The sequence below is a fragment of the Myotis yumanensis genome, unplaced genomic scaffold (genome assembly GCF_028538775.1).
Source record: "Myotis yumanensis isolate MYYU_CA2020_CCGP unplaced genomic scaffold, mMyoYum1.0.hap1 SCAF_17, whole genome shotgun sequence".
Taxonomy (NCBI): domain Eukaryota; kingdom Metazoa; phylum Chordata; class Mammalia; order Chiroptera; family Vespertilionidae; genus Myotis; species Myotis yumanensis.
The window spans coordinates 32,335,705-32,462,794 of record NW_027223768.1 but is presented as its reverse complement, the minus strand read 5'-3'; the positions used below and the strand labels follow the sequence as shown (position 1 = coordinate 32,462,794).

At 40.1% G+C, this 127,090-nt stretch overlaps 4 protein-coding genes across 4 annotated transcripts; 3 read left to right on the top strand and 1 right to left on the bottom strand.

Annotated features, from left to right (window-relative positions):
• Positions 1–31,493: 31,493 nt before the first annotated feature.
• On the top strand, positions 31,494–47,429 carry LOC138996170 (membrane cofactor protein-like). The gene is made up of 7 exons (XM_070397123.1): positions 31,494–31,623; positions 34,206–34,397; positions 35,044–35,146; positions 41,926–42,011; positions 43,063–43,260; positions 46,790–46,972; positions 47,350–47,429. Exons 1-7 carry the CDS (start codon positions 31,494–31,496, stop codon positions 47,427–47,429), a joined length of 972 nt encoding a protein of 323 aa, XP_070253224.1.
• Positions 47,430–51,190: 3,761 nt separating this feature from the next.
• Positions 51,191–52,282, bottom strand: LOC138996169 (zinc finger and SCAN domain-containing protein 4-like). The gene has a single exon (XM_070397122.1). It carries the CDS (start codon positions 52,280–52,282, stop codon positions 51,191–51,193), a length of 1,092 nt encoding a protein of 363 aa, XP_070253223.1.
• A 15,579-nt stretch (positions 52,283–67,861) lies between these two features.
• Positions 67,862–89,485, top strand: LOC138996167 (membrane cofactor protein-like). Its single transcript, XM_070397120.1, is given in 10 exon segments — positions 67,862–67,979; positions 71,511–71,699; positions 72,346–72,448; positions 76,919–77,004; positions 77,839–78,036; positions 84,070–84,255; positions 86,887–86,933; positions 88,921–88,926; positions 88,929–88,956; positions 89,421–89,485. Coding segments are annotated over 10 exon segments (1,026 nt in total).
• Positions 89,486–98,992: 9,507 nt separating this feature from the next.
• On the top strand, positions 98,993–121,711 carry LOC138996166 (membrane cofactor protein-like). The gene is made up of 10 exons (XM_070397119.1): positions 98,993–99,110; positions 102,741–102,932; positions 103,795–103,897; positions 107,883–107,968; positions 109,019–109,216; positions 113,129–113,311; positions 113,691–113,735; positions 116,160–116,210; positions 119,568–119,615; positions 121,632–121,711. Exons 1-10 carry the CDS (start codon positions 98,993–98,995, stop codon positions 121,709–121,711), a joined length of 1,104 nt encoding a protein of 367 aa, XP_070253220.1.
• The last annotated feature ends 5,379 nt before the right edge of the window (positions 121,712–127,090 follow it).

The following is a 127,090-nucleotide window of genomic DNA, read 5'->3' as shown; positions in this document are numbered from 1 at the left end:
TCCCAGTTGACCTCTGGACCCTAAGCAGCACGTGGGCTCTGGAGCCCTGTGCGCCCCCCTCCACCTGAGTCATCCGGCCCTTCCCGGCTTCTTTAGTGCCTGGAATCCAGGCCACGTCCCCTGCTGCTGTCACTGGTTGCCATCTGCAGGGTAATCGGCAGGGCGATGTGCCCTGCTCACACCTACCTGGGTCTGGCACCACCCACTCACCTGGTCCACCATCCCTCCATGGTCCTGCTCCCGTTGGGGCCCATCAAGGCCATCAGCACGTCCAGTGCCGCCCACTAGTACCACCGCATCACCAACACCTGCCATGTTCCGTTCCCCCCCTGGTAGTCAGCGCACATCATAGTGATCTGTCAAACTGCCGGTCTAATTCTCAGTCGAGGGGACAATTTGCATATTTTATTATATAGGATATCTTCTTGCAGTATGTGAAACATCTACACTAATAAAAGACAAACATGCAAATGGACCGTACCTTCACTACGCTTTAGGCCATGCCCACCAGCCAATCAGAGAAACTATATGCAAATTAACCCAACCAAGATGGCGGCCAGCAGCCATGGAGCTAGAGCAAGCAGGAGGCTTGGTTGCCCCAATGATGGAGGAAGCCAAGCTTCCCGGTGCTGCTGGCTCTGAGCTCCACTTGAAGCAACGAAGTTTCAATTATAGAAGGTAAATAAACCCCAGATACCTGCTTTCAGCCGGCTGTGGCCATGTAGCTGGAGGCTTGGGTTGCCCCTGGTAATGGAGGAAGCCAAGCCCTGGCCAGCTCTGAGCTCCACTCCAGGCTACAATGTTTCAATGATAGAAGGTGAATAAATCCAAGAGAAAAAAGAAAAAAAGGAGAGGCTGGGAGCTTCCGTTGCCAGGGAGGCTTGGCCAGCCTGAAAACGACCCTCAGCCCCTCACCCAGACTAGCCAGGCAACCCACTGGGGAACCCCCCCAACCCTAAAGGTGGTGTGGCCAGCCTGAAAACAGCCATCAGCCCCTCACTCAGACTGGCCAAATCTCCATGGGGTGAGGGTCCCCACTGTGGGTGGCTTGACCAGCCTTCAAACAGCCATCAGCCCCTCACCCAGACTGGCCAGCCACCCCAGTGGGGACCCCCCACTGTAAAGGGGGTTTGGCCAGCCTGAAATCAGCCATCAGCCCCTCACCAAAAGTCTGACCAAACCTCCATGGGGTGAGGGTCCCCACTGGGGGGGTGGGGGGGAGACTTGACCAGCCTGCAAACAACTATCAGCCCCTCACCCAAGCTGGCAAGGCACCCCAGTGGGGACCCCCACCCTGAAGGGCAAACCAGCCGGCCCCCACCCATGCACCAGGCCTCTATCCTATATAACAAAAGGGTAATATGCAAACTGACCCTAACAGCAGAAAGACTGGGAATGACTGGTCACTTTGACACACACTGACCATCAGGGGGCAGACACTCAATGTAGGAGCTGCTCCCTGGTGGTCAGTGCACTCCTACAGGGGGAGCTCTGCTCAGTCACAAGCCAGGCTGACGGCTGCCAGTACAGTGGTGGTGGTGGGAGCCTCTCCCACCTCCTCAGCAGCACTAAGGATGTCTGACTGTAGCTTAGGCCTGCTCCCCGCTGGCAAGTGGACATCCCCCGAGGGCTCCCGGGCTACCAGAGGGATGTCTGATTGTCAGCTTAGGCCCAATCCCCTGGGGCACGGGCCTAAGCGAGCAGGTGGTCATCCCCCGAGGGGTCCCAGACTGAGAGAGGGCACAGGCCAGGCTGAGGGACCCTCCCTTCACAAGTGCACAAAATTTGGTGCAGTGGGCCTCTAGTTAAAATATAATGTGCTTCTTGTCTCTTACAACCTTTTCTGATTCAAATTCTACTTTGCCTGAATTAGTATAGCCACCCTCTTTTGGTCACCATTAGCATGGAAGATCTTTTTCCATTCTTTCTTTTTGAACTGATTGGATTCTTTGAATCTCAAGTGAGTCTCCTCCTGTAGACAGAATAGAGTCTTGTTTTTAGCCATTCTGCCTTTTGATTATAGAATGTAATCCATTTAAGTTTAAAGTAATTCCTGACAAAGAGGGAGCTATTTGTTTTCTTAAAGCTCTCCCCCCGCCCCCGCCCCCCCCCCCGCCCCCACTTCTTGCACATTCCTACTTTTGTTTGCTAGTTGATTTTTCTAGTAGTGTTGGAATACCTTTCTCATTTCCCTTTGTGTGTATTCTATGGTGATTTTGTCTCTAGTTCCCACATGGATTACACTTACCATCCTAGAGTTCTAACACTACAATTTGAATTTATGCCAACTTAAATTCAATAAATTACAGTAATGAATGCTTATCAGTTCCATCCTCATCCCTTTGGGTTGTTAGTGTCACACTACCATCTACAATAATAATTGAAATCCTGGCTTCTACACTATTTATTTTCATTGTATGCTTTGTTGCTAAATTCACATAGAAGATTAACATGCATTTACAACCAATTGTTACAATAAGACTAGCTTTAATAATTGCCCATGTATATACCCACAGTGAGATGTTGATCCATATAGTATGACTTACTGTAACCAAAAAACATGGGTTCAGCTGCTTGCTGCAGCGAATGCCAACCTGGTGAGGCAGGTGCTGATGGAAAAGGAAAGAGATTTTATTCAAGTGCCCTGAGACCAGGAACTCCCAGCTCAAACACCACCACACCCTCTTTCTTGCTCAGGCCCACAGCTCAGAGGGAAGGGAGGGCTTTATTTTCTTTTTTCACACTTGAGTCATGTCCTTCACATTTAGATTTTTTGGTGTGCTTAATGTAAGAATCTCTCCCTATACCAGTGGTTAATAAAGTTCCTCATGTTGTGGTGACCCCCAACCATAAAATTATTTTGATTGCTACTTCATAACTGTAATTATGCTACTGTTATGAATCATGATGTAATTATATATGTGTTTTCCAATGGTCTTATGCGACCCCTGTGAAAGGGTCGTTTGACCCCCCAAAGGGGTCGCCACCCACAGTTTGAGAACCGCTGCCCTATACCAACTTGGCTAATGGGCAAGACTCCCCAGCACTGGGACTAGCTGTCTAGGTAATATTATTTACATTCTAGTGAACTTTAGGACAGCCTGGAGCTTTTTATGTAGCTGAGTTATGGTGGTAACAAATTCTCTTAACTTTAATTTCTGGGAAAGTCTTAATATTGCCCTCAATTCTGCAGCACAGTTTTACTGTAGAGAGGATTTTTGGCTGAGCTTCTTTTTATTTGTATCTGTTATTCAGTGTATTCTGGCCCCCGAGTTCCTGTTGAGATCTCTGCTGACTATTTAGACTCCTTTTCTTGGATTTTGGCTTTGACATTCTCAGTGGTATCACTGGGCTCAACCTGCGGAGAGATGGTCTTGCCTATCAGGGTACTCCCAAATACCCCCATCTCTGCAACTGCCATCAGCTGCCTCAGGAAGGGAAAGAGGACTATGGAACTGGAAACTGCAGGTCTGTCCCCAAGAGGGCCTGCGAAAGATGTACATGCAGCTTCACTGACTATTTCCAAGTCGTTAGTCTGGTTAGTACGTTAGTTAGCCCCCTCAGGGCTTTTTCAGAAGTAATTTTTGTTGGTTTATGTTTTCCATTGAATGGGCCATACTTTCCTATTACTTTATATGCCTTATAATTTTTTTGTTGAACTGGACATTTGAATGTAATAATGAGGTAACTCTAAATATCAAATTCTCACCATTTCCTAGGGTTTATTGTGTTATGTTATTGTTTTGATTGTTGAAGCGTGTCTCTGTGCTGAGGATCAGCCTGACATGTAAACTGAGCCTTCTTCTGGGCATGCACATTCCCTCTACTTGTCCCTGAAAGGTTCGGGTGTGGGCCGGGGTCACCAGGAACAGACTCAGGCCTCAGTGAAATCAAAATAATATTTATTCCAGGGACGTGGGTGCAGGTGGTCTGACTCGAGAAAGAGTCAGCGGTGAATTGGGGAGGAAGCAGGCGTTTTATGTGCTGGGGAGAGCTGCAAATGGGGCTTCGGCTCGACCCAGGTATCAGGACTGTACCCCTGTGTAGTTTCACGACCTTGCCCTTTGTCCATCTCCTGGCACCAGACATTCTTTCTCAGGGGGCTGTGCATGGGGTATGGTCTTCAGGAATTTCTGTAAAATAACCGCTTAAGGGTAGCATGTTTGTGCAAGGCTTAGGCTAGCAGAATGCGCTTTCTTTTATTAGCCCCTATTAAAGTAAAGCCCTGTGTCTTGATTCATCCTTCCAGTCCCCATATATGCAGTTGTTACTTAAATTCACAGTTTTTATTGTCTGTTCCTGAAAGGGAGAAAGTGAAAAATGAAGGTTGGAGCGATGACCTCTGGGTCTGTGAATCCCCTGGAAGGATGGGTCTTGCAACTTTGGGGGAAGGGAGACAATATGGCTGCCAGCCTCTGTCTGCCTCTCTGTGACCAACAACAGCAGTGGATTATGAGAGCACAGATCCCCAAGGACATGGGCTTTTCTGCACAGCCTGGTCCCTCAGGGGATTGGGGAAGCTGACCAGATAGGGTGAAGACACAGCCTCAGGTACAGGTAGCTGTAGCCTGTACCTCCGACTCCCAATCTCTTCACCGACCACCCCCACCAGGGGTGCCCACAATAGCACACTGGTGACCACCCATTAGCGCCCCTGAGGCACCCACGGCCCACAGCCCGCCGCTGCTGGGCCCCTCCAATGGGATAGGGCACACGTCTCCTCCCTACAACTCCAGACCTGGGTGGAGGCAGGTCTGAGCGGCCCCCCAGGGTCAGACCCGCCCCCCCCTAACTCTCCCCCCCCTCCCGCCCCCCCAGCAGCAGCACCATCTCAGCAGTGGAAGCACGCTGAACCTCCTAGCCCACCTGGCACTGCCCTGGCCTCGCCCTCACCCGACTCCAGTTGATTGGAGCCCTGCCCTGAGTAGATACAGCTGTGAAACAGCTACGTACAACTTAAAGAATGGGGCCAGGTAGTAAGGTTTGACAGTTACTCCCCCTTCAGCCTCGCCAGCCCCCTAGCGCTCCTCTAATGAGCTGACCCGCACCAGCGCCTCCAGGGACAACCACCGCTACTGGGCTGCTGGCCAGAGCCCACCCCTCCGAGGCCTTTGGAACCCTCTGCAAAGCTTCCATAGCTACAGTCCCAGGAAACAATCATGCCCTCCTCCCCTAATCAGCACCTGCTACCTGCGAGGGTACCCGTGAGCTTAAAAATAACAATTCCTTCCCATGTAGACATCACTTCCTTGATGAAACATTTCTAGGTTTATTAGCTCAGAACCTCCTCATGACAACCCAGTGAGGTAGGCGGAGAAGAGATTATAATTGCAATGGGATATGCATATATATTCAGAAATGAAGCTCAGGGAGGAAAGGTGTCAAGCCCAGTGGTTCCCAAGGTGCAGCACAGGCCCCACAGGGGGGCAAATTGATTTTAAGTGGGGGCAATTCAAGAATGAGTTAACAGTGAATTTTTTGTATTACTTATGGTTCTAGGGGGCCTCATCTACAGCATATCCTACATAATATGAAGGCTAATATGCAAGTGACCAAATGGTGAAATGACCGGTCACTATGATGCGGGCTGACCACCAGGGGATAGACACTCAATGCAGGAGCTGCACCCTAGTGGTCAATGTGCTCCCCCAGGGGGAGTGCCGCTCAGCCAGAAACCAGGCTCATAGCTGGCAAGCACAGCGGCATTGGTGGGAGCCTCTCCCGCCTCCGTGGCAATGCTAAGGATGTCTGACTGACGGCTTAGGCACACTAAGCCATCAGTCAGACATCCCCCCAGGGATTCTGGACTGTGAGAGGGCGCAGGCCAGGCTGAGAGACCACCCCCCTCCAAGTGCATGAATTTTGTGCACCAGACCTCTAGTACATTATCATATAAGTCAATGAATTAGCCTTGGAGGAAAAGTCAGCTAGACTTTTCAGGCAGTTTTACTGACTATAACATAAAATACTTAACTATTTACTTGGGACCCTGACCTCTTTTCTCTGAGATTTTCAAATGAAAAAAATAGCTACTGCCAATACAATAATAGCCATCCCATATGAATAAATAAAAATTATACCATTCTTTTTGCCAGATGGACATAAATATATATATTTTGGTGGGCCACAGAATTTTAGTAATTATGTTATGTGTGCCATGAAATGAAACAGGTTGAAAATGGCTGACATAGGTTATTCTCAAAGAAGTTTTAGCTTCATTGAGAATCAAGATATATATATATAGAGAGAGGTGTCCAAGGACCACCAAAATAGATTTGTTCATGATCATTTTAAGGAGAGTCCAGAAGGAGGAGAGAGTTCTGTGAATTACAATCATCAGAGATTTCATCGAGGAGGGGTCTCCCTGAGCTCTACCTAGGAAGATACTCTAATCTGAAGAGTATTCATAACATCAAAAACTTGCCTAGCACTCACTCTGTTCCAGATGCCAATTCACCTACTACTTAAAACAACCCCACAACCTATATGCTTTTGCACAGATGAGGAATTTAAGAAAGGGAAACATTCAGGGTCTCTTCCTAGCTCAACAAGCAAGTCAGTATTGGAGTTGGGACTCAAATGCAGTCAGGGCAGCTCTTGGGCCAGATCTCTCTGCTCAGTAGTTGCCCTACAGAGCAGAATGGCATGAGCAAGGACGTAGATGTGACAATGTGATGTGCCTGCCAGAGGTAGCAATCACCAGACTGTCAGGCAAGACAGGTTTCTTTGTTTGTTTCTTTATTAGTTATTATTTTTTTAATATATTTTTATTGTTTTCAGAGTGGAAGGGAGAGGGAGCGAGAGATAGAAACATCAATGATGAGAAAGAAACTGGGGATCATGCCTGCAACCTGGGCCTGGGCCCTTAACTGGAATGGACACCAGGACTCTTAGTCCACAGGCTGACACTCTGTCCACTGAGCCAAACCAGCTAGGGCATGAGAGGTTTAGACACTTTTCTCTAGGCCAATGTGAAGAATCTCTTCATCTCATTAAATTGCAGATTCAGTTAACACATTCAATACTATCACTTCAGAAACTTCTCCTTGAAGCTAGTGTAGTATAGAAAAACAACCGTATAAAAACTTCGTCATTGTTATGTGTTCTTGTTAAGTGGTAAAGAAAACAATCATCATTTCTTTTCTCATTTAGCTATTACACACTTGGAGCAAATATTATAACATGTCAAATCTCTGGTAGAAATGACCATGTGGCATGGAATGATAAACCACCTACTTGTGTAGGTAAGTACATTCTCCCTTTAGAATTTACAGCAGCAGTTCCCAAATTTTCAGCCTGGGGACCCCAGTATGCTTTACAATTAACAACGACACCACAGAGCTTTCCTGCAGGTGGGTTAGTGCTACTGATCTTCTTTACATTGGGATTAAAGCAGAGTTTTAAAATAATTATTTACTAATTCATTTTTAAGAACAGTAATCTCAAAATCAATATATTTTTTCCCTAAGATCAAACATTTCCAAAACAGTGGGAAGGGTGTCATTGCTTTACATTTTTCTAATCTCTTCAGTATCTGGCTTAAAGGAAGAGCTCCACATTCATCCTGCGGCTTATCAGACAGGCTCAGGCCATTGGAAAATGTCACTGTCCACTCTAAGGGTGACCGTGAGAAAAGACAAAATCGTGGCATACCTGAGAACCACTGATTCAGGAATGGATGTAGCATTTCTCAACTAGCACTGAGTCTTCCTCAGTCATAAGTTTATTTTCCCATTAAATTGTCAGTGTCTCTTATGATTGGGAAAACCTAGCATGGTATTACAGATAAATACAGGTGTTTCATACAGGTATCTTCTATGGGTATTTAAGAAAATGGGTTTTATTCCAAAATTTTATTTTTCTATTTTTGATTTGAATTGGGATAATACATATTTTCATAGAAACTGAGTTTCAAATGAATACTAGATTTGCAATTAGATTGTAGAAATTATATGATAATGAACTTATTGAATACAGTTCATAGGACATTACTAATGCTATCTTAATCTTTTACTTTTTCTTTTTCTTTTCCTCTCCTCTTTTCTCTCTTTTTAAGAGGTTTCGTGTCCGCCACCTCCATATAAACCACATGCAGTATACACCAAAAACCTCAAGACTTCATTTAAATATAATGAAACAATTACTTATACTTGTAAGCCTTCTGGACCAGGTGGATATTCACTTGTCGGAGAGAGCATGCTTGTTTGTTCTGCGAATAACCTATGGAGTAGTCAACCTCCTGAGTGTAGAGGTAATAACATTTCCCTTTCTTTCCTTCTCATTTGTAAATAGTGTGGAAAGATTTACCAATTTTTTTTATTTTTTTTAAATATATTTTTATTGATTTCAGAGAGTAAGGGAGAGGGGAGAGAGAGATAGAAATATCAACGATGAGATAGGATCATTGACTGACTCCTGCATGCCCCTTATTGGGGCAAGCCCAAAACACGGGCAAATGCCCTTGACTGGAATGAAATCTAAGATCCTTCAGTCTACAGGCCGATGCTCTATCCACTAAGTCAAACCAGCTAGGGTGATTTACCAACTTTTAAATACTTTGGCCAACACTTGAACAACAAAGCAAAACAAAATTCCATATGTGTTTGTTCTCCCTGTTAAATAGTTTCTAATCTAATTATTTATGTGTCAAATAATCAAAAATAGTTCTACTTGTAGAGTTTCCCACTGTTCACCCCACATGTTCTTGGCATTGCTGTTTATGCATTATTAATTACAATGTATATGCATGAATTAAAAATTTCTTTTTGGCTTAAGAGATTCAAAAAACACATACTGGCTTTAAGAAAGTTTTTACTTCCTTTTTCTTTAAATCTTAATTTTTGAGAGCATTACAGATAGCCCCCTTTTTTGCTCCATTGCCCGCATCCATCCAGTTTTTACCCCACCCCAGGTTTTCACCACCCTATTGTTTGTGTCCATAGGTAATGCATATCTATACTAATGAAAGGGTAATATGGTAATTATACTAAAACATCTTCCCGACCATCTTCCGGACAAAGCCATGGTGGCAGGCCAAGGCAGAGGCAGTTAGCGGCGATCAGGCAAGCAGGGAACAGCAGTTAGGGGGATCAGGCTGGCAGGCAGATGAGTGGTTAGGAGCCAGTGGTCCCGGATTACAAGACGGATGTCCGACCGCCGGTTGAGGCCCCATCCTGCAGGAATCAGACTTAAAACAGCAGTCAGACATCCCCCGAGGGGTCCCAGATTGGAAAGGGTGCAGGCCAGTCTGAGGGACCCCTGCCCATGCATGAATTTTATGCGCCAGGCCTCTAGTCTATATATGTAAAAGCCTAAGTGACCAGCCAACCAGCCAGTAGCTATGATGCCCAATGACCACCAAGGGGCAGACACTCTGACTGGTAGCTATGACACACACTGACCTCCAGGGGGCAGATGCTCAACATAGGAGTTGCGGAGCTGTGCTGACTTGGCAGCTGCAGTTCTCGGGTGACGCACCTGGAACCAGAGAGGAGAGAGCCTGATTCCGGGGTGCGTCACCAGAGAACCACCCTCTTGCATCCAGGACTCCTCGGGAGATGTCAGAGAGCTGGTTTTGGCTCAATCCCCACAGGCCAGGCCAAGGCAAGGGACCCAACTGGTGCACAAATCTGTGCACTGGGCATCTAGTATGCATATAAATTCTTTGGCTAATCTCTTCCTGCCCACCTCCCCCCTTCCCTGTGAGATTCCTGAGTCTGTTCCATGTTTTTTTTTTTTTTTTTTTTTATTTTTCGCTTAAAGTATTACAAAGGGTATTACATAAGTATCCTTCCCCCCCCCTTGACAAACCCCTACCCTCCCTTACCCCCCAGTGTCTTATGTCCATTAGTTATGCTTATATGCATGCATACAAGTCCTTCGGTTGATCTCTTACTCCCCTCCCTCCTGCCCCCCAACTCTCTCTGGCCTTCCCACTGCAGTTTGACAATCAGTTTGAGGCAGCTCTGCCTCTGTATCTATTATTGTTCAAAAGTTTGTAATGGTCTTTATTATCCATGAATGAGTGAGATCATGTGGTATTTTTCCTTCATTGACTGGCTTGTTTCACTTAGCATAATGCTCTCCAGTTCCATCCATGATGTTGCAAATGGTAGGAGTTCCTTCTTTTTAACAGCAGCATAGTATTCCATCGTGTAGATGTACCACAGTTTTCTAATCCATTCATCTACTGATGGGCACTTAGGCTGTTTCCAGATCTTAGCTATGGTGAATTGTGCTGCTATGAACATCTGGGTGCATATATCCTTTCTGATTGGTGTTTCTGGTTTCTTGGGATATATTCCTAGTAGTGGGATCACAGGGTCAAATGGGAGTTCCATTTCCAATTTTTTGAGGAACCTCCATACTGCCTTCCATAGTGGCTGCACCAGTCTGCATTCCCACCAGCAGTGCACAAGTGTTCCTTTTTCTCCACATCCTCTCCAGCACTTGTCGTTTGTTGATTTGTTGATGATGGCCATTCTGACAGGTGTGAGATGGTACCTCATTGTTGTTTTGATTTGCATCTCTCGGATGATTAGTGACTTTGAGCATGTTTTCATATGTCTCTTGGCTTTCTGAATGTCCTCTTTTGAAAGGTGTCTATTTAGATCCTTTGCCCATTTTTTGATTGGATTGTTTATCTTCTTTTTGTTAAGTTGTATGAGTTCCCTATAAATTTTGGAGATTAAGCCCTTATCAGATATGACGTTGGCAAATATGTTTTCCCACGAGGTGGGTTTTCTTGTTGTTTTGTTGATGGTTTCTTTTGCTGTGCAGAAGCTTTTTATTTTGATGTAGTCCCATTTGTTCAGTTTCTCTTTAGTTTCAACTGCCCTAGGAGCTGTATCAGTGAAGAAATTGTTTTGGCATATGTCTGAGATTTTGTTGCCTTTGTATTCTTCTAGAATTTTTATGGTTTCCTGTCGTACATTTAAGTCCTTTATCCATTTTGAGTTTATTCTTGTGTATGGTGTAAGTTGGTGGTCTAGTTTCATTTTCTTGCATATGTCTGTCCAATTTTCCCAACACCATTTATTGAAGAGACTATCTTGGCTCCATTGTATGTTCATGCCTCCTTTGTCAAAAATTAATTGAGCATATTGGTTCGGGCTAATTTCTGGACTCTCTATTCTATTCCACTGATCTATATGCCTGTTCTTGTGCCAGTACCAGGCAGTTTTGAGAACAGTGGCTTTGTAATACAGCTTGATATCTGGCATTGAGATCCCACCTACTTTGTTCTTTCTCAGGATCGTTGCAGCTATTCGGGGTCTTTTTTTATTCCAGATGAATTTTTGGAGAGTTCGTTCTAGATCTGTGAAGAAGGCCATTGGTATTTTAATGGGAAGTGCGTTGAATGTATAGATTGCTTTGGGTAGTATGGACATTTTAATGATGTTGATTCTACCTATCCAAGAACATGGTATGTTCTTCCATCTGTTTATGTCTTCCTCTATCTCTTTTTTCAACGTCCTGTAGTTTTCTGAGTAGAGGTCTTTAACCTCTTTAGTTAAGTTTATTCCTAGGTATCTTAATTTTTTTGGTGCGATGGTAAATGGGATTGTTTTTCTGATCTCCCTTTCTGAAAGTTCACTATTGGTGTATAGAAATGCCTCAGATTTCTTGGGGTTAATTTTGTATCCTGCTACATTGCCAAATTCATGTATTAAGTCTAGTAGCTTTTTGATGGAGTCTCTAGGGTTTTGTATGTATAATATCATGTCATCTGCAAATAAGGACAGTTTTACTTCCTCTTTTCCAATTTGGATGCCTTTTATTTCTTCTTCTTGCCTAATTGCAATGGCTAATACTTCCAGGACTATGTTGAACAGGAGTGGTGAGAGTGGGCATCCCTGTCTTGTTCCTGTTCTTAGGGGAAATGGTGTTAGTTTTTGTCCATTGAGTATGATGTTGGCTGTGGGCCTGTCATATATGGCTTTTATTATGTTGAGGTATGATCCTTCTATTCCCACCTTTCTGAGAGTTTTTATCAAAAATGGGTGTTGGATTTTGTCGAATGCTTTTTCTGCATCAATTGATATGACCATGTGGTTTTTTTCTTTCAATTTGTTTATGTGATGTATCACATTTATTGATTTACGGATGTTGTACCATCCTTGCATCTCTGGGATAAATCCTACTTGGTCATGGTGTATGATCCTTCTGATGTACTGCTGGATCCGATTTGCTAAGATTTTGTTGAGGATTTTGGCATCTATGTTCATGAGGGATATTGGCCTGTAATTCTCTTTCATTGTGATGTCTTTACCTGGTTTTGGTATTAGGGTGATGCTGGCTTCATAGAATGAGCTTGGAAGCGTTCCTTCCTCTTGAATTTTTTGTAGTAGTCTGAGGAGGGTGGGTTTTAGTTCTTCCTTGAATGTTTGGTAGAACTCCACTGTGAAGCCGTCTGGCCCTGGGCTTTTGTTTGCTGGAAGCTTTCTGATGACTGCTTCAATTTCTTCCATAGTTATTGGCCTATTGAGGTTTTTAGATTCTTCCTGATTGAGTTTTGGAATGTTGTATTTTTCTAGGAATTTGTCCATTTCCTCCAGGTTGTCCAGTTTGTTGGAGTAGAGTTGCTCGTAGTATTGTTTAACAATCATTTGTATTTCTGTGGGGTCTGTTGTTATTTCGCCTCTATCATTTCTGATTTGGTTTATTTGGGACCTCTCTCTTTGCTTCTTGGTGAGCCTGGCTAGGGGTTTGTCAATCTTGTTTATCCTTTCAAAGAACCAGCTCTTGGTTTCATTGATTTTCTGTATTGTTTTTTTGGTCTCTATTTCATTGATTTCTGCTCTAATCTTTATTATCTCCTTCCTTCTGCTCACTCTGGGGTTTTCTTGTTGCTCTCTTTCTAATTCTTTGAGTTGTAGAGTTAGATGATTGACTACCATTTTTTCTTGTTTTTTGAGATAGGCCTGTAGAGCTATAAACTTTCCTCTCAGGACTGCTTTCATTGTGTCCCAGAGGTTTTGGATTGTTGTGTTTTCATTGTCATTAGTGTCCAGGATGTTTTTAATTTCTTCTTTGATGTCATCGGTAACCCAATCAATATTTAATAACATGCTATTCAGCTTCCAAGTGTTTGAGTATTTTGGGTTGTTTTTATTGTAGTTTATTTCTAACATTATGCCATCGTGGTCTGCGAAGAAGCTTTTTATGATTTCAATCTTCTTGAATTTGTGGAGACTTTGCTTGTGACCCAATATGTGGTCTATTTTTGAATATGTCCCATGAGCACCTGAGAGGAATGTATATTCCGCAGCTGTGGGGTGAAGTGTTCTGAAGATGTCAATTAAGTCCATCTGATCTAGTGAGTCATTTAGGATTGCTGTTTCTTTGCTGAGTTTTTGTCTAGCGGATTTATCCAGTGATGTCAGTGGTGTATTAAAGTCCCCTACTATGATTGTATTGTTGTCGATCTCTCCCCTGATATCTTCCAGAAGTTTTCTTATGTATGTGGGTGCTCCTGCATTGGGTGCATATATGTTTACCAGGGTTATATCTTCTTGTTGTATTGATCCCTTTAGTATTATGAAGTGGCCTTCCTTATCTCTGGTTATGGCCTTCACTTTGAGATGTATTTTGTCAGATATAAGTATTGCTACCCCAGCTTTCTTTTCCTTTCCATTTGCGTGAAAGATATTTTTCCATCCCTTCACTTTCAGTCTGTGTGAGTCCCTTCTAATGAGGTGGGTCTCTTGTAGACAGCAGATGTATGGGTCATGTTTTTTTTATCCATTCAGCCACTCGATGTCTTTTGGTTGGAGCATTTAGTCCATTTACATTTAAAGTTATTATTGAAAGGTATTTGTTTGAAGCCATTTCTTTTTTTGTGTGTGTGTATGTGGCTGTTTTCTTTCTGAGCTTGATATTTCTTCTGTTTAGACCAGTCCCTTTAGCATTTCTTGCATGGCTGGCTTGGTGGTGATAAACTCCCTTAGCCCTTTTTTGTCTGTGAAGCTTCTTATTTCCCCTTCAATTTTGAATGATAGCCTTGCTGGATAGAGTATTCTTGGATTCAGTCCTTTGCTTTGCATCACTTTGTAGATTTCCGTCCATTCTTTTCTGGCCTGATGTGTTTCTGTTGAGAAATCATTTGATAATCTAATGGGAGATCCCTTGTATGTTACTTTCCGTCTCTCTCTTGCAGCCTGTAAGATTCTCTCTTTATCCTGAACATTTGCCATGGTAATTATGATGTGTCTTGGTGTGGGTCTTTTCGGGTTCACCTTGTTTGGAACTCTCTGGGCTTGTGTGACTTTTTTCTTCCCCACCTCAGGGAAGTTTTCTGATATTATTTCTTCGAATAGGTTTTCTAATCCATGTTCATCTTTCTGTTGTTCTGGCACCCCTATTATTCGTATGTTGTTTCGTTTCATGTTGTCCGAAAGCTCCCTTAGGCTCTCCTCCTGTCTTTTAATTTTTTTCTCCATTTGCCGTACAGTTTGAGTGTGTTTTGCTTCCTTGTCTTCTAATTCACTAATTCGGTCCTCCGCTTCTCCCAGTCTACTGTTGATACTTTCAATGGAGTTTTTTTTTTTTTTTTTTTTTTTTTTTTTTTTTTTTTTTTAAATATATTTCATTGATTTTCCACAGAGAGGAAGGGAGAGAGACAGAGAGTCAGGAACATCGATGAGAGAGAAACATGGATCAGCTGCCTCCTGCACATCTCCCACCGGGGATGTGCCCGCAACCCAGGTACATGCCCTTGACCGGAATCGAACCTGGGACCCTTCAGTCCGCAGGCCGACGCTCTATCCACTGAGCCAAACCGGCTTCGGCTCAATGGAGTTTTTTATTGAAGCTATGTCACTCTTCATTTCTTCTTGGGACTTACTTAAGTTGTTGATTTTTTCATCTGTTTCTTCTAGCTTCTTGCATAAGTAGTTGAGTTTTTCATCTGTTTCTTCTTGCTTCTTGAACATGTGGTGCATGTACTCTAGGAACCTTATTCTGAATTCTTTTTCCGTCATGTTGCATATCTCTGTCTCACTTAGCTGCTTTTCTGGCGAGTCCTCCTTTTCTTTCCTTTGGGGGTTTCTTTGCCTACCCATGTTTGATCTCGCTGACATATGTAGATGTTGAGATGTTCAGTGGCTGCTCCCTGGGTTGCAGGGGCTCCTTGGGTTGTGGTTGCTGCTCAGATGATTGCGGTAGCAGCTGCTTTCCAGTTGGCAGCAGCTCCTCTGGTGGGTGTTGTTCACAGCTGTGTTGGCTCTTCTGGCTGGTGGGGGGAGGCTTCACGTACAGTTGCTGTTCCACAGACAGAGGGTGTGGTGATCAGGAGGCTGTGGTGATCAGGAGGCTGCGGTGCTCAGGGGGCTGCTGTTGCTTGGACCTGCGGTCTGGGAAACGCTCCTCTCTTATGGGCACTGCATGGTCTGATCAGTTCCTCAGGATGCCCCCTTTAGTCTCAGTTCTCTGCAGTCACAAAATCCAAATCTCAAATCTCCTGGCGCCAGCAAACCCTCGGAACTCCTTACCCTGGTCAGGGTCTGTGTCTGTCCCAAGAGACGCGGCTGTCTGCCATGCGGTCTCCCTCCGACCCTCTGGGCTCAGGTCTGGCAAACTTTCCTGCCCAGATCCCTGGTTTTTAACCTTTCCAGGGGAGGTCTGCCCTTCCAGGCTGCAAGCCGTCTCACCAGCTGAGTAAATTTGCCAATTCGGGGTGGGTGTTATTAGTTTCAGCTGCTTACTCCGTTTGCTCCGGGACAAGACCTGGGACGCGTCTGCCTATATCGCCGCCATCTTTCCGTCTCTGTTCCATGTTTTGATGCCTCTGGTTCTATTTTATTCATCCGTTTATTTTTTTCATTAGATTCCTTGTTCATTTAATATGATTTTTAGTATCAATTGTTGATAGATATGTATTTATTGTATTTCTTCTTATTATTATTATTACTAGAGGCCTGGTGCAAAAAATTTGTGCACTGTTGGGGGGTATCCCTCAGCCAAGCCTGCGCCGTCTAGCAGTCTTGGAGCCCTCAGGGAATGTCCAAATGCTGGATTATGTCCGCTCCCCATGACAGGTGGACATCCTTAGTGCTGCCGCTAAGGTGGGAGAGGCTCCTGTCACCCCACTGCGTTCGCCAGTTGTGAGCCCAGCTCAGGGCTTCTGGCTGAGCAGCGCTCCCCCTTTGGGAGAGCACTGACCATCAGGGGCAACGCCTGCTTTGATCATCTGGCCCCTGGTGGTCAGTGCATGTCATAGCGACTAGTCGTCCTGCTGTGCAGTCGATTTGCATATTAGCCTTTTATTATATGAGATTCTTGTTCATCTTGTTGTTGTTGTTGTTGATGTTGTTCTTCTTCTTCTTCTTCTTCTTCTTCTTCTTCTTCTTCTTCTTCTTCTTCTCCTTCTCCTCCTCCTCCTCCTCCTCCTTCTTCCTCTTCTTCTTCTTCTTCTCCTACTTCTTCTTCTTCTTCTTCTTCTTCTTCTTCTTCTCCTTAGCATAATGATTTCAAGGTTCATCTACCTTGTAGCATGTATCACAAGTTTATTTCTTTTTATAGTTGAACTAGAGGCCCAGTACACAAAAATTTCTGCATCCTTCTTCTTCTTCTTCTTCTTCTTCTTCTTCTCCTTCTCCTCCTCCTCCTCCTCCTCCTCCTCCTCCTCCTCCTCCTCCTTCTTCTTCTTCTTCTTCTTCTTCTTCTTCTTCTTCTTCTAGAATATCCTTCAACATTTCATGTAATATTGGTTTGGTAATGAAGAATTCCATTACTTTTTTTTCTCTGGGCAGCACCTTTTCTGACCTTCAATTCTAAATGATAGTTTGCTGGGTAGAGAGTAATCTTGGTTGTAGAACCTTGCTTTTGATCACTTTAAAAATTTCTTGCCACTCCCTTCTGGCCTGCAAAATTTCTGTTGTGAAATCAGCTGTTAGTCATATGCATACTCCCTTGTAGGTAACTAACTGCTTTTCTCTTGATGCTTTTCATATTCCTTCTTTGTCTTTAACCTTTGGCATTGCAATTATGATGTATCTTGGTGTGGGCCTCTTTGGGTTCCTCTTGTTTGGGACTCTCTGTTCTTTCTAGACTTGTACTAGTAAGTCCATTTATTTTTACCAGGTAGGGGAAGTTTTCTGTCAAACTAAAAATGATGTTTTAATATCTGGCAGAACACTTCCTTTTCAGAAATGTTTAAGCCACTCTCTATGCTAATTTTTGTACATGAACTTTTATTGTATTTTATTTTAACCATTTTAAGTGTACATTTCAGTGGCATTAAGTATATTCATATGCTTGTGCAACCATAACTTCTGTATATCCAAAACTGAAACATTGTACCCATTAAACAACAACTCTCCATTTCTCTCTCTCCCCAACTATGGCAATGGCTAGTTAGTTTTCTATGAATTTGACTATTTTAGGTACCTCATAGAAGTGGGATCACTTCTGGCTTATTTCACTTAGCATAATGATTTCAAGGTTCATCTACCTTGTAGCATGTATCACAAGTTTATTTCTTTTTATAGTTGAACTAGAGGCCCAGTACACAAAAATTTCTGCACTCGGGGGGTTCCCTCAGCCCAGCCTGTGCCCTCTCCCAGTCTGGGACCCCTTGGGGGATGACCACCTGCTGGCTTAGGCCTGCTCCCTGGAAGATTGGCCCTAAGCTGGCAGTCAGACATCCCTCTGGCAGCCCAGGGACCCTCGGGGGATGTCCACTTGCCAGCAGGGAGCAGGCCTAACCTGCAGTTGGACATCCTTAGCGCTGCTGAGGAGGCAGGAGAGGCTCCCACCACCACTGCTATACTGGCAGCTATCAGCCTGGCTTGTGGCTGAGCAGAGCTCCCCCTGTGGGAGCGCACTAACCACCACAGGGCAGCTCCTGCATTGAGCATCTGCCCCCTGGTGGTCAGTGTTTGTCATAGTGACCAGTCATTCCCAGTCTCTGCTGTTAGGGTCAATTTTCATATTACCCTTTTATTATATAGGAGTGCCTGGCCAGCCTGAGTGAGGGGCTCATGGCTGTTTGCAGGCTGGCTATAGCCCCTTCAGGGTAGGGGTTGCCCCTGAGGTTCCTGGCCAGCCTGGGTGAGGGGTTGAGGGCCGTTTTCAGGCTGGCCACACCCCCTTTAGGGGGGTCCTGCTGGGGTGCCTGGCCAGTCTGGGTGAGTGGCTGATGGCAGTTTGCAGTCTGGCCAAGGCCCCCAATGGGGACCCTCACCTCATGAGGGTGTGGCCAGCCTGGGTGAGTGGCTGATGGCTGTTTGCAGGCTGGCCACAGCCCCTTCAGAGTGGGGGGTCCTTCTGGGGTGCCTGGCCAGACTGGGTGAGGGGCTGAGGGCCATTTTGAGGCTGGCTAAGCCCCCCAGCAGGGACCCTCACCCCATGAGGGTGTGGCCAGCCTGGGTGAGTGGCTGATGGCTGTTTGCAGGCTGGCCACAACCCCCAGATACCCAAGATCCCAGTGGAGGCTGGCTGGAAGCAGGTATCTAGGATTTATTTGTCTTCAATAATTGAAATTTTGTTGCCATGAGCAGAGGCTACAGCCGGCTCAGGGCAGGAGGGAAGCTTGGCTTCCTCTATCACCTGGGCAACCAAGCCTCATGTTTGCTCTAGCTCTGTGGCTGCCTGCCGCCATCTTGGTTGGGTTAATTTGCATATAGTCACTCTGATTGGCTGGGGGGCTTGGCTTAGGGCATAGCGAAGGTACGGTCAATTAGCATCTTTGTCTTTTATTCGTGTAGATCATATTCCATTGTCTGTTGTTACCACCTCTTTTATTTTTTTTAAATTCATTCACCTGATGATAGACTTTTGGTTTGTTTCCAACTTTTGGCCATTCTGAATATGCTTCTCTGAAAATTGACATTTGAGTAACTGTTTGAGGCCTTTTTCAATTTTGGGGGTATATACCCAGGAGTAGAGCTGCTGGGTTATGTGTTTACTTTTTGAGGAGCAGCCACACTGTCTTCCATGGCAGCTGTACCATTTTACACTCCTGCCAGTGACCCAAGAAGATTCCAATTTCTCCACCGCTTTACTAATACTTGTTGTTTTCTTATACTCAGCATCCTAATGTATATGAAGTAGTACTCATTGTGGTTTTATTTCATTTCCTAATGATTAGTGATCATATTTTTTTAAATATATTTTATTGATTTCTCACAGAGAGGAAAGGAGAGGGATAGAGAATTAGAAACATTGATGAGAGAGAAACATCGACCAGCTGCCTCCCACACACTCCCTACTGGGGATGTGCCCAAAACCAAGGTACATGCCCTTGACCGGAATCGAACCCGGGACCCTTCAGTCCACAGGCCGACGCTCTATCCACTGAGCCAAACCGGTTAGGGCTAGTAAACATATTTTTATGTGCTTATTGGTATTTTGTATACCTTCTTGGGGGAAATGTCTCTGGAAGGCCTTTGCACATTTTTTTTCCTGTCACTAAATTTAGGAGTTCATTATGTATTTTGGATATTAATCCCTTATCCGATTTGCTGATTTCTCCTCCTATTCTATATGTTGCCTTTTCACTCTATTAATAATGACAGTTGATAAAAGTTTTTAATTTTGCTGAAGTCCATCCAATTTATCTATTTTTTCTTTGCTGCCTATGCTTTTGGCATCACACTAAAAAAATCATAGTCAGATTCAACATCATGAAACTTGTCCTCTGTGATTTTTTCTATAAGTTTTATGTTTTAGCTCTTTGATCCACTTTGAGTTCATTTTTGTATATGATGTAAGATAAGGATCCAACTTCATTCTTTTGCATGTAGATATTCAGTTTTCAAAGAACCATTTGTTGAAAAGATTGCTCTTCCCCAGTAAATGTTCTTAGCACCCTTCCATACATCCATTTTTAAAAATATATATTTTATTGATTTTTTTACAGAGAGGAAGGGAGAGAGATAGAGAGTTAGAAACATCAATGAGAGAGAAACATTGATCAGCTGCCTCCTGCACATCTCCTACTGGGGATGTGTCTGCAACCCAGGTACATGCCCTTGACCTGAATCGAACCTGGGACCCTTCAGTCCGCAGGCCGATGCTCTATCCACTGAGCCAAACTGGTTTCGGCCCATACAACCATTTGAGCATATATGCACAGGTTTATTTGTGGGCTCTGTATTTTACTCAATTGGTTGGTCTTTATTTATGCCTGTACCACTGTGTTTTGATTATTGTAGCTTTTGAGTAAGTTTTAAACTCAGAAAGTGGGAGTTCTCTCAACTTTTCCATTTCAAGATTATCCTGGCTATTCCTAGTCCCTTGAGGTTCCATTGGATTTTTCTATTTCCGCAAAATGCATATTCAAGACGGTGGTAGAGATTGCATGTAGTCTGTAGGTTGCTTTGTGTAATATCAGCATCTTAACCATATCAAATCTTCTAATGTATGAACACAGGATGTCATTTCATTTATTTATATTGTCTTCTATTTCTTTCAGCAATATTTTGCAGTTTCCAGTGTAGGAGCCTTTCACCACCTTGGTGAAGTTTCTTTTCATATATTTTACCTCTTTTGTATCCCTGAAAAGGAATCAAATCAGAGTCCTAGATTATGTGCTCTGACCAGGAATGAAACCCGTACTTTTGGTGTAGGGAACTATGCTCCAAACAACTGGGCCACCTGGTCATGGCAGTATTTTACTAATTTTTGATGCTATTGTGAGTAGAATAGTTTTCTTCATTTCCTTGTGGTTTGCTCATGGTTAGTGTCATGAAATGCAACTGATTTTTACTTGTTGGTTTCATAGACTGCAATTTTGCCAAATTTATTTATTAGCTCTAACAGGTGAATGTGTGTGCATGTATACTTTTGTAATCTTTACAGTTTTCTACTTAAAAAATTGGGTCATCTTGCCCTAACCTGTTTGGCTCAGTGGATAGAGCGTCAGCCTGCGGACTCAAGGGTCCCAGGTTCGATTCTGGTCAAGGGCATGTACCTTGGTTGTGGGCACATCCCCAACGGGGAGTGTGCAGGAGGCAGCTGATCAGTGTTTCTCTCTTATCGATGTTTCTAAATCTCTATTCCTCTCCCTTCCTCTCTGTAAAAAATCAATAAAATATATATATTTTTTAAAAATCGGGTCATCTAGAACAGAACTATAATTTTATTTCTTCCTTCCCAATTTGAATGTTTTCTTTTCTTGCCTAATTGCTCTGATAATAATTTTTGATATTATGTTAAAAAGAAAAGTCAAATACGGTCATTCTGCCTTGTTCCTGATCTTAAGGGGAAAACTTTGTCTTTCACCCTTGAGTATGATGTTACCTATGAATATTTCATAAATGGGCCTCATTATGTTGAAATTTTTCTGCATTACAAATACCCTCCAAATCACTTATTAAGCTGTCCTATATCTTTTAATTATAAGTAGAGTCCCATTGAATCCATAGGCTAATATTGAGGATAGACTGATGATAAGTTTGTATTCTGTACCACAGAATATTGTCACAGGAAATGGTACTGGAGAGGAAGAAGAATGCTGATGACTGAATATAAATTTATAATTTTTATGATACTACTTTAAATGAGAAACATTATTTATATAAGGAAAATAAATTATAAAAGATTTTGTGAAAAGACAAACAACCCAAACCTATGAATTTAGGAGTCTGTAAGCTTCACTATTTTTTTACTTCTTTTTAAAATTATTCCTTTTTTTTTTCTTCTAGAAAATTCTCCACGCACTACACCAAATACAGCTGATGATTTAGGTATTATTTTGGATATTGATAACCCTCCATTCTGAAACCTTAGAGTTCTCCACGGAAATATCATATTTCAATTATCTGCAGTTAGAGAAGAAACAACCTGTCATGTGATAATTGACATTTGTATTTAGTTTTATGTGCAGATACCATGACAAATGGAAGCAGTAGTATGTGTAGACACATGCAGATAATACGGTTTTTAAGAGGCCCCTCCAATACAAATTCCTAGTAGGGAAGGGAACTTTCTCAATTGCTGTGTTTACTTGTAGGTTGAAATGTATAAAACCTAACTTGCTTTCCATGTGATAGTGCTATTTTGTAATGGCAATTTGTAAATAAATTTTCTTTCTATTCATACCTTGTATACACAAGCCTTAACGAACTGTAAGTTGGGTTAGTTTTCTTCTAGAACAGGCTGGTGTACCACACTTTATTTAGGCTCATGTAGTTCACACAATATATGTCAAAAGAAAGGATAAAGTATGGTTGAGGCAGTTACATAAAATATTAGGATTTTTGTTGAGTAAGTGAGGAAAAATATATATTACTTTTCTTTACATTAGACTAATTTAGTAAGGTTAGTCATTTGGGGCCTATTAAGCTTTCCCTCAACACAGTTGTCAAAGATTCATTGTGCCAGTAAATCCAAATCCATTTAAATCCACTAAACACTTGATTCTTTTAAATGAAATCAAAAGAGCAGAGGTAAACAAGACATTGTATGCTTTGACCTAATTTAATAAAAATAGTGGCAGTTTGGGAGCAGAGGTACTACTGAACATTTCTAATATTTAAGATTTTGTAGTATTTCTTATTACTCTACACCAGTGGTTCTCAACCTTCCTAATGCCATGACCCTCTAATGTAGTTCCCCATGTTGTGATGACCCCCAACCATAAAATTATTTTCGTTGCTACTTCATAACTGTAATTTTGCTACTGTTATGAATCATAATGTAAATATCTGATATGCAGGATGCATTTTCATTGTTACAAATTGGACATAATTAAAGCATAGTGATTAATCACAAAAACAATATGTAATTATATATGTGTTTTCCAATAGTCTTAGGCGACCCCTGTGAAAGGGTCGTTTGACCCCCAAAGGGGTCGCGACCCACAGGTTGAGAACTGCTGCTCTACACCGTCAAAAATGCATGTTGAAGTTTCCATGCTCAATTTGTCCATGTGCCCCAGTGTTTCACTTGCTTTCATAGAAAGTTCTTCATAATTAAGATCTTAACTTGAGGGTGAGGGTGCATGAGGAAAGATTTTTATGATAATGTATAGTTTGGGAAGACTGCCAAATAGGTTTATGTAATCAGTTAATAGAACTCCATTCATAGCTTATTTCACAGACTCACTTTTGAGGAACAATATAAGTGAAATTTCTAACAAAATCATAAGAAGGACAGACTGAATACTGAACTAAACCAACTAGAAAGGGATAATACGTTCTTAAAATGATTTCCCTTTAATGTAGTAAATTATAATTTATATAATAATTATCTAATATTTACAATAATTCCAATTTCTTAGAACCTGGTGGGGTTACTACAGCACAAAAACAAGTCAGGTCCTATTAAGAGCTTCAGAAATTGGACCGTAAGCTTGGAATCGTATGAGAAGGCTCTGTGATCAAAATGAGCTGGATGCACTAGCAGTCACACTAAACTAGACTGATAAACTTTTCTTCGCTGTAGTTTATAAATGATCTGATCAAAATTAAAATGTGTCAACTATGTGGAGACCCACGTGTGCTCAATTACCTTCAAACTGGCTTTATTTTTTCTCAGATGGAGGACTCATTGCTGTGATTGTTCTGACTGTGCGTAAGTGTCCCAAATTTAGATGCCCCTTAAATCAAAATACTAATGTGAACAAGTGCATTTTAACGCCTTTTTTAGTTTCTATAGTTTTCATAGCTTGACATTAAGTAAACCAGTCTAGAAGTACCTGACCTTCTATATGATTCTACCCTGTGTTGGTATTGTATATTCTTTTGTAGTCTACATGTCCATGTAGTAACAAATCTTAATATCCCAAAAAAGCTTTGAGTAATATTCCAAATTAAGCGAGGACTCTTGCCTGACTTACTGAGGGAGCTGCATTTACACAGTGAAGAGTCCAGATAGAATATGAATGAATATGGGCTTATTAAATAAAATAATATTTCTGCCCACTGCAATGTAACCAACATTAACTTCTTCTGGATTTTGAAACTTGGCATTAGTTTTTAGGGATACATGTCATTTCTTTTCTGGTTTCTCGTAGTTGTTGGCGTTGCAGTGGTTGGCACCTGTGTATAAATGTCGTCACATCAGGGAGAGTAAATTAAACATCTTGAACCTGTTGTTGCTTCTCATCTTGATGTACTTGTGCAGCTTTGGCTTGCACTCGGTATTGCGTGCTGCCTTGTTAAAAACATGCTTGTGTGATTGTGCTGTCAGAGTTGCATTTCTTGCTAAAAATATTTTCATCTACTTTTAGTACTATTCTAACAAGAGTAATCTGTGTAGAGTTGTTTTAGCTATTATGTCTGAAAAAAAATTCCTGTGGGGGTTTGAGATTTAAGTTCTGCAGAAAATCATGGATCTTTATAGTGCCTCCCCTCCCCTAGGTTTACCGTAGTCCTACAGTGGATTGTGAGCCAGGACTAAATTTAAAATAGTTCACTGTGGAGACTTTGCCAATTCTATTCACTGTAATCTTTAGGATGTAAGTTTCTATGTGTCTGTATAACATAATAGTTGTAAGAAGTTATGTAGGTGTCTTATGCAAATACCCAATTTGATTTCTTTTCACTTAGAGTTGTTGTTTATACAGGTTAAACTGGGGATTTAAAAGCAACATAGTTTAACTTTCCTCTTTTGTTCTCCTAATTAACTAGGTTGCAGTAAAAGCTCAAGAGTTCAACCTAAAGTTGCTGAGAGGGGTAAATTACGAAGGCACCTCATTAACTTTATCTGCCTTTTTCTCTATAAAAACGGAAAAGGGGAAATTTCAAATAGAAAAAAAGATATATAGAAATATATATCTTCTAAGGAGAATAGTATTTGTAAGCATCACCCTTAAGTTTTTTAAAATGTGTTTTTATTTATTTCAGAGAGGAAGGAAGAGGGAGAGAGAGAGAGAAACATCAATGAGAGAGAATTATTGATCGGCTGCCTCCTGCATGCCCCACACTAGGGATCGAGCCCACAACCTGGGCATATGCCCTGCCTGGGACTAGAACCATGACCTCCTGGTTCATAGGTCAATGCTCAACCACACTTAAATCTTAATGAAACAATTTACAATGTAATGAAAGATTTAGAATAAATCCTGGAGCATAGACCAAGACTGCAATATTTGACATCCAGCCAATTGTTTGCCCCATCTGAGATTCCATTCATTTGGAGATAGTTTTGAAATCAAATTAATATTTTTAAAGACTTTTTGTATTTGTGGTTTAATATGTTTTACTTTTATAGTAAGCATTTGGTTTGGGCTATATACATTCCTCACTCATGAATAGTTCATGTTGAAATAACTTGTAACAAAAGCAAAAATGGCTTTGTGTCCTTCAATTTCTTTCATTGTTTAAAACATCACTGCATCAGAATTCTTAAAGGTTCTTAAACAAACCTGAATCAAACCCTCTAGCTACCAGGTAAGGGCTCTATTAAAGGTGAAGAGGTGTCTGAGCCCAGTAGCCCTGGATTCAAGGCTCAGTACCACAACTGATCTGAGGTTCCATGTCTGCTGAGCTCCAAGTGCTGCTGCTGCTGGGCCTGGACTACTGTGAGTAACCAGGGTGGAGACCACCATGGATGTGCGTGTGTTCTTGAAATATGAATAAGCACCTTCAAGTTTATGAGCAAATGTTTCTCCTGTTGTAGGTAATTGGATTTTCTAAAGACTCCTCATCTTGTGTACGTGCTCCAGAAAGGAGCTGGGGTAACACTTAGCTTTACCTGCTTTTCTTTAGGAAAAGTAAAGATTTGTGTTATATCTCTACACTGTTTGGTGTCCATAATCTCTCCTCAAAAAAAAATGGCTGCCATCGCCTTAGAAGCTAATTTATGTGATTCTAACATATATACAGATGCTTCTTTATTCCTGAGGGTAACTCTGGAAGCAGGGTACTAGGCATAGAGAAGCAAACATTGCTGTTACAACTTGGTACCAAATGCCTTGATGTACTTATGATGATTTGGAATAAAATTACCCTTCTACAGCCTTCATATTAAAGTAGAAAATTAGCATAAGGACTCATTTTTAAGATTAGTAAACACATTAACATCAGGATGAAAAATGGCCAGGAAGTAAGATAGATAGATAGATAGATAGATAGATATCTTACCACTTATATAATGTGGGAAGCTACTTACTCTAAGTTACAATCAACAGTTTGGGAGCAGATTCCACAAAAGCCAATGGGAAAGGCAATTTCTTGGTAAAAGCAAAGTGGTGTCTTTAATCCCAGGGGCAAAGGAGGAGACAAACATTCCTACCAGAAGGGCAGTCTGGGCTTCCCAGTCCTATCTTCTTCATCTCCTAGGATTCCTTGAGGCTGAAATCAACCAGTTTTCAGACTCTTGTGAGCTTCAAAGTATCTGAAGCTCTCACAGTTAATTTAATGAATATTGAAGTTAATATAAAATACTTGTAATTGAAATTCACTTTTAGATTTTCATCTGGCTCTAAAAGAAAAAAGCTTCAAATTGCTTCGTAGTTTTATCAAATGAGTGTTTTTTAAATTTATATTAGTGCTTATTTATCTTTCTTATATACTGGATTTCTATTTTAAAATAAGAAAGCCTCATACCAAATATCAGAAATAAGCAACAGCTCTGCTCTCCTGGGATTTAGGTTAGGGCATGTGCCTTCAATTCTGTAATCTATTGATGTTTATTTATTATTTTTAAAAATATATTTCATCGATTTTTTACAGAGAGGAGGGGAGAGAGACAGAGAGCTAGAAACATCAATGAGAGAGAAACATCGATCAACTGCCTCCTGCACACCCCACCGGGGATGTGCCCACAACCCAGGTACATGCCCAAACCGGCCCCGGCTGTAATCTACTGATGTTTAGATGAGCACTTATTTATGGTGTTTGGGGAAATGATTGGTCATTGATCATCTATCCCCACCTGAAAAGGCTCCTAGTAAAATACTCCTTCATCTGCATTTGACATGGGATTCAATCATGAGAGGATATTTGGATAAGATGCCATTTACTATGCTTCTCACATTTTAGTATGAAAGCAAATCACAAGTTGATCTTGATAAAATGCAGGTTCTGATTCAAATGGGTCTCAGGTGGGGCCCTGTGTTTGCATTCCTGTGAGTCCCACATTCTGCAGTTTGTGGTAGGCTCCTGTATCATGGCCTCACAGATAACAGGGAACTAACACCTGGGACCAGTGATGTCACCTGCATGGCAAAAGGTGTTCAAAGATGAGACCTTGGATGGGGAAATTACCCCAGATTATCCAGGTGGGGCCTTCAATGTAATCACAATCTCCTTATAAGAGGAAGGCAGAGGGAGATGTGACTACAGCACAAGGCAATGTGACCACTCAAGCAAAATGCTGCTGGATGGAGGATGGAGGCAGGAGCCAAAAAACAAAGAATGCAGCTCCAGAAGCTGGAAAAGGCAAGGGGACTGATTCTCTCCCAGTTCCCTTGGTGGGTGGGTGCCCCAGCCTATACCTTGATTTTCACGCAGTGATATTGATTTCAGTATTATGACTTCCAGAACGAAAAAAATAAATGTGTGTTGTTTTGAGACACTATGTGAATGTTTGTGTTCCTCCCAAATTCCTATGTTAAATCCTAACCTCCAAGGGGATGGCATTAGGTGGGGCCACAGGGAAGTTACTAGGTCAGAGGGCACAGGCTTCATGAATGGGATTCGTGTCCCTATAAAAGAATCCCAAGAAAGTCCCTCAGCCCTCTGCCATGTGAACTTAGAGCTAGAAGGCCCTGTCCATGAACCACAAAGCTGGCTCTCACTAGATGCCAACACTGCCAGGGCCTCGATCTTGGGCTTCCCAGCCTCCAGAACTGTGAGGAACGCCTTTCTGTTATTTACCAGTTACCCAGTCTGTGGTATTTTCTCTAGAGGCCCGAAGACACTGAGACTCCCAATCTGCTGTGATTTGTTACCGCAGCCACAGGAAAGGAGCCCCCAATGCCTCAGAACACGCTGTGAGGAGCAAAGCCACGTAGAAGCAAAGCCACAGACAGGTGGTTGTCAACCCTGGCTACGCATTAGCATCATCTGGGATGACTTTGAAACAAACAGCAACAAGCAAGCCCAGGCCCCACTGCTGGAAGCGTGAAGGCAGAACCTGTAAGGGCGGCTAAGCATCACTCTGCACAGGCTCCTTGGGTGAAACTGATCAGAAGGTGGGGAGGAGCTGTCTCATGAGAATAATCCCAAAATACAGCTTTTCTTGTGTTCAAGGAAAACCCTTAAGCTCCCCAATAGGTGGACACACTAGTGTCTCCCCCTCCCGCCCCCGCTTCACCCCAACAATATGCCAGCTTCTCAGTGAGGCCTGGGCCAACACCTCACGTGAAGAATTACTCGGCTCGAGACTTAACACATTATTTCACCTAAATTGTGTTCAGATTTGTGTCTCGGGCTTATGAAGAACGCCTCAGGCTTTATTTCCACAGGTGGGAGCTATTGCCAGTACAGCCTGCACGAGGCCCGAGTGTGCCATGAGTCCAGTGTGCCTTCCCATTTACACACCTACAGCCAACCAGGTGGTATCATTTAGCTATGAGGGACACACAGCTGCCAACGCATTTTCTATCTACTTGGAGAGCTTGGCCTCAAATACCAGATTCAAGATGTGTCCAAAAGAAACAGACTACAAAGACTTAATCACATTTTGAAGGACATGAGAATTCTCAATGGTGATGTATGTGTCAGATGATGTTGGGAAGTCTTGTGAGATAGAGAACAATGATGAGGGATCAGGCGGCAGTAATTGCTTGGGGTGTCAGGTGAACTGATAGCCCCATCCGGGGTCTATGCCTTGGTGGAAGGACAGTGTTCCCGGCCTTAAGAAAGAGGTGAGGCTTCATCCTGGCCAGGGAAGCATTTGGACACCCTGCAATACTCCTTTCAGTCTTGACTGTGTTCAGTGCAGGACGACAAGCCTCCTCCAAACTACTGGATCCTGTTTACCTCCCCTGCCACAGCCACGGTTCAGGAAAAGGACTGAAGGAACGGTTTTGTGAGTTAAATGGACCTGTGGGTTTTCTGGAATGAGACTCTTTCTTCAGTTAAACTCTGAGAACACTTTTTCTTTGACAAAAGAAGGAAGAGGGATTGGTGACATTATTCATTATTCTCTATCTATCTTATCTACTCAGTACCTCAGGTTATGCCATACTGTCTGGTATCCTACATAGCTACCACAACAGAGGGCAAGAAAACATTCTTGTGAACTTGTAGAGTACATGTAATGCTAGCACTGTGATTAGCATATGCATTTTGGGTAGTTCAGTTGTTGGCCATGATGCAATACGGAGTGCAAGAGTTTACTCTGTAAATGATACTGGCTATGAATTTGATCCCGTGAGGAGTCCTTTGGGGCAGGTATATTTTTCTCATGCTCAACAGTTTTACACATCACCTCCACACTGAGTGACTTATATGCTGAGCTAAGAATCAAAACATTGTGTTGTTCAGGGAGGAACAGGAATTTCCATGGTTTGTTGAATTCAGAAAGGCTTCAGTACATCTCAGATGCAGAATTGTGTAAATATATATGAACTTCTGTAATTCCAGAAGGAGCATTTGAGTTTTGTACTGAGAGCTTCCATTTCCTCACCAACCTCTCCATCCTTGACCCTGCGTGGAACATGTTCTACCTGCATCATTCTATGAACAAAATAAGACGTGGAGACAGAAACTGGATTATCAAAATTTTATTCATTACATGAGTCCAGATGTAACTTGTATTTATAGAGAAAACTGGAAAAAGCACAAAGAAAATGAAATATGCCCAATCCTACTAACTCTTAGTTAACTTTGGGAATATTTCCAATTAATCTCTTTTATGTGTACCAATATACACTCTGTTTTATAAAAGAAATGCCAAAGGTCAGATGCTGATTTGAAGTCTGTTTTATACACTTACAAATCTATCAATTACATTGATATTTTTACATTGCATGCTGCCTAGGATTCCCATAAATTCCTTACTACTGTTACAATTAGCATTTCACATTTTGCCAAAATTTGACATCTTTGCTCACAGCTCTGATAATTTCCTTGGGATAAACTCTAAACAGAAGTGGTGGTGTAAAAGTCATGTCCATTGTAAAACTTTTAACGTACAAGAAAGTTATATTAAAAACTAAACATTTGAGGATGCTGCTGCTCCCAATACGTTTACTCACAATTGCTGACATTTTGATTCTTTGCCAACTAAAGAACAGAATGTCAACACCTTCCATATGCTCTTTAATATCCCTCCTTATTCTTTTTAAAAACCAGTCTCACAGATTTACTCAGGACTCTAGCAGTAAATCTTGCTCATTCTTATTGTTCCAGAATTGAGATGGTTTCACCACAAAAGTTCTCCCTTTTTTCAATTCCTACTCATCCCACCAATCATGGCATTAACCACATCCAGGAATTTGACACTTTTTTTTTTAATATATATATATTTTTTAAAATAAATATATTTTATTGATTTTTTACAGAGAGGAAGGGAGAGAGATAGATAGTTAGAAACATCGATGGGAGAGAAACTTTGACCAGCTGCCTCCTGCACACCCCCCACGGGGGATGTGCCTGCAACCCAGGTACATGCCCTTGACCGGAATCGAACCTGGGACCTTTCAGTCCACAGGCCGATGCTCTATCCACTGAGCCAAACCGGTTTCGGCGCAGGAATTTGACACTTAATACACCCTGTCCTTAGCCTTTTCCAAACATATGTATTTTGTCTCCAATAAAACATTTAGTTCCAAAATGGCAAGGGTCCTATAGGTTGAGACCCAATATCCTTAAGGCATGCTGTTTAATAATGTACCTTCCCAAGGGCCTCTCAAGGGACTAGGGGCAGAGGCATTTATATTGGGGTTGGGGGTGCAGTGGACAAACTATCCTGGTGATTTTGAAATCTACCAGGCCTTGAGAGGATTCAGTAGCAGACCTTCAACCACAGAAATCTCAACTATTGTCCCTAATTATGCGTGATTAATGCCAAACATGAGTAAGGGCCCTGGCTCTGTTATCTGTAGAAATGGGGTGTCCACTGGCAGAAGTGGGGGATCCCCTTTCCCACTGGGTGCTTAGGGCCGGGTCCTATGATATCTCAAGAAAAAGAATTTTCTGAGACTCCATCTGTGTGCTGGTCTCTAGGCAACCTTCTGTCTGGACTCTGAGTTTCTAGCCTCAGGTCAATTCGCTTTATTCTTCCATCCAGATGTCCCGGAAAGGGGCAATGAGGACTGGGCCAGCTCTCGTTTCCGTTCCGCCCTTCCTACGTGGGGTGATAACTGCCTGTTTAGGGACATGGCAGTGAAGCACCATTTCCAGCAAACCTTGGCGGGTAGAAGAATGGTCCACACAGGCCGGGGCGGAGCCTGAGCAGCCAGAGGACAGGATTGGTTTAGACCTCGGCCAGGCCACGCCCCGTTCCAGCCCGCCATTGGCCCCGCCCTACTGTGATGTCAAGGTCCAGACCACGCCCACCAACGGTAAAGAACTTGACACCTTTTGAGTCTGGGGATTGTTGCGTCTGGTACAGGCACTCCAAGAGGCAAATACGGTCCCTCGGGTTTCCCACTGATGTCCAGAACAATGACGGCATCTTACCAGCCGCGCAGGGCATCCTCCGGTCGCCCGGAGAGTCCCTTTTCTTGGGGCTTCCTTGGGATCCTAGTGGTGGCCCTAGAGCTCCTGCTACCCACATGCTCAGGTAGGGAAGGGAAAGGGTGTCAGCTCTGGAGGGAAACTAGAGCGGGTAGGGGAGCTGGTCTACAGGAGCAGAGGGCAAAGGGAACTTTGCTTGGTGTGTGGGGGAGGAGGCTCAGGGCTTGTGGACCCAGGTGATGCGAGTTCAGGGTAGAAGCCTTAGTCACAGATCCTCCTGGTTGTGCTGTGGGGGACCCAGAAGTGAGGGGGGACTCAGAGGGCCCGCGGGGAGGGTTGTTAGGTGGTAGGCACAGAGCCTTGCAGAGCCCTGGGTGCAGTCAGTGTTTGCTGGGGGCCAAGCTGTGTCCCTAGCAAAAGCCTGCAGGTGTTTGAGGACTGAGCTAATCAAGATGTCAGAGATTAACCAAAGAACATGTATGCATATATGCATAACCCATGGACATGGACAATAATGTGGGGAAGGCCAGGAGTGGGGCGGGGCTGAGTGGATGAGGGCAAAGGGGTGGGGAAATGGGGGGCATGTTTAACAATTAAAGAAAGGAGATGGGAAGCCCTGAGCAGGTGCTGAAGGTGTGGGCCTGCTCCTCAGTGCCCAGTGTGTGGGGATGTTGATTGGGCCAGTGCTGGGCCCCTGAGGAGGCTTTGCCCTGTGTCCCCTGGGCTCAGTGAAGCCTTGGTGAGTGGGGTGCTGCGCCCCACTGGGTTGGGCTGGGGGATCCCAGGCCGGGTGTTACCAGGCGTATGCTTTACAGAAGGGTCCAGGTCAGGGTGTGGGGCAAGGAAGCTCACTGCTTGCTTTGTATGGGGTTTGGGGAGTGCGTGTTACCCAGAGAGCCCTTAAGTGAGAGCGAGCTCCAGGGCCTGGGATCTAGAAGAATTAGGAAGGATACGCAGTGCCTTTTGTACAAAAAGGTAACAGGCTGCTTGTTGCCCCCAAATCATATAGGTATTGGTTTCCAGGCTGTTGCTTGTTTTTAACTCTGGAGTTCCTTTCTCATTCTCATCCAATATCAATAATATGTTATGCTACTTCCCCAGGTCTTTGGGCAATATTTTTTTCTTTTTTTCACTAGTTTGGGTCCCATTTAAAGGGAGATTAGAAGCAACCTAAAAAATACTGGTAGCAACACTTAGTGAGAGATGAGTCATAAGAAAGAACAATAAATAAGATCAATAAGCTTTCCCCCTATCTCTGATAAACTAAAGCTGAAAGCCATCCACTAAGTTTGATTTGTGTTTCACTGAGTACAATCAATACATATATACATATATATGCTTATTGTAGAAAACATATACAATCAAAGGACAAACATGGAATACTTTATATTTCCAACTGTGGTTGTATGCATGTGTGTTTCTATATCTAAGTAATTTTTAGGATCCTATTATATAGAGAGTTTCTATGCTGCATTCTCTCCTTAGGAGAATTCATTCAATAAATTATTTGCCTTGTATGTGCCAGGCCCTGTGCTGGTTCTGGGGACACACTGGTGACCAATAACAAGCCATTCCTATTTTCATGATCCTTATTTGACACTTTGCCTGTTTGCACACGCACACACATGAACATAAACAGCGACTGTGTTTTGCTCACTGTTAGATCCCCAGTGCCAAGCGCACAGTAGGCAATCAATAAAAATTTGCTGAAAGGTACTGGGACTGGCGGACAGTAACCAGACCACAATGCTAGTGTGATAACCCCAGTCAGGTGCCCTGGAGGAAGGAGCATGCTTCTCTGAGAGCATTTAACAAATGACGTTTGGGAGGGAAGGCTTTTCTGCTCAGAGGCCACACTCTGTCGCTTTGGGGCTTCTGCACTTGCTGTCCCCAGGCTCCTCCTTTCTCTTCCATAATTGGCTCCTTGTCCTTCAAACTGAGGTGTGATGATAATCCCCTCAGCCACCTTCTCTGAGCAAAATATCTGAGAGAGACCCCCACACTCCAGCTCAAATACCCCTGACTTGTTGTCCCTCTACCCAAACTATCTTTTCTGTCCTAGCTCTACTAGAATGCAGAGATCCTTTGTGGCTTGTCACACTTATGTTAGCAAATGCTCAATCTCTTTTCCTTGGTACAACCATTCCGTTATAAGTGCCAGAAATATGAAGCATAATATTAAGTGGGGGCTGACACCCCAGTAAAATATTCAAATCCAACAGGAACACAAGAAACTACCTTGAGAAAAATGAAAATAAAAACAAAACCTTTCAAAATGTATAGGATACAGCAAAAGCAGTCAGATGATGAAAGTATATACCTATAAGGGCCTTCCTTCAGAAGCAGATATAATCCCGAATAAACAATCTAATTAACATTTAAAAGGACAAAAAAAATGGGAAGGATACATACCTACAAATAGTATTTTGAAACCAAAGTTATTGCTGCTGTCTCTTCAGTTTACTGTTGAAAGAATATTCAGATTAATCTCAAAGAAACCAAAGCTAGTAGAATGTTATTTAAAGCAAGCACAGCTCATCATCTGGTAAAAGCCTGGCACAATCACTTAAAATCTCACCAAGGGCTTTCCATTTATTCCATACAACCTGCCTACTGCCAGGCCGTTCTCCCAGGCTGGTGAAAAAGAGAAAATACTTTAGTTTTATGTTGTTATTCTCTCATGCTCAGATGCCTGTTGTGAGCTGCCAAGATTTGAATCTATGAAACCCAAGGGTGATCCTACACCCCCTTACAATCCTGGGTACCAGGTAAAATATGAGTGTCGCCCAGGATACAGGCGTCGTTTTCCTATTCTTCCTTCCTCTGCTGTTTGTCAGCCTGATAACACCTGGGCACCTCCTCTCCAGGAGGCCTGTACAAGTAAGTACACAACATTTTTTTATTTTTATTGCTCTAAAGATTTTCACACATTTTAGATGGCATATTCCCCCATTACCATGATGGTTTTCTCAGATGGATGTAAATTTAGAATCTATTTTTTTTCAGGCTTTGAAAATCTCCAGGAAATTTTTTATTTGGCCATTGATGCTATGCGTAAATGTGAATCTTAAGTTTGACCATTAACGGCAACATGGATATAGACCTTGAGAACATTATACTAAGTGAAATAAGTCAGTCATAAAAAGCTGAAAACTATGTGATTTCACTCATAAAAGAGATATAAAACTGTAACTCAGAGACACAGACAACATTTTGGTGGTTACCAGAGGGAAGGGTGGGGATTTGCGGGGGTAGCAATGAGTAAAGGGGACCAAATATATGTAACAGAAGATGGTTTGACTTTGGGTAATGGGAGCACAATGCAATACATAGATCATGTATCCTAGAAATGTACACTTGAAACCTATATAGGCTTATTAATCAATGTTACCCCAATAAATGTAATAAAAATAAACAAGAAAGAAAATATTTCCATGCATTTAATAGAGCAATGTAGAATTTTCATTTTGATTCAAATATGTTTTGTCATTGGTAGAAAACAACAAATTCGCAATTTTTCTTTTAGAAAAGTCATGCCCACAGCCAAGAGAACCTCTAAATGGCAAAATAGTCTACATTAGTGAAACCCTGGAGTTTGGCGCAGAAGCTCACTATGCTTGTAATGAGGGGTAAGTTGCTCCTTGAAGGAATAAGGTAAATGTTGCTGGTTCCATTTTTGGTTTGGTTCTCTTCTCAAGCATTTCCATGATATTGATTTCATCTTGCTTTCTGTGGAACAAGTTGTACTTATAGCCAATCAACCCTTGGAGACTGAAAAGATGTGCAACAAATAGAAAGAAATTTAAATCGAAGGAAAGCACAATTGTATCTATCTATAATATAAAAGGCTAATATGCTAAGTGTTTGACCATAGGGTAATGACGTCATGTAGCAACCGCCAGCTTCCTCTCCCTAGTGACCACTAGCGTCCTTACAGTTTCTTTAGCCCAGGAACACCCAGGTGGAAACATTTCACACTGTAACCAAATGTCTGTGAAGCATTTTCCCAGGCCTCATCTCATTTGATCCTCACGGAAGTCCTGGAGTAGGTGGATAGGAGACTCAGTGGAATCCTATTTTCTTTTCATTAGCCAGGAAATGGAGATTTAGAAAGCTTAGAAACTTGACCCGATTGAAAAGAAGAAATGGTGGACCTTGAAAATGACTTCAGGTTTTCTCACTGCGCAGAATATAGTCAAACACTGCTGCAGCCCTAACTGGTTTGGCTCAGTGGATACAGCATTGGCTTGCGGACTGAAGGGTTCCGTGTTCAATTCCAGCCAAGGTCACATGCCTGAATTGTGGGATCAATCCCCAGTAGGGGGCATGCAGGAGGCAGGTGATCAATGATTCTCTCTCATCATTGATGTTTCTATCTCTCCCTCTCCCTTCCTCTCTGAAATCAATAAAAAATATATATATATTTTAAAAAAACAACAACACTGCTGCAGTTAAATATTTTACCCTTTGTTCTCCCTGTGTGATCTACAATAATAATCTGCTTCGTCTTGATATATTTACTGCTGTGTTGCTGACAGTTACCTGAAAGAAAAGTTGGGGTGCTTCACTGGGCTGGAAAAAGTTTAGCTAACTTTTTAGGAAACAGGTCTAATTAAGGAAGTTTATTCTATATCTATAAAAGGCTAAGTTGACTGGTGCATAAGTGATACATATAAAGCTCTCACTGGCTCAAATCACACACCTATGTTTCCATCTGTCATTGTGGATTGTGAATTTGGTTCACACTTCCATTATAGAGAAAGGGCAAATAGCGATATTAAAATATTTCTTCTAATTAATTTCCTTTCAATGTGTATGACTTCGTGCACCGGGCCACTAGTCATATAATCTACACTAATAAAAGAGAAACATGGTAATTAGCGTACGACCGCTACCCTTTTCATTGGCTGCACCTAGGGATTGGGCCTGCCCTCTGCCACCCGGAAGCAGGCCTAAGCCAGCAGGTCATTATCTCCCGAGGGGTCTCAGACTGTGAGAGGGCATAGGCCAGGCTGGAGGACCCCCCCCCCCCCCGCCCCCCGAGTGCACAAATTTTTGTGCACTGGGCCTCTAGTAAGTAATAATAAGCCTATCATAGTCATTAAAAATGTAGTAATTATGGTGAGATGGTCCAAAATTAAACTATAGTAGGCTGGAGGGTGGGCAAGAGAGAGACGGGGAGTTAGTCAATTAACAAAAGAAAGGGCAGAAACTCAGGAAATGTGTGTTGAAACTTTGAGCCAACATTCAGACCTATTTCAGAATAGTATGGATATAAGAGGTAGTATAGCTCCTATTCAGTCAGGGGTAGCTGACCACCAGATTTCACCTCATCCAGCTTCCACATGAACTTTTCACACTGTCCAGCAAACTATCCAAAAGCAGCAAACACTTCTTCCTCCCATCTATGCACCTATCCCAGAACTAGCCCCACTTTCCCTTCTTCTGCCCCCTTATCTATAGCCAATGTGAATTCCTTCAAAATAACTTACATCTTTCTACTCAAAGCTGTAAAAGAACCCCATTAAACCAGGATGGCGGAAATGCTTGCCTTCACCTCCCTGCTGCTGGTGGATTAGACTGCATGCCCCAGGACCTGGTTCTTTTTGCTGGTGACTGTATGGCTAGTCAGTAAACCTGTTCCTTCAGGAAAACCTCAGTCTGCAAAGGTTTTGTTTCACAACTTTATCCCATTGTGGTCAGAGAAGATACTTTGTATCATATCTATCTTTTTAAGACTTATTGATTGGTTAATATTAATTTGTGGCTCATCGTATAGTCTATCGTGGAAGATGCCCCATGTGCATTTGAGGTGAATGTATGTTCCGTTCCATGGTGCTCTATGCCTGTGAGATCTAATAGTTGAAGTCCTCTATTTTCAGTCTTGCTTATTTCAGCCTAGTTGTGCTATCTATCATTGTGAGTGGGTTATTGAAGTCTCCCAACTATTACTGGAAAAACGCCTGTTTCATGGAAATGGGTATTTCTCTCTAAACTTTTGTCAGGTTTTGCTTCATGTTTTTTGAAGGCTTGTCATTTGGTGCATAAATGTTTGTAATTATTATATCTTCTTGCAGTCTGTAAAACTAATTAAAATATAAGGTGCTTCTTGTCTCTTATAACCTTTTCTGAGTCAAAGTCTATTTTGCCTGAATTAGTATAGTGATGCTACCCTCTTTTGGTGACAATTTGGGTGGAAGATCTTTTCCCATCCTTTCACTTTGAACTTGTTCACCTCTATGAATCCCAAGTGAGAACATAGGTGGATCTTTTGTTTGTATCCATTCTGCCCATATCTACATTTTGATTGTCAAATTTAATCTATTTAAATTTAAAGTAATTACTGACAAGGAGGGCGCTGTTTGTTTGCTTAAAGCATTTTTTAAATTTTATTTTGCCCCTCATTTTGTGCAATTATCTTTTCATTTGCTAGATTTTGTAATGAAATATTGGAATTCCTTTCTCAGTTTCTTTTATATATATTCTATAGTGATTTTGTTGGTAGTTCCCATGGGGATTACTTTTAACATGCTGGAGTTATAACACTGTCATTTTAATTTATACCAACTTAAACTCAATAAATTGCGTCCTCATTCCTTTGGGTTGTTAATATCATCCTATCATCTACAATAATAATTGAAATCCTGGCTTGTACACTGTATATTTTCATTGTATGCTTTGTTTCTTAATTCACATAGAAGATAAACATGCATTTACAGACCATTGTTACAAAATACGAGATTTAATAATTGCCCATGTATATACCTTCAGTGAGATGTTGATTCATATGGCATGACTTAATGTAACCAAAATATGTATGGTTGGATGCCTGCTGCAATAAAAACCAAACTTGTGAGGCAGACACGGGTGCAAAAGGAAAGAGGCTTTATTCAAGTGCCCGAGACCTGGAACTCACAGCTCAAAGGTCATCTGACCATCCTGTCCAAGCTCACAGAACTTATCTGAATAGAGAGGGGAGGGATTTTTTTAATGCAATTATCTTGCTACTTTTTGGCACACTCGGGTCCTGTCCATTCATCGTTATAGCTTTTGGTGCAATTTGGGGGAAGAATCTTCCCCCAGTACCATCGTGGCCATTAAGGGAAACTGCCTCATACTAGGACTGACTGTCTAGACAACATTACTCACTAGTGTCCTTTAATTTCATCTTTTAGGACACACTGGAGCATTTTTGCAGGTGAGGTATAGTGGTAGCATATTCTCTTAACTTTCATTTCTGGGGAAGTCTTAATATTTCCCTCACTTTTGCAGCACAGTTTTACTGTAGAGAGGATATTTGGTTGAACTTTTGTTTTTATTTGTGTCTATTAGTTCAATGTCTTCTGGCCCCCAAATTCCTGATGAGGTATCTGCTGACTATTTAGCCTCCTTTTCTTGGATTTTGGCCTTGACATTCTCAGTGGTATCACTGGGCTCAACCTGGAGAGGGATGGTCTTGCCCATCAGGGTACTCCCAAATAGCCGCATCTCTGCAACTACCATCAGCTGCCTCAGGAAGGGAAAGAGGACTATGGAACTGAAAACTGAAGGTCTGTCCCCAAGAGGGCCTGCGAAAGATGTACATGCAGCTTCACTGACTATTTTCAAGTCTTTTGTCTAGTACGTGTCCCCTCAGGGCTTTTTCAGGAATATTCTTTTTGTTGGTTTATGTTTTCCATTGAATGGGCCATGCTTTCCTATTATTTTATATGCCTTATAATTTTTTGTTGAACTGGACATTTGAATGTAATAGTGAGGTAACTCTAAATATCAAATTCTCACCATTTCCTAGGGTTTATTGTGTTATGTTATTGTTTTGTTTTTTTATTGGTGAGGCGTGTCTCTGTGCTGAGGATCAGCCTGACATGTAAACTGAGCCTTCTTCTGGGCATGCGCATTCCCTCATATTTGGTGTACAGTTGTTGCTTAAATCCACCGTTCATAATGCCTGTCTCCTGAAAGGGGAAAAGAGAAAAATGAAGGTTGGAGCGATGATCTCTGGGTCTGTGAATCCCCTGGAAGGATGGGTCTTGCACCTCTGGGGGAGGTGTGACAACATGGCTGCCAGCCTCTGTCTGCCTCTCTGTGACCAACAACAGCAGTGGATTATGAGAGCACAGACCCCCAAGGACATGGGCTTTTCTGCACAGCCTGGTCCCTCAGGCTGCCTATAAGCCGCCTGAAGGACACATGCACAGCTGCCTGCTGTGGGAGTGGGATGGGTAACTGCCACTGTGCTAACAGCTGAAATTGACCAATATTCCTGCATTTTACCTTTCCAAGGATTTCCTGGAAAGTGCAAGCCTTCAACAGACCTCAGAGTTCAAAACAATGACATCAGGCAGATTCTAGCAGTGAAATGCTTGTCTATTTGCAGAGACATATATTTGGTGCTTCCTACCCTGCCATCATCCCAGAATTCCCTCGTAATACATTATAAGTCAAGTGAATTAGCCTTGGAGGAAAAGTCAGCTGGAAGCATGAATAGGTGGTTTTACTCACTATATTTAAACGAGATCAAGTAAGAATATCCAATAAATAGTAGAGAGAAAGTCTACCTTTTGAACTACCAAAAGGTTAGGGCAGAGACCAGCACTTTTCAACCCGTGTGCCACAGAATTTTTAAAACATGCAATACCTGACCATTTAGTTGGTGCACTCACCTCTTAAACTTTCAAATAAAACCTGACAGCTGCCAACACAATAATAGCCAACCGGTATGAATGAATCAAAATTATACCTATTCTTTTTGCCAGATGGGCAAAAAATATATATTTTGGTGTACCTCAGAATTTTAGTAATTATTTTATGTGTGCCATGAGATGAAGAAGGTTGAAAATGGTGGACATAGATTATTCTCAAAGAAGTTTTAGCCTCATTGAAAAACACAATATATACATAGTGTCCAATAAAATAATAAGTGGGAATTACCACAGAAATAGACTTATTCAGGCTCATTATAAGGAGAGTCCAGAAGGAGGAGAGAGTTCTGTGAATTACAATCATCGGAGATTTCATGGAGGAGGGGTCTTCCTGAGCTCTACCTGGGAAGATACTCTTAATCTGAAGAGTATTCATAACATCAAAAACTTGCCTAGCACTCCTGTGTTCCTGATGTGCTGGGGTCCAATCCCAGCAGGTCCAGGGGTCCCCAAAGGTGTGGACGGAGTCGGCGAAGAAGGAATGACACGAAGACAGCCTTCAGTTGATCAGCAGCCTAGTCAGGACCTATAGCCAGGATTTCCAGCCAAAGTTCTGGTCGGAGCTCTGGTTAGGAACTGATGAGGTTCTGATGATTATTGTCTTGTTACATCCATATTTATACCAGCCGATTTTAATCCTGTCAATTTCTATTACAAAGGTTAGGGCGGTTCTTATCTCCATTCCAGGGAGTAAAGATTATGTAGCTTAACTACCCGCCTGGCACTTAATTAAGGGGTTGTATCCCCTCCCTAACCTCAGGGAAAAATCCCCACCTGGGGAAACAACCTTTCTCGGAGAGGTGACCTTGGTTAAAACACATGGCGCTAAAGAGAGCAAACATATTAAGAACAATATGCTATATATGCCAGGTCCCTTGAAACATATGCTGTGCAGATGTTTCTTTCCTGCAGTGACTGTGTCTAGCAGCAAGGATGGACTGGCTCCCGGCACTGATGCTAATACACCTACTACTCAAAACCATCCCACGAAGTATATACATTTCCACAGATGGGGAATTTAAGAAAGGGAACCAGCCCTAGCCGGTTTGACTGAGAGGTTAGCGCCAGACTGTGGACTGAAGGGTCCCAGGTTTGATTCTGATGAAGGGCACATTCCTGGGTTGGGGACTCGATCTCCAGCCCAGGTCAAGAGGCAGCACCATGGAGGTGTCTCCCTCACATCCATGTTTCTCTCTCTCGGTCGCTCCCCCTGCCTTCAACTCTCCCTAAAAATTAATTGAAGAGATACAATTGGGTGCGGGTTAACAAAAAATTAAAAAATAAAGAGAAACATTAAGCAACTTGTCCAAGCTCAACAAACAAGTCATTCTTGGAGCTGGGACTCGAATGCAGTCAGGTCAGCTCTTGGGCCAGATCTGGCTGCTGAGTCGTTGCCCTGACAGAGCAGAATGGCATGAGCAAGGACACAGATGTGACAGTGTGCTGTGCCTGCCAGAGGTAGCAATCACCAGACTGTCAGGCGTGACAGGTTTATTTAGACACTTTGCTCTAGGCCAACGTGTGTTCACATGAAGAATCTCTGCGTTTAATTACATTGCAGATTCAGTTAACACATTCTATACCTGTCACCTCAGAAACTTCTCCCTGAAGCTACTGTAGTGCCGAAAAACAACCATATAAAAACTTCTTCATTATTATGTGTTCTTGTTAACTGATAAACAATAATCATTTCTTTTCTCATTTAGTTATTCCTTAGTTGGAACAAAAATTATACATTGTGAACTCTCTGGAAACGATGTGGAATGGAGTGAGGAGCCACCACATTGTGAAAGTAAGTACATTCTGTCTTTACAATTTAGAGCAGCAGTCCTGAAACTTTTTGGCCTGGGGACCCCTGTATTCTTTACAATTAACCAAGACCCCACAGAGCTTTTCTGCAGGTGGGTTAGTGCTATTTATATTCTTTACATTTGGGATTAAAACAGAGATGTTTATAATAATTATTTACTAATTCATTTTTAAGAACAATAAACTCAATACATGTTAACAAATGCAATATATTTTTTTTGTAAGATCAAACGTTTCCAAAACAGTGGAGTGTCATTCCTTTACATTTTTTAAAAATATTTTTTATTGATTTCAGAGGGGAAGGGAGAGCAAGAGAGAGAGACAGAAACATCAATGATGAGAGAGAATCACTGATCTGCTGCCTTCTGCTCGCCCCCCCACTGGGGATCGAGCATGCAACCGGGCATGTGCCCTGACGGGGAATCGAACTGTGACTTCCTTGTTCATAGGTTGATGATCAACCACTGAGCCCTGCTGGCCGGACACTTTACAGTTTTTCTAATCTCTTCAGTACTGGCTTAAAGGAAGAGCTCCACATTCATCCTGCGGCTTATCAGACAGGCTCAGGCCATTGGAAAATGTCACTGTCCACTCTAAGGGTGACAGTGAGAAAAGACAAAATTGTGGCATACCTGAGAACCACTGATTCAGGAATGGATGTAGCATTTCTCAACTAGCACTGAGTCTTCCTAAGTCATAAGTTTATTTCCTCATTAAATTGTCAGTGTCTCTTATGATTAGAAAAACTTAGTGTGGCCTCACAGATAAATACAGGTGTTTCATACAGGTATCTTCTATGGGTATTTTAAAAAATGAGCTTATTCTAAATTTTCAGTTCTCTATTGATGGTTTGAATTGGGATAATACACTTCTTTCTATAAACTTTGCTTCAAATGGATATTGAATTTGCAACTAGATGTAGAAATCATATGGTAATGAACTTATTGAAGGTAGTTCACAGGCTATTACTAATGCCGTCTTAATCTTTTACATATTCTTTTGTCTTTCCTGTCCTCTTTTTTTCTCTTTTTAAGAGATTTTGTGTCAACCACCTCAACAAATAGCCAATGGAGAATTCACCAATAGCCACAAAGATACATTTGAATATAATGAAGAAGTAACTTACAGTTGTAAGCCTTCAGATGGACCAGATGAATATTCCCTTGTTGGAGAGAGCAAGCTTGTTTGTTCTGGGCGTAACCAATGGAGCCCTGACCCTCCTGAGTGTAAAGGTCATAATATTTCTACTTTTTACCCTCTCATTTGTAAATAGTGTGGAAAGGTTTATCAACTTTTAAATAACTTGGCCAACATATAAAAAAATTAAAACAAAGTAATTTGTTTCTAACTTAACTTTAAGCATGTCAAATAATAAACACTAGTTCTACTTTTAGAGTTTCCCCACTCTTCATTCCACATGTTCTTGGCATAACTGTTTATATATTGTTAATGATTATGTATATACACGAATTAAAATTTTTTTTGCCTTCAGAGCCTCAAAAAACACACACTGGCTTTAAGGAAGTTTTATCCTTCATTTTTCTTTAAACCTTAATTGTTGACAATACTACAGATGTCCTCTGTTTCCCCCACCATTGCCCTCTCACCCAGTTCCCACCCCACCCCAGGCTTTCACCATCCTATTGTCTGTCCATGGGCTATGCATATATGCATATAAGTTCTTTGGTTACTCTCTTTCCACCCACTTCCTCCCTCCTTCCCTCTGAGATTCTACCGTCTGTTCCATGTTTCCATACCTCTGGTTCTATTTTATTCACCCGTTTTTTTTCTTACAATGCATTGTTTATTTTCATTTTTAGTTTCAATTGTTGATAGATATGTAATTATTGGCACTTATTTGTTTCTTCTTCTTCTTCTTCTTCTTCTTCTTCTTCTTCTTCTTCTTCTTCTTCTTCTTCTTCTCCCTCCTCCTCTTCCTCTTCTTCTTCTTCTTGTGGAATATCCTTCAACATTTCATGTAATATTGGTTTGGTGGTGATGAATTATATTACTTTTTTTTTTCTCTGGGAAGCTCTTTATCTGACCTTCAATTCTAAATGATAGCTTTTCTGGGTGAAGTAATCTTGATTGTAGAATCTTTCTTTTCATCATTTTGAATATTTCTTTTCACTCCCTTCTGATCTGCCACGTTTCTGTTGGGAAATCAGCTCATAGTCATACATGTGCTCCCTCGTAGGTAACTAACTGCTTTTAAGATTCCTTCTTTGTCTTTAACCTTTGACATTTCAATTATGATGTGTCTTCATGTGAACTTCTTTGGGTTCATCTTGTTTGGGACTCTCTGTGCTTCCTGGACTTGTAAGTCCATTTTTTTCCTACCAGGTAGGGAAGGTCTTCTGTCATTATTTATTCAAATAGCTTTTCAATAATTTTTCCTCTTCTTCTTCTGGCACCCTCATGATGTGAATGTTGGTATGCTTGAAGGTTGTCCCAGAGACTCCTTAAACTATCTACATATGTTTTTATTCTTTTTTCTGCTATGATTGGGTGTTTTTTGCTTCCTCATATTCCAAATCACTCAGCATCCTCTACTCTACTATTGATTTCCTGTAAACTATTCTTCATTTCAGATCATGTGTCCTTTAATTTCTGTCTCATCCTTTTTCATTCTTTGATGTTCTCAGTAATTTCCTGAGAAATTCTCACTAAGTCCCTTGAAGCTATCATTAAGATCCTCAAACATCCTTATAACCATTGTTTTGAACTCAGTATCTAGTATTTTGCTTGCTTCCGTTTCATTTAGTTCTTTTTCTGGAGATTTCTTCTGTTCTTTCATTTGTGACATGTTTCTTTTTCTCCTCATTTTGGATTCTTCCCTGTGTTTTTTTCTATGTATTAGATAACGCTGATATGTCTCCTGCAATTGGTAGAGTGGCGCTGTGTAATAGGTGTCCTGTAGGGCCAAGTGGCTCAGCCTCCCTTGAGCTGGGCTCTCTATGTGTGCCCCTGTGAGGGCTATGTGCACTGTCTTGTTGTAGTTGAGACTTGATTACTGTTGGTACCACTGGGACAAACTACCCCCAGGCCAATTGGCTGTAAGGGCCAGCTGCGACTACAGTGGAAGAGCTGCTGTGCAAAAGACACTCCTATGGAGCAGGACTTGCCTCTGTGGGGCTTGGGTTCTCACTGAGTCTGATCCTTGAGAGTGTTGCTTGTGGATGTGTAGAGTTGTAATCTGGCATGGTTTGAAGCTATCTACTGGGTGCACAGGCTCTGGGGGTCCCATGAAGGTGCAAAGTCAGCCACCACCTGGGGCCACCAGTCAGGAACTACAGAGCAATCTTCATATGGCTGCTACTTGTGTTGGGCTTGAAGTGCCCAGAAAAAGCCAAGATGTAAAGCAAGTCATGCTAGTACCAATGGCAGGCCTGGGGCCTCTTATTGAGGGGTATGGGGCATGCTGACACCAGCTGCTGCTTGTTTGAGAGATTATAGGAAAGTCTGAAGCCTGAGCCAGGACAGGTGATCCATATGGAAAAGTCACTGCAAACTGTTTGGGTTTGCAAATTGGGGTACAAATTGTATGGGGTGGAATCTAAGTGAATCAGCAGGGAAGAGCAAAGAGTGTGAGCCAGGTTGATGGAAATTCAGGTCCACATTTAAGGAGGAAGAGCACTCTTCTGATTTAAAAGCAGTGCATTATGGACCCTATGTATTCCTCAGATTTAATCTTAAAAGATGTTCTCTTGTATATACTTCCCAGCCATTGTTTTGTTTTGTTTTGTTTTTTGTTTGTTTGTGATTTTTCCCCAAGTCTGCCAAACCCATTGCTGGATCCTGAAATCAATCTAGATCAGTGGTTCTCAACCTTGGCTTCACATTAGAATCACCTGGGAATCTTTTTAAAATCCTGATTTCTGGGCCTCATCCTCTGGAAATTCTGTTTCTTTGTTACTAATGTTGTGGCCCCACCCCATAACAAAGAAACAGAATTTCTGGAGAAATGAGGCCCAGAAATCAGGATTTTAAAAAGATTCCCAGGTGATTCTAATGTGCAGCCAAGGTTGAGAATCACTGATCTAGAAGATCATACCCAGCACTTTATTTTACAGAATGGGAAATACCTGAGTACATGGGTACAAAGGCTAACTATTATGTTTTAACTTAATCTCAGACCTGTGAGATTACAATATAAAATGTGGGGTTTGATCCCTGAGTTCCAGTCCAAAATATTTGGAAAACATGACCTTAAGTTCACTAGCCTTTCTATTTCTTGCACATCCCAGTTCTTGCATGTTGTTGATACCTGATAACTTTCTCTCTGCATATGCTTACATGCCTAGCTTCTTTCTAACTTTTTACCTTTGAGCTCAAGCATTACCTTATTACAAGAGCCTCTCCTGCCTTTTTAGAAGATCAGGGTACTAAGTCAGTGTAAGCCTGAAATTTGAAAAATCCCTAGCACTGAAAGGCATCAAAAGTGCTTTTGAACGTATCTGAAAATTGTACGTGGTAATCAGATCTTTCTGAAAACTTGTCAGTAATGGGAAAACTTATAGGAAACCAAGCATCTATAATGGCAGTCTGTTCTAGGTGGGAAAAGGTTATTAGATGTCTCTATATCTGTTTACCTAGGAAGGAAATGCACAAATAAAGTGTTTGTTTGTTTGTTTTTTAAGTTAACATTCTGTCTTCCATTCCTTGCCTCTGTGTTCCCAGGGGAAATTACTAATTTGCACTAGTTTTTCTTTCCCCTGTAAAACAGCTTTTCATTAATTCTGGAATTTCTTCACTTTTCAGTCGTCAAATGTGAATATCCAGCACTGGAGAATGGAAGAATGTCGTCAGGATTTGGAAAAAAATTTCAGTACAAATCGGAGGTTACTTTTGAATGCCTGGACGGATTTTACCTTGAAGGCAGCAGCACTATTGTCTGTGGAGCTGACAGTACTTGGGAGCCTAAGATCCCAAAATGTATTAAAGGTACAAAGGGGTTTTTTTTCTTTTTTGTTTAGAACTTATTTCTTGGACATTAAATTTCAATGATAAGGAATAATGAAAAATGAATAGTTTTTGTAATTAACACTATCTCCTATTCATTCCAATGACAGAAGTGGGACTTAAATTTATGTTTTCATAGTGTCTCCACATATTATGTACATCACATAGGTGTTCAAATTTCTGTTTTCTGGCATTTCTTATGTGTAAAAACGTATAGCAATCATTTTTCAGAGAACATTGAAGCAGGGGAATTTTTATCTAAAAAGATTAAGATCTAAAGGCATAATTCATCATATAAGTGAAAAAAAAATGTAGAAATTACCAAGTAGTTGGTCTCATCTTCATTATATGTTTTTCAGTGTCAATACCTCTGAGTACAAAACCTACAATTACTAGTCTCAGGTTTAGTAACTTTCTGTTTACATACATTTTAATATAGGTTTATTGATTTCAGAGAGGAAGAAGAAGAGATAGAAACATCAATGATGAGAGAGAATCATTGATCAGTTGCCACCTGCAGGCCCGTTTACTGGGGATTGAGCCTGCAACCTGGGCATGTGCCCTGATCCAGAATCAAACCTTTACCTTCTGGTTCATATGGCAACACTCAACTACTGGGCAACTCTGGCAGGGCTCTATTTCCTTTTAATATTTTATATGGTTGGATATAGATTGTGCTTTATAACTTATACTAGAGGCCCGGTGCATGAAATTCATGCACAGGTAGGGTCCCTAGGCCAGGTTGGCAATTAGGGCTGATCTGTGGGGTGACCGGTGGGGGCCCCTGCTGCCACCCACCTTGGCCAGCCTGGGGCCTGTGGGCAGCTGCTGCATTGAGCATCTGCACCCTGGTGGTCAGTGCACATCATGGTGACCGGTCATTTCACCAGTCGTACCACTGTTCAGTCAATTTGCATATTAGGCTTTTATTATATAGGATAAGTAGTATACAAATATAGATTAGTACAATTTCAAATATTACAGAAAAGTGTACAGAGAAAAACATTAGTCTCCTGTTTCTCTACTTCATTTCCTGAATTAATCACTTAATAGTTTAGTTGTCTTTTCATCTGTTACTGTACATTAATATCCTTATATGAGTAGATATACATATTTTGGCATGTTTTGTTGTTATTAACCAGAGTTGGAATCATGCTGTTCATATTTTTTTAACCCTCACATTTTACATTTATAGTCTTAGATTGGGATTGCATTTAGATTTATTCCTATCCTTTTAATGATGACTATAATGTATACCATATTTATTTAACTATTTTCCTATCTGTGGTCACTTATATGTGCAGAAGTTTTACGTTAATAAGTGCTTGAATGTATTAATTTTTTTCTCCAATGGCTATGTGTGTTGTGCCTTTATTACAAAAGTTGTAGGTCTTCCCCATGCTGAAATTATATAAAAAAATCCAGCCATATGTTCTGATTGCATTCTTTACATTTAAATCACTTGGTATATACATCTAATGTCTTCTCTCCAACTGTTTGAAGTGCCAGTTTTTAACATACAGTAAATTCATAGGAGTTATAGTTGTCTCTCTGTTCCCATGAACTCTGTCCATTCCTGTCCCAACAACAAATCTTCTATTTTTGACTGTATTACAGTGATATGTTAAAATTTTTATTAAATTTATTGGGCTGACACTAGTCAATATGATCCTGTGGTTTTCAGGTGTGGGTTTCTATGTAACAAGATAGGTTTATTGCTCCATGTGACTGTTACTCAAAGGCAAGTATTCTTCTGTCACCTTATATTAGGACCTCCTTCTCCTCTCCCTACCCACTTCCATCTTGCAACCACCACACTGCTGTGTGTGTTCACAAGTTCCAGTTTTATATCCCACATATGATTGAAATCATATGATTCTTAGCTTTTTCTGTCTGACCTATTTCATTTAGCATAATATTCTCAAGGTCCATCCTGTTGTTGTTGCAAATGGCAGTATTTCATCCTTTCTTCTGGCTAAGTAGTATTCCATTGTGTATATGTACCACATCTTTTTTCCCCACTCCTCTATTGCCGGACACTTTGGTTGTATCCATGTCTTGGCCACCCTGAATATAATGCTGCAATGAGCATAGGGGTGCACATATCTTTGCCAATACATGATCTTGAGATGTTCGGGTATATACCCAGGAGAGGGATTGCTGGGTCATATGGTAGCTCTATTCTTTTTTTTTTTTTTTTTTTTTTACTGTTCATCAGATTATTTATTCATTTGATTTTTAGATTCACTTGTTGATAGATGTGTATTTGTTGTTCATAATTTGTATCTTTACCTTTTTCTTCTTCTTCCTCTTCTTACAGGATACCTTTCAGCATTTCATATAATACTGGTTTGGTGGTGATGAACTCCTTTAGCTTTTTCTTATCTGTGAAGCTCTTTATCTGGCCTTCACTTCTGAATGATAGCTTTGCTGGATAAAGTAATCTTGGTTGTAGGTTCTTGGTATTCATCACTTTGAATATTTCTTGCCACTCCCTTCTGGCCTGCAAAGTTTCTGTTGAGAAATCAGCTGACAGTCGTATGGGTACTCCTTTGTAGGTAACTGATTTTCTTTCTCTTGCTGCTTTTAAGATTCTCTCTTTGTCTTTTGCTCTTGGCATTTTAATTATGATGTGTCTTGGTGTGGTCCTCTTTGGATTCCTTTTGTTTGGGGTCCTATGCGCTTCTTGGACTTGGAAGTCTATTTCTTTCACCAGGTAGGGGAAGTTTTCTGTCATTATTTCTTCAAATAGGTTTTCAATATCTTGCTCTCTCTCTTCTTCTGGCACCCCTATAATTCGGATGTTGCTACGCTTGAAGCTGTCCCAGAGGCTCCTGACACTATCTTCGTATTTTTGGATTCTTTTTTCATTTTGCTTTTCCGGTTGGGTGTTTTTTGCTTTTTCGTATTTCAAATCTTTGACTTGATTCTTGTGATCCTCTGGTCTGCTGTTGGGAGTCTGTATAATATTCTTTATTTCAGTCAGTGTATGCTTAATTTCTAGTTGGTTCTTTATCACAACATCGAGGGTTTCACCAGTCTTCTTGAAGATCTCACTACATTTATCGGCGGCTTCTAGACAGTTCTTTAAAGATCTTAAAAGTGTGGTTTTGAACTCTATATCCAGCAGTTTGCTTTCCTCCAATTCTGTCGTTTGTGTCCTGTTTCTTTGTCTCGGCATTTTTTATGCTTCGCTGTGTCGATAGAGTGCCTTTCTGTGCTAAGTGTCCCAATTACCTGAGGTAGACACTCTTGGTGCACCCCCTTGTGGGCTTTGTGCACAGTCTTGTTGTGGTTAAGCCTTGATTGTTGTAGTTATCACTGTGAGGAATTGACCTCCAGGCCAATTGGCTGTGGGAATCAGCTGTGTCTGCGGTGGGAGAACTTCTGTGCTGGAGACACCCCTCTGGGGCTAGACTTGCTTCGATGGGGCTTTGGTGCTCACTGAGTCTGCCCCTTGAGTGTGTCTTTTATGGTTCCACGGAGCTGCAAGCTGGATGGTCCCACTCTGACCTCTGGGCTTCCTGGCTCCTGGATCTCTAGGGAGGTGCTAATCTAGCCTTTGCCTGAGGCTATCCAGCAAAAGCCTCCCTGCAGGGCTTGGGCGGGGCAGGTCCCATGGGATCAACAGGGCGGGATTAGCAATTATGGCTGCTCTCAGTCTTGCCCTCAGAGGCTCTGCTTCTCAGTGTCCCAGTAGTCGCTGCAAGCCCCACGGAGAGAAAGCTGCCCTAGGGTTCTGAGCGATGCCAGACAGTCCCGCTTCTCCCGTATGAGTGTGGGTCCTTAGAGACTCGCCCGGAACTGGAGCTCAGAGCCTGAGACTCCCTCCTGATTGAAAACAACAACCGCGCCCTCAGCCTCCAGCCCGCTCCGCATGCACTCCGAACCTTAGTATTTTACTTCAGCACTGCGCCTCCTCTGAGCCTCGGTATGCTTTTCTCTTTCCTCCTAGTTGTAGAACTTCCACTCAGCCAGCTTTCTTGTGGTTCTGGATGATGTCCATTCCGTCTTTTAGTTGTATTTTTGAAGTGGTTGTTTGAGGCAGCAAACTCCCATGTTTACCTATGCCACCATCTTGGTTTCTCCTCTTTAAATGTCTTATGTTCCCTTTTAACCAACACCAAAAAGAGAAAAAGTTTTTTGCCGTTCCGAACAGGAGTATCACTTCAGAGAGGAGCTGGCGCGCGAGGCCCCAGATTAGTTGGCCTGTCCCTGGTGCATCCGCAGGTGGCGGTGGTAGGTGGAGGACTGGCGGTAGGTCCTCCCGCACTGAGCGCACGTGTAGGGCTTGGCGCCCGTGTGGATGCGCTCGTGCGCCTGCAGGTTGGTCCGGTGGCTGAAAGCGCGGTCGCAACGGCCACAGCGGAAGGGCTTCTCCTTCGAGTGGATCAGCTCGTGCACACGCAGGTCTGAGGCCTGGAAGAAGCCTTTGCCGCACGTGGCACAAAGGAAGGGCCTCTCGTTGTTGTGCCTCCTCTGGTGCAGCTGGAACCGACAGAGGTACTTGAAGACTTGGGGACACTGGTTGCACCGGTACAGCTTCCGGGTGCCCCCCACCTCCTGGGGTGCCTCCTCTCGGGGAGGCTCTTCCTGGGCAGTGGGAGCGCCCGGACTTGCTGAACCAGAGCTGCGTGGACTCTCCCCGGACACCTCGCTCTCTGCGGGGCCCTGAGGGCTCTCTTCCTCCAGGGGTTGGTGGTCTGGACTGGAAAGGTTGTCGCCATCTTCATCTGCATCTCCTGGTGCTGCTGGTGGGGGTGTCTCTGGGGGAGGCGGGGAGGGTGTCCCCCGGGTGAGCGCCTTGGCGGCTGCTGCTGAGCACTGCTCCTGGAGGTGGGCCAGGACCTGTCCTATGGGCATGTTTTCCGAGAACAGGGCGTCCTGCCCCCCCAGGCTGAAATGTATCATTCTGGGGGGCCTCAGGTCCTCATCCTCCAGGTGCTCCATGAATGCCTCCAGGTCTCTGCCACTGGACTCCCACTTCTCCTGCCACGCGGCCCTCTCGCTGCTGGGCCTGTTGAGCAGGAACTGCTCCACTGACAGTTGGACAATCATCTCTAGCTTACTGTGCCTGTCTGGCTGCAGCCACGACCAGAAAGACCAATAGATGCCCTGCAGCTCCGCCTTCCCAAGCCTGCGGCTGCCCTTGTTCAATGAGATGAGTCCAGGGCTGGGGAAGCCGACCTTCTCCGCCTCCTCTCCCTCCTGGTTGATGGGTCCTCCTCGAATTCTAAGCTTGAAGTCTCCTGCCCAGGGACCGTTCCTGGCTGGTTCGTCTTGAGATGCCATTCTCCTCACGGACACAGACGTTCACGCTGGATGATCCTGGCCCAACGCTGAGCTGCTGTGGGGCTTGGCTGTCAGTGATGTGCTCTGATGTGCTTCCCTGTTGGGGTCCAGCCCCAGCAGGTCCAGGGGTTCCCAAAGGTGTGGACGGAGTCGGCGAAGAAGGAATGACACGAAGACGGACTCGAAGACAGCGTTCAGTTGATCAGCAGCCTAGTCAGGTTCTCTAGCCAGGTTCTAGCCAGGATCTCCAGCTAGGTTCTGTGTATTATTGTTTTGTTACATCTCTCTATTCTTAATATTTTGAGGAATCACTACACTACTTTCCATAGTGGTTCTACATTCCCACAAGCAGTGAATGATGGCTCCCTTTTATTCACAATCTCTCCAACACTTATTGCTTGTCTTGTTGAATGTGGCCACTCTAACAGGTGTAGTAGTATCTCCTTGCAGTTTTGATTTGCATTTCCCTAATTGCTAGTAAGATTGAACATCTTTTCACATATCTGTTGGCTCTTCATATGTCTTCTTAAGACAGGTGTATTTTCAGGTCCTCTGCCCGCTTTTTGATTGGGTTGTTTGTTTGGTGTAGAATTTTATGAGCTTTTAAAATATTGGATATTAAACCTTTGTCGGAGCTACTGTTTGCAAATATCATCTCCGAACTGGTTGGCTGCCTCTTTGTATTGTTGTCAGTTTCTTTTGTTGCACAGAAGCTTTTTAGTTTGACAACAAAAATAGGAATAGAAGGAAAGTATCTCAATATAATAAAGGCCATATATTATAAACCCTCAGCTAATATCATACTCAATGGTGAAAAACTGAAAGCTTTTCCTCTAATATCAGGAACAAGACACGGATGTCCACTCACCACTTTTTTCCAACATATAGTGCTGGAAGTCTTAGCCAGAGCGATAGGCAAGACAAAGAAATAAAAGCCATCTAAATATTTCCATATTTAGATGTCAAAACTGTCACTTTTTGCAGACGACATGATCCTGTATTTAGAAAAACCTAAAGAACCCACCAAAAAACTATTAGAAACAATAAACAAATAACAGTCAAGTTGCAGAATACAAAATCAATGTGCAAAAATCCACTGCCTTCCTGTATACTAACAACAAAACTTCAGAAAAAAGAAATAAAAAGAACATTTCCTTTTGCAATTGCAACAAAAAGACTAAAAGACCTAGAAGTAAATTTAACAAAGAATGTGAAAGACCTATATATTGAAAATTACAAAGCATTATTAGAAGACATTGAAAAAGACACAACAAAATGGAAAAATATCCCATGTTCATGGATTGGAGGAATCAACATAGTTAAAATGGCCGTATTACCCAAAGCAATATACAAATTTAATGCAATCCCTATCAAACTCTCAATGTCATTTTTTTAGGAATAGAATGAGAAATCATCAGATTTGTATGGAATCATAAAAGACCCCGATAGCCAAAACAATCCTGAGGGGGAAAAAGAACAAAGCTGCATTTATCATGCTACCTGACTTCAAATTATACTACAGAACTACAATAATCAAAACAGCATGGTATTAGCAGGGAAACAGACACATAGGTCCATGGAACAGAATAGAGAGTCCACCTATAAAACCACAAATATACGGACAAATCAATTTTGGCAAAGGAAGAGAAACACACAATGGAGTAAAAATAGTCTCTTCAATAAATGGTACTGGGAAAACTGAAAAGCCACATGCAAACGAATGAAACTGGATTATAGTTTGTTTTTGTGTACAAAAATTAATTCAAAATGGATCAAAGACCTAAATATAATTCCTGAAACAATGAGTTACATAGAAGAAAATATAGATACCACACTTATGGACCTTGGTCATAGAGAACATTTTATGAACTTGAACCCAAAGGCAAGGGAAGTAAAGGCAAAAATCAATGAATGGGACTATATCAAACTAAAAATGATATGTTTTAATATCTGGAAGAACACTTCCTTTTCAGAAATGTTCAAGCCACTCTATGCTGATTTTTGTACATGAACTTTAATTGTATTTTTACCATTCTAACCATTTGAAGTGTACATTTTAGTGGCATTCAATACATTTGCATTGTTGTGCAATCATGACTTCTATATATCCAAAACTTTCTCATCTCAAACTGAAACATTGTACCCATTAAACAACAACTCTCCATTTCCCTCTCTCCCCAACCTCAGCAATTGCTATTCAGTTTTCTATGAATTTGACTATACCTCATAGAAGTGGAATTACTTTCAGTTTATTTCACTTAGCATAACATTTTCAAGGTCCATCTACCTTGTAGCATGTATCAGAATTTTATTCCTTTTTATGGTTGAGTAATATTCCATTGTCTGCAGTTACCACCTTTTTTTTTTTTTTTTTTTAATCCATTCACCTGATAATAGATACTTGGGTGGTTTCCAACTTTTGGCCATTCTGAATATGCTTCTCTGATAATGGGCATTTGAGTAACTGTTTGAGGCCTGTTTTCAATTTTGGGGGGTATACACCCAGCGTTGCTGGGTTATGTGGCAAATCTGTGTTTACTTTTTGAGGAGCAGCCGTACTGTCTTCCACAGCAGCTGCACCGTTTTCCATTCCCACCAGTGACGCACGAAGGTTCCAACTTAGCTACTTCTAAAAATGCTTGTCAGGGTTTTCTTTTTCATATTAGTGATCCTGATGTCTATAAAGTAATAGCTCATTGTGGTTTTATCTTCATCTCCTAACAACTAGTGACCATATTTTCATGTGCTTATTGGGGTTTTGTGTATCTCATCTGGGCAAATGTTTCTGCAAGTCCTTTGCACACTTTGATTTGGGGCTTTTTCTGGCACTAAATCTTAGGAGTTCATTATGTGTTTTGGATATTAATCCCTTATCAGGTGTATTACTTGTAGGTGTTTCCTCCTAGTCTATGGGTTGCTTTTCACTCTGTTGATAATGGCCATTGATAAAAGTTTTTATCTGCCTATGCTTTGGTGTCACACCCAGAAAATCATAGTCAGATCCAACATCATGAAGCTTGTCCTTTGTGGTTTTTCACGATGAGTTTTATGGCTTTATATTTAGTTCTTTGATCTACTTTGAATTCATTTTTGTACATGATGTAAAAAAAAAAAAAAAAGGATCCACCTTCATCCTTTTTTGGGTATCTAGTTTTCCAAGAACCGTTTGTTGAAAAGATTGCCCTTTCCCTATTGAATGTTCTGAGCACCCTTCCATACAATCATTTGACCATATATGTGAAGGTTTATTTGTGGGCTCTGTATTATACTCAATTGGTTGGCCTTTATTTATGCCTGTACCACTGTGTTTTGATTATTGTAGCTTTTGAGTACGTTTTAAAATCAGAAAATGGGAGTTCTCTCAACTTTGCTCTTCCATTTCAAGATTACCCTTGCTATTCCTAGTCCCTTGAGGTTCCATTGAACTATGTTGGGTTTTTCTATTTCTGCAAAAATGCATACTTAAGATGGTGACGGGATTGCGTACAGTCTGTAGGTTGCTTTGTGTAGTAGCAATATCTTAACTATATCATCTCTTCCAATGCATGAGCACAGGATGTCTTTTCATTTATTTATATTGTCTTCTATTACTTTCAGCAGTGTTTTGTAGTTTTCCGTGTAGAAATCTTTCACCTCCTTGGTTAAATTTCTTTTTAAGTATTTTACTTCTTTTTCTATTCTCAATCAAGGGTATGTTATTGATTTTGGAATGAGGGGAAGGGGAGGAGAGAGAGAGAGAGAGAGGGAGAGAGAGAGAGAGAGAGAGATGTATATTGCTTCCCTCCCATTAACATGCCCCGACCAGGGATCAAACCTGAAAACTAGGTATGAGGCCTGACCAGGAATCAAACCCACAACCTTTTGGTGTACTGGACAATGCTCCAACCAACTGAGCCACCTGGTCAGGGCAGATTTTACCCTTATTTGATGCTATTGTAAATAGAATTGTTTTCTTCATTTCCTTTCTAGTTTGCTCATTGTTAGTGTAATGAAATGGAACCGATTTTTACTTGTTGATTTTATAGACTGCAACTTTGCCATATTTATTTATTAGTTCCAACAGGTGAGTATGTGTGCGTGTCTGTGTGTGCAGTCTTTACAGTTTTCTAGTTTAAAAAAATCATGTCATCTTCTAGGACAGAGGTAATTTATTTCTTCCTTCCCAATTTTGATGCTTTATTTCTTTCCTAAATGCTCTGATTATAACTTTTGATATTATGTTTAATAGAAATGTCAAACATGGTCATCCTGTCTTGTTCCTGATCTTAAAGGAAAAACTTCCAGTCTTTTACCATCAAGAATGATGTTAGCTATAGGTTTGTCATAAATGGGCCTTATTATATTGAAATTACTCAGCATTACAGAATAACCTCTAAATCATTTATTAAGTTCTCCTGTATTGCCTAATTAAAAGTAGAATCACACTGAATCCATAGGTTAATATTGAGGATACACTGATAATAAATTTGCATTCTGTACCACAGAATATCATCACAGGAATTGTTACTGGAGAGGAAGAAGAATGCTGGTGACTGAATATAAATTTATAATATTTATGATAATACTTTAAATGAGAAATATTTACATAATTTTTATAAGGAAAATAAAATTATAAGATGTTGTACAAAGGCAAAAACCCAAACCTATGAATTTAGGAGTCTGTAAGCATTACTATTTTTTACTACTTTTTAAAATTATTTCTTTTCTTCTAGAAGATTCCAAGAAAATGGTGACTCACCAATCAGGGCCAATGATTTAGGTAATATTTTGGTTATTAATAATACTCCATTATGAGACCTTAGAATTCTCCATGGAAATATCATTTTTCAGTATGTGAAGTTCAAGAAGAAACAGCCTGTTATGTGATAATTGACATGTGTATTTATTTTAATAGCACAGATACCATGACAAATGGAAGCAGTAGTATGTGTAGACACATGCAGATAATACAGTGTTTTTTAAATATATTTTTATTGATTTCAGAGAGGAAGGAAGAGGGAGAGAGAGACAGAAACATCAATGATGAGAGAGAATCATTGATCGGCTGCCTCTTGCATGCCCCCTACTGGAGATCGACCCCACAACCCCGGCCCTTGACCAGAATCAAACCCAGGACCCTTTAGTACACAGGCCAGTGATCTATCCACTGAGCCAAACCTGCTAGGTCAGAGGTCGGCAAACTGCGGCTCGCGAGCCACATGCGGCTCTTTGGCCCCTTGAGTGTGGCTCTTCCACAAAATACCACGTGCGGTCGCGCAAGTACAGCGCAATTGAAACTTCGTGGCCCATGCACACAAGTCGGCTTTCGGCCTGGGTGAGTCTATTTTGAAGAAGTACTGTTGATATTTGGCTCTGTTCACTAATGAGTTTGCCGACCACTGTGCTAGGGCGATAGTACCGTTTTTAAGACGTCCCTCAAATCGAACTTTCTCAATTGCTGTGTTTATTTGTAGGTTGAAATATATAAAACCTAACTTGCTTTCCATGTGATAGTATTATTTTTGTAATGGCAATTTGTAAATAAATTTTCTTTCTATTCATATCTTGTAGCCATTCATAGCCTTAACCTACTATAAGTTGGGCTAGTTTTTTCCTATAAAAGGCTGGTGTATCATACTTTATTTAGGCTCACATAGTTCACACAATATATGTTAAAGCAGTGGTTCTCAACCTTCCTAATGCCGCGACCCTTTAATACAGTTCCTCATGTTGTGGTGACCCCCAATTTCATTGTTACAAATTGAACATAATTAAAGCATAGTGATTAATCACAAAAACAATATGTAATTATATATGTTTTCCAATGGTCTTAGGCGACCCCTGTGAAAGGGTCGTTCGACCCCCAAAGGGGTCGTGACCCACAGGTTGAAAGCCGCTGTAAAGGAAAGGATCAAATATGGTTGTGGCAGTTACATGTAATATAAAGATTTTTGATGAATAAATGAAGAAAAGTATGCATTACTTTTTTTACATTAGACTAGTTTAGTAAGATTAGTCTTTTTATAAAGGCACCTTAGGTCCGCTAAGTTTTCCTGTTGTCAAAGGGTCATTTTGCCAGTAAATTCAAAGCCATTTTTAATTTATTAAGTACTTAATAATCTATTTATGAAGTAAAAAGAGCAGAAGTAAACATGACATATGCTTTGACCTAGAAGAATTTAAGAAAAATAATGGCAGTGTGGAAGCAAAGGTACTACTGAACAGCATTTCTAAGATTTAAGATTTTATTGTATTATTTATTGCTCTCTGGATAGACAAAAATGCATGTTCACGTTTCTATGCATAATTTATCCATGTGCCCTGGTGTTTCATTTCCTTTCCTAGAATGTTCTTAGTAATGAATATTGTGTCTTAATTTGGGGATGGGGTTGCATAAGGAAGGATTGATAAGATAATGTATTATTTATGAAGAGTGCAAAATAGATCTATGTAATCAATTAATAGAACTTCATGAATGACTTATTCCACAGACTCACTTTTGGGGAACAATGTGAATGAAATTTCTAACAAAATCATAAGAATTATAGATTGAATAGTGGATTAAACCAACTAGAATGGTATAATATATTCTTTAAATGATTTTCCTCTAATATAGTAAATTCTAATTTTTATAATAATGTTTCCTAATTTTTATAATATTCCAATTTTTGTAACCTGGTGGGGTTACTACAGCACAAAACAGTAACAACTGAGGTCCCTATTAAGTTTCACAAGTTGGACCCTAAGCCTGGAATCCTATTAGAAAGGTTCTATGGTCACAATGAGCTGGATAAACTAGATTGATATACTTTTTCTTCACTGTAGTTTATAGATGATCTCATCAAAATTGAAATGTGTCAACTATTTGAGACCCAGCGTGTTCTCTCTCTCTCTCTCTCTCTGTCTCTCTCTCTCTCTCTCATCCAATAACTTTCAAACTGGTTTTATTTTTTCTCAGATGGAGGACTCATTGCAGTGGTGGTTCTTACTGTACGTAAGTTTCCCAGACTTGGATACCACTTAAATCAAAATAGTACTGTGTACAAGTGCATTTTTAATTATTTTTTTAGTTCCTATAGTTTTTATGGTTAAGAATGAAGTAACCCAGTCTAGAAATCCCTGACCTTTTATATGATAATAGAGGCCTGGTGCATGATATTTGTGCATGGAGGGGGGGTCCTCAGCCTGGCCTGCACCCTGTCGCAATCCCAGACCACTGGCTCCTAACTGCTGGCTTACCTGCCTGCCTGATCACCCCTAACACTCTGCCTGCCTCATCACCCCTAACCACTCGCCTGCCTGCCTGTTCGCCCCTAACTGCTCACCTACCTACCTGATCGCCCCTAACCGCCTCTGCCTTGGCCCACGCTGCCGCGGCTTTGTCCAGAAGGATGTCCAGAATGACGTCCAGAAGTTCGTTCGGCTGTCTGGTCTAATTAGCATATTACGCTTTTATTATTATAGATTCTACCCTGTGTTTGGTTATTTATATTCTCTTGTAGTCTATAGGTCCACTTAGTAACAAATCCTAAATATCACAAATATGTTTTGAGTAATATTCTAAATTAAGCAAGGGCTCTTCTCTGGCTTACTGTGCACTTTTTAAGTGATTCCAGAGAATTGCATTTCGACAGTGAAGAGTCCAAGTAGAATATGAATGTATATGGGCTTAAATAAAATCATATTTCTGCCCACTGAAATGTAACCAACATTCATTTCTTCTGCTGGATTTTGAAAGTTGGTATTAGTTTTTAGAGTTACATGTCATTTGTTTTCTGGTTTCTTGTAGTTCTTGGCGTTGCAGTAGTTGGCACCTGTGCATAGAAATGTCTTCACCTCAGGAAAAGACAGTACATTAAACATGTTTCTTGAACTTATTGTTGCTTCTCACTCTTGATGTATTTGTGCAGGTTTTGTTTGCACTCTGTATTGCGTGCTGCCTGGTTTCCAATGTGCTTGCGTGAATGTGCTGCACTTCCTTTCTAAAATATTTTCACCTACTTTTAATATTATTGTAATAAGACTAAGCTGTGTAGATTCATTTTAACTATTGTGACTGTAAGAAAAATTCCTTTGGGGGGGGGGGGGGTTGAGGTTTAAGTTTTTCAGAAAATCATGGCTCATTGTAGTGCCTCCCCTACCCTAGGTTTACTCTATGCCTACAGTGGATTGGAAGCCAGGAATAAATTTAAAATAGTTCACTGTAGAAACTGACAATTCTATTCACTGAAATTTTTAGGATAAAAGCTTCCATTTGTCTGTATATCTGAAGTCGTTGTAAGAAGTTTTGTAGGTGTCTTATTCAGATCCCCAATTTGATTTCTTTTCATTTAGAGTTGTTATTTATACATGTTAAACTGGGGAATTAAAAGCAACATTGTTTGACTTTCCTCTTATGTTCTCCTACTTAACTAGGTTGCAATAAAGCTCAAGGTTAAACATAAAGTTGCTGAGAGGGGTAAATTACCAAGGCACCTCATTAACTTTATCTGCCTTTTTATCTATAAAAATAAAAAAGTGGGGAATTTCAAATAGAAAAAAAAAATGTACAGATATATTTTTTCTAAGGAAAATAGAATTTGTAAGCATCACACTTAAATTTTAATTAAATAACTTGCAATGTAATAAAAGACTTAGGATAAGTCCTCAAGTCTAGATCAAGACTGAAATATTTGACTTTCAGTCATTTGTTTTCCCCTGTCATTTTTGGAGATAGTTTTGAAATCAAACTAATATTTTTTAAGACTTCTTGTATGTGTGGTTTTATCATATATTTTTCTTTCATATCAATCACTGGCTTTGAGCTACGTAATAAGAGTACATTCTTCACTCATAAAAGGCTAAAACTTTTTTTTTATATTATTGTTTATTTTTTTAAAACACCCACAGTGCCTTCATTTGAATTTTATATCATCCTGTAGAACTCATGACTCTCTAATTGTAGTGTATTTTTAACATTACATATATACAGCAGTCTAAGGAGTCAGTGCTCTCTGTGGAATGTTTTTACAGTTCCAAACGGTTCATGTTGAAATAACTTCTAAAGATAGCAAAATAGCTTTGTGTTCCTCGCTTTCTTTCTTTAAAATATCACCGCATCAAAATACTTTAAAGTTCTTAAATAAACATGAATCAAACCCTCTAGCTACCAGGTAAGGGCTCTATTAAAGGTGAAGAGGTGTCTGAGCACAGTAGCCCTGGATTCAAGGCTCAGTACCACAGCTGATCTGAGGTTCCATGTCTGCTGAGCTCCAAGTGCTGCTGCTGCCGGGCCTGGACTACTGTGAGTAACCAGGGTGGAGACCACCATGGATGTGCGTGTGCTCTTGAAATATGAATAAGCACCTTCAAGTTTATGAGCAAATGTTTCTCCTATTGTAGGTAATTGGATTTTTAAAGACTCCTCATCTTGTGTACATGCTCCAGAAAGGATGCGGGGTAACCCTTGGCTTTATCTCTAAAAAAAATTGGCTGCCATCCCCTTAGAAGCTAATTTATGAGACTCTAACATGTATAGAGACACTTCTTTATTCCTCAGGGTAACTCTGGAAGCAGGGTACTGGGCATAGAGAAGCAAATGTTGCTTTTGAAACTTGGTACCAAATGCCTTGATGTAAACTTGCACTTATGATGATTTGGAATACAATTTCCCTTCTACAACCTTCATGCTCAAGTGGAAAATTAGCATAAGGACTCATTTTTGAGACTAGTAAACATATTTAAATCACTGATTGAAAATGGCCATGAGGTAAGAGATATCTATCCTACCACTTATCATATGGGGAGCTACTTATTCTGAGTTACAATCCAGAGTTTGGGAGCAGATTCTACACAGGCCAATGGGAAAGGCAATTTCTTAGTAAAAGCAAAGTGGCGTCTTTTATCTCAGGGACAAAGGTTCCTAGTAGAAGGGCAGTCAGGGCTTCCCAGTCCTCTCGTATCTGCTTGATCTCCGGGATTCCTGGAGCCTAAACCAACCAGTTTTCAGACTGTTATGAGTTTCAAAATATCTGAAGCTCTCACGGTTATTTTAATGCATGCTGAGGTTAATATAAAATAACTGTCGTGAGAAATTCCGTTTTAGATTTTCATTGTCTTCAAATAGCTTCATTGTTTTATCAAATAAATGTTTCTTAAAATTTATATCTGGGCTTATTTATCTGTTTTATATATATATTAGATTTCTATTTTAAAATGGATTTGAATAAAAAGATTCTACTACAGTGGGGCCTTGACTTACGAGTGTCCCGACTAACGAGTTTTTTGAGATACCAGCTGTCTCTCGGCCAATTTTTTGCATTGAGTTGATAGAGTAATTTGAGTTAATGAGCTCCTTAACAAATTCGGTCTCGGAACAAATTAAACTCGTAAGTCAAGGCCCCACTGTAGTATAGAAAATCAAATGAATTGACTGTGAAACACAGAAAAAGGAAGTGGTGTTGGAGAGCTCAGTGACAGGCCTATCCTTTGCCTCCCTCCCCACCACAGTCCTCAGGACCTGGCTCTGTCCCAAGGGCAGTCCTGTGACAGTGGTGGTTCACAGAGCTGGCCTCCCACCAAGAGAAATATTCTAATATGCAAACCAACCTGGAGCCCTTGCACTGGGAGGCGTCCCTGAAGTGCCTGCTGTGAGGAGCAGACTGAATCACTGGCTGGGCCATTTTAGCTTTAGTCTGTCTGCGATGGTGCATTCACCGAGGCAGGGACTACGGCTGCATTTTCCAATTTAATGGTTATTAATAGTTAACCATTCCAATTTAATAGTTAATAATCCAATCAGGACTGCAAAAGATGTGCTGTCAGTATAAAATACACACCAGATTTCAGAGTTGGTAAGAAAATGTAAATTGCATGTATGATGGGTTAGGTAAAATATATTGAAATTCACTTTCCCATTTCTTTTACTTTTTAAATGTGGCTTCTAGAAAATTTAAACTACCCAGGTGACTCATTATATGTCTTGGACAGCGCTGGACTAGAATGATAGATTTTAGAAAGATGCCCATTGTTACAACTAAAGGGCAATGTCAACTTTAGGTTTTTAGGAGGATCTCTTGCCAGAACACATGATTTCCCTCACAATGGGGGTAAATGAGGCATTACTGAACCTGAATATTGTTGAAATTGGTACCGTCTTACAATTTTATCTTAGAGCCAGATTTTAAATTGTGATATTGGGAAAGCACATGTTTCTCTCCAGTCTTTCCCATTGGAACTAAATTAAAATGAGAAAACATGTGCTAAGTGCTTAAATGTAGCAGCTCTCTATTTCTTGGTTTAAATGGAATAAAAAATACAACACAGTATAGAAGAAGAGTAAGACTAGTTAACCGTTGAAATTACTTAAAAAGAATGATTTCTTTCTAGTTCAGGGCTCAATGGTTTCTTTTCCATTGTCCATTCTCTAAACAGGCTTCTGGAATTTAATTTCTGTTCTTAATTATGTTTGTCTCCGATGCAGTCTCTTTACCTTGCCTTGTAGGGAAACAGAGGTCACTGCTACACACAGCACGCAGCAGAATAAATCAACCACCCCAGCACCACAGACACACTAAATGGTTTCCCAATCCAGTGTATCAGTTTATCTTTTCATCTGTTAAAATGTTAAAATAAGCAGATAATTTGTATAGCTAAAATTTTTTAAAAAGTATGGTGGACTCGCATAAAATTAAAAATATAACTACCAGATGACCAGCAATTCCACTTCTGGGAATATATCCAAAGCAAATGAAGTTGCTATGTGGAAGAATAGATATCTGCACCTCCCTGGTTAGTGCAGCATTATCTACAATAACGAAAACATGGTACACCCTGTGTCCATTGACATGTGACTAGATAAAGAAAAGGTTATGTATGTCCTGCCATTTGCAACAACATGGCTGGACCTTGGGGGCATTATGTTAAGTGAAATGAGTCATACAGAGAAGGACAAGGACTGTTGACCTCACAGATAGGAATCCGAAAACCAGACTCCTCCAAAAAGAAATCGTATTTGTAGTTGCCAGAGCCAGGGGTTAGGGGCCTGGGGAAATTGAATGAAGTTGGTCAACAGCTATAAATTAAGCAGGTACTGGAATGTAATGTACGGCATGATGACTATAATTGGTAATAGTGTATTGTATATTGGCAAGTTGCTAAGAGAATAGATTTTAAATACTCTGATCACAGGGAAGAAAAATGTTTTTGGTAAGTATGTGAGGTGATGAATGTTACTTAAATTTATTGTGGTAGTTATTTCACAATATACACATTATTAAATCATTATGCTGTATATCTTAAATTTATACAATGATATATGGGAATTATGCGTCAAGGAGTCACCGATGCTGTGGGTCCTCAGAATACACTTTGAGGCAGGGGGTCCTCAAACTACGGCCCGCGGGCCACATGCAAATACAAATATTGTATTTGTTCCCATTTTGTTTTTTTACTTCAAAATAAGTTATGTGCAGTGTGTATAGGAATTTGTTCATAGTTTTTTTTAAACTATAGTCCGGCACTCCAACGGTCTGAGGGACAGTGAACTGGCCCCCTGTTTAAAAAGTTTGAGGACCCCTGCTTTGAGGAGTGAAGCTTTGTAGAAGCAAGGTATAGACAAGTGGTTCTCAACTCTGGCTACTCCTACAGTCACATTTCCAAGGACATGAGAATTCTCAATGGTGATGTATGTGTCAGATGATGTTGGGAAGTCTTGTGAGATAGAGAACAATGATGAGGGATCAGGCGGCAGTAATTGCTTGGGGTGTCAGGTGAACTGATAGCCCCATCAGGGGTCTGTGCCTTGGTGGAAGGACAGTGTTCCCCGCCTTAAGAAAGAGGTGAGGCTTCATCCTAGCCAAGGAAGCATTTGGACACCCTAGACCTGTGGTTCTCAACCTTCCTAATGCCGCGACCCTATAATACAGTTCCTCATGTTGTGGTGACCCCCAATTTCATTGTTACAAATTGAACAGAATTAAAGCATAGTGATTAATCACAAAAACAATATGTAATTATATATGTGTTTTCCTATGGTCTTAGGCGACCCCTGTGAAAGGGTCGTTTGACCCCCAAAGGGGTCCCGACCCACCGGTTGAGAACGGCTGCCCTAGACTATGCAATACTCCTTTCAGTCTTGACTGTGTTCAGTGCAGGACGACAAGCCTCCTCCAAACTACTGGATCCTGTTTACCTCCCCTGCCACAGCCACGGTTCAGAAAAAGGACTGAAGGAACGATTTTGTGAGTTAAATGGACCTGTGGGTTTTCTGGAATGAGACTCTTTTTATTTAGTTGCTCACTTCTGAGAACACCTTTCCTTTGACAAAAGAAGAAATGGGGAATGGTTAAGTAATATTCATCAATCTCTTATCTACTCAGTACTTCAATTTATGCCACACAGTCTTTTGCCCTACATAGCTACCACAACCACAGGAAAGAAAATATTCTAGTGAACTTGTAATTTACGTGTAAGGTTAGCACTGTGATTATCAGCAAATGCATCCTGGGTAGTTCAGGTGTCCACCATGCTGCAATGCAGGGTGCAAGAGGTGCCTCTGTAAACAATGGCTGCTAGACTCTGGTTATGAATTGGATCCCAATTAACTGCAGGGAGTCCTTTGGGGCAGGTATAGTTTTCTCATGGTCAACAGATTTACACATCACCTCCACACTGAGTGACTTATATGCTCAGCTAAGAATCAAAACATTGTGTTGTTCAGGGAGGAACAGGAATTTCCATGGTTTGTTGAACTCAGAAAGGCTTCAGTACATCTCAGATGCAGAATTGTGTAAATATATATGAACTTCTGTAATTCCAGAAGGAGCATTTGAGTTTTGTACTGAGAGCTTCCATTTCCTCACCAACCTCTCATCCCTTACCCTATGTGACAGAGGTTCTATCTGCCTCATTCTATGAACAAAATAGATGTGGATACAGAAACAGGATTATTACAATTTTATTCATTACATGATTCCAGATGTAACTGGTGTTTATAGAGAAAACTGAAAAAGCACAGAGAAAATGAAATATGCATAATCCTTTCAACTAAGTTAATTTGGTATATTTCCAACTAATCTCTTTTATGTGTACCAATACACACTCTGTTTTATAAAGGAAATGCCAAAGGTCACATGCTGATTTGGAGTCTGTTTTGTACACTTACAAATCTATCAGTTACATTGATATTTTAACATTGCATGCTGCCTAGGATTCCCATAAATTCCTCAATACTGTTACCAGACAATTAGCATTTTATATGTTGCCATAATTTGACATCTTTGCTCACAGCTCTGATGATTTCTTTGAGATAAACTCTAAACAGAAGTGGTGGTGTAAAAGTCATGTCCATTGTAAAACCTTTAACGTACAACAAAGTTACATTAAAAACTAAACATTTGAGGATGCTGCTGCTCGCAATGCGTTTACTCACAATTGCTGACATTTTGATTCTTTGCCAACTAAAGAACAGAATGTCAGCTCCTTCCGTGTGCTCTTTAATATCCCTCCTTACTCTTTTTAAAAACCAGTCTCACAGATTTACTCAGGACTCTACCAGTAAATCTTGCTCATTCTTCATGTTCCAGAATTGAGATGGTTTCACCACAAAAGTTCTCCCTCTTATCAATTCCTACTCATCCCACCAATCATGGCATTAATCACACTCAGGAATTTGACACTTGATACACCAGTGTCCTTACCCCTTTCCAAACGTGTATTTTGTCTCCAATAAAACATTTAGTTTCGAAATGGCAAGGGTCCTATAGGTTGAGACCCAAAACCCTTAATGTCATGGTGTTTAATAATGTACCTTCCCAGGGGCCTCTCAAGGGACTAGGGGCAGAGGCATTTATATTGGGGTTGGGGGTGCAGTGGCCAAGCCATCTTGGTGATTATGAAATCTACCAGGCCTTGAGAGGATTCAGTGGCAGACCTTCAACCACGGAAATCTCAACGATTGTCCCTAATTATGCCTGATTAATGCCAAATTTGAGCAAAGGCCCTGGCTCTGTTATCTGTGGAAGTGGGGTGTCCACCAGTGGAAGAGGGGAATCCCTTTCCCACTGGGGGCTCAGGGTCGGGTCCTTATGATATCTCGAGAAAAAGGATTTTCTGAGACTAGATCTGGAGGCCTCAGGACAAAAGTGGAACCGTAGGGGTGCTGGCACCTACCCAACCTGCTGTCTGGGCTCTGGGTTTTTATTTTCAGGTCCATGCGTTTAGTCTTGGATCCTGGCGTCCTGGAAAGAAGCAAGGACGACTGGGCCAGCTCGCCTTTCCTTTCCATCCTTCTTGAGTGGGGTGCTAACTGCCTGGTTATGGACCAGGCACTGACCCCCCATTTCTAGGAAACCTTGGCCTTGCTTCCAGCAGCGGGAGCCTGAGCTGCCAGTGGACCCAGTTGGATGAGACCTTGGCCAGGCCACGCCCCCGTTCCCTCCTGGCTAACACACAGCCCTTTGAGCCCGCCATTGGCCCCGCCCAGCGTGACGCAATGGACCAGACCACGCCCACTAACGGCAACGCACTTGACACTTTGAGTCTGGGGATTGTTGTGTCTGGTAGCCGCCCTCAAAACCACAAAAACTCACTGCCCTCAGGTTTCCCGCTGATGTCCAGACAATGACGGCATCTTACGAGCCTCTCAGGGCATCCTCCCGCCGCCTGGAGAGTCCCCTTTCTTGGGGCTTCCTTGGGATCCTAGTGCTGGCCCTAGAGCTCCTGCTACCCACATGCTCAGGTAGGGAAGGGAAAGGGTGTCAGCTCTGGAGGGAAACTAGCGCGGGTAGGGGAGCTGGTCTACAGGAGAGGAGGGCGAAGGGAACTTTGCTTGGTGTGTGGGGAGGAGGCTCAGGGCTTGTGGACGCAGGTGATGCGAGTTCAGGGTAGAAGCCTTAGTCACAGATCCTCCTGGTTGTTCTGTGGGGGACCCAGGAGGGTGGGGACACCATAGGGCCCTCGGTGAGGGTGGTTAAGATAGTAGGTACAGAGCCTTGCCAAGCGCTTGGTGCAGCCAGTGTTTGTCTGGAGCCAAGCTGTGTCCCTAGCAAAAGCTTGCAGGTGTTTGACGACTAAGCTAATCAAGATGCTCAGAGATTAACAAAGAACATATATGCATATATGTATAACCCATGGACACGGAATGCCTAGAGTGGGGGGGTGGGCAGAATGGATGGGGGCAGAAGGGCAGCAGAGTGAGGAACAACTAATAATACTGTCAACAATTAACAAAACGAGATGGGAAGCCCTGACCAGGTGCTGAAGGTGAGGCCTGCTCTTCAGTGCCCAGTGTGTGAGGTGTTGTTTGGGCCAGTGCTGGGCCCGTGGGGAGGCTTTGCCCTGTGTCCCCTGGGCTCAGTGAAGCCTTGATGAGTGGGGTGCTGCGCCCCACTGGATTGGGCTGGGGGATCCCAGGCTGGGTGTTACCAGGCGTATGCTTTACAGAAGGGTCCAGTCCAGAGGTGCAGGGTGTGGGGCAAGGAAGCTCACTGCTTGCTTTGTATGGGGTTTGGGGAGCGTGTGTTACCCAGAGAGCCCTTAAGTGAGAGCGAGCTCCAGGGCCTGGGATCTAGAAGGATTGGGAAGGACACACAGTGCTTTTTGTACAGAAAGTTAACAGGCTGCTTGTTGCCCCCAAATCATATTGGTATTGGTTACCAGGCTGTTGCTTTTTTATTTTTAAACCATGGCATCATGTTCTAATTCCATGCAATATAGACAATATCCTATGCTATTTCCAAATGTCCTTAGGGCAATGTGTTTTCTTTTGTTCATTAGTTTGGGGCCTGTTTGAGGGGGAGTTAGAAGCAACCAAGAAAATACTGGTAGCAAAACCTAGTGAGAAATGAATCATAATAAATAAACAATAAATAACATCAATAGGCTTTTCCCCTGTAGCTGGAGACCATCCACTAAGTTTGATTCGTGTTTCACTGAATATATATTCTATAAAACATACACAATAAAAGGACAACCATTTTATATTTTGATGCATTTCAAACTGTCTTTTTATGCCATGTGTTTCTATGCCCAAGTGATTTTTAGGATCCTATTACATGTACAGTTTGTATGCTGCATTCTCTCCTTAGGAGAATTCATTCAATAAAGATTTGCCTTGTATATGCCAGGCCCTGTGCTGGTTCTGGGGACACACTGGTGATCAATAACAAGCCATTCCTATTTTCATGATCCTTATTTCACTCTTTGTCTGTTTGCACATGCACACACATGAACATTAACAACGACCGTGTTTTGCCCACTGTTAGATCCCCAGTGCCAAGCGCACAGTAGGCAATCAATAAAGATTTGCTGAAAGGTACTGGGACTGGCGGACAGTAACCAGACCACAATGCTAGTGTGATAACCCCAGTCAGGTGCCCTGGAGGAAGGAGCATGCTTCTCTGAGAGCATTTAACAACTGACTGTTGGGAGGGAAGGCTTTTCTGCTCAGAGGCCACACTCTGCCACTTTGGGGCTTCTGCGCTTGTGTCGGCCTGCAGACTAAATGGTCCTGGGTTCGATTCTGACCAAGAGCCATGCCCAGGTTTCGGGCTCAATCCCCAGCAGGGGGTGTGCAGGAGGCAGCCAATCAATGATTCTCTCTCATCACTGATGTTTCTATCGCTCTCACTCCTTTCCTCTCTGAAATCAATAAAAATATATTTTTTCAAAAGATATATGGAACACTATGTCCATTGCAGCATTATTTGCAATAGTTAAGACATGGAAGCAATCTAAGTGTCCTTCAACAAATGATTGGATACAGAGGGAGAGGTACATATATACAATGGAATACGACTCATCCATAAAAAAAGATTAAATACTGCCGATTGCAACAACATGGATGGATCTTTCGAGGATTATGCTAAGGAAGTAAGTCAACCAGAAGAGGACATGTTAACTAGTAAGTTCCAGAAAAATGAACTGTAATATTCAGTAGAAGCTAATAGCTTTTTTTAAAAAGCAACAAATGAAAAGAGCAAAGAAACAAAAAAACAACTCACAAATGGTAACATGGTGGTGGGGAAGAGGTTAAAAGGAGGTGAAGGAAGAAGACTAAACTTCACAATAGAGTATACAGATGTCCTATTACAACATGGTGCACCTGAAATTTACATAATGTTATTAACCAGTGTTAACCCAATACATTTAATTTAAAAACAGTCACATATTTTTTGTTATTTGTGTGTGTGTGTGTGTGTGTGTGTGTATTTAAGTTTAACATCAACCTGACATAAGGCCAATCCAGGGAATAAGAAAAGAGAGGTTCCTCAGGGATCAGCATAGATCTAGCTCCTTTCTTAATCCTTAATCTTATAGGAGGGACCTCTGCATGCTTTTAGCCCTTCAGGATTTTACTGATGTGTCTCCATCACATTATTTTATATACTAATTCTATCAGATTTGTTAGGTTTCCAATCCCACAGACAATTAAAAGGAAGAGGAATGGCCGATGTAGAAATGATACTATTCTAGGAAGAAGAAAACGACCCAAAAAAATCCAGAAGTAAAAAAATTCTAACAGCATAGCAATATAGTAACACAGCTTAAACAGCAACCTCAGAACTTTTGTGGCCAAACATGATCCATTGATTAGTGAAGGAAGAATAGATTATATTTAATGTTAAATTATAAGTTTTGACATTTAATTGACCTTTAATCAACTCACTAATGTGAAACATATGACATGAAAGTCTTATATTTTAAAATAGTTTAGTTCACATTTATTTTGACCTATTTAATCCACGATGCTTATTTAAGAGTCAGCACTTACCATAGCATTTCTTGAGCACTCAGGGGGCACAGAGTGTAGTAGGAAAAGAAGGCACATGATCCCTGACCTCTAGGAACGTGCCTCCTGAGAGGAGACTGAGCCTGAAGTAACAAGCCATCATAATTTTGTGTTTCAAACTGTGGAAGAGTAATTTGATCAGGGGCTTAAAGCCTTCTTAGGGGAGAGGTGAATGTGAAATGAACTCAGCAAAAAAAAAAAAAATGGGAAAGATGCGTATCTATAAATATATATTAAACCAAAAATATTGCGGCTGTCTCTTCCATTTACTGTTGAAAGAATATTCAGCTTATGCCCCAAAAAATCCAAAAGCTAATAGGATGTTCTTTAAAGCAAGCACAACACCTCATCTGTTAAAAGCCTGGCACAATCACTTAAAATCTTGCCAAGGACCTTCCATGTATTCTGGAAGGCCATAATCTGTGGCTGGTCAAAAAGAGGAAATACTTTACTTTCATGTTCTTCTTTTGTTATGTCCAGATGCCTGTGATGACCTACTAACATTCCAATCTATGAAACCCAAGGGTTATCCGGAACCCCCTTATCATCCAGGGGACACAGTAGAATATGAATGTCGCCCAGGATACAAGCATCGTTTTCCTGTTCTTTCCATCTCTGCTGTTTGTCAGCCTGACGACACATGGGCACCTCTCCAGGAAGCTTGTACAAGTGAGTTCACAACATTTTTATTTTTATTGCTCTAAAGATTTTCACACATTGTAGACTCCGTATTCCACTGTTACCATGATGGCTTTCTCATGTGGATGTCGATTTTAGGTAGCACTGAATTTTTGCAGGCCTTGAAAGTCTCCTGGAAATTTTGTATTTGGCTGTTAATGCTCTGGGTACATGTGAATCTTAAGTTTGGCCATTAGTGGCAACATGGATGGACCTCGAGAATATTATGCTAAGCGAAATAAGTCAGTCAGAAAAAGCTAAAAGAACCATATGATTTCACTCATATGTGAGATATAAAACTGAAACTCATAGACACAGACCACAGTTTGGTGGTAACCAGAGGGGAGGAAGGGGGGTTTGTGGAAGTAGTACAGGGTAAGGGGGACTAAATTTATGTGACAGAAGATGGTTTGACATTGGGTGGTGGGCACACAAAGCAATATATAGATCATGCATCATGGAAATGTACACTTGAAGCCTATGTATGCTTATTAACCAATGTCACCCCAATAAATGTAATAACAATAAATAAGAAGAAAAATATTTCTATCAATTTAATAGTGCAGTGTAGAATTTGTATTTTGATTCAAATCGGTTTTGAAATTGGTATAAACAAATGTGAAAATTTTCCTTTTAGAAAAGTCATGTCCACAGCTAGAAGAACTACTAAATGGACAAATAAAGTACACAAATGGAAATCTGGAGTTTGGTACAGAAGCTCAGTATGGTTGTAATGAGGGGTAAGTAAGCTGCTCCTTGGAGAAGGAAGGTAAATGTTGCTGGTTCCATTTTTGATTTGGTTCTCTTCTCAAGCGTTTCCATTATGTTGATCTCATCTTGCTTTCTGTGGAACAAGTTGTACTTACAGCCAATTAACGCTTGGGCTTTTTATGGAGACTGAAAAGCTGTGCAATAAATAGAAAGAAATTTAAATTAAAGAAAGACAAAATTGTATCATACTATCCTATATAAGAAAACCCTAATATGCAAATCGACCAAACAGTGGAACGACCGGTCGCTACGATGTGCACTGACCACCAGGGGACAGATGCTCAATGCAGGAGCTGGTAGTCAGTGCGCTCCCACAGGGGAAGCACCAGTCAGCCAGAAGCCGGGCTCATGGCTGGCGAGTGCAGCAGCAGTGGCAGGAGCCTCTCCTGTCTCCACTGCAGGCAGGCGGTAAGGAGCAAGGGGTTCCAGACTGTGAGAGGGCACAGGCCGGGCTGAGGGACACCCCCCAGTGCACAAAATTTCATGCACCAGGCCTCTAGTAAATAATGATAAGTCTATTTTAGTCATTAAAAATGTAGTAACTGTGATGACATGGTCCTACATTAAACTATAATAGATCAAAGGGTGGAAAGAGAGATGGGGAATTAATCAGTTAACAGAAGGAAGGGCAGGAATTAATGAAATATGTGTTGAAACTGAATGAACTTCCAGAGGTACTTCAGAATAATGTGAATATAAGAGCTAGTATAGCTCCTATTCATTAAGGGGTAGCTGACCACCAGATTTCACCCCATCCTTCTTCCACATGAATGTTCACGCTGTTGCCAACAAATAATCCAAAAGCAGCAAACACTTCTTCCTCCCATCTATGCACCTATCCCAGAACTAGCCCCACTTACCCTTCTTCTGCCCCCTTATCTATAGACAATGTAAATTCCTTCAAAATAACTTACATCTTTCTACTCAAAGCTGTAAAAGAACCCCATTAAACCAGGATGGCGGAAATGCTTGCCTTCACCTCCCTGCTGCTGGTGGTTCAAACTGCATGCCCCAGACCTGGTTTTGCTGGTGACCATATGGCTAGTCAATAAACCTGTTCCTTCAGAAAATCTGGCTGTGAAGGGTTTTGTTTCACAACTTTATCCACTTTTTGGTTAGAGAAAATACATTACATGATACATATATTTTTAAAACCTATTGATTAGTTAATATTAATTTGTGGCTCAAAGTATGGAAGATGTCCCATGTGCACTTGAGGGGAATTTGAATTCTGTTCTGTGGTGCTCTATGTCTGTGAGATCTAGTTGTTGAAGTCCTCTATTTTTCAGTGTTACTTATTTCAGTCTGTTGTGCAATCTATCGTCGTGAGTGGGATATTGAAGTCTCCAACTATTACTGGAGAAATGCCTGTTTCATTGAAATGTGTATTTCTCTCTACAGTTGTGCCAGCTTTTGCTTCATGTATTTTGAAGGTCTCTTATTTTGTGCATAAATGTTTATAATTATGATATCTTCTTGCAGTATGTGAAACTGATTAAAATATAATGTGCTGCTTGTGTCTTACAACCTTTTCTGATTCTAAGTCTATTATGCCTGAATTAGTATAGTGATGCTACCCTCTTTTGGTGACAATTTGCATGGAAGATTTTTTTCCATCCTTTCACTTTGCACTTGTTCATCTCTTTGAATCTCAAGTGAGTCTCTTGTAGACAGCATATAGTTAGATCTTTTGTTTTTATCCATGCTGCCCATGTCTGCCTTTAGATTGTGGGATTTAATCCATTTAAATTTAAAGTAATTATTGCCCGGCCAGAATTGCTTAGTGATTAAGTGTCAAACTGTGAACCAGGAAGACACATTTTTATTCCCTGTCAGGGCAGATGCCTATGTTTCAGGCTTGATCACCAGTGAGGGAAATGCAGGATGCAGCTGATCAATGTTTCTCTCTCACATTGATGTTCCTTTCTCTCCCTCTGTCTTCCCCTCTCTCTAAAATAAAATAACACATATTTTTAAAAATTCAAAATAAATTTAAAATAATTATGGACAAGGAGGAAGCTATTTCTTTTTGAAAGCTTTTTTTGCCCCTCTTTTCATGCAATTCTCTTTTCATTTGCAAGTTAACTCTTATAATGAAATGTTGTAATCCCCTACTCACTTTCTGTTGTGTATATTCTATAGTGATTTTGTTTCCAGTTCCCAGGAGTATTACATTTAACATCCTAGACATATAACATTATAATTTGAATTTATAGCAACTTAAATTCAATAAATTACAATCATGGATCCTTATCAGCTCCTTCTCCATCCTTTTGGGTTGTTAATGTCATACTACCATCCAAATAATAAGTGAAACACTGGCTTCTATACCATTTCTTTTCATTGTAAGATTAGTTTCTTAAATCACATAGAACATAAAAATACATTTACAAACCATTGTTATAATAATACTAGATTTAATAATTGCCCATGAATATACCCACACTGAGACATTGATCCATAAGGCATGACTTACTGTAACCAAAAAAAACATAGGTCCAGCTGCCTGCTGCAGGGAAACCCAAACTTGTGAGGCAGGTGCTGGTGCAAAAGGAAAGAGGTTTTACTCAGATGCCCCAGGACCTAGAATTCCCAGCTCAAAGACCTCCCCCGATTCCTGTCCAAACGCCCAGATTTTATACGGGTAGGGAGGGGAAGGATATTTTCCTATGCAATTATCTTGCTAGCTTTTGGCAACTCGGGTCCTGTCCATTCATCTTCAGAGCTTTTGGTGCCCTAAGTGTAAGAATCAACCCCAGTACCATCTTGGCTCCCCAGCGCAAGGATGACTGTCCAGGTAACGTTATTCTCTAGTGTCCTTTAAGTTCACCTTTTAGGGCACCCTTAAGCATTCTTTGCATATTAGGTATAGTGGTAAGAAATTTTCTTACCTTTAATTTTTGGAAAGTCTTAATAATTCCCTCACGATAGAAGCACAGTTTTGCTATAGAAAGGATTTTTGATTGAACTTTTTTTTTCCTATCACTTAGAGTCTATTAGTTCAATGTCTTCTGGCCCGAGGCTCCTGATGAGATATCTACTATTTAGTTGGGTCACTGACCGCTTTTCCCTTAGATTGTCAAATAAAAAAATGGCAAGCCTGGCCAGCATGGCTCAGTGGTTGAGCAACAACCTATGACCCTGGAGATCCTGGTTCAATTCCCAGTCAGGACACATTCCTGGGTTACTGGCTCAATCCCCAGTGTGGGGTGTGCAGGCAGAAGCCAATCAATGATTCTCTCTCATCATTGCTGTTTCTATCTCTCTCTCCCTCTCCCTTCCTCTCTGAAATTAATAAAATATATATATATATATATATATATATATATATATATATATATATATATTTTTTTTTTTTTAAATGGCAAGAGCCAACACAACAATAGCCATCCGGTGTGAATGAACCAAAATTATACCTTTTTCTTGTCAGATAGGCAAAAATATATTTTTTGGAGTACCACAGAATTTTAGTAATTAGTTTATGTGTGCCATGAGATGAAAAAGGTTGAAAATGGCTGACATAGATATTCTCAAAGAAGTTTTAGCTTCATTGAGGAGCACAATATATACAGAGGTGTCCAAGGAAAATAGCAAACAGTAAGTACTGCAGAAATAGACTTGTTCATGATCCTTATAAGGAGACTCCGGAAGGAGGAGAGAGTTCTGTGAATTACAATCATCAGAGATTCCATCGAAGCGGGGTCTCCCTGAGCTCTACCTAGGAAGATACTCTAATCTGAAGAGTATTCATAACACCAAAAACTTGCCTAGCACTCCTGTGTTCCTGATGCTAATTCACCTGCTACTCAAAACCACCCCACGTCATATATACCTTTCCACAGATGGGGAATTTAAGAAAGAGAACCAGCCCCAACCAGTTTGACTCAAAGTTTAGGGCGCCAGACTGTGGACTGAAGGGTCCCAGGTTTGATTCTGAGTAAGGGCACATACATTGATGTGTCTCTTTCACATCCATATTTCCTTCTCTCTCTCTCTCTCTCTCTCTCTCTCTCTCTCTCTCTCTCTCTCTCAACTGGTCCAAGCTCAACAAACAAGTCATTCTTGGAGCTGGGACTCGAATGCAGTCAGGTCAGCTCTTGGGTCGGATCTGGCTGCTGAGTCGTTGCCCTGACAGAGCAGAATGGCATGAGCAAGGACACAGATGTGACAGTGTGCTATGCCTGCCAGAGGTAGCAATCACCAGACTGTCAGGCGTGACAGGTTTATTTAGACACTTTGCTCTAGGCCAACGTGTGTTCATATGAAGAATCTCTGCGTTTGATTACATTGCAGATTCAGTTAACACATTCAATACCTGTCACTTCAGAAACTTCTCCCTGAAGCTACTGTGGTTTTTACAACCATATAAAAACTTCTTCATTATTATGTGTTCCTGTTAAGTGATAAAGAAAACAATAATGATTTCTTTCCTCATTTAGTTACTATTTACGTGGAACAAAAATTCTAAAATGTGAACTCTCTGGAAACGATGTGGAATGGAGTGACGCTCCACCACATTGCGAAGGTGAGTACATTCTGTCTTTAGAATTTAGAGCAGCAGTTCTCAAACGTTTTGGCCTGGAGACCCCCATATGCTTTACAATTAACCAAGACCCCACAGCGCTTTTCTGCAGGTGGGTTAGTGCTATTGATATTCCTTATATTGGGATTAAAACAGAGAAGATTTTAAATAATTATTTATTAATTCATTTTTAAGAACAAAAAGTTCATTGCATGTTAACAAATGCAACATATTTTTGCCCTAAGATGAAACATTTCCAAAACAGTGGGAAGGGTGTCATTGCCTTACATTTTTTCTAATCTCTTCAGTATCTGGCTTAAAGGAAGAGCTCCACATTCATCCTGCGGCTTATCAGACAGGCTCAGGCCATTGGAAAATGTCACTGTCCACTCTAAGGGTGACCGTGAGAAAAGACAGAATCGTGGCATACCTGAGAACCACTGATTCAGGAATGGATGTAGCATTTCTCAACTAGCACTGAGTCTTCCTAAGTCATAAGTTTATTTTCTCATTAAATTGTCAGCATCTCTTATGACTAGAAAAAACTTAACATGGCCTTACAGATACACACAAGTCTTTCATACAGGTATCTCTATGGGTATTTAAGAAAATGGGTTTTATTCTAAAATTTCATTTCCTCTATTAATGGTTTGAATTGGGATAATACATTTCTTCCTATAAATTTTTTTAAATGTTTATTGAATTTGCTACTAAATGTAGAAATCATATGATAATGAACTATTGAAGGCAGTTCATAGGACACTACTAATGCCGTCTTAATCTTCTACTTTTTCTTTTGCCTTTCCTGTCCTTTTTTTCTCTCTCTCTCTTTTTAAGAGGTTTGGTGTAATCCACCTAAACAAATACCAAATGGGAGATTCACCAACAGCCACAAGGATATATTTGAATATAATGAAGAAGTTATTTATAGTTGCAATCCTTCAAAGGGACCAGACGAATATTCACTTTTTGGAGAGAGCAGGCTTGTTTGTTCTGGGCTTAACCAATGGAGCCCTGACCCTCCTGTGTGTAAAGGTGATAACATTTCCATTTCTTTCCCTCCCATTTGCAAACAGTGTGGAAACTTTTACCAACTTTTAAATACTTTGGCCAACAAGTAAAAAAACAAACAAACAAACAAACAAACAACAACAAAAACAGCCGTATATGCTTGTTCCTCCTGTTGTATTTGTTTCTAATATAATTTTATGAGTGAACTAGAATAAAAATAATTCTACTTGCAGAGTTTCCCACTGTTCACCACGTATGTCCTTGACATTCCTGTTTATACATTGTTAATTACTATGTATACGCCTGAGTTAAATTTTTTTGGCTAGAAAGCATCAAAAAACATACACTGGCTTTAAGGAAGTTTTATCTCATAATACAAGAAGTTTGACAGTTCTGGCTAGCCGAAATGGTAGAATAAATTGTAAGAGATTAACCCTCTCACCAATCAGATTGATAAAGTCTAGGCAAAGCATGCAGGCTTACATTGTTTAATTGTGCTTTGCTTTGTTGCCCTTCACACATATTGAGTTGTATGTTGAGAATTGAATACCATAACCCAGCAAAACAACTGTAACCTTCTTTACTTCAATACTCATTTATTGTTGTAGCCTGAAACAAACCTGAAATTACTCAGAGGTTTACCTATACTTAAAAAAAACAATGCCTAAGGCATTCGAGCATGACCAAAAGTAGAACATACTGGAAAGTATTTGACTCTTGAACAAAAGGAACTACTGAAAAACAGGAAAATATGTTCTCTTTTCAAGTGCATATGTAATAATTTTAGTACCATATTGTAGGCAATATGTTTAAATTTTTTAATTTCAAAAATTGAAATTATTTACAGTACAGTATCTTTACAATGGAATGAATGCAGAAATCAAAACAAAGATATCTATAAAATCCCAAAATATTTAAAGTTGTGAAGACACCTCTAACTAACCCATGAATAAAAGAAGGATTCACAAGGGAAATTGGAACATGTTTTGAATTGAATGAACATGAATACACAATATATTGAAGTATCAAAATTTGCAAAATAGAGCAAAAACATTGCTTAGAAGAATATTCATAGCATGCAATACATACATTAGAACAAGAGAAAAATTTCAGCTCAAGAATATAAGCTTTCACTTTAAGGAACTAAAAAGGAAAAGCAAGTTGAATACAGAACAAGAAAGCAGAAAGAAATAATAGAGATAGAAATCAATAAAATTGAAAAAACATGCTGAGAGAATCATTGAAACCAACACCTGGTTCTTAGGGAAGATCAATAATATGTATAAACCTATAGCCAGTGTGACAAAACATGTAGAAGACACAAATTACCAACATCCAGAATGAAAAAGAGAACATCATTAAATATCCTGCAGACAACCCGGTCAGCATGGCTCAGTGGTTGAGCATCCATCTATGAACCAGGAGGTTGCAGTTCAAGGACGCACACCCAGGTTGCAGATTCGATCTCCAATGTGGGGCGTGCAGGAGATAACCTATCAATGATTCTCTCTCATCATTGACGTTTCTATATATCTCTTCCTCTCCCTTCCTCTCTGAAATATATATATATATATTTTTTTTTTCATTTGTCACCTCTCATATGTATCCCCTCTACGTCCCAACTGCCTTTTCCAGCTCATGTTTCTAGCTGCCTACTCTAACAAAACTATTAAAACATTAGCAAGTAAAATCCTGTCATATTATGAAGATAAGAATACTGTATCATAATCAAGTAGGATGTATTCCATGAAGGCAAGGTTTTTTCAGATTTAAAAATTCATCAGTGTAATTTACCATACGAAGAGACTAAAACAACAACAAAACACGATTATCTTAATAAATGCAAAAAAAAAATGCATTTGACAGAAAACTTCTTAGCAAACTAGGAATAGACGGGACCTAATTCTCTCAATCTGACAGAAGGTAGCTATGAGTATTGCACAGCTAACATGACACTTAATGATAAAATATTTATTTCCCAATGATCTAGGGATGAGACAGGGATGTCTACTCATCCTGCTCTATTAATCATCATATTGAAGGTCCTATTCAGTACGATAAGGCAAAATATAGAAATAGGCATACATATTGGAAAGGAAGAAATAAAATAGACTTTGTTCAATATGACATGATCGTGTGGAAAATGTGAAAGACTTTAGTCTTATCAAGGTTGCTAGACACAAATTCAATGTACAGAAATCAATGGTATGTCTATACACTGGCAATAAACAATTAAAAATTTAAATTTTCAAAGTACCATTTACAACACCGAGCAATGCAAAGTATTTGCAAATGAATCTAACAACACATGTGCAATATTTGAATAGTTAAAACAAGGAAACTTTTTAAAAATTAAAGAAGGCATTTATAGATACAGAAAAATTCATTGCTAATGCATTTCAAGACTCAATATAATAAAGATGTCAATCCTCTATAACTGATGTATAGATGAGTATAATCCCAATAAATTTTCCACCAGAAGTTTTTTAAGAAATTGACAAATTGTTTCTAAAATTTATTTGGAAAGACAAAAGAATAAAAATAGTCAAAATGATTTTGGGAAACAATTAGAGGACTCTGGTGTCAAGACTTATTAGAAAGCATACTATTTAATGAATAGTCAAGTCTGTGTGGTATGGGTAAAAGGATGGCCATAGAAAAACAATGGACCAGAATAGAGGGTCTAGGGTAGAAACTTTCAAATGTCTCCAATTGATTTTATCACACATGTACAAACAATTCCGTGGAAAATGGTAAAAGTACAGGCACAATTGAACATCAATATGCCATAAAAGGGAACCACAACCCATATTAGCATATTCAAACATTTGCTAAAAATAGATCTTAGACTTGCCTTAAATTCAGAATTATAATAACACTTTTACTTGAAAACGTAGAACATATTCATGAATCGGTCAAAGATTTCTCGTATACAAAACCATAATCCTTTAAAGAAAAAAAAAAGTTAACCAATTGGAATTCTTAAAAACTCAAAGCTGCTGCTCTCAAAAGACATTGCTATAAGAGTCTTAAAAAATGAGCCAAATCCCTGGCCAGTATGGCTCTATTGGTTGGAGCTTTGTCTTGTGCACCAAAAGGTTGCAGGTTATATTCTAGGCCAGGGCACGTACCTGGGCTGTGGGTTTGTGGCAAGTGCAGAATACAACTGATCTCTCTCTCTCTTTCTCTCTCTCTCTCAACATGTCCTCAGGTGAGGATTGAAAAAAAAAGAAAAAAAAAAAACCACAATGAGCTATCACTAAACTCCTATAGAATGGCTGAAAATAAAAACAAGAAAAAAAAACTAAGAATATCATCTACTGGCAATGATATGCAGCAATTGAAACCCTCATATATATAGCTGTTAAGAATGCAAAATGGTGCCGAAACCAGTTTGGCTCAGTGGATAGAGCGTCGGCCTGCAGACTGAAAGGTCCCAGGTTCGATTCTGGTCAAGGGCATGTACCTGGGTTGCGGGCACATCCCCAGTAGGAGATGTGCAGGAGGCGGCTGATCGATGTTTCTCACTCTCTATCTCTCTCCCTTCCTCTCTGTAAAAAAATCAATAAAATATATTAAAAAAAAAAAAAGAATGCAAAATGGTATGTCCATTTTGGAACACTGTTTGGCAATTTCTTATAAAGTTAAACATATACTTCCATACAACTCAGCAATCCAACTAAATTAAAACATGTTCACATAGAAACCTATAGGAGAATATTCGTAGCAGCCTTAGTTACAATCACCCCACATTGGAAATAGCCACATATTTTTCAGTTGGTTAATGAACAACCATGGGAAATCCATATAATGAGATAATACTCCCCAATAAAGAGGAATAAGCTTCTGATCCACAAAATGACAGAAATGAATCTCAAATGCGTTATGCTAAGTGAAATGAGCCATGCTCAGAGGCTGTGATCCCATTATGACACTCTGGAAAAGCAATGCTAGTGATACAAAACGGATGAATGGCTGGCTGGCTGGTTGGGGAAGGTGGTTGGAGGTGGCTGTGGGGAGAGTTGATTTCAGGAAACGTTGGAGAATAATGAAACTCTTCTATGTCTATAGTGGTGGTGATTACATGATTAGTGTTTACATGTATTAAACCTCATAAGGCTGCACACTTAAAATGGTGAGTTTTACTGTATGTAAACTATATCCAGTAAACCTAACTTAAAATTATTACTGTGGTTTACAGCATTTTAGTACAACATAGAAAAGATCAGTGAACCGGAAGTCAAAACAATAGAAATCCAACATGATTTGAAAGAAAAACAATTTTTTTTTAAGAGGGAAAGACTTGCAACCTGGGAAAGAGTGGCAAGCAGACAAATATACGTGTTAATGAAGTTTCAGAAAAAGAGGAGAAACAATATAGAGTTTTATGAATAAATAATGTCCAAAAATTATCCACATTTGATCCAAAACAACCACCCACAAGTCCAGGAAATTCAGTGACCCTAGGAGGGTAAATAAATTTTTAAAAATATCTGATAATGTGCTGAAATAAAAATAAGACAAGCAGCAAAAGCCTCTACTAAGGAGAAATTTATTAAAATTGAAGGTAAAATTTAAAAAAATATATTTGAAGACCTGACCAGTGTGATTCAGTTGGTTTAAGCATTGTCCATTCACCAAACAGTGGCAGGTCTGATTTCTGGTCAGGGCACATACCCAGGTTGTGGGTTTGATCACCTGTTGAGGTGCGTATGCAGGCATCCGATCCATGGTGCTCTATTACATCAATGTATCTTTCTCTCCCTTCTTCTCTGTCTAAATTTTAAAACAAAACAAACAAACAAAAACATATCCTCAGGTGAGGATTTTTAAAAAAAAGATTTTGAGATAAAAGCTAAGAGGATTGTCACCACCCAACCTGCACTACAAGAATTGCTAAAGGAAGTTCTTCAGGCTGGAGGGACAAGATCCTGATGGAAATTCAGGTCCCCGTGTGAGGAGGAAGAGCACCCTTCTGGTTGAAAAGCAGTGCATTATGGGCCCTATGCATTGCTCAGATTTAATCTCAGAAGGTGTTTTCTTGCATGTACTGCCCAGTCCAGTGTTTTGTTTTGTTTTGGATTTTTCCAATTTCTGTGAAATGCATGGCCGGATCCTGAAGTCAATCTAGAGGATCGTACCCAGCACTTTACTTTGTAAGAAGAAGAACAGAATGGGGAATACCTGAGGACATGGGTACCAAGACTAACTATGAAGTTTTAACTTTATCTCAGACCTGGGAGGTTACATTGTAAAATGTGGGGTTTGGCCCTAACTGGTTTGGCTCAGTGGATGGAGCGTCTGCCTGCGGACTGAGGGGTTCTAGGTTTGATTCTGGTCAAGGGCATGTACCTTGGTTGCGGGCACATCCCCAGTGGGAGGTGTGCAGGAGGCAGCTGATCGATGTTTCTAACTCTCTATCTCTCTCCCTTCCTCTCTGTAAAAAATCAATAAAATATATATTTTAAAACAGTGAGGTTTGATCTCTGAGTTCCAGTCCAAAATATTTGGAAAACGCAGCCCTAAGTTCACTGGCCTTTCTATTTCTTGCACGTTTCCAGTTCTTGCATGTTGTTGATACCTGATAACTTTCTGCATGTTTGCATGGCTAGCTTATTTTCAACTTTTTACCTTTGGGCTCAAGCATTACCTTATTACAAGGCCTTTTCCTGCCTTTTTAGAAGATCAGGGTACTAAGTTCCCCTGAAATTTTAAAAATTCCTAGAGCTAAAAGAACATCCACAGTTGCTTTTGTACTTACCTCAAAATTGTATGTGGTAATCAGACCTTTCTCAAAACGTGTCAGTAATGGGAAAACTTATAGGAAACCAATAATGTATATTGGTCAGTCTGTTCTTGGTGGGAAAAGATTATTAGATGTCTCTATGCCTGTTTACCTGGAATTAAAATGCACAAATAAAGTATTGTTTTAAATTAACATTCTGCCTTCCATTTCTTGCCTCTTTGTACCCAGGGGAAATTACTAATTTGCACTAGTTTTTTCTTTCCCCCGTTGAAACAGCTTTCCATTAATTCTGGAATTTCTTCACTTTTCAGTGGTCACATGTGAATATCCAGCGCTGGAGAATGGGAGACTGGTGTCAACACTTGAAAAAGGAAAATTTCAGTACAAATCAGAGGTTACGTTCCAATGCGAGGAGGGATTTTACCTTGCAGGCAGCCGCACTATTGTCTGTGGAGCCGACGGTAGTTGGGAGCCTAAGATCCCAAAATGTACTGAAGGTACAAAGGGGGTCTTTTTGTGTCTTTTTGGTTAAGATTTTATTTCTTTGACATTAAATATCAATGATACGGAATAATTGAAAAGAAACAGTTTTTCACAGTAACTGCATGTCATATTCATTTCTATGACAGAGGTATGACATACAATTTATGTTTTCATTGGGTCTTTACACATACATCGCACAGGTGTCTAAATTTCTGTTTTCTGGCACTTCTTATGTGTAGAAATGTATAGCAATCATTTTCAGATAAACTGAACCACCATTTCACGTTCCCTAACTGGTGAGGCATGAAGGTTCCAATTTATCCACCTCTTTACCAATGCTTGGGTTTGTTGTGTGTTTTTTATATATATACTAGTCATCATAATGTATATGAAGTCGTATCTGACTGTGGTTTTTATTTTCATTTCCAAATAATTAGTGATCATATTTTGATGTACTTATTGGTGTTTTGTATATCTTCTTTGGACACATGTCTCTTCAAGTCTTTTGCACATTTTTGATTTGGGCTTTTTCTATCACTAAGTTTCAGGAGTTCATTATGTGTTTTGGATATTAATCCCTTTTCAGATATATTATTTGCAGATATTTCTTCCTATTCTATGGATTGCCTTTTCACTCTGTGGATAATGACCATTGATAAAGTTTTTAATTTTGCTGAAGTCCATCCAATTTATCTATTTTTCCTTTGTTGCCTTTGCTTTGGGTGTCACACTTAAAAAATCATAGTCAGATTCAACATCATGAAGCTTGTCCTCTGTGTTTTTTTCTGTACATCTTATAGTTTTAGCTCTTATATGTAGTTCTTTGATCCACTTTGCGTTCATTTTTGTATATGATATAAGATAAGGATCCACCTTCATTCTTTTATTTGTAGATATCCAGCTTTCCAGGAACCATTTGTTGAAAAGATTGCCCTTCCCCCATTAAATGTTCTTAGCACCCTTCCCTACAGTCATTTGACTATATATGCACAGGTTTATTTGTGGTCTCTGTATTCTACTCAACTGGTCTGCCTGTGTTTATGCCTGTAGCACTGTGATTTTGATTACTGTAGCTTTTGAGTAAGTTTTAAAATCAGAAAATGTAAAATCAACTTCACTCTTCCATTTCAAGATTATCTTGGCTGTTCCTAGTCCCTTGAGGTTCCATATGAATTTTATTTCGGATTTTCCTATTTCTGCAAAAAGCATATTCAAGATGGTGATGGGATTGCATACAGTCTGCAGGTTTCTTTGCGTAGCATTAACATCTTAACTACATCATCTCTTCCAATGCATGAGCACAGGATGTCTTTTCATTTATTTATATTGTCTTCTATTTCTTTCAGCAACGTTTTATAATTTCCAGTGTCGGAGCATTTCACCTCTTGGTTAAGTTTCTTCTTTAAGTATTTTACTTCTTTTTTTATCCTCAATCAAGGATATGTTTATTGATTTTAGAGAGGGGGGGGGAGAGAGAGAGAGAGAGAGAGAGGACATGGATTGGCTCCCTCCTGTATATGCTCTGACTGGGGATCAAATCTGAAAACTAGGTATGAGATCTTACCAGGAATCCAACCACAACCTTTTGGTGTATGGGACAATGCTCCAATCAACTGAGCCACTCTTATTTGATGCTATTGTAAATAGAATTATTTTCATTTTCTTTCTAGTTTTCTCATTGTTAGTGTAATGAAATGGAACTGATTTTTACTTGCTGATTTTGAAAACTGCAACTTTGCCAAATTTATTTATTAGTTCCAACAGGTGAGTGTGTGTGCATGTGTATGTGCATAATCTTTATAGTTCTCTACTTAAACTATCATGTCATCTAGGACAGAGGTAATTTGATTCCTTCCCAATTTAGATGCTTTTTTTTCCCTTTCCTAAATGCTCTGATTATAACTTTTTATATTATGCTAAATAGAAATGTCAAACATGGTCATTCTGTCTTGTTCCTGATCTTAAGGGAAAAACTTTTAGTCTTTCATCATCGAGTATGATGTTAGCTATTGGTTTATCATAAATGGGCCTTATTATGCTGAAATTTCTCTGCATTACAGAATAACCTCTAAATCATTTATTTTTTTTTAATTGATTTTTTACAGAGAGGAAGGGAGAGAGATAGAGAGTCAGAAACATCGATGAGAGAGAAACATCGACCAGCTGCCTCCTGCACACCTCCCACTGGGGATGTGCCCGCAACCAAGGTACATGCCCTTGACCGGAATCGAACCTGGGACCTTTCAGTCCGCAGGCAGACGCTCTATCCACTGAGCCAAACCGGTCTTGGCTCTAAATCATTTATTAAGCCCTCCTGTATCATTTAATTATAAGTAGAATCTCATTTAATATATAGGCTAATATTGAGTCTACAGTAATGACAGATTTGCATTCTGTACCACAGAATATTGTCACAGGAAATGTTACTGGAGAGGAAGAAAAATGCTGATGACTGAATATAAATTTGTAATATGTATAGTACTACTTTAAATGAAAAACATTAATATAATTTATATAAGGAAAATAAAATTATAAGAGATTTTGTATAAAGGCAAAAAAAAAAATCCAAACCTTTGAATTTAGGATCTGTAAGCTTTACTATTTTTTTACTTCTTTTTAAAGTTATTTTTTTGTTGTTGTTCTAGGAGATCCCATGCCCATGATGAATCACCAACTAGAGCTGATGACTGAGGTATTATTTTGGTTATTAAAAACCCTCAATTATGGGACCTTAGAGTTCTCCATGGAAATATCATATTTTAATTATCTGTGGTTCAGGAAGAAACAACCTGTCATGTGATAATTGACATTTGTATTTCGTTTTATGTGCAGATACCATGACAAATGGAAGCAGTAGTATGTGTAGACACATGCAGATAATACAGTTTTTAAGAGGTTCCTCAAATTCAAATTCCTAGTAGGGTGAGGAAACTTTCTCAATTGCTGGGTTTATTTGTAGGCTAAAATATATTAAACCTAACTTGCTTTCCATGTGATAGTGCTATTTTGTAATGGCAATTTGTAAATAAATTTTCTTTCTATTCATACCTTGTATACACAAGCATTAAAATAAGTTTGGTTAGTGTTTGTTTTTTTTTTATAACAGGCTGGTGTATCACACTTTATATAGGTTCACATAGTTCACACAATATATGTTGAAGGAAAGGATCAAGTATGGTTGTGACAGTTACATGAAATATAAGGATTTTTGATAAGTGAGTGAAGAAAAGTATGTATTACTTTTCTTTACATTAGGCTAGTTTAATAAGGTTAGTCTTTTTATAAAATGCACATTAGGCCAGTTAAGTTTCCCCTCTGAACACTGTGGTCAAACTGTCACTGTGCCAGTAAATTCAAAGCACCTTCATTCATTAAACCAGGGGTCCTCAAACTACGGCCCGCGGGCCACATGCAAATACAAATATTATATTTGTTCCCGTTTTGTTTTTTTACTTCAAAATAAGATATGTGCAGTGTGCATAGGAATTTGCTCCTAGTTTTTTTTTAAACTATAGTCCGGCCCTCCAATGGTCTGAGGGACAGTGAACTGGCCCCCTGTTTAAAAAGTTTGAGGACCCCTGCATTAAACACTTGATAATTTTTTGATGAACTAAAAAGAGCAAAGGTAAACATGCCAACGTATAATTTGACCTATGAAATTTAATAAAAATAATGGCAGTTTGGGAGCAGAGGTACTACCGAACATTTCTAGGATTTAAGATTTTGTAGAATTATTTACTAGAGGCCTGTTGCACGAAGAGATTCATGCAATAGGCATTTCCTTCTCCTGGCTGCGGGCGCCGGTTTTCCTCCGGCACCCAGGCCCCAGGCCCCAGGCCTTCGCTCTGGCCGGAGCCGCTCCAGCTCGCCCTCAGTCTTCACTCCACTGCTTGGAGCCTACATATGCAAATTAACCGCCATCCTTGTTGGTGGTTAATTTGCATATCACACTGATTAGCCAATGGGAGGCATAGCGAAGGTGCAGTCAATTACCCTGTTTGTCTATTATTAGATTAGATTGCTTTCTGGACAGTAAAAAATGCATGTTTAAGTTTCTATGCATAATTTATTCATGGTGTTTCATTTGCATTCTTAAAATACCCTTGGTAATTAAAATTGTGTATTATCTGGGAGTGGGGTTGCATGACGAAGGACTGATAAAATAATGTATTGTTTGTGAAAACTGCAAAATAGGTCGATGTGATCAATTAATAGAACTTCATTAATGACTTATTCCACAATTACTTTTGAGGAACAATGTAAATGGAATTTCTAACAAAATCATGGAATAGACTGAATACTGAATTAAACCAACTGGAATGGGAAAATACCTCCTTAAAATGATTTTCTCTAATGTATTAAATTCTAATTTTTATAATAATATTTCCTAATTTTAATAATTATTCCAATTTTTATAACGTGGTGGGGCTACTACAGCACAAAACAATGACAAATGAGGTCCTATTAAAAGTTTCACAAGTTGGACCCTAAGCCGGGAATCAGATTAGAAGGGCTCTGTGATCAAATGAGCTGGATGCACTAGCAGTCACACTAAACTGGACCGATGAACATTTTCTTTGCTGTAGTTTACAGATGATCTCATCAAAATTAAAATGTGTCAACTATGTGGAGACCCACGTGTGCTCAATTACCTTCAAACTGGTTTCATTTTTTCTCAGATGGAGGACTCATTGCTGTGATTGTTCTTGCAGTAGGTAAGTGTCCCAAACTTGGATGCCACTTATATCAACATGTTAATGTGTACACGTGCATTTATAGTTATTTTTTTAGTTTCTACAGTTTTTATAGCTTAAAATTAAGTAACCCAGTCTAGAAATACCTTACCCATTATATGATATTCTACCTTGTGTTGGTGATTGTATTTTCTTTTGTATGCTATATGTCCACTTAGTAACAAATCCTAAATATCCCAAATATGCTTTGAGTAATATTCTAAATTAAGCACAGACACTTCTCTGGCTTGCTGCAGACCCTAAGTGATTCCAGGGAACTACATTTAGACAGTGAAGAGTCCAGATAGAATATGAATGTATGTGGGCTTAAATAAAATAATATTTCTGCCCACTGAAATGTAACCAACAGTAATTTCTTCTGCTATGTTTGAAACTTGGTATTACTTTTTAGAGTTACATGTCATTTGTCTTCTGGTTTCTTATAGATGTTGGTGTTGCAGTAGTTGGCACCTGTGTGTATAAGTGTCTTCACATCAGGAAGAGACAGTAAATTAAAGATGTTTCTTAAACTTTTCACTCCTCATCTTGATGTACTTATGCAGCTTTTGCTTGCTTTCTGTATTGCGTGCTGCCTTCTTAAAAAATGTTCTTGTGTGAGTGTGCTGTCAGGATTGCATTTCCTTACTAAAATATTTTCACCTACTTTTAATATTGTTGTAACAAGGATAATCTATGCAGAGTTGTTTAGCTTTTATGAATGTCAGAAAAATTCCTGGGGGAGAGGGGGTTTGAGGTTTAAGTTCTGCAGAAAATCATGGCTCATTATAGTGTCTCCTCTACCCTAGGTTTACCCTATTCTTTCAGTGGATTGGGAGCCAGATTCTGGTTATCTTTTTAAAATACCCACAGTGCCATCATTTGAATCATATTTCATACTGTAGAATTCATGATATACACATTTGATTTCTCTCTTTGTAGTATATTTTTAACATCACATACACACAGCAATCTGAGTAGAAAATGCTCTCGGTGGAATATTTTTACAATTTCAAATGTTTCGCATAGAAATAACTTCTAAAAAAAAGCAAAAATAACTTTGTGTGTCTCATATTCTTTCTTTGTTTAAAACATTAAAGCATACAACTACTTAAAGGTTCTTAAACAAACATGGATCAAACCCTCTAGCTACCAGGTAAGGGCTCTATTAAAGGTGAAGAGGTGTCTGAGCGATGTAGCCTAGGATTCAAGGCTCAGTACCACAACTGTTCCATGTCTGCTGAGCTCCAAGTGCTGCTGCTGCTGGGCCTGGACTACTGTGAGTAACCAGGGTGGAGACCACCATGGATGTGCGTGTGTTCTTGAAATATGAATAAGCACCTTCAAGTTTATGAGCAAATGTTTCTCCTGTTGTAGGTAATTGGATTTTTAAAGACTCCTCATCTTGTGTACATGCTCCAGAAAGGAGGTGGAGTAACACTTAGCTTTACCACCTTTCCTTTAGGGAAAGTAAAAATTTTCATTATATTCTTTGCACTGTTTAATGTCCATAATTTCCCCTCAAAAAAAAAAAAAAAAGTTGGCTTCCATCGCCTTAGAAACTAGTTTATTAGACTCTAAAATGTATGCAGATACTTCTCCATTTGTAGGGGTAACTGTCGATATGGAATTTTTGGACTGGATCCATCTGCCGGAGTCAAGAATGAATCCACAGACAGAGGGTAGTATAGCAAAGGTGGAGATTTATTGAAGAACAAGTACAGACTCCCATGTGGGGAAGGGGAAAGAGTCCCACTGAGTTCTTTCCCTATGGCTTATAAAGGCTGCAGATCCTGGTGCCTTGGTATCCCCTCTGGTCACTATTCTTTTAGACTGGTTACTATAGTAACTCCTTCTGGATCAAGGACTTCCTTCCCTTTTTCTTGTAAATATAGAACTTTTGCTATTTTCAGCTTCCTCATTCTATGGAAATGTACCTGTTGCAGCTTTTCAGCTTCCCTATTCTATGGAAATATACCTTCTGCTGCTCTGCAGCCCTGTGCTTCTTCCATGGTCCTCTTAATTTCTAAAATTTCCTAAAACCTGTCTTTTTCACCCCCCAAAATTCCTGTTTCACTATGGTAGCAGGGTACTAGTCATGGATAATCAAATGTTATTGTTAAAACTTCATACCAAATGCATTGATGTAAAGTTGTACTTACTATGATTTGGAATATAATTACCCTTCTACAGCCTTCATACTAAAGTAGAAAAATAGCATAAATAGTCATTTATTATTATTATTATTATATTAATTTTTATTGATTTTATAAAGGAAGGGAGAAGGAGAGAGAGAAACATCAATGATGAGAGAATCATTTATCGGCTGCCTCCCATACAACTCCCTACCAAGAATCTTTCCAGCAACCCTGGCATGTGTCCTGACCAGGAATCAAACCATAAACTCCTGGTTCATAGGTCAATGCTCAACCACTAAGCAACACTGGCGGGGTGATAAGTACTAATATTTTTAAGATTATTAAACATATTTAAGTGGCTTGATAAAAAAATGGCCAGGAGGTAAGAGATATATATCCTACCACTTATACAGTGATGGTGAACCTTTTAAGCTTGGTGTGTCAGCATTTTGAAATTTTTTTATATTTGCAACCATAGTATAAAAAGATTTATATTTTTGATACTTATTTTATATCTTTAAATGCCATTTATCAAAGAAAAATGAACCAAAAAAATGAGTTCGCGTGTCACCTCTGACACGCGTGTCATAGGTTCGCCATCACTGCAAGCCCTCTCCTCTTTCCATTCTTGGTTATTGGGGTTCTCTCCAGGTAGTCTTCAGTTGATTATTGAGGGTGGTTTTTCTGTATTTTAGTTGTAATTCCAGGAGAGTGTCAGAGTAGCTTCCACTTACTCCACCATTATTTTTCAAAAATCTATAGTATAAAGTCTTTACACATATGTCTATGCCACCTCAGCCATCAAATTAAAAACAAGAACACTGAAAATTGAGAATTTGAAAAAATTTCACTTCACTAACTAAAATATTATTAAAAAATAATCTTACAGTAGATTAGGTAAAATTCTATTTTGAAAAATATTTTTGTAACTTCTTGGTACTGAAACAGGAATTTGGGGGGGATGAAAAAGACAGGTTTAGGACATTTTTAGAAATTAAGACGACCATGGGAGAAGCACAGAGCTGCAGAGCAGCAGAAGGTATATTTCCATAGAATAGAGAAGCTGAAAAGCTACAATAGGTACATTTCCATCGGATGAGGAAGCTGAAAATAGCAAAATAAATTACAAAATAAAGGGAAGGAAGCCCTTCATTCAGAAGGAGAAGAAGAAACCCCAAAGGGAAGAGGAAAACTATAAAGAAGGGGTGGAAACCTCACTTGTCCCATGTGCGGTTCAACCTTTGCGCTCATAAGTTACTATAGGAACCAATCCAAGAGAATAGACCCATCTGAGGGGATATCAAGGCACCATGATCCTCAGCCTTTATAAGCCATAGGGAAAAGGAACTCAGGGGACTCTTCGCCCTCCCCACGTGGGAGTCTCCGCTGTAAGATTCTTTCCCCTTCCTCATGTGAGTGTCTGTACTTGTTCTTCAATAATTGCCACCTTGGCTATAGCACATTTCGTCCATGGATTCCCTCTTCGAATCCCACGGACAAAGAATCGAGGGAACAATCCTGCCCAGGGGAACACCGCTTGTTTCAGTCCAAAAATTCTGTTTCAGTAATTTAGAGAAGCCATAAAGTTAATGTCTGGCATTTGTTTTCCACCTTTTCTAACATCAACAAACCAGTCTCCATATTAATAAAATTTAGACTCAGTTGCTTACTTCTGTGAAAAGTTAGAGGGCGCTAACACTCCTAACACGAATGCCCGCTTGGTACAAAGTGAACACTGTGGTCTTGTAGTTTTCTTGGGGAGAATTCCCCTCTTTAAGAGAGAACATAGAATGCGCTCTGAATTCTGGCCTAGGGGATTTGCTTTCCTGACTTGAGTAAAAAGCTCTCTCACTTCAATAAGTCACCTGACAGGAGACAGTTTTATAGAGTAAATCCATCAGATATCCCAAGTAGCAACAGAATTAGTCTTTGTGTGGGTCTCACCTCACCTGCTAAAAGGCAGAGTAAACATTAAGCCAGGTATTTCAGGAAAGAAAAAAAAACAAAACACAACTAAACTTTGTGTATTGGCTGTTGGTCCTATGCAGAGGAGAAAAATCACGTAGCTCAGGTAGCACTTTATGCTCAGGTGGACCAGAGCCCTCCCTCTCCAAGTCCTCACACCTTCCAGGGTCTCTTTCAAAGGAGCCATGGGCAAAGAGGAGGGGCTGCCACTATAAATGCAATTACATTTTTACAAGTTTTGTTTGCAGTTTTATAAAATTTAGTAGAACAATTTGGGCCAAAAAACTTTGTCGTGCAAAGGAAATTATTGAGAAATCAGAATGGACCAGAGTGAATACTGTTTTACTCTATAAAGACATTTTATTATGCCTTAAGTCAGTGGTTCTCAACCTGTGGGTCGCGACCCCTTTGGCGATTGAATGACCCTTTCACAGGGGTCGCCTAAGACCATCCTGCATATCAGATATTTACATTACGATTCATAACAGTAGCAACATTACGGTTATGAAGTAGCAATGAAAATAATTTTATGGTTGGGTCACAACATGAGGAACTATATTTAAAAGGCCAGAAGGTTGAGAACCACTGCCTTAAGTGTTCCTTCTCTTTCTCATCTCTGGTGAGGGACATTAGGAAGATGAGGTTGAGCAGAAATAATCAGGAATTCTGACTTAAATATAGAAGTATTACTGCACTCGTTTTCACATACTTATTTTCAAGAATGTAGTGTTTGCTTACATTCTTGAATTAATTAGAAACATGGATGGCTGTACTATTTATTTTTTAAAGTCTTGGGAATTTTTCAATCAAAGATTGTTACGCTTCCCAATATAAATTGACTTTTAAGATAGGTTCTACTTCATATTATTTTCATATGTGAATATGTTTACATGTGAGATGGATATAAGTATAACTACCATTTATGTTCTCGTGTCAAATAGTTTCTTAATTACTGAAATATAGAGAGAAACCAGTTTACTGTGGGAAAGGTTGTTTAAATGACAGAGATGGAAGTTTATTTCAATTATAAGTTTCTTAAACTGGAAGAAATGGGAGCCCCATGTATGGTTTATTTTCTGGAAAATGTGGTCTTTAAATCCGGTAAATACAATGCAGGGTGGATGAAGTTTGCTTGTGTCAATGTGTTCATTTCCAGTGTGCTTGATTTCAAATCAGAGTATGTTTCTAATGGAGTCCCACCCTCTCTAACCTGTCCACTCTCACAGTCATGACTCCTGCTCCTCACATCTCAGAGCCTGACGTACATCCGGGCTTCTCCACTCCCAGCCCATCACCTGCTCACAGGAGTTCAGTGACACCTACAGCAGAAGTCCAAGTTCCTCAGCATGATGCTTGAAGACGTTCTACAATTAAATCCTAAATTTTCTTCAGATCCGGGGCATCTTCCAGGGCCAGCGCCTCATGCCCACTAGGTGAAGCTTTTCCCGATTTCTGCCCAAGTGTCCTATCACCCAGCTTGAGGCAACCACATCTGAGTATCTGTCGACACTGTTTGCTAGGAGACATCCTTCCACATCAGTTTAATGCGTGGGTATGGCTAAGTACTTACAATCCCAAGTCCAACAAGGAAATTATAAAATTTGGTTTATGTAACTATTTCTTATTTATGCAAAAAACCCTTACTCTTGGTATTAAATCAGGTTGCTGAACTTCTGAGATCAGGCTCCGTGGGACTCAGCCATGGCTGCTATCACTGGCAGAGCTTCCACACAGCGTTTCCCAACATAATGGATCTGCTCTGTGCCCTGGGCAGAGGGATGTTTTTAAAGCTCCCCAAGTGCTTCTAATATGCAGCTAATGCACCTCTGCATTAGTGACTCTCATCCATAGTCCATTTCTACATGGAAACTTATAAACACAGAAGGTAAAGGCTTATATTTACATAAGAAATTTGAGTTTTTATTAAATCTGTTTGTTAAAGAAATCAGAAATGCCTAAGACCAAGCCTAACCAAACAAGATTATCCGTGGTTTAAAACTACAGGAAGCAATCTTTCTAAGACCAACACTGGATGGAAAATTAGCTTGACTAAAAATAAAGATTTTATCAACATTTATTTAGCTTTAACTTGAGGATATTTTAAAAATATCTATATTGGTATAAAATATATAGGGAGAGCCCAAACTGGTTTGGCTCAGGGGATAGAGCGTTGGCCTGTGGACTGGAGGGTCCCAGGTTTGATTCCGGTCAAGGGCATGTACCTTGGTTGTGGGCACATCCCTAGTAGGGAGTGTGTGGGAGGCAGCCTATCAATGTTTTTCTCAATGTTTCTCTCTATCCCTCTCCCTTCCTCGTAAAAAATCAATAAAAATATATTTAAATATATATATATATATAGAGAGAGAGAGAGAGAGAGAGAGAGAGAATTCAAGGTGATGAATTTGAATTTGCATTGTTAAAGGAGATTCTTGGTTTAAGAAAAGTAGGCAACTCTGGTTTTCTAAAATTTAGTAACATCTGACCAGCTAATATTGTAACTCAGAATGAACTTTTTAACATACTTTAAGGATTTGCATACTTGTACTCAAGAGAATTATTTAAACCAGTGTACTGACTTCCTGAAAGCATGCAAGTTTGAGTGAGTGTACCCACTTTTGTTCTAACCTACCTTGCTTTCACCATTTCCAGTCTCATCCATGAAAGTATGAAGCTGTGGTTCTTGAAAATCATAGCACTGCTGCCCTCATGTGGAAATTTACAGCATTCGACAATCCCTCCGGTAGCCTTTCAAATTGTCCTTATTCGGAGGTTTGTCATTACTTTCATTACCAGAAGACCTTTATGTCACGTTGAATGTGGTATTAACAAACTCTTTTCTGGTTTCCTCTTGTGAAATTAACATTATAAAAGGATAAACTTTGTCCCTTATGAATGCCGGGGCTGTTGTCTGTAAACTGTTTTCCTTCCCTCTCTCTCATTTACATACCAGAGAAAATAAGCTGAAATAAGTACAGATGACATTGAGAAAGTTACCCACCCTGATTCCTGACTGGCTTGCCCAGGAAAACCTGCAGCGGGGTAGTCACACCCATGTTAGCAGGGGGAGCCACGTGTGGTTATTTTATGTACCTTTTTTTTAAAAATGAATTATTGTATGTTTCAGTATGTGGAAAGCCTTATACCGACTACCAGAAACAAGCAGCAGCTCTGCTATCCTGGGATTTAGGTTAGGGCATGTGGCTTTGTTGTAACGTACCCCGCGAATCACAGAAGGACGCCTCAAGAAGTCGAATTCAAGAGTCACATTTATTGCAATCCGGGACTATGAGGGGTCATTCCCAAACCTCATAGCAGCCATTTGGTCACAGTTCCAGGATTATATAGGCAAAAAATCACAAAGGTATTGATTACATCTCAGGGTTTGGAATGAGGCACCTGGCTCGCAAAAAAGCAGATTACAGAAGCAGAATTAGGCATGTTAATTACAGTTTTGGGTCTCCGGATCACTGAGTTGACAGAAACACATCATCTGGGACCGCTGGGTTGACAGGAACACATTATCTAGAGCCATCGAGGCAATTTAGAGTAATTGCACTGTCCTGGTCTTAGGACCATTGGGTCAACTGGAACGCACCATCTGTGGCCACTAAAACACTTTAGGATAATTGTGCTGTCCTGTTTCCCAGATACAGAAGAATGTGCTTCGATAACCACTAAGATCACAATCAATGGGATAGTCATGTTACAATCAATAAGGCATTCAATCGAATGGGATGATGTATACAATTCAGAAAATCAAAGTAACTTTTATATTGTTAAGCCAAACAACAGGGTTAGAGTTAAACTACAGTTTCCACCTGAAATGGTTGCTACCATACTTCAGCTTCAATTCTGTCATCTACTGATGTTTAGATGAGCACTTACTTATGGTGTTTGGGAAAATGATGGGTCATTGAACATCTATCCCCACCTGAAAAGGCGCCTAGGAAAATATTCCTTCAAGTTGCAAATGACATGGGACTCAATTATAAGAGAATCTTTGGATGAGATCCCACAGAACCCCGCTTCTCACATTGTAGTGTGTAGGTGAATCACAAGGTGATCTTGATAAAATGCAGATTCTGATTCAACAGGTCTGCTGTTTCTGGTAGTTTGAATCGTGGCCTTACAGATATCGGGTTGAGGCCACGCTATTCCTGGGACCTGTGATGTTACCCGCACGGCAAAGGGTTTTCTCTGATGGGACCTGGGATGGGGTGGTGACCCTGGCTTATCCAGGTGGGACCCTAAACGTAATCTTCTAAGAGGAAGGCAGGGGGAGATGTGACAACAGCACAAGGCGATGTGACCACTCAAGCAAAATGCTGCTGGATGGAGGATGGAGGATGGAGGCAGGAGCCAAAAAACAAAGAATGCAGCTCCAGAAGCTGGAAAAGGCAAGGGAACTGAATCTCTCCCAGTCCCTACCAATACCTTGCTTTCCACCCAGTGAAACTGATTTCAGACTTATGACTTCCAGGACAAAAAGAATAAATGTGTGTTGTCTTGAGACACTGGTAAATGTTTGTGTTCCTCCAAAATTCCTGTGTTAAATCCTAACCTCCGCCCTAACCGGTTTGGCTCAGTGGATAGAGCATCTGCCTGTGGACTCAACAGTCCCAGGTTTGATTCCAGTCCAGGGCATGTACGGTGGTTGCGGGCACATACCGAGTAGGGAGTGTGCAGGAGACAGCTGATCAATGTTTCTAACTCTCTATCCCTCTTCGTTCTTCTCTGTAAAAAATCAATATATATATTTTTTTAAATCCTAACCTCCAAGGGGATGGCATTAGGAGGTGGGGCCACTGGGAAGTTACTAGGTCATGGGGGCTCAGGCTTCATGAATGGGATTCGTGTCCCTATAAAAGAATCCCAAGAAAGTCCCTCAGCCCTCTGCCATGTGAACTTAGAGCTAGAAGGCCCTGTCCATGAGCCACAAAGCTGGCTCTCACTAGATGCCAACACTGCCAGGGCCTCGATCTTGGGCTTCCCAGCCTCCAGAACTGTGAGGAACGCCTTTCTGTTATTTACCAGTTACCCAGTCTGTAGTATTTTCTCTAGAGGCCCGAAGACACTGAGACTCCCAATCTGCTGTGATTTGTTACCGCAGCCACAGGAAAGGAGCCCCCAATGCCTCAGAACACGCTGTGAGGAGCAAAGCCACGTAGAAGCAAAGCCACAGACAGGTGGTTGTCAACCCTGGCTACACATAAGCATCATCTGGGATGAGTTTGAAACAAACAGCCAGAAGCAAGCCCAGGTCCCACTGCTGGAAGCGTGAAGGCAGAACCTGTAAGGGCGGCTAAGCATCACTCTGCACAGGCTCCTTGGATGAATCTGATCAGAAGGTGGGGAGGAGCTGTCTCATGAGAATAATCCCAAAATACAGCTTTTCTTGTGTTCAAGGAAAACTCCTAAGCTCCCCAATAGGTGGACACACTAGTCTCCTCCCCCCGCTCACCCCCCCCACCCCCTCCCCCCACCTCCCCAACACTATGCCAGCTTCTCAGTGAGGCCTGGGCCAACACCTCACGTGAAAAATTACCGGTCTGGAGACTTAACACATTATTTCACGTAAACTGTGTTCAGATTTGCTGTCTCGGGCTTCTGAAGAACGCCTCAGCCTTTCTTTCCACAGGTGGGAGCTATTGCCAGTACAGCCTGCAGGAGGCCTGGTGGGTTAGATCTGGACCAGGCTTTGCTCCCTTCGCTCCAGGGCGAAAGCACAGCCTGGGGCGGAGGCCCCGCCCTGCAGATTGCCATTGACCCCGCCCCACTCCGCTGTAAAAGCCCAGACCACGCCCACAATCCATAATGCACGTGACACCTTTTGAGTCTGGGGATTGTTGCGTCTGGTAGCCGCCCTCAAAAAGGCAAATTACTCCCTGGTCCTCGGGTTTCCCTCTGATATAGGGAACATGAGGGCCTCTTACGAGCCGCTCAGGGCATCTTCCCGGCGCCGGGAGAGTCCCTTTTCTTGGGGCTTCCTTGGGATCCTAGTGCTGGCCCTAGAGCTCCTGCTACCCACATGCTCAGGTAGGGAAGGGAAAGGGTGTCAGCTCTGGAGGGAAACTAGCGCGGGTAGGGGAGCTGGTCTACAGGAGCGGAGGGCAAAGGGAACTTTCCTTGGTGTGTGGGGGAGGAGGCTCAGGGCTTGGTGGACCAGGTGATGTGGGGTTAGGGTAGAAGCCTTAGCCACTGATCCTCCGGGTTGTGCTGTGGCGGATTCAGGAGGGTGGGACCTCAAAGGGCCCCAGGGTCGGTTGTTTGGTGGTTGGCAGTGAATCTTGGGGAGCCTTGGGTGTAGTCAGTGTTTGCCCCTAGCGAAAGCTTGCAGCTATTTGAGGACTGAGTTGATCAGGAACACACATGCATAACCCATGGACACAGACAGTAGTGTGGGGAAGGCCTGGAGTGGGGCGGGGGCTGCGTGGATGGGGGGAAGAGGGGGACATGTGTAATACTGTCAACAATTTAAAAAAACAAACAAAAACAAAACAAGATGGGAAGCCCTGAGCAGGTGTGAAGGTGCGGGCCTGCTCCTCAGTGCCCAGTGTGTGGGGGTGTTGTTTGGGCCAGTGCTGGGCCCGTGAGGAGGCTTTGCCCTGTGTTCCCTGGGCTCAGTGAAGCCTTGATGAGTGGGGTGCTGCGCCCCACTGGGTTGGGCTGGGGGATCCCAGGCCGGGTGTTACCAGACATATGCTTTACAGAAGGGTCCAGGCCAGAGGTGCAGGGTGTGGGGCAAGGAAGCTCACTGCTTGCTTTGTATGGGGTTTGGGGAGCGTGTGTTACCCAGAGAGCCCTTAAGTGAGAGCAAGCTCCAGGGCCTGGGATCTAGAAGGATTGGGAAGGACATGCAGTGCTTTTTGTACAGAAAGGTAACAGGCTGCTTGTTGCCCCCAAATCATATAGGTATTGCTTTCCAGGCTGTTGCTTTTTTTAAAATTTATTTATTTATTTATTTATTTATTTTTACCATTGAGTCACCTTCCTATTCCCATCCAATCTGGATAATGACCTATGCTACTCCCGAACGTCTTTTGGTCAGTGTTTTTTCTCTTTTTTCATTAGGTTGGGTCCCATTTGAGGGGGGATTAGAAGCAACCTGAAAAGTACTGGTAGCCAAACCTAGTGAAAAATGAGAGTTATTAGAAATGAACAATAAATTATATCAATAGGTTTTTCTCCTATAGCTGATAAATTAAAGCTGAAGGCCATCCACCAAGTTTGGTTCCTGTTTCATTGAATGCAATCAATTGTATACATATATATGCATATTACAAAACATACCATCGAAGGGCAACGAATGAATACTTTGGTGTATTTCCAACCGACTTTATATGCCATGTGTTTCTATGCCCAAGTGATTTTTAGGATCCTATTACATATACAGTTTGTATGCTGCATTCTCTCCTTAGGAGAATTCATTCAATAAAGATTTGCCTTGTATGTGCCAGGCCCTGTGCTGGTTCTGGGGACACACTGGTGACCAATAACAAGCCATTCCTATTTTCATGATCCTTATTTCACTCTTTGTCTGTTTGCACACACACACACACGTGAACATAAACAGCAACTGTGTTTTGCTCACTGTTAGACCCCCAGTGCCAGGCGCACAGTAGGCAATCAATAAAGATTTGCTGAAAGGTACTGGGACTGGCGGACAGTAACCAGACCACAATGCTAGTGTGATAACCCCAGTCAGGTGCCCTGGAGGAAGGAGCATGCTTCTCTGAGAGCATTTAACAAATGACTGTTGGGAGGGAAGGCTTTTCTGCTCAGAGGCTTTGGGGCTTCTGCGCTGGCTGTCCCCAGGCTCCTCCTTTCTCTTGCATAATTGGCTCCTTGTCCTTCAAACGTGGTTGTTACGTTACACCATTAGGGACCTTCTCTGAGAAAACTATTTCAGGGAGTCCCAAACACTCCAGCTCAAATTCCCCTAACCTTTTGTCCCTCTTCCCAATCTATATGTTCTCTCCTAGCTCTACTAGAATGCAGAGATCCTTTCTGTCTCGTTACACTGGTGTTTGCAAATGCTCAATGTTTTTGCCTTGGTACCACCACTCTCCTATAACTAGTGATTTCCAGAAAAATGAAATATAATATTCAGTAGGAGCTAACAGGCCAGTAAACATTCAAATCCAACTGAAAAACCAAAACTACCTTGAGGAAAATGAAAATAAAAAAAATAAAACTAAAACCTTACAAAAGGTATGGGATACAGCAAAAGCAGTTATAAGATGAAAGGTTATAGCTATACCGGCCTTCATCAGGAAAACAGCAAAAACTATGACTTCACTCATGTGGGATATAAAACACAAAGCAACAACTGAAAAAAAGCAAACAACACAACTCAGTTACAGAGAACAAAATGGCGGTTACCAGAAGAGAAGTGGTGAAGAGGTTGAAGGGAGGTGAGGGAAAGAGACTAAACTTCACAGTTAGAGTCTCCGGATGGCCTTTTACAACTTTGTACACCTGAAATTTACATAATGTTATTAACCAATATTACCCCATACATTTAATTTAAAAAGTCACATAATTTTTGTGATTTGATAGAAATACAAATATATATTCTTAAAGTTTAACATCAATCTGACATAAGACCAATCCAGGGAATAAGAAAAGGGGCTTCTCAGGGATCAGCATAGACCTAGCTCCTTTCTTAGATCCTTAATCTTATAGGAGGGACCTCTCCATGCTTTTAGCCCTTCAGGACTTTACTTGATGTGTCTCCATCACATTATCTTACATACTAATTCTATCAGCTTTGTTAGTTTGTCAGGCCCACAGACAATTTAAAGGAAGAGAAATGGCTGAAGTCAAAAAGGTACTAGTCTAGGAAGAAGAAAAACTACCAAAAATCCAGAAATAAAAAATTCTAATGGCATAGCAATATTGTAATACAGTTTAAACAGCTACCTCAGAAAACTTTTGAGGCCAAGCATGATCCATTGATTAGAATTCCAGTGAAGGAAGAATAAATTATACTTAAAATAATGTCAAAGTTATAAATTTTGACATTTAATTGACCTTTATTTACTCAGTTCACTTATATGAAACATATGACATGAGGTCATATTTTAAAATAGTTTAGTCCACATTTATTTTGATCTATGAAATACACGATGCTTATTTAAGAGTCAGCACTTACCATAGCATTTCTTGAGCACACAGGGGGCACAGAGTATAGTAGGAAAAGAAGGCATATGGTCCCTGACCTCTAGGAACGTGCCTCCTGAGAGGAGACTGAACCTCAAGTGACAAGTCATCATCAGTTTGGGTTTCAAACTGTGGAAGAATGCTCTGAACGAGGGCTATATACTATAGAAGTCCTCTTAGGGGGGAGTTGAGTGTGAAATGAACTCAGGAAAAAATGGGAAGGATGCATATCTACAAATATATTTTAAACCAAAAATATTGCTGCTGTTTCTTCAATTTACTGTTGAAAGAATAGTCAGGTTATTCCCAAAGAAACCAAACACTAATAGGATGTTATTTAAAGCAAGCACAGCTCATCATCTGGTAAAAGCCTGGCACAATCACTTACAATCTGCCCAAGAACCTTCCATTTATTCCATACAACCTGCCTGCTGCTAGACCATAACCCGTGGCTGGTGGAAAAGAAAATACTTGACTTTCATGTTCTTACTCTCTCATGCCCAGATGCCTGTGATGACCCACCAAGATACCAATCTATGAAAATCAAGGGTAATCCTAAACCCTCTTATAATGCTGGGGACACAATAGAATATGAGTGTCGCCTAGGATACAAGCGTATTGTTCCTGTTCTTCCCATGTCTACTGTTTGTCAGCCCAATAACTCATGGGTACCTCCTCTCCAGGAGGCTTGTACAAGTAAGTACACAACATTTTTATTTTTATTGCTCTAAAGATTTTCACACATTGTAGACTGCATATTCCACTATTAACATGATGGCTTTCTCAAGTGGATGTAGATTTTATGTAGCAATGTACTTTTTCAGGCATTGAAAATCTCCAGGAAATTTTCAATTTGGCCATTAATGCTCTGGGTAAATGTGAATCTTAAGTTTGGCCATCAGTGGCAACATGGATGGACCTCACGAATATTATGCTAAGGAAAATAAGTCAGTCAGAAAAAGCTAAGAACCATATGATTTCACTCATATGTGAGTTATAAAACTGAAACTCATAGACACAGACTACAGTTTGGTGGTTATCAGAGGGAAGAGTTGGAGGGTATGGGGATGAAGGGTAGAGGAGACCAAATATATGTGATGGGAGATGATTTGACTTTGGGTGCTGGGCACACGGTGCCATATGCAGATCATCCTATATAATAAAAGGCTAATATTCGAATTGTCCCTACGGGTGGGAATTCGACCAACCAGGAGTTATACGTGCGCTGACCACCAGGGAAAAGCTCGGAACATGGCAGGCATTGGTGACAGGACAGGCGGCCGGGGAAAGGGAGGCCCACCCGCCCCCCCGCCGGCAGCCGCTAGGGACCCTACCCATGCATGATTTTCATGCACTGGGCCTCTAGTGTAACATAAAAGTGTACACTTGAAACCTATGTAAGCTTATTAACGAATGTCACCCCAATAAATAAAATGTAATAAAAATAAATAAAACAAAATATTTCCATTGGTTTAATAGCACAATGTAGAATTTTTATTTTGATTCAAATCTGTTTTGACATTGGTATAAAACAACGAATTTGAAATTTTCCTTTTAGAAAAGGCATGTCAACAGCTAGGAGACCTCATAAATGGCGACGTAGTCTACGCTAACGGAAGTATGGAGTTTGGCTCACAAGCTCACTTTAAATGTAATGCTGGGTAAGTAAACTGCTCCTTGGAGGAAGAAGGTAAATGTGGGAGAAGGTTTCTGGTTCCATTTTTGGTTTGGTTCTCTTCTCAAGCATTTCCATGATGTTGAGTTCATCTTGCTTTCTGTGGAACAAGTTGTACTTAACAGCCAATCAACCCTTGGGCTTTTTATGGAGACTGAAAAGATGTGCAATAAATAGAAAGAAATTTAAATTGAAGGAAAACAAAATTGTGTCATACTATAGGTAATAATAAGCCTATCATAGTCATTAAAAATGCAGTCATCGTGATGACATGATCCTAAATTAAACTATATAGTAGGCTGGAGGGTGGAAAGAGAGACAGGGAGTTAATCAGTTAACAGAAGGAATGGCAGGGGAGAGAAACCAAGATGGCGACATAGGTAAACACCGGAAATTGCTGCCTCTCACTACCACTTCAAAAATACAACTAAAAGACGAAATGGACATCATCCAGAACCACAGGAAGGCTGGCTGAGTGGAAATTCTACAACTAGAAGGAAAGAGAAAAGCATACTGAGACTCAGAGGAGGTGCGGAAGTAAAGTGCAGAGGTACTGAGGCGCACGTGGAAAGGGCTGGCAACTGAGGGCACAGTTGTCTTTTTCAATAGAGAGGGAGTCTCAAGCTCCTGACTGCTCTGAACTCTAGTTCCTCTGGGGACCCAGACTCATACACTCATACAGGGAGAAACTGGACTGTCTGGCATCAGGCAGAACTTGAGGGCGGCTTTCTCTCAGAGGTGCTTGGAGAGATTATCGGAACACTTGAGACGCGTGGCCTCTTAGGGTAGGACTGAGGAGCAGCCATAGCTGCTTGCTCTGTCCTGTTGATTCCCTGAGACCCTGCCCCACCCAAGCTGTGTGCAGAGGCTTTTGCATATGAAAGGCCTGGCCCTTTGCAATCTGAAAATTACCTAACAAACTGCAGCTGGGTCAGAGAGACCCAGAACATCCAAAAGAAGGCCCAAGGCCCCACAGCAGCTTGCATTGCTTCACAGCTGGACTTCATCTGGGCACCTCCAAACCCCAAACAAAGAAGAGGAATCTGCAGATCTCTCCATAGCTCCTGCTGGGTAGCCTCAGGCAGAGGCTAAATTAGCACCTCCTTAGAGATCCAAGAGCCAGTGTACCCAGAGGTCAGAATGGGACCATCCAGATTACAACTCCTCAGATCCATAAGGGACACACTCAGGGGGCAGACTCAGTGAGCACCAAAGCCCCACTGAAGCAAGTCTTACCCCAGAAGGGTGTCTCCAGCACAGAAGTTCTCCCACTGTAGGCACAGCTGATTCTCACAGCCAATTGGCCTGGAGGTCAATTCCTCCCAGTGATAACTACAACAATCAAGGCTTAACTACAACAAGACTGTGCACAAAGCCCACAAAGGGGTGCACCAAGAGCGTCCACTTCAGGTAATTGGGGAGGCTGAGCCACTGGGCCCTATAAGACACCTAACACAGAAAACCACTCTATCAACACAGGAAAGCAGCCAAAATGCGGAGACAAAGAAACAGGTCACAAATGACAGAAATGGAGGAAAGCAAACTACTCAATATAGAGTTCAAAACCACACTTTTAAGGTTTTTCAAGAATTCTCTAGAAACCACCGATAAATTTAGTGAGACCCTCAAGAAATCTAGTGAGACCCTCGAGGTTATGAAAAAGGACAAAATAGAAATTAAGCATACACTGACTGAAATAAAGGATATTATGCAGAGTTCCAACAGCAGACCAGAGGATTGCATGAATCAAGTCAAAGATTTTAAATATGAAGAAGCAAAAATCACCCAACCAGAAAAACAAAAAGAAAAAAGAATCCAAAAATATGAAGATAGTGTAAGGAGCCTCTGGGACAACATCAAGCGTACCAATATCCGAATTATAGGGGTGCCAGAAGAAAAGAGAGAACAAGATATTGAAAACCTATTTGAAGAAATAATGACAGAAAACTTCCCCTACCTGGTGAAAGAAATAGACTTACAAGTCCAGGAAGCGCAGAGAACCCCAAACATAAGGAATCCAAAGAGGACCACACCGAGACATGTCATAATTAAAATGCCAAGAGCAAAAGACAACGAGAGAATCTTAAAGGCAGCAAGAGAAAAACAGTCAGTTACCTACAAGGGAGTACCCATACAACTGTCAGCTGATTTCTCAACAGAAACTATGCAGGCCAGAAGGGAGTGGCAAGAAATATTCAAAGTGATGAATAGCAAGAACCTACAACCAAGATTACTTTACCCAGCAAAGCTATCATTCCGAATTGAAGGTCAGATAAAGAGCTTCACAGATAAGAAAAAGCTAAAGGAGTTCATCACCACCAAACCAGTATTATATGAAATGCTGAAAGGTATCATTTAAGAAGAGGAAGAAGAAGAAAAAGGTAAAGATAAAAATTCTGAGCAACAAATACACATCTATCAACAAGTGAATCTAAAAATCAAGTGAATAAATAATCTGATGAACAGAATAAACTGGTGAATAATAGAATCAGGGGCATAGAAAGGGAGTGGACTGACAATTCTCAGGGGGAAAGGGGTGTGTGTGTGGGGGGGGGGGGTTCGGGAAGAGACTGGACAAAAATCGTACACCTATGGATGAGGACAGTGGGTAGTGGGATAAGGGCAGAAGGTGGGGTGGGAACTGGGTGGAGGGGAGCTATGGGGAGGAAAGAAGAGGAAGAACTGTAATAATCTGAACAATAAAGATTTAATTTTTAAAATAATAATAAGAAGAAGAAATGGCAGGAACTAATGAAATGTGTGTTGAAACTTTGAACTTCCAGAGGTACTTCAGATTCATGTTAATATAAGAGGTAGTAGTGTAGCTGTTTTTCAATAAGGCCTAGCTGAACACCAGATTTCACCACATCCTGCTTCCACAGGAACTTTTCTGACTTTCCAGAAAATAGTCCAAAAGCAGCAAACACTTCTTCCTCCCATCTATACACCTATCCCAGAACTAGTCCCACTTTCCCTTCTTCTGCCCCCTTATCTATAGCCGATGTGAATTCCTTCAAAATAACTTACATCTTTCTACTCAAAGCTGTAAAAGAACCCCATTAAACCAGGATGGTGGAAATGCTTGCCTTCTCTCCCTGCTGCTGCTGGTTTAGACTGCATGCCTCGGACCTGGTTCTTTTTACATGGCTAGTCAGTAAACCTGTTCCTTCAGGAAAACTTCAGTCTGCGAAGGTTTTGTTTCACAACTTTGTGCCGTTGTTGTCAGAGAAGAGGCATTGTATGATATCTAGTCTTTTAAAAACCTATTGATTAGTTAATATTAATTTGTGGCTCATCTTATGGTCTATCCTGGAAGATGTCCCATGTGCACTTAGGAGAATGTGTATTTTGTTCTGTGGTGCTCTGTCTGTGAGATCTAATTAATTGTGTTCTGGAAGTCCTCTATTTTCAGTCTGATATTCAGTCTAGTTGTTGTGAGTAGGATATTGAAGTCTCCAACTATTACTGAAGAAATGCCTGTTGCATAGAAATGTGTATTTCTCGCTACAGTTATCAGGCAAGACAGGTTTATTTAGGACACTTTGCTCTAGGCCAGCAGTTCTCAACCTGTGGGCCCCGACCCCTTTGGTGGTCGAACGACCCTTTCACAGGGGTCGCCTAAGACCATCCTGCATATCAGATATTTACATGACGATTCATAACAGTAGCAACATTACAGTGATGAAGTAGCAACGAAAATAATTTCATGGTTGGGTCACAACATGAGGATCTTATATTTAAAGGGCCAGAAGGTTGAGAACCGCTGCTCTAGGCTAATGTGTGTTCATATGAAGAATCTCTCCATTTCATTAAACTTTAGACTTAGTTAGCACATTCAATACCTGTCACTTCAGAAACTTCTCCCGGAAGCTACTGGAGTGCAGAAAAAAATCATATAAAAACTTCTTCGTTATTATATGTTCCTGTTAAGTGATAAAAAAAAAACAATTATCATATCTTTTCTCATTTAGTTATTACTTAATTGGATCAAAAACTCTATTTTGTGAACTCACTGGAAATAATGTGGAATGGAGTGATAATCTACCAAGTTGTGAAAGTAAGTACATTTGCCGAAACCGGTTTGGCTCGGTGGATAGAGCGTCGGCCTGCGGACTGAAAGGTCCCGGGTTCGATTCCGGTCAAGGGCATGTACCTTGGTTGCGGGCACATCCCCAGTGGAGGGTGTGCAGGAGGCAGCTGATCGATGTTTCTCTCTCATCGATGTTTCTAACTCTCTATCTCTCTCCCTTCCTCTCTGTAAAAAATCAATAAAATATATTTAAAAAAAAAAAAAAAGAAAGTAAGTACATTCTCCCTTTAGAATTTACAGCAGCAGTTCCCAAATTTTATGGCCTGGGGACCCCAGTATGCTTTACAATTAAGACCCCACAGGGATTTTCTGCAAGTGGGTTAGTGCTATTGATCTTCTTTATACTGAGATTAAAGCAGAGAAGTTTTTAAATAATTATTTGTTAATTCATTTTTAAGAACAATAATCTCAATACATGTTAACAAATGCAGCATATTTTTGTCCTAAAATCAAACATTTCCAAAACAGTGGGAAGGGTGTCATTGCTTTACATTTTTTCTAATCTCTTCAGTATCTGGCTTAAAGGGAGAGCTCCACATTCATCCTGCGGCTTATCAGACAGGCTCAGGCCATTGGAAAATGTCACTGTCCACTCTAAGGGTGACCGTGAGAAAAGACAGAATCGTGGCATACCTGAGAACCACTGACTCAGGAATGGATGTAGCATTTCTCAGCTAGCACTGAGTCTTCCTAAGTCATAAGTTTATTTTCTCATTAAATTGCCAGCATCTCTTATGATTAGAAAAAACAACATGGCCTTACAGATATCACAAGTCTTTCATACAGGTATCTTCTATGGGTACTTAAGAAAATGGGGTTTATTCTAAAATTTCATTTCTCTATTGATGGCTGGAATTGGGATAATAACATTTTTTAATAGAAACTTTTTTTTCAAATGGATATTGAATTTGCAAATAGATGTAGAAATCATATGTTAACGAACTTATTGAAAGCATAATGCTGTCTTAACCTTTTACTTTTTATTGTGTTTTTCTGTCCTCTTTTGCTCTTTTTAAGAGGTTTTGTGTAAACCACCTCCAAAAATACCAAATGGAGAATTCACCAATAGCCACAAGGTTACATTTGAATATAATGAACTAGTAACTTACAGTTGTAAGCCTTCCGGTGGACCAGATGAATATTCACTTGTTGGAGAGAGCAAGCTTATTTGTATTGGGCACGACAAATGGAGTAGTAACCCTCCTGAGTGTAAAGGTAATAATATTTTCATTTCTTTCCCTCTCAATTATAAATGTTGTGGAAACTTTTACCAACTTTTAAATACCTTGGCCAACAAGTGAAAACAAAACAAAAACAGCCATATGTGCTTTAATTTTGTTTCTAATCTAATTTTATGTATCAAATAGAATAAAAAACAATTCTACTTGTAGAGTTTCCCACTCTTCACCCCCATGTTCTTGGATTTCCTGTTTATACATTGTTAATAGCTATGTATATGCATGAGTTAATTTTTTTGGCTTAAAAGCATCAAAAAACACACTAGTTTCAAGAAAGTTTTTTAAAATGTTGTTTTATTGCTTAAGGTATTACAAAGAATAGTACATATGTCTCCTTTTTTTCCCCCCTTGACCTTCACTGAAAAAAAAATTTTATCATATAATACAAGAAGTATGACAGTTCTGGCTCAACTAAATGGTAGAATAAATTGTAAAAGACTAACCCTGTCACCAATAAGATTGGTAAAGTCCAGGCAAAACATGCAGGCATATCTTTTTTAATTGTGCTTTGCTTTATTGCACTTCACACACACACACACACACACACACACACACACACACACACACACACACATTTACAAATTGAATACTGGAACCAGCAGAACAACTGGAACCTGCTTTACTTCCATACTCACCTATTGCTGTAGTCTGAAACAAACCTGAAATATATCAGAGGTTTACCTATACTTAAAAAACAAGACCGAAGGCATTTGAGCATGACCAAAAGCAGGACACACTGCGAGGTATTTGACACTTGAACAAAATTAACCACTGAAACACAGTAAAATATGTCTTCTTTTCACGTGCATATGTAACATTTCTTAGTACCATATACTAGGCAATATGTTTAAAAGTTTTTTTTATTTCAAAAATTGAAATTATTTACAGTACAGCATCTTTACAATAGAATGAATGTAGAAATAGAAGTAAAGATATCTGTAAAATCCTTAAATATTTAAAAATTATGAAGACATTTCTAACTAACCATGAATAAAAGAAGGAGTCACAAGGGAAATTAGAATGTATTTTGAATTGAATGAAAATGAAAATACAATATATTGAAACATCAAAGTTCGTGGAATAGAGCAAAAGCATTGCTGAGAAGAATATTCATAGCAAATACATGTATTGGAACAAGAGAAAAGTTTCAGCTCAAGAATCTAAGGTTTCACTTTAAGGAATTAAAAAGGAAGAGCAAGTTGAATACAGAACAAGGAAACAGAAATAATAAAGATGGAAATCAATAAAATTGAAAAAATATAGAATTATTGAAACCAACACCTTATTCTTGGGGAGGATCAATACAATGAATAAAGCTGTAACCAGTCTGACAAAAAAGTAGACGACACAAATGATCAACATCAAGAATGGAAAAGAGGGCTTGACTGCTTTGGTGTAGTGATTAGAGCATCAACCCAAGTGCTGAAGGGTCTCTGGTTCAATTCCTGATCAAGGGCATATACTTTGGTTGCAGGTTTGATCTCCCACCTGGTTGGGGCACCTGCTGGAGGCAACCAATAGATGCATCATTGTCCCATCAATGTTTCTCTAACCCTCTCTTCCCCCTCCTCCTTCCCTTTCGCTCTCTTTAAAAACCAATTTAAAAAATATCCTCGGGTGAAAATTTAAAAAAAAAATTTTTTTTAAAGAGAACATCACTAAATATCCTGCAGACATTTAAACGACAATAAGCGAATAACATGTACAACTTTATGCCAAGAAGTTTGACACTTAAACCTCACAAAGAGAACTGCAGGCCCCAGCCATCACTAGTTTTGTACCAACATGTAAGTATTCACAATAGCAGCTCTGCACAAACTCTCCAAGTCAGTACAACAGGAGGGAATACTTCTCACCTCATTGAACATAATTGAACATTAATGAAGACAGAATTACCCCGATACCAAAACCAGACAAAATGTAGAAACAGGCTTACAAATTGTAGGAAAATGAAAAACAGTATCCACTGTGAACATAGGACCAAAACTGTCAGCGATGGTCAAGGTCACCTCTGCCCTGAGATAGCCTCTGGCCAGAGACAGCACTCGTTCTTGTCTTGCTCACAGGAATGAATTCAAATAAGAGACAACAAATAGCAGCAAAAGCAGGGGAGAATTTACTTGCAGAGAAAGGAGTACACTCAGAACCTGAGCGGGCAACTCAGCAGGCTGACACCAAACCGCGTGCCCTGATATTTGGGAGTTCAGGGGACTTATACCCCTAGGCTGGAAGGCCCCTAGCAAGGAGCAAGTCGCCCCCTCCTCATGACTCAAGAAAATATATCTTCAAACATAACACCTGAGTGAAGGTGCATTATGGGCCCTATGCATCGCTCAGATTTAATCTCAGAAGGTGTTTTCTTGTATGGACTGCCCAGCCCAGTGTTTTGTTTTGTTTTGTTGCTGATTTTCCAGTTTCTGTGAAATGCATGGCTGGATCCTGAAATCAATCTAGAGCAGTGGTTCTCAACCTTCCTAATGCCGCAACCCTTTAATGCAGTTCCTCATGTGGTGGTGACCCCCCATTTCATTGTTACAACTTGAACATAATTAACGCATCGTGATTAATCACAAAAACACTATGTAATTATATATGTGTTTTCTGATGGTCTTAGGCGACCCCTGTGAAAGGGTCCTTCGACCCCCAAAGGGGCCGCGACCCACAGGTTGAGAACCACTGATCTAGAGGGTCCTGCCCAGCACTTTACTTTGTAAGAAGTAGAACAGAATGGGAAGTACCGGAGTACATGGGTACCAGGAATAACTATGAAGTTTTAACTTTATCTCAGACCTGGGAGATTACAATATAAAATGTGGGGTTTGACCTCTGCATTCCAGTCCAAAATATTTGGGAAACGCAGCCCTAAATTCACTGGCCTTTCTACCTCTTGCGCATCCCAGTTCTTGCATGTTGCTGATACCTGATAACTTTCTCTCTGCATATGTTTGTATGGCTAGCTTCTTTTCAGCTTTTTTACCTTTGAGCTCAAATATTACCTTATTACAAGAGCCTTCCCTGCCTTTCTGAAAGGGCAGGGTACTAAGTCAGTGTCAACACGAAATTTAAAAAAAACTTCTTTTTTAATTCCTAGAGCTAAATAGCATCAAAAGTTGCTTTTAAACTTTCCTGAAAATTGTATGTGGTAATCAGACCTTTCTCAAAACTTGTCAGTAAGGGAAAAACAATCATCTATAATGACAGTTTGTTCTAGGAGGGAAAAGGTTGGTAGATGTCTCTATATCTGTTTACCTGAAATTAAAATGCACAAATAGGCCTAGCTGTGTGGCTCAGTGGCTGAGCATTGACTTAGAAACCAGGAAGTCATGGTTCCATTCTGGGTCTGGGTACATGCCTGGGTTTTGAGCTTGATCCCCAGTAGTGGGTGTGCAAGAGGCAGCTGATCAATGTTTCACTCTCATGGATGTTTCTATGTCTCTCTCCCATGTCCCCTCTGTAAAAATAATTAGCTAATTAATTAAAACACTTATTTTAGCCGAAACCGGTTTGGCTCAGTGGATAGAGCGTCGGCCTGCGGACTGAAGGATCCCAGGTTCGATTCCGGTCAAGGGCATGAACCTGGGTTGCGGGCACATCCCCAGTGGGAGGTGTGCAGGAGGCGGCTGATCGATGTTTCTCTCTCATCGATGTTTCTAACTCTCTATCTCTCTCCCTTCCTCTCCGTAAAAAATCAATAAAAAATATTAAAAAAATAATAATAAAAAATAAAACACTTATTTTAATACACAAATAAAGTATTTTTTATTTCATTAACATTCTGCCTTCCGTTCCTTGCCTGTTTGTCCCCAGGGGAAGTTACTAATTTGCACTAGTTTTTCTTTCCCCTATTGAAACAGCTTTCCATTAATTCTGGAATTTCTTCATTTTTCAGTGGTCAAATGTACCTATCCAAATGTACCGAATGGAAGAGTGGTGTCCGGATTTGGGAGAAAGTATCTGTACAAAGCAGAGGTTAAATTCGAATGCCTTGCAGGATTTTACCTTGAAGGCAGCAGCACTATTGTCTGTGGAGCCGACAGTACTTGGAAGCCTAAGATCCCCAAATGTATTAAAGGTGCAAAGGGGTCTTTTTGTCTTTTTTGTTTAGATTTTATTTCTTTGACATTAAATACCAATGATATGGAGTCATTGAAAAGAAACAGTTTTTTTAAATTAACTCCATCTCATATTCATTTCCATGACAGAGGTATGACATCAATGTATTGTTTTCATAGGGTCTTAGCACATTATGTATATCACACAGGTGTCTCAATTTCTGGCATTTCTTATGTGTAAAAATGTATAGCAACCATTTTTCAGAGTCAATTGAAGCATGGGAATTTCTACCTAAAAAAGAATGTAAATTCTTTTTCATATAATTCATAATTCCTATAAATTTAAAAATGCAATAATTTCAAAGTGATTAATCACATTGTTGTTATTTTTTTTTTTAGGGGCACCACCTCTCAGTACAAAACCCACAACTTCCAGTTCCTCAGGTTTAATAACTTTCTGCTTATATTATTTAATACCTTGCAATTTCTTTTTTTACAATTCTTTAACTACCTGGTGATTTACACTCATTCGCCATTTTTAGTAATGAAAGGAGGAAAAACATATTTACAGCCATTCTAGTTGGTATACTTCGTGATCCTAAAACTATCTGCCTCAGTCTGCAGACATTGGAACCAGCTTGGGCATGTTATGTAAACCTTAAAAGTGTTTACTAATATATAAGATGATTGAATCCCTTCCTCACTGGTGGATAGTAGAGTTAAACTGGGATGTACTCGTATTTAAAGCAGTTAGCACAAGGCCTGGCATTTAGGAAGCTCTCAAAGGAAACTTATTTATGACTTACAGCATCACTCCAATTAATGTCAGCGCAAAGGAGGGTCCGTGGCTTTTGTTCTTAATACATATGTTTTCTATGTCATCAACTTAGCCATTTTATTATTTGTAAAACGATCTATTGACACCTTTACAAGGTGTCCTTGTGACCTAGGATGATGTTGTATTTCCCGGACTACATCCAGTTTCATTTGTTTCAGGAACTGGGAAATTTCTGCTGTCTCTAGAAAAGCAACCCTACCTCTTACTGCCTCCTAGAATTATTCTTTTTCTCTTTACTGGGCATTTTTATTTGGCAATAGAGGCAAATTTCATAGCAACGGAAAGGCAGGAGAAGTCCTTCATTATTGAAATGAAATGGAGGACTTCTTGTATGGACTGATGGTCCACGGCTCTCCAAGACTTAGGAGATTATTTTGATATGCCGGAAGAAATTGTCTTCCTGATTTTAGTGCTGCTATCTCTGGCTTCCCTTTGTTTTCAGCAGAAACAAGAGACAAGAGAAACACAGTAGTCATCACTTATCCACGGCTTCACTTTCTGTGGTTTCAGTTACCCACAACCGTGGTCTGAAAAGATTAAATGGGAATTCCAGGAATAAGTAATTCATAACTTTTAAATTACTTGCCATTCTGAATAGCATGATGAAATATCATTCTGTCCCACTATTTCTCACCCGGGCCAAGAATCATCCCTTGGTTCAGTGTCTTCACCTCACTTTTTCTCATCACGTAGGCATTGTATCATCTCACATCATCACTAGAAGAAGGGACAACGCAGTGCAATAACATATTTTGAGAGGGAGACAACACATTCACATTATTTTTATTATAGGGTATTATTATAATTGTTCCATTTTAATAGTAGTTGTTGTTAGTCTCTTATCTTGCCTAATTTATAAATTAAACTTTATTATAGATATACATATAACATACATAGGGGTCAGTAGTATCCAGGTTTTCAGGCATCAGTGGGGGTCTTGTAATGTACCCCATGTAGGCAAGTGGGGAACTACTGTAGTGGAAGAGCTTTAGCCTGGGCAGAGCTCACACAAGGTCCTAATTTGGCTCAACTTATTCCAATAACATCATTTCTGTGGGCTTATTTTCCTGTTAAACATGAGGGTGTTGAACTGGAGAAAATTTGAATTACTGGCTTCTAATGTGTTTGTATATTTCCTGTTGTCCTAATCATTTAAAAAGATTGTGGGGAATTATGCATGTTAACATGTTAACAATTAGAACATCTTTTTAGAATCCTCCTGTACCTGGAACCTGGTAGCTTCCTTGAGTAACTTACTTGAGTGTTACAAGGTTTTGAGGGAAAGAGATCATTTTTGGTGGACTGATACATTAAGGTTGCATGTGAATTTTATACTCAGGAGCCCATCCGTGTTTGCTCACATGGTCCTAGTCAGTATATGCACTGTGGTATGCTGTGTTTGTTGATACGTTCTTTTAAAAGACTTGGCCATAAGTATTTCAGAAAGGATTTATAAAACAGTAATTCTGGTTAGTGTTTCAAAGAAGTAAAGATTCTGAGGAAATGTTTATAAAGAAGATAAACTATAGGGATCTTTTCTTAAATATCAAAAATCAAAATTCCTCATGGGACTACCATTTTATATAATTGGAGAAAAAAATGTATAAAAAGGATCATCAACAACATGTAATAATGATAAGGTAGATTGAGGATAATTGTTCTAATATGAAAAAATACTAAGCGAAAAGCAAAGGGATAAGAATTCTGTGGTCTGATACTAATTGGATGTAACTTTTTAAAGATACATATGTTTATTTTGAATATATTATTTTTATGATTTTTATTAGTTAATTTCTAGGATGTCCATTCTGAAATACAAAGCTATAGTGAGTATTCTTATGCAAAATCCATATGTACTTAGATCTATATGTATTTAGGTAACTTCCCAGAAGTAAAATTATAAAGATAGGAAAGTATGTGTATTTTTCATCTAGAGAAATAATTAATCTCTTTTAAAAAATCAAAAATCAAATTAAATCCTGATTTTGTATAAATAAAGCTGGTGAATGTAATCAAATTTATTTTTCCAGGTGTTAAGCCTACTGTTCCAACCACATCTATTACAACTTCAAAAAAACCAGGTTCAGTAACTCTTTATTCTACTTACATTGTTAAGAACTTAATAAGGTGATGAGCAAAAAATAATGTTATGTGTTAATTTGCATTTCTTTAATCCTATATAATAAAAGCCTAATATGCTAAGTGTCCAGTCATCCGGTCCTCTGTTCAACTAATCAGAGCATAATATGCTAATGATATGCTAAGGCTGCTCAACTGCTCGCTATGACATGGACTGACCACCAGGGGGGCAGACAGTTGACTGGTAGTTCAGCTTGCTGCTGGGGTCCAGCCGATCAGGACTGAGCAGGATGGGCCAGACATGCCCTGGAGCCCTCCCACGGTTCCTCCCCAGCTGACCAACCTCCAGAATCCCTCCCCGGCCCCAATCGTGCACTGGTGGGGTCCCTTGACCTGGCCTGCACCCTCTTGCAATCCGGGCTGAGGGATTGCGCCCTGCCCCCCCCCCCCCCCCCCCCAATGCACGAATTTCATACACTGGGCTTCTAGTTATAAATAAAGCTGAACTTTTTTTTGGCCCACATTGATTTATTCATGTTCTTTGCTCATTTTTCTATTAGGTTTCTAAAATTTCTTTGTTGATTTGTCAGAACTCATTATAAATTAATGCCCTTTTAACATGAAGTGACCATTTTTCTAGTTCTTTTTTCCTTTGTCTTATTTTTACTAATCAGTTTTCTTTTAAGATTTTATAGTTAGATATAGATTACATTTTTATAACTTTTAATTATATAAGTAGTATATAAATATAAATTTGTAAAATTTCAAATATTACAAAAAAGTATACAGAGTAAAAGATTAGTCTCCTGTTTCTCTATTTCATTTCCTAAGATAATCATTTAATCATTTAATAGTCTTTTTTAATCAGTTTATGTACATTGCTATCCTTATATGCATAAATATACATACTTTAGTGTGTTTTTGTTGTTGAACAGAATTGGAATCATGCTATTCATATTTTTTTTTAAAAAAACTCACATTATAATTTACTGTCAGTTGGGGTTGTATTTGAATTTATTCCCATGCTTTTAGTGGTGACTTTAATATATACCATATTTATTTAACTATTATCTTATCAGTGGTCATTTATATGTGCAGAAGTTTTACACTAACAGGTAGTTGGTATATACCATATTTATTTAACTATTATCTTATCAGTGGTCATTTGTATGTGCAGAAGTTTTATATTAACAGGTAGTTGGATGTATTAATATTGTCCTCCATTAGGTATTGTAGGTACCTCATAGACGTAGAATCACTTCTGGATTACTTCACTTCGTAAAATGTGTTCTGGCTTATTTCACTTAGCGTAACAGTTTCAAGTGTCATCTATTTTCTAGCATGTATCAGAACCTTATTCCTTTCTATGATTGAGTAATGTCCCATTGTCTACAATTACCACCTTTATTGTCTACAATTACCACCTTTATTGTCTACAATTACCCATTCAGTTGGGTTGTTTCCAACTTTGGCCATTCTGAATATGCTTTTGTGATAATTGTCATTTGAGTAACTGTTTGAGGCCTGTTTTCAATTTGGGGGGTGTGGAGGTGGGTATACACACCCAGGAGTAGAGCTGCTGGGCTATGTGTTTACTTTTTGAGGAGCAGCCATACTGTCTTCCACAGCCGCTGCACCACTTTACATTCCCACCAGTGACACACGAAGGTTCCAATTTATCCACCTCTTTACCAATACATGGTATTTTGTGTGTGTTTTTATGAGTTTTATAGTTTTAGCTCTTATATTTAGTTCTTTGATCCACTTTGCGTTCATTTTTGTATATGATGTAAGATAAGGATCCACCTTCATTCTTTTGTGTGTAGATATCCAGATTTCCAAGAACCATTTGTTGAAAAGATTGCCCTTCCCCCATTAAATGTCCTGAGCACCCTTCCCTACAATCTTTTGACCATATATGCACATGTTTATCTGTGGGCTCTGTATTCTATTCCATAGGTCTCTCTGTATTTATGTCTGCACCACAGACATAAAGTATTATAGCTTTTGATTATGATAGCTTTTGAGTAAGTTTTAAAATCAGAAAATGGGAGTTCTCTCAACTTTTCTCTTCCATTTCAAGATTGTCTTGGCTATCCCTAGTCCCTTGAGGTTCCATATGAATTATATGTTGGATTTTTCTATTTCCGCAAAATGCTATATTCAACATGGTGATGGGGATTGCATTCAGTCTGTAGGTTGCTTTGTGCAGTGTTAACATCTTAACCATATCAAGTCTTCTTCCAGTGCGTGAAAACAGGATGTCTTTTCATTTATTGATACTGTCTTTTTCTTTCAGCAGTGTTTCGTAGTTTCCAGTGTAGGCGTCTTTCACCTCTTTGGTTAAATTTCTTTTTAAGTTATTTTTTTTTAATCCTCAACCAAAGATATGTTTATTGATGTTAGAGAGAGGAAGGAGAGAAGAGACAGAGAAACAGAGAGAAACCTGGATCGGCTGCCTCCTGTATGTGCCCTGACCAGGGTTCTGGAGTACAGGACAACGCTCCAACCAACTGGGCCACCTGGTCAGGGCAGTAGTTTACTCTTTTTTTGATGCTATTGTAAATAGAATTGTTTTCTTCATTTCCTGTTTGGTTTGCTCATTGTTAGTGCATACAAATGCTACTGATTTTCACTTGTTGATTTCCTACACTGCAACTTTGCCACATTTATTTTTTAGTCCCAACAGGTGAGTGTATGTGCATGGACCAGTATATGTGTGTGATCTTTACCAGTTTCTACTTAAAAAAAAACCACAACAACATGTCATCTAGAACAGATATCATTTCATTCCTTCCTTCCCAATTTGGATGCTTTCCTTTCTTGCCTAATTGCTCTGATTATAAGTTTGATATTATGTTAAATAGAAATGTCAAACAGGAGCATCCTGTCTTGTTCCTGATCTTAAGGAGAAAACTTTCAGTCTTTCATCATCAAGTATGGTGTTACCTATGAGTCTTTCCTAAATGAGCCTCATTATATTGAAATGTCTCAGCATTACCGAATAACCTCTAAATCATTTATTAAGTTTTCCTGTGTCTTATAATTGTAAGTAGAATCACATTGAATCCATAGGCTAATACTGAGGATACACTAAGGATAAATTTGCATTCTGTACCACAGAATATTGTCACAGGAAATGTTACTGGAGAGGAAAAAGAATGCTGATGACTGAATATAAATTTATAATATTTTGTGACACTACTTTAAATGAAAAACATTAATATAATTTATATGAGGAAAATAAAATGATAAGGGATTTTGAACAAAGGCCCAAAATCCAAACCTATGTATTTAGGAGTCTTCTTTGATTTACTATTTTATACTTCTTTTTAAAATATTTTTCCTTTTTTTCCTAGTATCTTCCACTTCCGATGATGATACACCAATTAAAGGCAGTGATTTAGGTATTGTTTTGATTATTAATAATCCTCCATTATGAGACCTTAGAGTTCTCCATAGAAATATCATATTTCAATTAGCTGTGGTTTGAGAAGAAAAAACCTGTCATGTGATAGTTGACATTTGTAATTTTAATAGCACAGATACCATGACAAATGGAAGCAGTAGTATGTGTAGACACATGGAGATAATACAGGCTTTTTTTATTGTTTAAAGTATTACATGTCTCCTTTTTCCCCCCGATTAACCGCCCCCCCCCCGGCACTCCCACCCCCAGAGATAATACAGTTTTTTAAAAATATATTTTATTGATTTTTTACAGAGAGGGAGGGAGAGGGATAGAGAGTTAGAAAATTTGATGAGAGAGAAGCATCAATCAGCTGCCTCCTGCACACCCCCTACTGGGGATGTGCCCGCAACCAAGGTACATGCCCTTGACCAGAATCGAACCTGGGACCCTTCAGTCCTCAGGCCGACGCTCTATCCAGTGAGCCAAACCAGCCAGGGCGATAATACAGTTTTTAAGAGGTCCCTCAAATTGAATTCCTAGTAGGGTGAGGAAACTTTCTCAATTGCTGTGTTTATTTGTAGGTTAAAATTTATAAAACCTAATGTGCCTTCCATGTGATAGTGCTATTTTGTAATGGCAATTTGTAAATAAATGTTCTGTCTATTCATACCTTGTATACACAAGCCTTAACGTACTGTAAGTTGGGTTAGTTTTTTTCTACAACAGGCTGGTGTATCACACTTTATTTAGGCTCATGTAGTTCACACAATGTATGTTAAAAGAAAGGATAAAGTATGGTTGTGGCAGTTACATGAAATATAAAGATTTTTGATAAATGAGTGAAGAAAAGTATGTATTACTTTTCTTTACATTAGACTAGATTAGCAAGGTTAGTCTTTTTATAAAATGCACCTTAGACTGTTAAACTTTCACTCTGAACGCAGTGGTCAAACTGTCACCGTGCCAGTAAATCCAAAGCCACCTTCATTCATTAACCACTTCACAACTTTTTATGAAGTAAAAAGAGAAGAGGTAAACATGACATTGTGTACTTTGACATATAAACATTTAATGACAATAATGGCAGTGTGGAAGCAGAGGTACTACCGAACAACATTTCTAAGATTTTGTAGTATTATTTATTGCTCTCCCCACCATCAAGAATGCATGTTCAAGTTTCGATGCATCATTTATCCTTGTGCCCTGGAGTTTTATTTGGATTCTTAGAATGTTCTTCGTAATTAAGTTGTGTCTTAACTTGGGGATGGGAACTTGCGAAGACTGTAAAATAGGACTATATAAACAAATAATAGAAATTCATTAATGGCTCATTCCACAGACTCACTTTTGGGGAACAATGTAAATGAAATTTCTAACAAAATAATAAGAACGATAGACTGAATACTGAATTAAACCAATGAGCCCTGGTCGGTTTGGCTCAGTGGACAGAGCGTCGGCCTGCAGACTATAAGAGTCCCAGGTTCAATTCCCGGTCAGGGCGCATGCCCAGATTACAGGCTCCATCCCCAGTGCGGGGTGTGCAGGAGGCAGCCGATCAATGATTCTCTCTCATCATTTATGTTTCTAACTCTCCCTCTCCCTTCCTCTCTGAAATCAATAAAAATATATTTAAAAAAAAAACGAGAATTGTGATAATACCTTCTTAAAATGATTTTCCTCTAACCTAGTAAATTGTCATTTTTATAATACTTTCTCCTAATTTTTATGATAATTCCAATTTTTATAACCTGGTGGGGTTACTACAGCACAAAACAAGGACAAGTGAGGGCCTATTAAGAGTTTCACAAGTTGGACCCTAAGCCGGGAATCAGATTAGAAGGGCTCTGTGATCAGAATGACTTGAACGCACCAGCAGTCACACTAAACTAGACCGATGAACATTTTCTTTGCTGTAGTTTACAGATGATCTCATCAAAATTAAAATGTGTCAACTACATGGAGACCCACATGTGCTCAATTACCTTCAAACTGGTTTTATTTTTTTTCTCAGATGGAGGACTCATTGCTGTGATTGTTCTGACTGTACGTAAGTGTCCCAAACTTGGATGCCAACCTAAATCAAAATATTAACGTGAACAAGTGCATTTTTAATGATGTTTTAGTGTCTATAGTTTTCATAGATTGAAATTGAGTAAACCAGTCTAGAAATACCTGACCTTTTATATGATTCTACCTTGTGTTGGTGATTGTATAATCTTTTTAAAAATATATATTTTATTGATTTTTTTACAGAGAGGAAGGGAGAGGGATAGAGAGTTAGAAACATCGATGAGAGAGAAACATCGATCAGCTGCCTCCTGCACACCTCCTACTGGGTATGTGTCCACAACCAAGGTACATGCCCTTGACAGGAATGATCTTGGGACCCTTGAGTCTGCAGGCCAATCCTCTATCCACTGAGCCAAACCGGTTAGGGCTGACTGTATAATTTTTTTGTATTCTACATGTCCCTGTAGTAACAAATCCTAAATATTCCAAATATGTTTTGAGTATTATTCTAAATTAAGCACAGACTCTTCTCTGGATTACTGCAGACCCTGAGTGATACAAGGGAACTGCATTTAGACAGTGAAGAGTCCAGATAGAATATGAATGTATGTGGGCTTAAATAAAGTAATATTTCTGCCCACTGAAGTGTAACCAAGATTAATTTCTTCGGCTGGACTTTGAAACTTGGCATTAGTTGTTAGAGTTACATGTCATTTGTTTTCTGGTTTCTTGCAGTTCTTGCTATTGCAGTGATTGGCACCTGTGTGTATAAATTTCTTCACGTCAAGCAAAGACAATAAATAAAACATGTTTTTGAACCTGTTGTTGCTTCTCATCTTGATGTACCTGTGCAGCTTTTGCTTGCTCTCTGTATTGCGTGCTGCCTTGTTAAAAATGTTCTTGTGTGAGTGTGCTGTCAGGATTGCATTTCCTTACTAAAATATTTTCACCTCCTTTTAATGTTATTGTAACAAGACTAATCTGTGCAGAGTTGTTTTAGATATTATGACTGTCAGGAAAACTTGTGGGGATTTGAGGTTTAAGTTCTGCAGAAAATCATGGCTCATTATAGTGCCTCCCCTACCCTAGGTTTACACTATTCCTACGGTGGATTGGGAGCCAGGAGTAAATTTAAAATAGTTCACTGTGTGCCTGGCTGGTGAGGCTCAGTGATTGAGTTTCGATCTATGAACCAGGAGAGCATGGTTCAATTCCTGGTCAGGGCACATGCCCTGGTTGCAGGCTTGTGTGGGGCATACAGGAGGCAGCCAATCAATGATTCTCTCTCAACATTGATGTTTCTAGCTCTTTATCCTTCTCCCTTAATCTCTGAAATAAATAAAATTATATTTAAAAAATAAAACTAAAACAATAAATAGTTCACTGTGGAGACTTTGACAATTCTATTCACTGTAATTTTTTGGAGGAAAGCTTCCATGTGTCTGTATATCTGAAGTAGTTGTAAGAAGTCATGTAGGTATCTTATTCATTTTAAAAATGAGTAAGACACATTTTCTCCTGAAAACTCGATTTCTTTTCATTTAGAGATTTTATTTATACATGTTAAAGTGGGAAATTAAAAACAACATTGTTGGACTTTCCTCTTATGTTCTCCTAACTTAACTAGGTTGCAGTAAAGCTCAAGGTTAAACCTAAAGTTACTAAGAGGGGTAAATTACCAAGACACCTCATTAACTTTATCTGCCTTTTTATCTATAAAAAATGGAAAAGGGGACATTTAAAATAGAAAAAAAAGTACAAATATATATCTTCTAAGGGGAATGGGAATTGTAAGCATCACACTTAAATTTTAATGAAATCATTTACAATGTAATGAAAGATTTAGAATAACACCTGGAGCATAGACAAAGACTGAAATATTTGACTTTCAGCCATTTGTTTTCCCCTGTCACTTTGGAGATAGTTTTGAAATCAAACTAATCTTTTTTTAAGACTTTTTGTATTTGTGGTTTAATAATATGTCCTTTATATTAATCATTGGGTTTGGGCTATGTAATAAGAGTACATTCTTCATTCATAAAGAGCTTAAACTCTTTTTATAATATTGGTTATCTTTTTAAAATGCCCACAGTGCCTTCATTTGAATCTTATATCATATTGTAGAACTCATGATAGGTGTATTTGATTTCTCTGTTTGTAGTGTATTTTTAACACGACATGTACACAGCAGTCTGAGTAGGAAATGCTCTCAGTGGAATATTTTTGCAATTCCAAACAACTGATGTAGAAATAATTTCTAAAGAAAGCAAAGACAGGTTTGTGTCCCTCACTTTCTTTAAAACAACACTGCATCAAAATACTTAAAGGTTCTTAAAAAAACATGAATCAAACCCTCTAGCTACCAGGTAAGGGCTCTATTAAAGGTGAAGAGGTGTCTGAGCCCAGTGGCCCTGGATTCAAGGCTCAGTACCACAACTGATCTGAGGTTCCATGTCTGCTGAGCTCCAAGTGCTGCTGCTGCTGGGCCTGGACTACTGTGAGTAACCAAGGTGGAGACCACCATGGATGTGCGTGTGTTCTTGAAATATGAATAAGCACCTTCAAGTTTATGAGCAAATGTTTCTCCTGTTTTAGGTAATTGGGTTTTATAAAGACTCCTCATCTTGTGTACATGCTCCAGAAAGGAGGTGGGATAACACTTAGCTTTGCCTCCTTTCTTTTAGGGAAAGTTAAGATTTCCATTATATTCTCTGCACTGTTTAATGTCCATAATCTCCCCTCAAAAAAAAAAAAAAAGGCTGCCATCACTTTAGAAACTAATTTATGAGACTCTAACATGTATAGAGATACTTTTTTATTCCTAAGGGTAACTCTGGAAGCAAGGTACTAGGCATAGAGAAGCAAATGTTGCTGTTACAACTTGGTACCAGCCCTAGCCGGTTTGGCTCAGTGAATAGAGTGTCGGCCTGTGGACTGAAGGGTTCCGGGTTCGATTCCAGTCAAGGGCATGTACCTCAGTTGCATGCTCCTCCCTGGCTGGGCCCTGGTCAAGGCTCGTACAGGAGGCAACCAATCAATGTGTTTCTCTCACAATGATATTTCTGTCTTTCCCTCTCTGTTCCACTCTCTCTAAAAATCAATGGGAAAATATCCCTGGTGAGGACTAAATAAATAAATAAAGACAAATCATTAAAAACAAACAAACCTGGTACCATATGCCTTGATGTGAACTTGTACTTATGAAGGTTTGGAATACAATTACCTTTCTACAGCCTACGTATAAGTACTAAAGTAGAAAAATACCATAAATGCTCATTTTTAAGATTATTAAACATATTTAAATCACTTGATGAAAAATGGCCATGAGGTAAGAAGATATATATCCTACCACGTATATAATGTGGGGAGCTAGTTACTCTAAGTTACAATCCAGAGTTGTTTAGCAGATTCTACAAAGGCCAGTGGGAAAGGCAATTTCTTGGTAAAAACAAAGTGGTGTCTTTAATCTCAGTGACAAGGGTGAAGACAAACATTCCTACTAGAAGGGCAGTCAGGGTCTCCAAGTCCCCTCTACTTGATTTCTTAGGATTCCTTGAGGCTAAAACCAACCAGTTTTCAGACTGTTGTGAGCTTCAAGGTGTCAGAAGTGCTCACAGTTAATTTAATGAATGTTGGCATTAATATAAAATAGCTGTAATTAGAAATTAAGTTTTAGCCCTAGCCGGTTTGGCTCAGTGGATAGAACGTTGGCCTACAGAATGAAGGGTCCCGGGTTCAATTCCAGTCATGGGTAAGTACCTCAGTTGTAGGTTCCTCCCCCGCCCTGTCCCTGATCAGGGTGCTTGATGTGTTTCTCTCACACTGATGTTTCTCTCTGTCTTTCCCTCTCTCTTCCACTCTCTCTAATAATCAATGGAAAAATATCCTCAGGTGAGGAATAAAAAAAGAAAAATGCAGCTTTAGGTTTTCATTGTCTGCAAATACCTTCATTGTTTTATCAAATAAATGTTCCTTAAATTTATATTAATGATCATTTATCTCATATAGTGGATTTTTATTTTAAAAAGTATTTGAATAAAAAGATTCTACACTTGGCCCTTGTTGCTCAGTGGTTAAGCATTAACCTATGTACCAAAAGGTCACAGTTCGATTCCAGGTCAGGGCCCATGCCTGGGTTGTAAGGTGTGATTCCCAGTATGGGACATGCAGGATGCAGCTGGTTGATGTTTTTCCCACATGGATGTTTCTCTCTTACCCTCTCCCTTCCTCTTTTTCTAAAATCAGTAAAAATATTTAAGATTTTTGCACCTCCCTGGTTAGTGCAGCATTATTCACCATAACCAAGACATGGTACAACCTGTGTCCATCGAAGTGTGACTAGATAAAGAAAAGGTTATTTATGTAGGTCCTGCCATTTGCAACAACATGGCTGGACCTTGGGGGCATTATGTTAAGTGAACTGAGTCATGCAGAGAAGGACAAAGACTGTTGACCTCACAGATAGGAATCTGAAAACCAAACTCCTACAAAAAGAAATCATATTTGTAGTTGCCATGACCAGGGGTTAGGGGGTCAGGGAAATTAGATGAAGTTGGTCAACAGTTATAAATTAAGCAAGTACTGGAATGTAATGTACAGCATGGTGACTATAATTAGTAGTAGTGTATTGTATATTGGCAAGATGCTAAGAAAATAGATATTAAAGATTCTGATCACAGGGAAGAAAAAATATAACTGTGAGGTGATGAATGTTAATTAAATTTATTGTAGTTATTTCACAATGTACACATTGTCAAGTAATTATGCTATATATCAAATTTATACACTATGGCAATTATATCTCAATAAAAATTGGAAGAAGAAAAGATTTAGGAAGGAATGTCTAGTTTCCTTTCCTATCATGAATGCAACTGTTAAGACATGAAGCTAACATTGCAATGTAGCTTGAATGTAGTCACCATCCTAAGATGCTGCTTTGAAATGGGTATGATTTTGGGTCAGAACATTTTGTCTGTTTTTCTTTAACATTTGCATTTACAGGACAAGTCAACACAGTATTTCTGGCAATATTGAGGGGGATAAGTGATTTTTTAAATAAAATCTCCAAATTTAGAATGAAATGAGAATACATTTTATTAGTATAGAAAGTTATTTTGAAATCATTTTGTTCAAAGATTGGTGCCAACTGTCAAGGTTAATTTTGTTCAACAGATGTTAGTCATCTCTGAATTAGTGTGCAGATTTAATGCAATTTCAATCAGAGGTCCAACGGCATTGTTTTTAAATTTAACAACATAATTGTAAATGTTATGCGATTACAAAACAGAAGTGCTGTTAATATTTATTTCAAAGAATAAAATAATTGACATAATGCAGGAATAGAGATACAGACCCATAGAACGGAACACAGAGCCCAAGAAAAAGCACAAGTTTGGGTAAGATTTCGGCAGCAATAAACATGACATTTCAAGTCATGGAAAACTGGAATTATGCAAATAA

What these genes read in the sequence shown, in the direction of transcription:
- LOC138996170 (XM_070397123.1), top strand. Translation starts at nt 31,494, where the DNA reads ATGTCCAGAACAATGACGGCATCTTACCAGCCGCGCAGGGCATCCTCC. An exon ending in TCTCCAGGAGGCCTGTACAA is followed by an intron (nt 34,398 to 35,043) that starts GTAAGTACACAA and finishes TTTTTCTTTTAG; the next exon opens with AAAAGTCATGCCCACAGCCA. An exon ending in GATCCCAAAATGTATTAAAG is followed by an intron (nt 46,973 to 47,349) that starts GTACAAAGGGGT and finishes TATGTTTTTCAG; the next exon opens with TGTCAATACCTCTGAGTACA.
- LOC138996169 (XM_070397122.1), bottom strand. Translation starts at nt 52,282, where the DNA reads ATGGCATCTCAAGACGAACCAGCCAGGAACGGTCCCTGGGCAGGAGAC.
- LOC138996166 (XM_070397119.1), top strand. Translation starts at nt 98,993, where the DNA reads ATGAGGGCCTCTTACGAGCCGCTCAGGGCATCTTCCCGGCGCCGGGAG. An exon ending in CCTGCTACCCACATGCTCAG is followed by an intron (nt 99,111 to 102,740) that starts GTAGGGAAGGGA and finishes TCTCATGCCCAG; the next exon opens with ATGCCTGTGATGACCCACCA. An exon ending in AATTAAAGGCAGTGATTTAG is followed by an intron (nt 119,616 to 121,631) that starts GTATTGTTTTGA and finishes TTTTTTTCTCAG; the next exon opens with ATGGAGGACTCATTGCTGTG.